Source organism: Rattus rattus, chromosome 3 (genome assembly GCF_011064425.1).
Source record: "Rattus rattus isolate New Zealand chromosome 3, Rrattus_CSIRO_v1, whole genome shotgun sequence".
Taxonomy (NCBI): domain Eukaryota; kingdom Metazoa; phylum Chordata; class Mammalia; order Rodentia; family Muridae; genus Rattus; species Rattus rattus.
This window is the reverse complement of record NC_046156.1, coordinates 154,401,167-154,545,345: the sequence shown is the minus strand read 5'-3', so window position 1 is coordinate 154,545,345 and position 144,179 is coordinate 154,401,167. Positions and strand designations below refer to the sequence as shown.

The 144,179-nt window shown below is 40.7% G+C and overlaps 1 protein-coding gene across 2 annotated transcripts; it reads left to right on the top strand.

The window, feature by feature from the left end:
• Nucleotides 1–31,589: 31,589 nt before the first annotated feature.
• On the top strand, nt 31,590–131,089 carry Marchf11 (membrane associated ring-CH-type finger 11). Of its 2 annotated transcripts, XM_032898688.1 has the most exons (4): nt 31,590–32,312; nt 33,455–33,610; nt 111,274–111,466; nt 130,603–131,089. In XM_032898688.1, the coding sequence occupies exons 1-4, from the start codon at nt 31,788–31,790 to the stop codon at nt 130,923–130,925; spliced, it is 1,197 nt and encodes a 398-aa protein (XP_032754579.1). In that variant the 5' UTR covers nt 31,590–31,787; the 3' UTR covers nt 130,926–131,089. The 2 variants fall into 2 exon arrangements, with proteins under 2 accessions (XP_032754579.1, XP_032754580.1); XM_032898689.1 differs by lacking the exon at nt 111,274–111,466 and having other exon boundaries at nt 31,707–32,312; nt 130,603–131,083.
• Nucleotides 131,090–144,179: the final 13,090 nt, after the last annotated feature.

Below are 144,179 nucleotides of genomic sequence, written 5' to 3'. Positions count from 1 at the left end.
CCCGAAGCTGCTGGTAGTTATGAAGAAAGAAGTATTGTTTCTCCCATTCTAAGAAAGAGTTGAGCCAGGAATGGGGTCACACACCTTCAATTGCAGCACGTAGAAGGCAGAGGCAGGTGGATCTCTGTCTTTTTTTTTTTTTATCTTTATTAACTTGAGTATTTCTTATTTACATTTCAATTGTTATTCCCCTTCCCAGTTTCCAGGCCAACATCCCCCTAACCCCTCTTCCTCTCTTTCTCTATTGGTGTTCCACTCCCCATCCTCCCCCCATTACCACCCTCCCCCCCAACAATCACTTTCACTCGGGGTTCAGTCTTGGCAGGACCAAGGGCTTCCCCTTCCACTGGTGCTCTTACTAGGCTATTCATTGCTACCTATGCAGTTGGAGCCCAGGGGCAGTCCATGTATAGTCTTTGGGTAGTGGCTTAGTTCTGGAAGCTCTAGTTGTTTGGCATTGTTGTTCATATGGGGTCTCAAGTCCCTTCAAACTCTTCCAGTCCTTTCTCTGATTCCTTCAACGGGGGTCCCGTTCTCAGTTCAGTTGTTTGCTGCTGGCATTCGCCTATGTATTTGCTGCATTCTGGCTGTGTCTCTCAGGAGAGATCTACATCCGGTTCCTGTCAGCCTGCACTTCTTTGCTTCATCCATCTTATCTAGTTTGGTGGCTGTATATGTATGGGCCACATGTGGGGCAGGCTATGAATGGGTGTTCCTGTTGTGTCTGTTTTTATCTTGCCTCTCCATTCCCTGCCAAGGGTATTCTTGTTCCCCTTTTAAAGAAGGAGTGAAGCATTCACATTTTGATCATCTGTCTTGAGTTTCATGTGTTCTGTGCATCTAGGGTAATTCAAACATTTGGGCTAATAGCCACTTATCAATGAATGCATACCATGTGTGTTTTTCTGTGATTGGGTTACCTCACTCAGGATGATATTTTCCAGTTCCCTCCATTTGCCTATAAATTTCATAAAGTCATTGTTTTTGATAGCTGAGTAATATTCCATTGTGTAGATGTACCACATTTTCTGTATCCATTCCTCTGTTGAAGGGCATCTGGGAACTTTTCAGCTTCTGGCTATTATAAATAAGGCTGCTGTGAACATAGTGGAGCCCGTGTCTTTGTTATATGTTGGGGCATCTTTTGGAGATCTCTATTTTTAGTGCAGCCTGATCTACAGAGTGAGATCCAGAAGAGTCAGAGCTATGACAGGGTAACTGTCTCAAAAAGTTCCACCCTACCCTACCCCGCGCCACCCCAGAAGGAAGTAAAAGGAAGGCAGAAACCCTTGATGCGATATTACTTTCAGACATTGGCTTCTTTCTCATCTGCTCCGATAAGGGATCCAGAGATAACACTGTTTCCATTTGTAGACAAGAACTGATGTATACATAGAGCAAACTTACTTTCTCTGTGGCAATAAAGCCAAGATTATAATTTAGTGACATAACTAACTGATTTGTACATGAACAGACCACAATAAAGATTTGTTCAGCAAAGACTCTCATGATCAAATCTGAAATCCGGCAATGAAGATTAGAGATGTTCCTATGAGCCCCAGTATTCCGTCTGTCCTCCTTCAACCTCTCACCCTCTTGGCTTATGAGTATTTGACTCACAGTAATTAGCTCTGAAGGGAAGACTTAACTTTTTCAGTGGCTTTGGATTCACCTCAAGCACAGAGTAGCCTTAAGGGCTCCTTCCACAATTTCCTCTTCTGGTTTTCTCTCTATCTCTTCATTTTGTTTTTAATTTTACATACTTTCTTTAGTGAATCAGGACCCCCTTGGAGACATTTCTGCCCACACAACTTAAGTCTTGACTTTATAGTCTCTGTAGGATACTTCGTTCACATGTTTTTCTGTATTTGTTTGCTCGTTTTTTTTCCCCACCCAGAATGGAATGTCCATGGGGGAAAACACTTTTTTGTGTTGACTTTCTCCAGAAGACAAACACTATGAATGTGGCTTAACACAGAATAGTTGTTCAGTAAATATCCATTCAGTGAGGAAACAAGTTAAGGAGAGGGAAATTAGTGTGGTGACATATTCACGGAAGCCGCTGTCTTTTTGTGTAGAAAGTCTTCAATACCCCTCAGTCTTGACAATCGTCACTGCAATATCTCATTGTGCCACATGCTTACTTTATTTACAGGCTGAAAATTTCACCTACTCCATCTTAATGCGGCTATCAGCATTTTGAACTTATATTTTTATCCGTGTCAAAACTACAAAATAATTACAAATACATAGGTATGTACAACTGATAGCATGCGATAGATTCCACGGATAGATTCCGAAGGCAAAATCTTTCCTGTTCATTGATGCCTGAAATTGCTTTACCTGGACAAGCCTTTTCAATCTAAATCAAAGATAATGTTTAATGATAAAAGACCCCGGAAGCAGTTTGCTGGGGAAACACGTATTTGTTGCCTGAAAGGAAGTCTGTTCCTGTCTTCCTTTCCAGTTTAGATTTTGGCATGGAAGTGAAAGCGTGGGCCAGGAGGTCTGTATGAATTTGAACTGACAGTAGATAGATGTGATGCTCTGTTGTACACCATGACTACCCTGAAGGTCATTTTCCTTTGTCTTAGACAAGTCTCGCCCTCCCCCTGCACTTGCCCATATTAATCCCACTCTTCATTTTCTTTATGTCTTGATATTCTCTTTCTCCCTGTGAATTTTCCTAGGCTATCCTTCATATGTAAGGGTTCCTTTTAGTTTTCTCCAACAAGTATTCTTTCTCACCATTTTTTGAGATTATGTTTCATGGCAGCTTTGAATGCAACCCCCAATAAAGTCCTCCCCTCAGGAGAAAGTGTGTAGAGGGCTCCAGGAAGTGTGGAGGGTGAGACTCAAGGGCTGCAAGATCTCACAGGTGAAGCCTGCCTTCGGATGCACTCTCTTCGCTGTGTCTACTTTTGTCCTTCAGACAAAACCATAGGGACTGTCCCATTATTTACATTCTCAGATCCATCCTGTGAATAACCAGAATACCTGGTATGTTGTAGTTGTCTAACGTTATCTGAACTGACTACCTCAGAATATTTTTTCACAATAATAAATATGCACATTGTCCTGATTCAACATCCATTTTCAACGAGCAAGTCAGAGCAATGTCTATAAAGCCCAAGATATGGATCTAAGAGTATTTGTGCAACCTTCTCCTCACATGAAACTGAACTTCAATCCATATTTTATTGACAAAAGTCTATTTTATATGTAAGTAAAAGGGGAAAAGCAAGGCAAGAGTTGTATTGGAATTCTTAAATGAAAATAGATGTTGACAGAGTTGAAGATGATAAAGCGAATAGACTTGCTTTGTAAATTATATTTATGTACAAATATAAAGCAATAATATATTGAACTGATACACTTTTCTACCTTCAAAACAGATGATTGTTTTAATCTTTCTGTGAAGAGTGATTTAAATTTGCTACCTTGAAAGTCTGGGGGAGGGGGGGCAATCTGATTGGTCCATCTAGGTTTGTTGTCCAGGGTGTGGGGGATTGGGATCTCATCCTCCAATTTTGGATGCAGCTTTGAGAGAAGCATGGATCACAGTGTCATTTTGCAGCATTCCTTAAATCAGGGCTTTGATATCTGGCTTGTTTAATTGCTGGGCTGTTCAGTTTTCATATACTCTTTCTAGTCAGCCAGTACACCCATTTATCCTTCTTTCTTGAGACCTGGCTTATTGGGATCATGTAGCCTATGCCTTAGTCTGAATCTAGCCAGCACCAGTACTTCTGTATACAACTCTTGGAGAAGAAGGACAAACAACGAAAGGGAATCTCTACATTCAAGTGGAAAGGAAACGTAACAAACCTAGTGGATCATTTATGAAAAGACTTTCATAGGCAAAAACCCACAAATTAAAAGGTATAGGTGTAAACATAAAAGTTATACAATTTTGTAAAGTCAGAAAGAAAATGGCAAATAGAAAATTAGCCACACAGAGGAAACTAAAGTAAGTGTAAGCCGGAGGGAGAGTCAAGTTGAAGTCCATCCCAGAAGCCCTGGAATGGGAGTTTGGGGAGATGAAAAGGTCTGTCTACCTTTGAAAATTGGATCTGTGTGGGGTGGACACAGAAATATGGTCAGCAAATATTTATGTGACGCAGTGACCCCCAAGCCTGCTCTCACATTCCATTTCAGCCTGGATTTATGCTCTTCTGGTTGGAGAGAAGAGGTTATTCTATGGATAATGGGGAAACAGAGGAAATCTAGGCCTGAGAACTCTCGTGTAGGGATGTGAGAGTGAAAACAAGGAGTTTAAATGAAACTTCATGCACTTTTTGTGGTCAATCACAGCGACAATGATATTTAACTCCTTTTGATAACCAGACTGAGAATTCTTGCTATATATCTAGTAAACTATGTATAAATATTTTAAAGAAACCAATAATGAGAAATCTCTTGCTTGATTAATAAAACCTCTCATAAAGGTAAACAAGAATATCTTTGTGATACAGTCTGAGAGGAAGCAAGGGATTAAGGGGTAATTTTAATTATATGATATAGTGCAGCCATTGGCATCCTAAAGTCAGATAAAGCCTTTATGTTTCTGCTGTATCACATTTAGTGTCTATTGCCTTGGGTATGATACTAAATATCTTTCAATGTCTACTTCTTCCTTAGCAATATGAAATATGACTCATATCAACTTGGCAAAGTGGCTTCAAGGTCTGGAGAGATAATCCACTGGAAGATACACCTTCACTCTCTTTCTACTTCAGTTGTGAACACCCCAAATTCTCTCACACATTTTCCTTTTTATTCTTCTTCGATCATCAGTAGATCCATCACTGAGATGTTGACACGACCAGGTGCCAGATACAATTTATTTAGCCTTGGGTAGATTTGAATATCAGAGTTAAACATCATCAGATAGGGCAGAAAAACCTTCTTATGAGAAGCCCCTGTTGTATATACATAAAGCTTTCTGTATACCAGGCTCTCAATTTATGTCTTAGGATGTTTCTGACAGTGGAAACAGTTAGCAAGTATCAACATGGTCCCATAAGCAGAATCACAGATAATACAATTATGAATGTTTCATATTTTTTTAATTTAGGGGGAGTTGGGGCCAATCTATTTTTTCCATATGTTTGGAGTTGGAACTCCAGAACTGAAATGTAACTTGTGGTGTCAGACAAGAATGCTAGAGCAGAGTGAATACAAAGCACACAAGGACATCTTTCTGTAGCTTTGCGATGAGGTATTGGGGACAATTAAGCCCCATTTCAGTAACAGAGTACAGGCATTTAGCTTCTGTGCATTATCTAACAGAATGAGAGACTGAGAATATTACTTTGATTCTGTCTGTTACATCAAGAAACACCATCCATTCATATGTAAATGAAAGGGAAGCAAATCTGCTCCTGACTCAGCAATCCTCCTGGCCTTTGATTGCATGAATATCTCATATTACTACCAAGTATCCTTACTCTTTTTTTTTTAATGAATAGATTATCTGGTGTTAGTGTAATGGCCCTTACATGCAATACAGCACCCTCATTTGATGTTAGAATGACAAAACAGCAGCATGTGCAAACACAAGAATCTGACTGCAGACAACTTGAAGAAAAAAGATGTCTGCTTTGGCTAGGTGACTGCCAAGGGTAATTGGTTTACACATGAGGTTTTGCCAAAAAGGTTGGTTTGAGAACCAAACCCAAGTACAAGTACAACCCTATTGGGCTTAATTTTATATTCTCCACACGATAACCAGTGTATTCCTTTGATTCCTAAAAGCTCTTATCTATTCTAAAAACTAGAAAAAGACAAAATATAAGTTGAGTGAGGTTACTCAAGAGTTGAAGCAAACTACCTTCAAGGTCATATGAAAAGTTTGCTTCCAAAAATCTCAGTCTTCATGCAAGGGCATGTATCCAGTATCCAGTATAGAATTGATTAAGTTATAGCTATGCCAAAATGTATGCAGATGCATCTAGGTTTAGTGGCTCAAGGGTGATGTTCTCCAAGTGTGAAATCTCACAAATGGGTCTGAATTAGAATGTTTCAAGGCCAAATAAACACTCTCCTGGAGGCAGAGCAGGGAATTTATTTATGTCTTGTTGCCCAGTGGATAAATAATGCATAGGCTTAGTGAACAGGCAATTACAGCAAGGAGAGTTGAATTGTTCTGTAGCTATTTTATTCAGCCCTTAGTAAAATGGACACTGGCTACAGACAGTTATCCTCCTAGGAGGCTCTGGTTGAGGATAGAAGGCACCTTCTTGTAAAATACTAACATAGGCAATGCCAGCTATTAAATATGGACTGGATGGCTAGCGACTGTACAGCAGATTGTTCCTTTAAAGGACATATGTGATCCGATTTGAAAAGTCCCAGCTCACAACCTGTTTTAATACGAGGACATCCTATTGATGGTCAGAATTGCAAAAGTAAACATTTTGTTCTTTTCACTTAATATCATTTAGGTTTATCTGGATAAGGTGCTGGTTAATTTTATGTCAACTTGACATAAGCTAGAGTTGCAAGAGAGGAGGGAGTCTCAATTGAGAAAATGTTTTAGTAAGATTGGGCTGTAGAGAAGCCTATGGGGCATTTTCCTAATGGGTGATTGATGGCGGAGGGCCCAGCCTGTTGTGGGTGGTGCCATCCCTGGGCTGGTGCTCCTGGCTTCTATAAAACGAAGGCTGAACAAACCAGTAAACAGCACTCATTCATGGCCTCTGCATCAGTTCCTGCCTCCAGGTTCCTGTCCAGTTTGAGTTCTTGTCCTGACTTCCTTTATTTATTATATGTCTAGAATGTGAGAGTGTGGTAACAGAAAGATCTGAAAAAAGAAATTCTTATTCTTGTAGGGTTTGCTGACCAGCAAAAGAGACAAAACAGCATTTGGTGTTTTTATAGACAAAATACATACAGTAAGTTAAGGCATTTATCACACCTAATATTATACCAAAAGTATACATAGAGAGTAATAAGAGCATCCCTCCTCCAGAGACTTCACAGTAGCATTGCAGGAGACAATGTAGGAGTACGGGCTGTAATAAATAGAGCAAACAAGTTTGTTGAGTTTCAAGAAGAGGGCCAGGTATTCTGTGATGACTTCCTATAGGGGCATCAGGGAAATCTTCTGGAATAGCTGATAAATGGGTGGAGTGTTTCAGAACTGAGTACAGCTAGTGAATTCAGAAAGGAAGAAGAAAAAATATAGTGCCAGAAAGAGGAAAATATAGCAGAGCAAACAAGTTTGAAAAAGTATAGAAATGCATGAGTGAGAAGTATTCAGAGATTCACAAACACAGTGTAGACAGAATGCAGTTGATATAGGAAGAGGTGAGCCATGAAAGAGAGCAGGGTCCCACTGAGTCCTTTTTGCAAATCTGAGAACATGGACTTCATTCTCAAAGAAGACTGAAACTCTGTCACCATGATGATCCTTACACTTTTGTTGGGAAAAGAGATCTGGCCACACAGAACAGAGTGGCTGGAAAACAGAGGGAAGTTGGTGATGACCACCACATAGCAATTGCTGCAATGATCCAAGAAAGAAGTGAGAATTGATATGGAATGACATAAGTCAAACCATAAAGGGCAGATCCTTAGGTGGCTGGCAAGGTGCTTTAGAGAAAGGGATGCCATCCCTCACATGGAGATCACAGGCTAAATATAGCCAAATAGACAGATACCATGTTTGGTCTAGAGTGTGTGGTGTTTGAAGTTCCTGACCAACAAATAGGTGAATAACCTGGGAAGCAGCCAAGTCATTGAGTTCTGAGCTCTGCCCAGAACTGGGCGGCTCCAGAATAACAGCATCTTTGGTGAACGGTGATGTTTGGTAACATTGGAAAGATTTGGAAAACACTTTTCTTAGAAGACCTGAGAGGCAGGAACTAGTGAGAAGAGAACATTTATATTTGTTTACAGAGAGAAAGACCAGCAGGAGAGAGAGGAGGTGTTACCAGGTAAAGAGGGATGGAAACTTGGAAGACCAAGTATGATTGTAAGAGGAAGTGGATAGGCAGGGTAATGAAACCAGAGGTTACTGAAGTAGAAACTGAAAATTGTTGGCTATTTCTAAGCATGGTCTTCACCATTATTAAAGTTATTTTAATTGAACAATCTGAGGAAGAGCATGGGGACTTCATAAAGGAAGGAGGATGTGGGGAAGGCTATGAAGACTAAAGAGTAGATGTCAGAAGGGGCAAGGGTGATTGCAGAGATCCTTTGGGTAATGGATTTCTCAGAAAGGGGAATTGGTGCAACTGATGTTAGAACAAACTACAGGCCCTGTCCTTTCTTCGGCAAGAGAGTCTTCAGTTTGTTACACAATGCTAAAGCTGCTAGAAGGGAAGTTAGACGAAGAGAAGGAGGGAGAGAGGGTGAACTAGACACTCTGGCTTCCAGAGGCAAATGGGAAGAGGAGAGAGGGAGACACCCAGGCTATCTGTTTAAGAAATGCCTTGTTCAAGAAAGATCCTCTTATGGATGTGTGGTTGGTCCCATCTTAGGTGTTCTTGTGAGTTAGGGTTAAACTAAGTGTTTATAGGTTCCGTATTCAGTACAGAGTCGAAGGAAAGGTCACATATTGAGGAAGGATGACAGCATGTAATATTGAAAGCACAGGTTGGAGACATCAGGATGAGCATGCTTCTGGCTAGTGAGTATGGTAGGTTTTACGTTGAAGGAGGAGCTGCATTTGTGCCCGATGTGGGCAGAGCTTAGGGAACTGGAGAGAGAAGAAAAACATTGGAAAAGGACAAAAGTGAGTTATTAGATTACAGGAAAGATGAAGGAAACAGCCTGATAGTTTGACAAGTGTCTAAAGTCCAATGTGATGCCACAGCAATCGGCTCTTCACTAAGTATCTGGGCTCATGAGAAGATGGATGCATTTACAACATAGTTTGCTGTATAGCAATTTGTGAAAAATTTTAAAGAGCACCCAAGCATAAATAAACCATTCTCATTTGTACTAAAGATATCACTTTCTGTCTGTTCAAGTGTTCTCATTGCCACGTAGAAACTGTTCCGGGATGTGGTGGTGGATTAATGGTATACTCATTGATGAGATTCTCAAATTAATAAAATAATAGTGTCAAAAATAAATTCTACAAATGAAGATTCCAGCAAGGGCTGGTGGCTTTAACTAAACTCACTCAGTTGTGCTCTCCTGGCATACAAGATAGTTGATCTAGAGATCAAAATTTGTCCTTTCACAACTATAATAGCTGGTGGGAGGGGCAGGTGAGAAAGCTGGATTCTACTGGGGACTGCTGGTGGGAACCTGTCTGTGAGTCTCCAGTATGGCTTCTTAATTAGTCTTTTGCTGGCTTCCTGCAGACAGTGGTTCTCAGCTGCAGGTGATTAGTCCACAGTGAGGACAACTTAACACATCTGGATACATTGTTGGGATCCTAATGGACCAAGAGCAGGGTGCTTCAGGGAGGCTTAGAAGTACCCATCAATGCCAGAAAACCTCCCCACCCTGTTCCATATCAAGACCCCACTTCTTGAAGGAAGGCTATCAAGTCACAAGGTACTAGTATATAAAGATGGAGTATTTCATGCAACAACAATTTACTACAACTCTGAGATTCCCAAGGCTAGGGAGAGTATCCTGTACTGTAGTCCTCAAGAGTATTTGTTGAATGGATGAAGTATCATCTTGTTAAGGTTTAGATAAAATATTAAGGTCTAGATGGAATGTTAAGGCCTAGGTTAAATTTTAAGTCCTAGGTATCTGTTAACTGGCTAGCCTGCCACTATAAGAAAACTTTGTCATATGCTTCTGCTGTTATAAGGACACTTTCTAGGAAGCTGAGGAGAAGGGCAACCCTATAAGAGGACCAGCAGTCTCAATTAACCTGGACCCCCAAGATCTCTCAGACTCTGGATCACCAACCAGGCAGCATACCCCAGCTGAGATGAGGCCCCCAACACATGTACAGCAGAGGACTCCCAGGTTTGGATTCAGTCAGAGAAGATGCATTTATCCCTCAAGAGACTGGAGGCCCCAGGGAGTTTAGAGGTCTGGTGGGGTGGGAACATCCTCATGAAAATGGGATGGGGAGGAGGTATGGAATATGGAACAGTTGGAGGGTGGACCAGGAGGGAATAAAATCTGGAGTCTAAAAATAGATAGATAGATAGATAGATAGATAGATAGATAGATAGATAGATAGATAGATAGATAGGTTTATTCTGTGTCCTTGGAAACCAAGACAATAGAAGTCAGTAGTACTATTTTGTATAGCTATCCATAACAAGCTTGGACCCAAACCAACCACTCAACAGCACTTCCTACACCTGTGTATAGGATTTTATGGTAAAATCTACCCCTGGGATGGACCCCAATGTAAGAGAGATACCGGAACCAATTATAGGAAATAATTTGGAATAAAACTTCTATTTTGAGTAGTGGTCAAGTAAAGTTTTAGTTCCCAAGACCTCTCTGGGAACTGCCATCCTACTTGGCAGGAACAGTTATGTATGTGGATAACTGACATCTTGTTTGGCGAGTTAAGTTTAATGTTAGACAAGTCCCTTTCCACAGTTGAATACCCCAAACAAGCAGAGCAGGATAAGCGTGCAACAAAGTCATGTTCCTAAAGAAATCCCCTATTCCTAAATCCTGATGGGTGAAATAACTTGACACAGATGTTTTTGGACTTGAGACTTGTAGGATCTTAAATCAAGGTCACAGTTCAACTCCTGAATCTGGACCATGGCCATGGTTGATCAGTCCTGGGGCAGATGCTCAATAAACTATCTCTGTCTGACTGAGATCTGTGTTCATGTGGCTTGTGAGCGATTTCTGGGTCCCAGCATCCTTCCTGGAAGCACCGATCTCCTCCCGATTCCTGCAATTAGACAGAATATGAAGATTCACCCTTATGCAATGTATGTGCAGAGGAGATGGGAAAGTAGAGACAAATGAAGACAAAGAATAATGAGATAACAGATATGTGAATTGTTTCTGTAAATTATTTTACTTCACTGCATTATATATATATATATATATATATATCAAAGCATCATCTGTACCTCAAATATATGCAATGATTTTTAAACAGAAATTTCAAAGGACAATATTGTGGTGATTTGAATAAAATGGCCTCCAAGTCTCCTATATTTGATGCTTATTCACTGTGGAGCAGAACTCTTTGAGGATTAGGAAGTGTGGTCCTGTTCAAGTAGGTGTGATCTTGTTGGAGGAAGAGCTGAGAGTGAGCTTTGAGATTTCCAAAGCCCAATGTCTCTCTTTCCTCTCTCTGGCTGCTTCCTGTAGATTAGGACATAACCCTCAGCTACTTCTCCAGTAGCAATATTGTATACTGCTGTGCTTCCCGCCATGATAGTGAACTCACCTGTGAAACTGAAAGGAAGGATCTGTTTAAATACTTTCTTTTATAAGAGTTGCCTTGGTCATGGTGTCTCTTCATAGCAATATTATGATAACATAATAAAACAAACATGGAGAGACTGATTTGATAAATTCCCCCTGAAACTGAATTCCTACCTTGATAGTTATACTTTATTGCCAGTGTTGTTTTGTCTATCCTGAGGAAAAAATAAGAAGAAATCTAAATTTTCAAACAGGACTTCTCTTATGGTTTGAATGTGGGTTATCCCACAAATGCTTATATGGGAGGGTTTGGTTCCCAGTGTAGCCTGTTGGAACTGAGACCTTAAATAACGGTGTTATAAGGATTTAATTTTATTAAAGGATTAGTCCATTGGTGAATTCACAATATGTTAGTATTTTAGTGGTGGTTGTGTTGACCTGGTTGTAGTTAAGATAATGTCAGCAGTTAACATCATGTCAGCAGCTCTTTTCTGCTGTGTCCTTCCCTCCATGCTACCCCGCTTCACCACAGGTCTATAGTAATATGGCCAAGGAACAATAAACCAAGTCCAGGAACCAGGATAAATTGTTACTGCTTACCTTTGTTAGCTTTACCTGTCAACTTGGCATCGCACAGGGGCATTGGAGAATAGAGAGTGTCAGCTGAGGAATTATCTAGATCAGATTGACCTATGAGTATATCTGTGGAGATTGTCCTGATTGGTATAGGAGGGCCTGGACACTGCAGGTATCTCTCTATGTTATCTAGGAAGCTCGTTCTGGACTATACATGTTTAAGGCTGAGAACGAGCCAGTCACTAGCACTTTTCCATGGTTTCTCTTCCAGTTCTTGCCTAAGATCCTTTGCTGACTTTCCTCAGTGATGGACCTGGAAGCATATACATAATAAGGCCTTTGTGTCCCTAAGTTGATTTTGGTCAGAGTATTCTATCACAGTCACAGAAAGTAAGCTAGAACATGCCTTTAACTGTTTCTCACAGCTATTTTTCATGGTGTTAGATAATCATATGTATATCTGCCTTGAAATTCAACTGATTCCTAGTCTATGAGAAATAATTGTGATTTTAACGTCCTTTTGATTTTTATGTTAAATACAATATTATGAACAAAGCAGGCACTCCTACTCATAAAACTCCAGTTCTTTAAAAATCTTGGCAAATTATCTCGAAGACGGCTGTAGATTAACTAACTCTACACTATGAAATCACTCTGGCAGTCTTAATGAAAACTCCCACATGAATGAAAAAACCCATAAAATAAAATTTAAGTGGCAAAGAGTACAAGACAAAATGAAAGCAAATACATAGTTAAAATCGAGATAATGTTTATGTCAAATAGCACAGGTGAGGTTAGTTTGGAAGAAAGATCAAAAGCCCATATTTTTGTGAGGAAGCCAAGGAATGTGCTAGATCTACAGCATGATGTTCTCACGTGTGGACATGGGCCTGCATCCTCTTAGTTGATCAGGTCTTTTCAAGGTAACAGCACACATTCTAAAGTGAAGTTTAATTCCAAAGGGCCTCCCACCCACCTCCCTAACCCCGACTTCTTAAAACTGCTTCACTGTCTAATGGTTTGTTCTTGAGAAATCCTTGTGGATAATTTTGCTTTCATTCTTAAAAAATGGCCTGTATTCAGGTTGTTAATTTGTTTGCTGATCGACAGGTCCCATTCTTTGAGAGAACTATATCATGCTTACCTACATTTGCAGCATTGAAGCAGGCAAGGAGGCTGAGTTTGACAGTCATATCCTGTAATCCCAGCTCTTGTGAGGCTGCCACATATTTGGGACCAACTGGATTGCACAGGAAGACCCTGTCTCCTGACCACACACAGGGAGTACAATGTAAATAACACATTTGGGATGTGGAGATATAAAAGTGGGCAACTGTATCCGTCCCAACTCATTAAGGGCACCTACTGCTCCTGCAGAAGAACCAGTTTGGTTTCCAACACCCACACAGTAGCTCACAACCATTTGTAACTCTAGTTCCAGGAGATACAACACCCTTTCTGGCCTCAGCAGACCATGAATACATATACATGCTGTACAGACATAATACAGGCAAATACTCACACACTAAAAATAATTTAAATAGATATTTTTAAAGAACAAATTACCATTGAAAGACAAATTTATAAAACAGAACAGTGTTAGGTGAAATAACTGAGACTGTTAGAATGCAGAGTGAAAAAGACACACACACACACACACACACACACACACACACACGAAAAATTGAGGAAAGGGGGAAATTTTTTTCCCCTTAATTTTTTTTTTTAATCTTCATTAACTTGAGTATTTCTTATTTACATTTCAATTGTTATTCCCCTTCCCGGTTTCCAGGCCAACATCCCCCTAGCCCCCCCCCCCCCCCTTCTATATGGGCTTCCCCCCCATCCCATTACCCCCCCCATTACCACCCTCCCCCAACAATCACGTTCACTAGGTGTTCAGTCTTAGCAGGACCAAGAGCTTCCCCTGAGGAAAGGGGAAATTTAAATGGGAAACTACTGATCTTAAGGAAGACACAGGGAAAAAATTAACACAATAAGAATATTCAAGCTTTTCCAATTTCTTAGATGCAAGTTTCAGAAGAAAAAACACCACTCATTGATTTAATGAGCAAAGAAATTCACTTATAGACATTGGTTATGTCTCAATATCTCCAAGACGACCTCAGAATAAGCCTTAGAATATAGGTTTCAAGGAACCCTTCAGAAGCTTGGACAAAGACGTTACAGCTTGGGCCAGAGAAGGGGTGAAGATTAGGTTGGGAGTGAACCCATCACATTGCATCGTCTGGCATCTGTTATTGCTATGTGCTCCTTCCCCAAAGCAGCTTCAGTTTTCACATTTGCACGGGTAGATCCAAGTAGGCAAGTGCAGATAGGGCGTCTGTCTTCCAGCTACTAGGAAGGTTTCTTCTACTCCCATAGTGAGCATAGCTCATTCTCACCTAAAGGGGTTTGGTCTCAAACATAACAAAAGCCTTTCATATGCCTTCAGTCTTGCGAATCACTTCTGACAAAGCTTAATACAGCAAAAGCAATGACCCAAGGCTTCTGATGTGAGAATGGAAAAGACTGATTTCTTGCTGGAGTTTCTCTCAGTTGTTCATCTTAAATGAACAAGACTGTCTGTCATATTAAGCAGCTCACGTGTTAACAAACTTAATTACCATGAACCCACAGTCAGGAAGAGTCTGAGTATCCCAACATTGTGAGGAAAAGAGTCCACCATCCATCAACCATCCTAGTGAGCCTGGGAACTTTCCAATGGTGTTTTGATATGGACACAGACCTGGATGAGCCTGTGTCCTGAGAGACCTTGTGGCAGAAGCATCAAGATGATCTCTACCCAGCTTCCTGAAGATTGAGGAAGATTCAGACCCAGAGTCTGAAATGATGCACACGATTGTAATGCTGGAGGCCTTGTTACACAACAACATAAAACTAAGTATCAAAAAATCCATCCCACTCTCTAAATGATTCTTCGATGAAGAGTTAGCCAAAATTCAATAGCAAAGATGTAATCAAGATGAAAAGTATCGACTACAAAAACCATATAAAATATAGGAATACACCAGAGAGATTTTTCCTACAGTAGTTCTGTAAACAGACCCTAGTCTGTACATGTATTAAGGAAGCTCTCTTCATACATAACCATTTGGGTTGGGCTAGGTATCTTCTATCTCAATTTCATTCTGTCTCAGTCTGCTTGTAGGTGACGTCAGATCCCACAGGACTGAGTCATTATCAGGGGTGCTCCTCATTAGTCACCATTTGCACACAAGAGATTGTTTCTGAGCTCTGAATAGGCTACGAGTTAGTTTTTCACGGTCCCTCCTTGTGACTCACAGGTCCCAGAAATTAGGTTACTTAAGTTTTGGCCATTTACAATTATAATACAAAAGACACAGGTAAAGAGTGAGAAGCAATTGCTGCCCAGGCAATGGCATGTGGAAGAGGGGACTGACAAAACCCATGGGTCTTTAATGCAGGCTTTATGAAACCACAATTGCTCACATCATTAGGTCCCAACCATTAGACAGCTCATTAGCATAGAAAGACACTTACCACTTTGGAGATTCTAGTGGATTTAGGGGTTATGCTACAAAACAGGAACAAACATACATATGTACTTATATATGTATATGCATATATGTATGTATATACACACACATATGAGAATACAATATCACAAATACCAATGAAAACTCATGTATGAAATAAAACAAAGCCTTTGCTTATGACTGCAGTGTGCCTTAGAAAAATCATAGGAGCAATTGGAACTTCCTAGAGAGAATGAGGCTGATTGAGTTGGATCTCTGCCAAAGCATAGAATTAAGGGGCTAATATCCCAAAGATAAGGAAGACAGCGGACAATAAGTAATTACCTCTCCCTCCTTGTCTCCACTGAAGATACCTTGAAGTGGTGCTTGTACCCCCTCAGAGTGGCCTCAAGCATTGAGTCTGTGCCTGTATCTTTCTCAGTAGCACATCCTCGGAAGACTGCCTCTCTGCCTCCCTGCCCTCTGCCTTGTTCCCATTCCTTAGAGCCACAATACTAAAATAACCCATAAGCTCTCTGCCCGAGGCATTGTTCTGTACTAACTAAATCCAAAATAAATGACCAGAAAGGAAAGTGTTTATAAGACACCAGCAATAGCTAATTAGGAAATATAATGGCAAAAATCACCCCTAAGTTTATTGTGTTGTGTTTTTATTATTGCTTAAAACTACTTTCTAATTTCCTCTGTTACTTCTCCTTTTGAACTATAGGTTAATATATGTGCAGTGCTTCTAAGGTATATGGTAAATGCTATGTTTAAGTGCAAGCTTTGTTATTGGAAGGCATAAAGATAAATACACACATTCCTATATTCATACAAACAGGAACATATTGGACCATGTGCAGAAGGTTGCTTTTACAAGATATAAAATTATACAATATACATGACATAGTAATTATACTAGAATTTGTAAGTATGCAATACATGTGGATGATAATATGTATACATATATGCATATTTAAAATGAGGAAATTGAGACATGGTAGTTTATCCAGATTGTGGGGTTGGCAAATAGAACCTAATTTTGATCCTTGCTAGTTTTAATGCATAAAGAAGTTTCAAATCAGTTTAGGAAATGAAGAACACAATTATTACTTTCCCTTCTCAGACCCTATTACAGGAAATAGGGACATCTGTGTGATTTCATAAGGTATTAGAAAGCTGGTGGCCATACCAGTTCTATCATAAGATCTGTGGTTCTGTAACATAAGAAGGAGGTAGCCATAACCGGTGAAAAATGCTATCTGAGCTGAGAACCTTGTAATACCACAACTGAAACTTCCCCCAATTTAGCCTTTCCCCAAGAAACTTCACACTGAGCAGCATTGGAGAAAGCTATGATGATGTGCCAGCATTGGACAAAGCAGGGCCTAGGGTGATGTCCAGACACAGAAATGTACAGTTCTGGTGAAGAACTACTTCAGCCCCGCCTAGTTCTGCAGAAGAGCTGGCTCTGGTCCTGATTTCTGGCATGCTAATGCTGAGTAAGGGGGCCCTGAGGATGGGCCCTGGACTGAAGGGTTGCAAATACCCCTAGATGCCAATGCCAGGCTCTGCCAGAGCCCTGTCCTCATTTATTCTACACTTGTACCTGCCTGGCTTATAGAACAGCAGGACCAAAGCCATGTACCTAGGATTAACACGCAACTATAAACCACCAAACCAGAGTAAAAGTAACAATACGGAAAGAAAACATTAAAACCATTGCAGTAGAACATCTAGAGTACTACAGGCAACAAGCACAATGGTCTTATGATGACACTAAATAAATAAATAAAAGTGTGCCAAGTTGCACGGGGAGAGAGGGGTGCAGATGGACCTGGGAGGGGCTAAGGAGGCGTTGTGTAACCATGAGAATATACCGTATGAAAGTCTAAAACAGTTAATAAAATATTACAATTATTTAATTAAAAAAGGAAGCTGCCCTCTGTATGTCACAGCCTCCTGGTTCTCCCTCGCCCGCATTTTGTGTTTAGCTCTTGATTTGCATTTTGCTGGTCAATTTGTTTTCAGCATTGCCTCCTAGAAACACAGAATTCATTCCCCCAGCTATCATCGAAGTGTTTGGTTCTGCTTAGTAGGTGAGTTTCAGCACAAATTGAATAAGCATGTTGCTACATTCTAGGAGATTTAAAATTCACCAAGGGTTATAATTTCTAAAGTCTAGCTTCTAGCTTCCAAAGCAAAAACCCAAGCCCTCCTTTGAAGTCAGCGGGAAACTTTGCAGGGAGCACTGAAGAAAATGAGAGATGAGCTGAAAGAACCTATGGCTCCATCCGTCCGAGATGCCTTTCCTCTCCCGTTTCGTCACGCTGGATTATGCTGCCTTCATGACATTGGCTTGCTTGCGTGTGTGTGTTCGTGTGTGTGTGTGTGTGTGTGTGTGTGTGTGTGTGTGTGTGTGCATGTGCACTGGAGGTACACACATACCATAGTGCATCTGTGGAAGTCAGAGGACAGCAGTTCCTTCCTTTTACCCTGTGTGTCATGGATTTTGGACCCAGATTGTCGGGTTAGGCAGCACCTGATTTTCCATGCTGAGCCACATTGCTGGTCCATATGCATTACATTTAGTCTACTTTAAATGAACTGTTACTCGAAGAATCTGCCTTGAGTTATGTGCAGCCAGCTCAGTTAGTTTGAGGCATTGCCCTTTTCTGTAAATCTACTTTTTTCAAGCCAAAAAACCAAAACCAAAACCAAAACCAAAACCAACAACAACAACAACAACAAAAAGGCTCCAGTGTTTAAATTCTTATTCTTATTGATCCTTTGCTTAAACTTATGAAACCTGGATTATCCTTATTAGATTCTTTAGTTTTCAGTGGCATTTTTGCATGTATGTGTAGCATGCATTCCTGCATACGTGGATGTTCACATGCATATGGACATGTGTGTGTGCAAATGTATACAGATGGTTAAAGTTCATGATGATGTCATCCTTTCTACCCCTCACTGTATTACTAAGCCTCTCTTGAATCTGAACTTTGACAATTCTCAATTGTCTAGCTTGCCATTGGGAATCCCTTTCTGCATGATAGGATTACAGGAGGCTGTCATCCTGTCTGGCTGTTATGTGGGTCCTGAGAAGTCTAATGATGCTCTCACACACTTGCTCAGCAAACATAAAATCCATGGAGCTACTGCCTCTGTCCCTTAATTCCATTCAAGGTTGTTTATTTCTGCTATAGTCAGACCCGTAAAGAGAGTCACTGTTACTTAAGATAACATATCTCTACCCTGATAATGCTGATGTCCTTGCTACAATGCATGTGTGTGTGTGTGTGTGTGTGTGTGTGAGAGAGAGAGAGAGAGAGAGAGAGAGAGAGAGAGAGAGAGAGAGAGAGAGAGAGAGAGACTGTGTTGTCTGTTTGTTGTACAATGTTCAGCAGCTTTGGCTTCTCTACATCTTGATATCAGAAGTACTTATTAAATATGGTAATCCTACCCACAAAACCAACACAATGTATATTGCTAAATATCCCTTTCGGGTAGGAGTTGGGTAGAAGTAGTGAAAATTATTCCTGGTTAAGAACCACAGAATAAGAATGAATTTAGGCTTTTATTATCAATTTTAGTTATGATTTGTAAATGCATTATTTTTGAAATATGAAACCAAATAAACCTTTTAGCATAAGATATCTCTTTCTGACAGAACATAGATATAAGTCTATAATATATCACATTTGATCAATGACCTTCCACTCCTGTTATTTTCTTTCTGTTAGTAGTATTCAAAAGTAATTTTTGAAAAAGCATGGCTATGGTACTTCATGCCATCAATCTCAGAGGGCGAGCGATGGCGTCCTTGCCCCACCCCATATCCATCCTCCCTCCACCCTTCTTTAGGGGCAGAAACATGTAGACCAATTTGAACTCTGCTAAAGATTCCTTTCCTCACCCTCCTTCAGCCTGGTCCTTCCCCTTATTCTCTTGGGTCTCATCGAATTTCTCCAGGTTGTGTTCACCAGGGAATGTTTGCTTAAGGCTTATTCATCTCCTTGAACCTCAGATTTCTTTATGAACCTTATGCTGTTTAAAGTTGGCAGCCAGATGCCTTGTCTATAAAAGCCTATACAGTAAATATTTTAATCTTTACAGCTTATATGTGATATCAGTTGCATATTCTTCTTTGTTAGTACTGAGAGATTTAAAATGTTTTCGATTCTGGTTTACAATCTTCAGCACACTATTGACACCACCCTAGGGTTCTGATATCCCCACAGTGCCCTGTTCTCAATCCTCAGAGCTTGTCTTCCCACCCCAGCCAGCATAAGACAATCTGGATCGTGTCAGTTGATAGTAATGGGGTTGTGGACACCCTAACCTACGATATGGCACCTTGGTGTTAAAGAGACATCAGGAAGGCCTACTCAGGACCTCTTTCTCCCTGTTTTTCATGTTCTTTTATGAAACAATTTGTGATAGAATTTCATGATGTTCTTGTAGCTCAGGTCATGTAGCCTTGTGGTAAAAATACCATCCCTTTACTTGAAGGAAAGGAGCGCCTTGTGCTTGCTAGGCAAGTGCTCTACCACTGAGCTAAATCCCCAACCCCCAGGAGCACCTATCGCTTAAGCCACAGGAACAAACAGAATAATACCATCAGACTTTGATTAATTTCCCTAGCTCATTAGTATTAAGCTACCTTTCTTTTGCCAAATCATACTGTATCATTCCTCCACATTTTTTTTCATTAGAGGAAAACATCGAAGTGAATTCATTCAATTATCTATGGTCATTGTCTTTATTCAGAAAGCCTTTGGTGTCTTAAACAATCCGAATTATAAAAATTTGTAACTTTTTCTCGCTTATTAGTTCTGTTTAATAGAAATCTCAGCCATGAAACAAAGAGTGAATAATAAAAACTATCCTTCTTCCCACAAAATTCCCTATCACTTGTCTTTTTGAAAACCATTTTTAATGAACATAGCTCACCCATAGTGTAAAAGTGATGCAGGGTTATATACACAGATTATGCTGAAACGTGGTGGTAGATTGTGTGTTTTCTACCCTAGATGAAGTTTACTGGCCATAAAGCTTCTTAACTCATTCTTGGCCAATGGTCTCACTTTTACTTAAAGGCTTTATTCAGTCATTCAAATGTTCAGTGTCCGATAATGATAAGTTGCTGTCTTCAAACCAAACTCTCAGTTTCTCCATCATCAAAAGATGAAGTGTGAAGAAAGTTTGCTTAGAGCATCTGCTTGCATCTTCCTCACCCCGTGGTTCATCTCTTCCTACAAGCTAGTCTCAGCCAAGAAAGCATGGTGAGAGGAGAAAGGGTGTGTGGTAGCTCTCTTGCCAGATGCATTTGTCTTGGCTTTGCTTGATGTGTACTTTGAACTGTCTTACCCTAGGTACTCGTGAAAGCTGACTCTTCGCAGCTCCTCAGAGTGTGCAGACTTTGTGTGGATCCCTTGACCAGCCAGATGCATTGTAATTATAGATTCCTTAACCTGTGATTATGGGGAAGTTCCTATCCAGTTCCTCCTGCTGAACTTACAGGCTGTTGAGGAGCTAGAGGGCAGAACACAGTTTCTTAAGTACGACATTTGAGTGAGTCTGACATACTTAGGGACTCCTTGACACACAACCCAGAAAGGTAGATAGATTCAAGAAGGCAGCATTTCCACAGCTCCAAACATTGGAGCAGCTGGCTTTTCCTTGGCCCATTGACTATCAGAGCAGGAGCAGATCCCAACTCACCATCTTCTTCACATTGAGTATGAGCCATCTACCAACTATCCCTTTGTGTCTCCTAAATCTCGAGTCCTTCCAATACTCTGCTTGAAAGGCTAGGGTGAGAAGAAGTCAGTTTTCCCTAAACACTGACATGTATGATTCTTTCCATAAATATTTATTGATCATCTACCCTGTCTACACACTCACTGTTCCCAGAGCCGAAGTTATACAGAGTCCTGAATGAAATTCCTGCCTCACTATGGATGAAATTCTACTAAGTGTTCTCTATACAAAGCTATTTCCTTTAACCTGCATTGCTTATGCTGTAGGAGGGAGTTCCTGAGTTACTGCACAGAATATAGATGGTATCCTTGCTAAATTCTGCATATTACCAATGAGGTAAATCAGTTTCCTGCATATTTCAGAAATGTGGTTATCATATATGGATATCACATATCATATATGGAAACTACGACATGATCAAACCTATCTTGTCACTGAAAGTTTTCATGAAACATGGAGAGATGCTTGGAAATAAGGTTGTGTGGAAGGCAAATACAAGGGAGGTTTAGAAGGCTCAAAAAGGAAAACAAAAGCAAAAGAAACAAACTAACTAACTAACAAAAGCTTAGATTCTTTGGCTGCTTCAAAAACCAGTCACTTTTAAAGAAAACCTGGATAATATATGATAGAGATAGAAATAAGGTCCCAGTTTTAAACAAGTTATAATGGTAAAGGCCAGGGCTTTATCCCTTGTTTCCTCCTCTCTAGGAACACTGTCACAAACACACCCTGGATTTGATTTTCTTAAATCTTATTTCCTCCTTAATTAAACCACACAATGGAGTTTAATCATAATAAATGCATTCAGTAGTTTATGCTATCCTAGGAGTTTGGCATAACTGGTAAATCTGGTTGAGGCTCTCAGCCATGTCCTACAACTATGAATTGCATAGCACCCCTGGGTTGGTCTACTATGGACTTACTAGTACAGGAAACACACAAAAGTTGGTAACAGCCTGACTTGGGGAGCAGATGCCAGAGTGGAAACAGAAGTTTCTGTCACCAGCTTACTGAATGAGCAGTTCCCTTTCTGTGGGACCCTCCCCCTTCTCCCTCCATATAATCAAAATAATGGTCTTTGGATACTGGCCCTGAGATGAGGATTAAATAAATTAGCACATATGAGGCACTTGGAACAGTGCCTGACCTAGTAAATGAGCAATCGATTTTAGTTATCATCGATAAGTACAAAAGAATTGCTCATGAAGTTGAAAGCCCATTCATTTTTAAGATGAATCTTTGAAAATGTTACAATCGTTTTGTTCTGTGTGTTCACTGTGTAAGCTTTTCCTGAATATCCATTACGGTTCAGACATGCACTGGGGACAAACTATCAAAGTTGCATGAATATAAATGACCAGCCCTCAGATGAAGTGTGATTCGTTGGTGGAGAAAGATGAGGATCTTGAGGAGGAAAAAGATGATAATGGATGTTAGCCCAAGAACTGCAGATGTAGTATGCAGCTGCCAGGGCTGGGGGGGAGTGCAAAGGCTCAGAGGCTTTCCAGTAGGGTATATGAACGCTTCTCAATCTGGCTATCTTAAGTGACAGAAATGTATAACTGACTGTGGTGGTTTAAATGATAAAGTTACCCAGTCTTTGGCATTTAAAAAATCGGTCCCAGTGGGTGGTGCTATCTGGGTAGGTTTAGGAGGTGTGGCCCTGTTGGCAGAAGTATGTCATTGAGGTGGGCTTTGAGAGTTTAGGATTTTGAGCCTTTCCTAGTTCACTCATTTTGTGGCTCAAAATGTGGGCCCCTCAGTTTCTCTTCTAGCTGTCCCATCTATAGCCCGCTGCCTCCATTCCATTATTGTAGATTGACTCTAGCTCTCTGGAACTATAACCCAAAGGAGCTCTCACTTCTATAAATTAAATTGTTCATTGTATTTTCTTACATCAGTAGAAAAGTCTGACATTTTGGTATCTTTCTTCTGACTAGTCATATCAAATGTGTTCATTCCAACATTACCCAACATCATGGTTTAGAGTCAAGCATTGTGGTTCTTTAGGTCCAATGGCATTGGGAGCCTTCATGATACTACACATGAGTATGAAGAGAAGAGTTCCTAGGAAATTATACTTAAATTAAATAATAATTAAATAAATTAAAAGTAAAAAAGGACAATAACTAATATACTGGCTGTACTGAAAAAGAATTTTCTGGACATGTTTCATTGTTGATTATAGGCTAATCAACAAACATGGTACAGAGAACATGCAACACACCTATTTTTTAATGTTAAGGTCCTGATAATCGAAACAAGGGGCCACACGTGCTAAGTAATTGTGCTACCCAGAGCAATATGCTTTTCTTGGATACTCACACCCTTCATTAAAAATGCCATTGAGTGTAGAGGCTACAAGGCAGTAATATTTCCAGGAGCTAACTCAAGCATGCACAAAGCCTTTTGCTCATAAATGAAATCTTACTGCTGAGATATTTTTAAGAGATTGGCTTTTTTTCTTGGAAGGGAGTAACATTAGCTGTTATATGTTTTGTATGCTGGGAGTACTGCTTCCATTTCCAAATTTGTTATTTGCATTCTGCTGTGGACAGGGAAATTAGAGAAGCATATTTTGTAGGGTTCTATTTAAAATAAAAAAAATCATACCATTTGGAGCATGGGCTGAGGTGAGCTGTTGGTGGTGTTTTGTTCATTTTCTGACTCAGCTCTAGGTTACGCTTGGCTTCTTGGTAGGTGAATGGCCAAACCTTGTGGGGACAGTTTTGAGCAGAAAGCTTTCGTCTCCTTGTACTTCAGCACATAGCTGGTTTGTCTCGCTTACAATTATCTTCGCTTTCTCCTGCTTGCTTCATAAATCCTCTTAGCCTTTTCATTTCAGCCCTGACACTGTGTTCACTATGCATGACAGATAGTTGTTGGACTACTTCTAGTCTACCCTTGTCTATCACTTAAACCCAGCTCAAAAGATCACTATGAGAAACTTTACTGCAATGAATTCCTTTCTCCAAATGTAATTATATATATTTCTGTATTCAAATAACACTTTTAATTCTTGTAGAACTCTTAATCTATGCAATGTGTTTAGTGTTATGTTCCTTTTTTTTTGTTTTCAGTTTTTCTACAAGTGTTAAGAGATCAATTAAAGGGCACCATCCAGCGGATTTGGCTTGTTAATTGCTGATTGTACAAATGGTATGTAGTTTTTACAATGAGTTATATCTGGGCATCATATTCAAGTCAGTGGGCCTGACAGAAGACACTTCTTCCTCTGAGACAGTTGCTGACCCATTAAATGTTATATTTAAAAACTAGTAATTCATGTATATCTCCCCAAGCCTTTCTGGATTTAGCATTTAGGCATCTTGTATATAAATGAAGTTTTTATAACTCCTGCCTTTGTATCACAATGAATAGCTAGCATATCTGGGAATGCAGTCTCATGCTTTAGCTTTAGCTGACTGATGGGTCCAGGTGTTGGAATTTGGATGGACAGTAGAAATCATGAATTAGTAAAAGCTACAGGATACATCCAAGAAGTGGGCACACATGGTACCTTTTTATTAGCTATGCAGCTGATGGTCTGGGAAGAACACATCCTTTCCTTTAAGGAGTTGCTATTGATTAACAGCAACTTTGTGTTTTCCTTGATTGGATCTTCATTCTTTTTCTGAAGCCATGATCTATATATGATAGAGGTCCCACAAAAGAGGTAGGAATTGCAGCAGACAGGATTTACATCCACATGAAAGACAAAAAAAAAAAAACAAACAAAAAAACAAAAACAAAAAAAAAAAAAAAAAAAAAAAAAAAAAAAAAAACCCAAAAACTAATATTGCTTCTTGATTCATATCTCCACTCTTCTCTACAAGATCTGATGTCCTGGCTGTGTGATTAGGAATTCGGAGAAAAGTAGATAGGGACAGGTGAAAGAGTAAGGAAACTCGTGCAAATTATGGCTCTTGAATGATGATCCCTAGGGACAGAGTCTTCGTCAAAGCTAGTTACAAGGTAGTTATATCTGCATTACCAAGTTCTATAGCTGACTCCTCTGCTCTCTGTTCAAACATGATGCGATCAATCCCTTTTTAAATTGTTATTTATATAAAAGTAAATTAATAATTTAAAAATAAGTTATTTTAAATTAATGTATTTTTTGGTTTAAAAGTTACTGTTTATTAATGAATATAAATCTCTCATTAGGGTCTTTGGTACTCATTCTTTTTTTTTGTTAAATCCATTTTTTATTAGATATTTTATGTATTTACATTTCAAATGTTATCCCTTTTCCCAGTTTCCTCCTCTCCCATCCCCCCTTCCTCCTGCTTCTATGAGGATGCTCCCCCTCCCACTCACCCACTCCCACCTCAACACCCTGGCGTTCTGCTACACTAGGGAAATGAACCTTAACAGGATCAAGGGGCTCTCCTTCTATTAACATTTTTTAATATTAACTTTTAGTTCACACATAGTTCATATCATAGTAATTATAGTCTTCAGAAAAATGGACTGTGTATGCATAGATAGACTCAATTCGAATGGGTTAAAATGTAGAACAATGAGAAAGGCCCAAATAAAAACATATCTAATGCCATAATGCAAGGCATGGCATTCAAGATGTAGCATAAAATCCCATGTAATGTATGAATTTGGTAGAAAACAAGATTAATTTCAGCTGAACGAACCCAGAAATGGCTTTATTAGAGTTTTGGCTGCCCTGTCAAGTGACATTGATTTTACTGCATTCCAGATGACAGGTTGCTTCTGGATGCCCTATGCATGCAGGCAACCACAGTGTTTTAATTAGGCACTTTGGGCATTCATCTCTCTGATGTGAAGAACTCTTTTGTATTTCCAAGGTTCAAGGCAGGGAAGAACACAAAGATTCCTTATTATTTTAGTGCAATATAATCTTTTGCAAACCAACACGCTCTTTAAGAGACCATTTTCTTGTTTAGAAGGTCCAGAACATTTGGAAAGTGGGCTGAAGGGGGTTGGCTTTGGAGGCAATCTGTAAATTTTGGTGGCCATTGTTTGGTACAGAGTTTAGGTACCCTAGAGCTTTTAGAGAAGATACCAACTATCTTGAGGACTATAGGTCAAATTTATCAAGTTGATGAAGACCAGTGAACACAGTAAAGGTAGCAAGGACCTAGTTATTTTAGATTTGGAAACCTTTAAGAGTGGAAACACTACTAGGGATAGAAAAGTGTTGAGAGTTGTAGGAAGAAATGCTAGAATGATGGAGGGAAAGAATGTTCTTAAACTATGGGTAGAGTTGTCAGATACTGAAAAGTCAATTCATGTAAAATCAGAGGACACAGCAGGTCTGTAACAAGATTAATTGGACTGGCCGTTATTTATTCTTTCTCCTTCACTTTGGTTCCTTAAGACTAGTAGTGTGAATTTTAAAATCAGTCATGTGTCTTTGGTGAATATGATCAAATATCCTAAGATTTTGATTTCACTCATACCTAGTAACAGAAGACTAAATAGACAGTAATAAACATGACTGAAAATAGATTAACTCAGTTAAGAAGTGGAGAGGAATAGCTTGCATGGAAGCCATTGGGAGCTATTGGAAGCTCTGGAAGAAGCATATTTCTAGAGGTGATTGCATTCCCACCTGAGAATTTCAACCTAACCATCCACATAGTGCTTTAAACACAGAAGCTGATGAATACTTTCCCACACAACAGACTTTTGATTGATTGATTGACAGTAAATATTTGCTGTCCACTACTCTGTTCTAGATACTGATAATAGAACCCTCAGTAAGACAGTTTCCTATAGGGCAAGAGTGTCAGTCAAAGATGCTAAGTGAGAAAAATATGAACAATATGAATATATGAGTGGATGGTGTGTAGTGGGATAAATGAACAGATGTTGGATGGTAAGATGAATGAAGGAATGTTGGGTAGTGGGAAGAATGTGTGGATGTTGGGTAGTGGGATAAATGAGTGGATGTTTTGTGGTAGGATGAATGAGGGAATGCTGAGTAGTGGGATGAATGAGGGAATGTTGCATGGTTGGAAGAACGCGTGGATGTTGGGTAGTGGGATGAATGAGGGAATGCTTCATAGTGGGATGAAAAAGAACAGAACTAAGGTCAGACCTATAATGACAGTACAAGATCTTGTTTCATTTGGAGGTCAGTGAAGTGAGACAGGACTGAGTCTTAAAGACAGGAATAGGGAAGAAAGAGGTCCTAGAAAATCACAAGCTTGTTACTATTGCAAGAATGAATAGGAAGAGGTAAATTCTGGGCAGGGTATACACAGATGTCTTCAGAGGTGGAGGTGGGGCTGGTTTGACAGCATGATGGGAAGCTTAGTCAGGGTTTCATTGCTGTGAACAGACACCATGACCATGGCAACTCTTATAAAGGAAAACTAATTGGGGCTGGCCTACAGCTCAGAGGTTTAGTCCCTCATTGTCATGGCAGGGAACGTGGCAGCATACAGGCAGACATGGTGCTGGAGAAGGAACTGAAAATTCTACAACCAGATCAGACCAGCCAGCACAGGAAGAGAATGAGCCACTTCCTCCAACAAGGCCACACCTACTCCACAAGCTTACACCTCCAATTGCACCACACCCTACGAGCCTATGAGACCACTTTCATTCCAAATACCACAGAAGCCATTGGTGCTACCAAGCAGGGAGCTGAAGTGTTGAACTCACACTCGCATGAGATTATATTGCTGCTGCAGGGAATGGGTTTATGGTGAGAAACAGAGACCCACCCAGGAAAGCATGTTGATGATCCTAGTGCCTGAGGATGGCAGTCTGAACTGGGACATTGGGTACAGCAGTAAGGATAAGTAGTAGGATATGGTATGTATTTTGAAAGTACACTTGTAGGACTTTTTTTTTAAATTTCATGCACAAATGTGAGAAATAAAATGCAAGGATGGTGTAAAAGATTTTGGCTTGAACCACAGAATGAGCGAGCAGCTGGCTGCTGGCATAATGGGAATGATGTATCTTGGTATATGATACAGTTTGATATACGCAGCTAGAGTTAAGAGAACAGGGAGGGAGCTGTAGGTTGTGGACATCTCTGCACATGGAACTGTGCTGACATGAGGCTGACTGACAGACACCGTTTCTGGTACCTGACAAAGCTCTACTCCACATAGGCGAGTGCTGGGTATGATGCTTGCAGCTCTCAGCTATCAAGTACAACATAGCCTTGTTGTTGTACAGCACAAGGCAGGGAAAATGACTCCTGGATGACGTGTAGGCTGGAGTCTTAGTTCCTTTTCTTGGGTATGTGAAGACAACTGGTAACACTTATGTATTGTATCCTGTCTCCATGGAGTTATCCATGTATTCTAAACGGGCCAATGGAATAATCTTGGGATATCTGTAAGAGCTACAATTAAAAGTTTTTTTTTAAAGAGCAATTCTAAAGAGCTCTCCAGCTTTCTTTATTAGTTTGAAGGGCATATCAATGTCATTGTGCCTAGTTTAGATTCCGGATAAATCTAAAGTCTCTCTCACCTACCATAGCCCGCCTTAACTGCTGTCTAGCTCCATTTCCCTTCAAGTGATTCCAACATTTAATCCCAGGGTTTGTGAATTTCAGGGAAGCTTCAGGAGAAACTCTTAGGGTCATACATTGATGCCACCGAAGGACATCTGGGGATGGACGCACTTGCCTGGCTTTATCATTTTCCCCATCATTCTTCCATTCATTGACTCGTGTCTAAAGGGTCTGCACATCATAGTGAAACAGCCCATGTAGTGAAGTATGTGTGTGAGGAGTGTAGAAATGGGTATAAACAAATCTGTTGTTGTTTAGCTTTCTCCTTTATTTCTGTACCACATACATGTCAACATTCACTTGGGTTTGACAAAACTTGACTTTTCAAAACTTCAGTGGCATCTGGCGGCTGCTGGAAGTAAGATGTCTTTCCTTAGCCCTTCTTTATGTTTCCCTCCTCTCTTCCATTTGGGTGTTGGCAGCCTGTCGGATACACTCTTCTTTCCATGCCTCTCATTACGCCACACTTTTACAGTAGAGGTCAAGATTTAGTTTCTACTGATCCATTGAAGACTTAGTAGGTAGGTTGAAGCCTTTTGTGAGTGGGGACAAGGGATCAGCCTCCAAGTTCAATGAAGCTGGGAAACAATGTTTCTTTCATTCTTTAATGTGGTTAGCCATCATATTAAGAAATGAAAATTTCTGTTATTGGAGTTATTTTTTCCAGAAAAAAGCAACTGAAAGGACACACCCACCTGCAGTTTACCTGGTTAACTACCTGCACTATCTCTGCTGTCATTTTGCTCTCTAATAACATATTTTGTCATATCCCATAGCTATTTATTAGCAACACATTGAATTACCTGGGATTATATATAAAGTTTGTCCCTTTTTAAGAATTTATGATTCAAGCATTTGAGTATATGAATAGTTAGGAAAATCTTATGAATGGGATATATACAAATGCATGCTGTTTACTTTTGACAGGTGAAGACCCAAACAACCGCTATCTACCATCACATTTCTTCAGTGTGGTAAGTTGCCAGGTTTATTTTAAAACTGTTTGCTGCCCGCCACTGTGCTACCAAAAATAAACTGGTCTGAGAGAACTATGTGAGAGGACATTCCTGGAAGCTCTGAAAAGCCTTCAGCCTTTTCTTCTTCTTCTTCTTCTTCTTCTTCTTCTTCTTCTTCTTCTTCTTCTTCTTCTTCTTCTTCTTCTTCTTCTTCTTCTTCTTCTTCTTCTTCTTCTTCTTCTTCTCCTTCTCCTCCTCCTCCTCCTCCTCCTCCTCCTTCTTCTTCTTCTTCCTCCCCTCCCCTCCTCCTCCTCCCCTCCTCCTCCTCCTCCCCCTCTTTCTCTCCTCCTCCTCCCCTCCTCCTCCTTCTCCTTCTTCCTTTCCTCCCCCTCCCCCCTCCTCATTCTCCTTTTTTTTATTTTTGCAACTTCATCCAAGCTACACTGACATATATCAAAAGACCTGAGCCCTTTTGTTTGATTGTTCCTCCCTTCCTCCCCCCTCTTTCTTTTTCCTTTTTAAAGAAGGCAAAGGTATAATTGAAAATTCTTCTTAAGCTTGTATTTTGGCCCAACTACTTCAGAGACACAAAACAAACCACATACTACAGAACTATTTTAAAGAAGATGAAGAAAGGATTGAGTGTGAATGCTGGCATATGTTTATGTGCCCCCCCACCCTGTTCCGGACAAGTGCTCGCACGCGCGCGTGCACACACACACACACACACACACACACACACACACACACACACACTGGTGTCAGATCCATGAAAGCTGGAGTCAGTTAAAAGTCCTTTAATAGGCTGGTGACCTTGACAACTTAGTTTGCCTATCTGGTCCTGGGTCTACAGCTTCTATGAAATGTAGCCCCAAAGGAATGTTTTAGGGCCAGTCATGTCTGTCAAAGTCATTAAGGCTCCACTTCAGTCCTAATTGATTTGCATAGACACCTTACAAGGTATAATTCCAACAATTTGAGAGTTCACCCTGCTGTGTTTGGAACAGACAGGACGAGAGCACGGGAGCGCAGATTCCTGTCCAGCACCCTACTAGAAAGGGGGGGGGGAGAAAGAGGGAGAGGAAAGGTAGTGAGGAGGAAGGAGGGAGGAGGCCAGGGGGAAGAGAGAGGGACACAGGGGGAGAGATGGGAGGGGGTAGGGAGAAGGAGGGTAGACGTCTGAGTCAAACTACCTTTTACTGCAAGTAAGAAGGAGACTCATGAGCCACAGAATGAGGCATTGAAACCCTCCAACCTCCGAAGCATAGGGAAAATTTACAAACCCAGGATGTATATTCAGGAGAGGGGGACAGGAGGATTGAAGCATTCGGGGATGACAAAGGTTCCAGAGACTGCTTGAAGACTTTTGAGATGCAGAGTCCTCTGAAGGTGTGAGGATTGGGATCACCAAAACAACAGTGCAGCAAAGAGCGGTTACATCTGTCCCCAAGAGTCCTTTCCTTCTTGCCTCTGTTCCATGGGTTCTTGCACCACAGGGATACCTGCCTCGCCCTCTTCCTTACTCCCACGCGGGTCTCCGCTTGGCTCACCACGCCACCGCCCGGCCAGTGTCTCGGAATTCCCCCAGACCCACCCAGTAACGGTTTTTGGATCGGCAGCTTCCGACCCCTCCCCCTTTTCCTTTCTCACTGGAGCCGCAGTGCCGCGCGCTTCTGAGAGGGGCAATCCGCCCCAGAACCGACGTGAGCGGCCCGGGGCGGGGTTAGAGATAGCGGCCCAGGGATCCCCAGTTCCAGCAGGGTCCTCTCGGCACCCCACACCGCCCTCTCACGCACGACTTGCCCACCACAATTCCCTAGTCCCGCACTTGTACCCAGCCCCCTTGCCCAGCTCTGCGCTCCCCCCCCCCCCCCACTCACCCCCCCCCCCCCGCGCGCGCCTGGCACGCTCAGTCGAACTCGGCGCCGCCTCCATCAGAGCCGAGCCGGCGGCTCCGCTGAACAGCCGCCTCTGCCGCCGCCGCGCCGGTCCTCCGCGTCCTCTCCTGGTCCCGCCCTCCTAGTCCCTGCGTCCCGGTTCCCCTTCCCGCCCTCCTCCCACCTCCCTCTCCAGCCTCCCTTTGCGCTCCTCTGGCTGCAGTCCGCGCCCGGCCCGCCACCGGGCGGGCAGGAGGACGGCGGCGACTCCACCATGAGCGACGAGGGCAGCAAACGGGGTAGCCGGGCGGACAGCCTCGAAGCTGAGCCACCTCTGCCCCCGCCGCCCCCACCCCCGCCTCCGGGAGAGTCCTCTCTGGTCCCCACCTCCCCACGCTACCGGCCGCCGCTACCCGCGCCTCTGGAGCGCATCGTAGGGTCGGGCGAGCCGCCGGTAGAACTGGCCCCGCGGCGCAAGGGTGAGCCGCTGCCACCGCTGCCGCCGTCTCGGTTGCCCGGGGACCAGGAGGTGTCAGCGGCGGGCGACTCCTGCGAAGGTCCTAGACGCCTTCCGGAGGTAAAGCTCCCGGAGGCTGCGGCGGGGAAAGGCAGCCCCGCGGAGCCAGAGGCCGGCGCGTGCGGGGAGGGCGAGCGGCGAGGCACGGGAGACCAGCCTGAGACACGCTCCGTATGTAGCAGCCGCAGCAGCAGTAGTGGCGGCAGTGGCGACCAGCGCTCGGGGCATCAGCACCAGCACCATCAGCCCATTTGCAAGATCTGCTTCCAGGGCGCGGAGCAGGTAAGGCCGGAGGGACCCGGAGTCTGTAGGCGGTGAGCGCTGGGCGGACCGGGCCGGCAAGGGTAGAGCTTTCAGCACCGCGGACAGCGCACGCCTCTCAGCTGAGCTCTCCTCTCCAGTTCTCTTTCTGAGAAGGCAGATGAAGTGTCCCAGTGACAAATACAGAAGTAAATTAACCTCTGCCTTTTCTCTCTACCTTATTTTGAAGTCAAGTACTCCTCGGGTACTATAATGGTAACATCATTAAGCGTTTCTTGTGAATTACTCACAGGATTTTAGTTTATAAGTAGAATCAAGCCTATAGGATGCAAAGGTGAAGTCTGATTTTTGTTAATGTATCCAGAGAACTTAGTCTCAGAATACAAATGAGGGGGGGTTGTCATTCTATATCAATACCAATGAGATATGCAATAGAGGGTGTTTTTTATTACAAATTTTTAATGAGAAAGGTGCTACGGTCCTTGCAAAAGGAAGTACTTGAAAAGAAAGGGTTTAGCCAACTGGTGTCCTTGACGATTTGTTAGAAATACATTTTAAAATTATAAACATCATTAGAGGCACATGCAAACTTCCATGAGAATCATCACACAGGGGAAATGATAGTGCATCTCCCTTGCAAAATGTGTGAAAACATTAGCTTTAATGTCTTTGAAAGTTAGGAAGTTGCATAAGAATATGCAGGCTTTCAGGAAATAGTGCCCTGAGTCAATATTTATGATGCTACATTTAGAGAAAGTAAAAGCACAGGCTTCTGTGAGTTGCTTTCTGCCGTGCACTTCTTTAGCAATGATTAAGAGTAACTGCAGAGGAAATGCATCTGACCATCCACTTAAGTTATTAAAGAGATTTAATAGTGGAGCTTTCCCCAAGGGCACTGGGGGCTATATCTTGCAGACATTTTGTATGTCAGTAGAACGTTTATGTCATAACTCAAAGTACTATCTTAGAAATAGTTTTTTTAAGACTTTAGTATCATTCCCATCAGAGATATAAAAATTTAATTTGGTTTTCTGGGATAGAGCTTGATGCCCGTATCCTTCTTGGTAGACCGAGTAGACGGAGAAGAAATCAAGCTTGGGCTTTTAAGTAGAGGCAGAAACACAGATGTCCACAGTGGCCTGCTTTTGTGTTCTCTTCCCCAGGGTGAGTTGTTAAATCCTTGCCGATGTGATGGTTCTGTTCGGTACACACATCAGCTGTGTCTTCTAAAGTGGATCAGCGAGAGGGGCTCCTGGACCTGCGAACTGTGCTGTTATAGATACCACGTCACAGCCATTAAAATGAAGCAACCTTGCCAGGTAGACACAATGCTTACTCTTCTAGGAACAATTTTGTTAGCATGGGCATACTTGAATTTCATTTTGGCTTAAACAACCTCCTTATTGCTAAGCAAGAATGTTTAATGCAAGCTGCAGTAAGACCAAGATGTAGAATCTGTAGGTTGTGCTTAGAGAAAGCCTTGACATTCTATCTGAGAGACCCCAAGGGCATTTTAACCAAATGATTTCCTTTATAATTTGTTATTTACTGATTAAATTATACCCAGTCCTGTTTCTTAAAGGCTTAGTTGGTAGAGATGAAACCATGCGAGTCTGTTTTATTAATAGGAGATTCTATACAACTTATTTAACAGACATTTTTACATTTTTAAGCCATACCCAGCTCAGTTTATGGAAAAGAGATGCAAATGAAGTGGCTGATTACCAGTGTGGAAACTCCCGGTTGAACCTGTCAGCTCAACTCTGAGCATTCTTGCTGCTTCAGTTTTCAGTTCTGTAAGAGTTTTTAAAATTTTGTTCGCATTAATTTTTGGTGCCCTTCAGTTACACACCAGATGCAGGCATTTTCCCCACAGCAGGCTGTTCTCTGCAATACTGTTGAAGTTCTACATAGTTTCAAAGTTTTGTGTAAAACCACAGTGACACAGTATCATAAGTAGTTAAACGCCCCCTTCCCTGCCCACTTCAATAGGCCTCTTTTTCCCCCATCTCCTTATTTTTTTTCTGGGCGGAAGTGACTCAAGTTCTTCGAATAGGCTGATAGAATATCAAATACAGTATATTAAGATAGCTTAGAGGAAAGTGGGGAAATACATAACAGAGATCTGGTAGGAGATGAACCAGAGGTACAACAACTATGAAAAGGCAATGGAAAACTTGAAAGGAGAAACACAATGGAACCCAGTGGCCCTCACCACTAGGCTTGCTCATGACCATTAGGCTTGCCCACGACCACTGGGTTGCTAGGCTTGCCCATGACCACTAGGCTTGCCATGACCACTTCTATTAGGCTTACCCATGACCCCTAGGTTTGGCCATGGCCAAACTCAATTTACATTGAGCTAAATAACATTCCTGGCACTGTAGTGCTTCTGAAGGAATATACAACATGAGTTATTGTTGCATTGAGAATTTAAATTTCTTAGTATTCATTTGGTACCTTATATACAATTAATTGACATTGCTGAAATTTGCATTTATTAGCAATCATGAGATGAAAATGGAAACATTCTCCACCTCAGTCTTACAAGTTACCTGAAAAGGGGAAAGAATCTAACAAGAGGTATGGCCACATGGAAGTCAGTCACAAACCTTTTCTAGTTCATGGATCAACTTATGCTGTCCTGAAAACAGTTGGAGTCATATCCATAGGTCATGGCCTGGTCGACATTGTTGTATCCATGATAATCTTATGAACAGAATACCTCAGAGGCTAGACCTAGGAAGTTTTTCTCACAGTAGTTAGCCTAGTAATTAGCCTAAAGAGAACAATGTGTGGAGCTATAGCAGAAAGTTAAGTATTTCAAAAACTTTAATTAAGAGCTACTATATATATTCATTCCTTTTGGACATTAATTTTGCAGAAAATAGAAATAGGCTCCTTCTTAACACTAAATAGACATACAAGTCTAGGGCAAATAATACTATTTATAATAATTGTATTCCTGTGGCAAAGGGAATTTATGCATTTACTTTCATTAATTTCAAAAATAGTAGTTATTTTAACAAAAGCAATTCTCCAAACACCTTTTCCTCAAAAAATAAAAATCCTCCAAATTGACCCAACATGCTTAATGTATTTAAGATTATATATATGATATATGATCTGTAACATTGTCTGACCATTACTCTGAGGCAGAAAGTAATATTTAGAAACAAGGTTCTTGCATGCTATGCTAGCATTTGTATCATGGCAGAGGTGAAAGAACCTTAAAGACTACATCTAATACATATAAAGCTTGGTATTCATATTTTTAAGGTGTTAGGGAATGACCCAAGACCACACACATACACAGTGAATACCACTGAACTGTACTCCAAATCCATGCTTGATACTCTTATCTAACTGAACTTGGCCATAAACCCAAAGAATGGGCCCAGATGCAAAGACATAGCTTAGTTCCCAGCCTGTCACTTGTGTTATGAATGACCCTCAGCCTAAGCATTCTCTGCCTTTTAATATGAGGTCCATGGGAGTCTTCAGTCATCATTTCCATGTTCCTATGGCCTGAACAAAGTCACATCCTCTTCGGGCAGAATCAAACAGGAAGTCTGTGCATGGCTCCTCTTTTCCCTATCCAGCACTCTGTTTCCTGTGAATAGGGTCCTCTCATGATCAGGAGCAGACAGTTCACTGGCCTCGAACAGAATAGAGAATAAAATTGAACACGGACATTTACTGAGCCGTTGGTCTGTGCTGGCCACTGTTCTAAAGCCTTCCACACAGAGATACCACTATTTAGTCATTGTAACATACTAGTAATATGATTGACACTGTTTTCTTGACATTACACAATGCGAAACTGGAACATAGCCAGCCTCTCCTAGGGATATATCTGGATCTGGATCCTAACTCAGTCAGCCTGGCTTCAGGGCCTGTGGTGTTAAGTAGGAATGCTAGTAAGTTCTTTTCATCATTCTTCTGCTAGCACGTCTTGATGTCTCAGAGCCTTTTGTGAGTTTTCCTATGTGGTATTTGAAGCAAACAGAAGCTAGTGTTTTAAGAGTAGAAAGTCTTTTGCTGCACAACAAACTTTCTAAATTCTTGCTGATTGAAACAGCCACTATAACTTATTACCTCATGAGAGTCTGTGTCTCAGCTGAGGCCAATGGGAGGCTTTGTACCATATAAGGATTACCTGCCACTGTAATCCAGAGGTTTGGCCTTGTCAGTATACTCGATGACTTGCCTGTTTGACTTGTTCTTGGTGGTGGCTGTTCCTTGGGGCTCAGTTCCTCTGGTATCACAGTTCTCCTCCCATATGCTATGCTTCTAGCACAATGAAATATGGGGATTTTTGGAGGATGCAAGTGGGCACTAAGACTGTACTAGGGCTTGACCTTGGAAGTGACATGACTTCATATCTGCTGCATCCTCTTATTTAAAGCAAATTTTGTCTGAGGAGACAGGCAAACTGACTCTACTTCTGGAGGCTGAGTTGCCTTTAAAGAAAGACCATTTCCCCCACACTTCCCAGGAGAAAGCGTCTAGTGTGACTCACGTCCCTATCCTGATCTCTCCATTTGGTCTTCATCAGGTCCTTGTGGACCAGACTTGTAGACATTGCTGTGACTTTCCTTTTGGAGGCTCTGAACTGAAGGAGGCTGTCGGTCCAGGGAAGCTTGACTCACCCTTGCTGTTAGATGCGTTCTATCAAGCACTTTCCAGGACTCTTTGTTAATATCACGTCTTCCTTATTGTCCACTGGGAGATGGGGACAGTGAAGGGCAAGGAGGGGGTAGGCAGGAAACAGGCACATGTGAGCAAAACCTGCTGCAGAGTGCCTCACACTTTAGTTTTAATTGTTTCTCTCTCATCGAGATTCCCTTCTGTTTCAGTTATGCTCGGTGGTAGAACCTTGGAGAAAGTGAGCAGACACATTTACATCTTAATTATTGCATCATTAGTAGTGGGAGTTAAGACACTTGAGGCACTAGAAATGCATTTACCTTCCTCCTTACTTGCAGAATCTACTTCAGTAATCTATCAAATGGTGTAATATTAATTGATATATTTTTATACCATTAATAAGTATGTCATTATATCATTCTTCTATTCTATATATCATTGTTAAATGATACATTAATGGCATTTTAAGAGTAAAAGCTAATTCTGTCTTGAAGCACATAGTATGTCTGAAAACTGAGATGCATGAGCATATAAAATGACATTTACTTCAAGTTGTTGGTGACATTGTAAACTGACAAAGCAACAGTGTAGCTTGTGAAATGCTGTGTGTGATATGTAGCTTTGAGGGGGGGTCACATTTACTAAGTAACCTGCTGTGTGGGACACTGCACCCTTGACGTAAAACTCAGACTGCAGTGCCTCCAGATAGGAAAGCATATGAGAAGCCCCAACAATAACATCAAAGTGCATACGAATTAACTGATGCCATTCTTATAGAGGTTGGAGGACAGACCACCTGTGGCAGTTGGTTCCCTCCTTCAGGCATGTGAGTTTTGAAGATCAAACTCAGGTCACCAGGCTGGGTAAGAGGTGCTTTTAGCCTCTGAGCCATCTCTCTAGCAATAACATTTTTAAAAGGGAGATGAGAATGGCACTTCTGCCATATCAGTATTTTGAGGATTAATGTCCTAAATATACATGGCATGCTTAGAATGGCTCTGCGTCCCCTTGGTCTATCATGACTGTAACCAGTTCATCCTCTAAGAGAATGGGGCCTGGTCCCCTCTCATAAGAGGGGCCCCTTGTTCCTTCTCTGTACTGTCACAAAAGTGTGATTGCCACCCTCTTTCTATATAGTTAAGTTTTGTTTTTAACTAATAAAAATTGCATAAATATTCAGGGTATTAAGAGATGTTTCAGTGTGTGGATACATAGTACAGTGACTAAATATAGCTAGCTGATGGTTTCTCATCAGATATTTAACCTGTTTTGTTTTTGTTGTTGTTGTTGTTGCTTTTTTGCAAGGATTATGTAGAACATGGTATTTTAGCTCTTTTGAAATACACAGAATGTAGTTGGAACTACTCCCTGCATCTAACTGCAGCTCCATACTCTGTGGCTGCTGTCTCCCCTTTCCCATATTCCACCCCTAGCCTGTCTTCTGATAATTGCCATTCTGCTTTCTACAGGTAATAAATCAGTATCTTGTGGATTCCACACACAAGTGAAGTCATGTGCTATTTATTACCTGATTCCAGGCTCATTCCACTTAGCATAATACCCTTAAGCCACACCCATATTGTGGCAAATAACTGAAGTTCTTTTTGTTCTTTTGGCTCCCCCACACACATCCACCCAAGACTGAATAGTGTTCCTTTATATATACACCATCTTCTGTGGGCATATAGGCTGTGCATCCTGGTGATTGTGAATTCCACATTCTGTCGTTTCTTTTTTCTTCTTCTTCTTCACCTTCATTTTTGCTTCTTGTTCTTTTATATTTTTATTTATTTATTTTTTTGGCAAAACTAAACCCATTATCATAAATTATTAACCAGTATTTTGAAAGCTCTCCAGATGTCCCTCCCTCTTGTCTAATTTATCTCCGTCTTGAGTCTTCTTGTGTTTGGAGATCTGAGATTTAGAGAATTTCCAATGTGGTTATTTCACGGGACAGATCTACTCAAAGTTAGAGTCATCAGGAATTTGTAGTTTGGAGTGGCCGCCCCTAGACGGAGTGCATGGGACCAGTCTGTGGGAAGTTAGGGAGCCTGGCTTAGAGCTTGTGGAAGGGTGATGATGCAGGGTGGTCTGCCAGAGCATTACAAAGCAGCATATCAACAGGTCAATAGACACCCTCCCTCTGCTCTCATCCCTCCTCTGCCCTTACCTGGAACAGAGGGGAAAGTACTGCCTACCTGCCTTGTCTTCCTGGGCTTGCATGCTGGCCAGTTACCTTTTAAAGCATTGGGCCCCTGGCCGCTTTTAACCTACATGTCCTGCTACTTTTCCTTTAAATATTCATAATGTGCTCTGGGCCAAGAGTCTTCTCAGAGCTGTTAAGAATAATGAGAAAGTCTTCCACAGAAGGTTGGGGACACAGAGTTGTTTTTTAGTTCTAAATCCTTGTTACTAAAATCCTGCAGTTCCTCACAATAGGTACAAAATAGAATTATTTGTATCCATCTTAGACATCCTTTCTCAAGACCAACTTCTAGACAGATTTTAAGGCCCGTCTAGATGTCATTACTTTCTTAAATGGGGTATGAAGGGGATATTTTCACCTTCACAGCACCTCACGGTATAGTGCACTAGGAGAAGCTGATGAATTATCTCTAAAACTGATGGAGATTTTGAAAACTGATGAAGAAAACCTGAGAGTGTGAACCCTGGCAAGACTCCCTCAGAAGCATCACCAGTGCTTGGTGATGACTTTACCATGTCCATGTGCATGCAACCTTGTCTCGATTTGACTCGTTTTCTAGCTGTTGATCCTGTTGTTATTTCCAGTGGGTTCAATAGTAGAGGAGGAGCTGCAACAAAGCTTTTCAAGCGCATGCCCAGTGACAAAAGTAGATGATGTTCAAATATCATATTTCATAAGTTGTAGGCAACTAAAAATGCGAAGATAGACAGTAAACATGCCAAAAGATGGTCTCTCTTCCTTCAGTGCTGCTTCTGTTTCATTTATCCACTTATTCTCAAGACATGTGAATGCGCATGTCACTCCTCAGACACAATCCGCGACTCTGTTGAATGACATATGTAGATGAGCTTTGTGTTCTGCTACAGTCATCATGCTTCCCGTACAGCACTCGGTTCTGCTGATTCTCTAAATTGTCCCCAAGTTAGCTGGCTCTGAGACAGGAGCAGTGGGAAGGAGGTAGTGAGCTTTGGGGGCTTCATGTGTCCTCAGATCCCTCACAGGGTGAGGCCAGGAGACAATGTGCTTCATGTCAATGATACCTTCCAGAAATTTCTCCTTCACATGTCTCTGCTTTTCCATAGTTTATAGCTGTTTTAAAGTGTGTCCTTCCTTTGTTTTGATATGTTTTCCTCCTCTTCTTGTCTCTGTGTGTTCACCTAGCTGCCTCTAGGGGAAAGGATCTAGAGTATAGGTGTGGGTAGATCTATCTCTTGAAACAAGTTGGGAGGCAGAGAATATTTGAGTAAAGACCACAAATATAGCTCCAACATGTCTTCACTTGATACCTACTTGTTTAAATCAGGAAGCCAGAATAGAAAATTCATGAAGCTCCCAAGGGTCATTGTGACGATTGTCCTAGCGCAGAAATAGCTGCAGACACCAGAATAGATGTAATCCAGGGAAATGACACTGAACAACACTGAACTTTGAACTTCAGTCAATCAGAATGTTTCAAGAAGTGCTATTCCAGAAGCACTTGCAGAGCTGAACCTGACCCACCATGTTCAACAGTAGTTCAAGCAAATGGAAGCCTGATACAGATTTGTATATTTCCTAGAGAATCACATGGGCAAATGTATTAAGTTTTAATGTTTTCAGCTTTAAGTGAAGCTATGATTAACTTACATCCTTTAGAAGATGGTGTCTGCTCAGCTCCATAAAAGCATTAAATATTACAGTCGACTATTACTAGCTATTCAAACCATTGTTCTTACCAGTTTCTTAGTTGTTTCAGACCCCAGGGATGGTTTCCATCTCATCAGATGGAAGGCAGGACCACAGAAGCCCTCAGTGTTCTTGGAGCAAGCTGCCCTCTCATTTCAGTGAGTCCTGCATGCATGTGCAGAGTGCTAGTGGGCCCAACCCTACACAGATCCTTCCAGCATCTGCTACTCACCAGGTGTATACAGTTCTGACATTGAATTCTTTCTGCTTCCTTAGGGTTTCTAGAATAGAACAGGAATAGTGATGTCTGGAACAAGTTTTATAACAAATCCCAGAATGCAGCACAACATTGCTTGAGATTAGATTTCTTTTTGGTCAGTCTGTGACCATTCTATGAATATTGGTGATAAGAATGAATGAATGATTGAGTGAGTGTTTTCACAGCACTCTGGAATCACAGAGACTCTGCCTTAAGGAATCAACATTGTTTTCATTCCCTGAATACTAGTTTTCTGCTTGGTCGCTGCTTGTTTTCCACTTTCTTCTTAGATCTACTATCAATGAGAATCAGAATATGTCTAGACAAATGTTTTCAGTTTTCCAGACCATAACAAAAAAAAATCTCAAAAGTAATAAAGAGATCAAATTTTAAAACCTAGAGAGGAAAGGAAAGAGAGCAGGAGTGCAAGCTTCCAGTGAAATACATCTACTCTTTTAAAAACATAAAAAGTCATGGAAAAAGACTTAGTAATTGCTACCGGCAACACACTTTAAGATTAGATTGAGATTGTCACTGGTTGCAGGGTTCCACATAGCATCTGCTTGGGGAATTTAAATAATTTGTTGGAAATTTCACTATGCACTCATGGCTGCAGAAGAGCTGCTAAGATAGTCTACTGCATATAAATGTTTGCTGTGGAATTTGCTACCGGACTGAGAACAGGCTACATTATGTTGATGTGTGGTTTGTATCATTATACTGTAACTTCAAAAGATGACGATTTTCGGCCAGCTGGACACCACCCCAGCACGGGGAGCTCCAGCAAAGAGCGGACTCTTTCCTTTTTGCTCATTTCCTGCTTTACCTTGCCTGTGGCTTTGCTGTGTTATGACTAAAGGGATCAGAACAAAGGAAATTCAGCTTCCTTCTATTCTTGGACTTTCTAATAGTAGAGAGGATGACTCGGAGGGAGGATAAACTGGGAGTGCATTGGACCATTCAGAATCACAGGGAAAGGCCTGATGAGCAGATAATCACCACGATTACAAGTAAGCATGGCCAGCTCAGAGGTCTCTGCCGAGAACGTCTGCACTGTGGTTTGTGCTTTCTGTATCCTTGGATATTTGACAGCCTTTCCCCTGTGAGCACAACTCATAACTCAACAGCTGTTCCCAGTGATTTATGCAAATGAGGTTTGATATCAATAAAAGTGGACTATAAATTGTTGTATGGGAGGATATGAGGGAAACCTAGAAACGTGAACTACAGGCAAAGGCAATACAGGGACTTATTAAAGAGATGGTTCTTATTCCATCCATCCCTTAGATTTTGCCTGCTGTGCAAACTTCCATCTAATAACTTACCCAATTTCTTTCTTCCCTCCTTTCTTTCTTTTTTATCTCAAGTCAGCATATCTGAATTGGAATAGCAGAACTTCTTTCCTTAATGTGCCTTTTGTCTTGCTTCTCTTTTTAGCTAGCTGACTATGTGTAAGTGGCCACAAACATAATTTAGGCACAGGAATAGAGGGGGAGTGGGCTCCTCAAGTGTCTAGCTATTATTCCAGGAGCTTCCTGGGTACTCCTTTGCTATATATGGTCCTGCAGTTGTGCCAAATGGCATCTTCTTCCTCAATTAGCATCATGACACGGAGCTACAGAATAGGGTAGATGAATAGAGAACTATTTCAAGACACACAGGCTCACTGTGGTTTGTTGGACCTGTTGGAAAAAGTTTTAGGAAAGGGTAAGATCTTTTATAAATCGGGGTACTTTATATTTTTGTGGAAAATATTTCCAAAGCATGGAAACTCTTTGTTATATCTACAGATTTTTACATAAGTATACATTTAAATGGCCTATTAGGGTTTTTTTGTTTTTGTTTTTGTTTTTAAATAAAATGTGTGGAAACTTGTTAGTTGGGTACAAAAGAAGACAGGCTCTCTTTTGTTCCATACTTGCTTTTCCTTTGACCCTTCTCTTTCTTGCTTTTCTGAGCTTATCTTACTATTACTTTTTTTTATGTGGGAAAAAATAGCCGGGAATTTTCCAGCAAATGCTCCCAACCCTTGGAGAGAAGGGCACAGTGAAGAGATGTGGTAGAGTGTTCCCCAGCGTCAGACCGGGAGGTTGAGTCAGACATTGATTGCACAGCACCTTTCCCGCCTCTCGCTAGTGTCTTTCTCTGTCTTTCGTGGCAGCCTGTCCAGAATAGTACAGCAGCTTCTGTGGATTTCACTTCAGATCTAGGCGACTTGAGTAGCTTAAAGACGTGAAAATAAAAACAAACACAAAAATGCTAGGCTGGCCAAGAGGACTGCAAGGAACTTAATTGAAATCTGTTGGGTTGCCATGGGCTATGTGGTTCTCTAGCTGTGCAAAACACATAGACGCTGAAAATTTTTAATTGATTGTCGAGGAAGAGTGGTGACTCCCCCTTCTAGAATGCTCATCCTCTGACCTGCTGCAGATGAGGCTGAAGGTCGTGCCCACGACAGAAAAGGACATTTGTAAAAGAATTATGCCAGCTTATTTGGGACATGATTAAGTTCCATTCCTCTAAACTGAAAGGAGAAAATGCCAGTGATTTCTCAAGGGTTCTCTATGGACACTTCACCAAGACGGATTATTTATTAATGTGACAGAACATGGTGATAATTTGGGCACGGATGTGTGAGTATTAATAGTGAGCATGGTGATAATTTGAGAGTGGATTTGTGAGGATTAATAGTGTCAATACGACAGAATCAACTAGAAAACGGCCTTGTGCATGCCTGTGAAGGACTGTCTAGAGTAAGTTAAACTCTGGGATGTATAGAAAGCTGCAAGGAGATGCCAGGATCATGGGACCTCTAAGGAAAGGAACAAACTGGGTACAAGGGTGCTTAAGAGCTTACTGGGTACCACAGGAAACAGCTGGAGGGGTGGGGACACAGATAATGTATTAGCTGCAAGATTTGTTGTTTTCCTTACTGGGAGCTAGTCTTGTTTTTGGTGTGACCCTTCCTTTGCTCCTTTCTTCCCTTTGGAGCACAGTTGTGACCTCTGTGCCACTGTACACTGAAGGATACAATTTGTTTCTGACTTTATAAGAACTTACCATTAAGATATTGCTTTGAGTTCATACGCAAGACTTGTTATTTGATCTGTTAAACAGGGTTGGAAGTGTGAAAGACTTTGGAGGCTTTTGAAGTTGTATTCATTAGTTGCCATTTGCGCTGTGAGGATGCTGTGAGCCCATGCAGATGAGGATGTGTTTGAGTTTCAAGTTGATAAAGACTGGAGTCGTGATGTTGATAACAGTCCATTTAGGAGGACTTGGGGTAACATAAGAGACAAGCATCTGGGCATGGCTGCGAGGGGCAATAGTGCTTAAGATATTCTCTGGCCATGTTTGTGACAGTAACTGAGGATCTACCTTAAATGTGAACTGTGGTCCTAGACTGCATAAAATAGAAACCGTGAGCTGAGTTGTAACCGTGATCTTGTTCTGCTTTCTGACTAATGATGCAGTGTGATGAGCTGCTTCAAGCTCCCATCACTGTGGGTTGCCTACCTGTGGTGGTTAGTGTTAACTATCAGCTTGACAAAATCTGGAATTACCTGGAGGGTAGACCCCTGAGCCTGCCTATATGCAGCTAGGCTAAAGTTAATTGATGTAGGAAGGCCTGTCCTAATTGTGGAAGTACTACTCTATGGTCAAAGGATTCAGAAAATTATAAAGTGGGAAAAAGCTGAGCATTATTAGTGAGTATGAATTTATTACTCTCTCTGTATCAACTGTTGATATGATGTATCCAGATTATTTGAGTTTCTGCTGCCTTGCCCTTCCTGACAGATTGACTCTATCCCAAAACAATAATCCTTTCTTTTTCATCTTAAATTGCTTTTGTCAGAGTATTTTATCAGAGCTACAGGGGAAGAGACTAATCCTGTATTGTCAAACCATAAGTCAACATGACCCTTTCTTCTGCCAGGTGCCTCTGTCAAGCATTTTGTTAGAGTAGCAAGATAAGCAGCTAATACACTTGTGGGGTTCAGGGCCTGGGAGATGGGTGATTTTTCCACATGCCCCAGAGGTAACCAAAGAACATTCCATCATTGCTATTTTCTATTGTGTACTGTATAATCAATACTTCATGATTGATTCTTTTTATTTGTGATTGTGATTAAGTGCGATTGGTCATTTATGTAACGACTGCTTCACTGTAAGCACTGTTCTAAGCCTTGGAGGTGACAGGTTTATTAAAGCAAGTAGAATTTCTGATTCTAGAACTGACAGAAAATAACCATAAGGCCTTGTTAATTATATATTGTATTAATAATTCAATGGGAAATAAATCAGGTTTAATGGCTAGTTTTATGTTCAGATGCACTGGACAAATTCTTAGACATTATTCTGGATGTGCTGTGAGAATGTTCCTAGAGAGACTGGCATTTGAATCTTTATGTGGAGTAAAGCATAACACTGCTCTAATCGGGTTGGACCTGTCCTATACATTGGAATCCTAAGTAGAAAAAAAAAGGCTGACCTTCTCTTGGAAGAAGAGGGAATTTCTCCGCCTATCTCTTTCCAAGTCAGAGAAATGATTTACCGTCGTATATGAACAGAAGCATTGGCTCTCCCTGGATTGCATCCTGACTGTCCTTCAGATCCAGGGGCTTTCAGTGCTACTCCATCAGCTCTCGTTTCTCAGGTCTGCAGATGCCTCCTAGGATTGCAGGGTCTACTCTGATGAATCCCTAGCTGCACTGATTAATGATCTGAGGACTCATCAGCCTCAGTCACATGAACTAGTTCCTGGTCATTAATCTCTCAACACACACACACACACACACACACACACACACACACACACACACAGAGAGAGAGAGAGAGAGAGAGAGAGAGAGAGAGAGAGATACAGAGACACACACAGACACATAGCTACACACACATACACATACAGAGAGACACAAACACCACACACAGAGACGAAAATGCACAGATACATAAACACACACACATACACACACATACACACACACACACACACACACACACACACACACACACACACACACCCTATTGGTATTGGTTCTCTGGAGAGACCTATCAAATCCTCAATGTAGTTTCTGGGTTTGCTAAAACAGATCATGTAGGACTTGAGTTGAGTAGAGGACACTTAAAGAAATAAATGAACAGACAAAACACACAAACAAATGTGAAAGAGGAAAATCTGTCACCAAGAACATTTGAAATAACTCCTTACACTCCTCCAAAGGTGTCACTCCCCTCCTTTACCCTTTGAGTGTTGATTATACTCAGTGGTTTGGTATAGAGTGATGTGGCAGCCGAAAGTGGAGAGAGGAATAGATTTATGTTTGCAATGTCTAGCAAATGCTGCTTTAGTCACATGACTAAGGATAACATTGTCAGGGAATGATAGCATCTTCAGTGACAGGTCATGTTGATAGCATGTGCCTTTGGTATGCTGTGATGAAACTGTTTCACCTTAATCCCAACACCTCAGTATAGTTATGAAAAACACACAAAAACAGATGAATTGAGAAGAAGCCTACCATGCACTTGAGCTAAAGTTAACGAATGAGAACATATGAGACAATTAGAGACAAAAGAAAAAGATGACTAAAGGTAAGAGTTGAGGCTGGAGCCTAGGATAGAACATGGAGACTAAGGAGAACCAGCGTGTTATGAAGCATGGAGACTAGTGAGCAGAAACACCCCGGTGGTGGTTGGTTCATCAGTCACTGCGAATATGCAATGGCACCATGGAAAGTTCACAAGAAGAAAACTGCATGCCGGCTACGTGGGAATTTTACATTTTGTAAGCAAAAGCATTCTAACTTAAAGTGTCTAAGGAGAAGCAAATCAGCATGAAGTGTACGTTTAGGCTGACAGGGGACTTAGGGAAGTCAGAGGAAGTGACACGAGATTAGATGCTGATGTTGATTTTGAAAACTAGTTGAATTGCATTCTGAAGGGCAAGTAAATGAACAGACAGCATGATAATAATGTAGGTATTTCATAATATGTCCCAAACATACTATTTTATATCAAAGAACCAGAAAATTTGGAGTTGCAAATCTCATATAGTACAGTGTTTTAGATGAGACATTTTGGCCTAATATTCACTATGCCCTGAAGAGTGTTCTACGTGGATGATTTTGGTGGCGATGTTAAAGTCTTCTATTTTCTTGTTCATTTCCTTTCTAGTTGAAACGTGATCCTTGATGTTTCCAACTGTTAGTTTTAAATTGTCTGTTTTCTCCTTCATGCATTTTAGAGCTTTGGTATAGAGTACCAATATGTTTCTAAGGAATTTTACATTCCTGACATGCTAGCCGTTTTATCATTACAGAATGTTCTTTGTTTAATGTTTTTAATCTGTCTTTAGTTCTGTAATGAAATACCTCATGTGTAGTAGTTTGAAAAAAATAGAAGTTTGTTTCTCATAACGGAGGGTTATACTCTAAGACTGAGGCACACGTAGGTTTAGTGTCTGGTAATGGCTAACTCAGTATGGATGCTGTGTTCCCAACACAGGGGCAAAGGGAAGAGAGTAGAACTTACTCCTTCCAGACCTTTGAGTAAGTCCTGAGTTCCATGTATGAGGACTACAGTCTCATAATTTAATTATCTCTTCAAAGCCCTGCCTCTTAGTAGCTAAACTGGTGATTCCATTTCAGAAATGTGAATCTGACTATAGTTTGTTGCATGTTCCCATGATACAGATCCCTATGCATCGTTTACCTTTCCATCCATTTGGTCTTCTAATATGAATTTGCTCTCTTGGAGAGACAGTATGTTTGGATTATTAAGTATGGAATTTTGGGTCTATATGAAGCTATTCCTATAATAGAAACTTAAAAAAAACCAACAAATACTTTGTAGGTTGATTTCTGATTATGAAGCTGTCAATTTAGAGAGTCCAAGAGTCTATACTCAGGGCTCATGTGTGCTGCATTGTGTTTTCTTAAATTCCTAATGGACCTTCTGTAAATTCGGGTTAAGTTAGACATTCATCCTGTTGGTTTTCATCTACTATTTGTGAGGAACTGTCTGGGTTTCTCCTCCTGCTCCTCCTCCTCCTGCTCCTCCTCCCCCTCCCCCTCCTCCTCCCCCCTTCCCTCCTCCCCCTTCTCCTTTCTCCTTCCCCCCTCTCCTCCCCCCTCCTCCTCCCCCCTCCCCTCTTCCTCCCCCTCCTCTTCCCCCAACTTCCCCCCCCTTCTTCTTTTATTTCTCTTCTTCCAATCCAGGATCTGGAATGAGCAATTAAGGATTCAGAGATTAACTTTTTACTAGTACATCAATATACAATGCTTTTTACTATTTTCAAATGGCTAATACCCTCCATAACTGCAGATTCTAGAGGAGGATAGCAAGTTGACACAACTAGACTCTGCCATTTTTGGCATGCCCTGTTATACTATGCCACATATCTTTAACAAGGGTTGAGATTCTATGAGGGTTGCTGCAATATAAGTGAAAGAGTGGGCTTCAGTACTGTGTAGATCAATATAAGCTCAGCCGCATGCCAAGCTGTGTGGTGAGCACTGATATCATGGCTATCAATTCCTTAATGCCATTAGGTTGACTAAATCAAATTAAACATTTACAGATGCTTAATTATGGTATACCTTAAAATTACTTTCAATGTTGATTTTATAAGATGGTAATAATAAAGCAAGTAAAAACCAACTTTGAAATGATTTCTTTTTTAGACAAGTGCATTTTTTTTCTCACCGAAACACAGTTTCTAAGATGAATAGCTTTGGAGAGAAGTTCAGTCGTCTCATCTAATGTCGCCTGGAAACTTGGCTGTTTGGAGAATGAATGTTTGATGCCCTGATGTTCAGCATACTCTAATTGAGATATATTGAGGTGTCTTGAATGACTTGGCCACTGTGAAAGACATGCAATGACTTAGAGGGTGGGGAATGACTTTTTCCGTTGCTCCTGGAGCTGTGCAAATTGATATTTGTCCTTCCAGAACCCATTTGGAAATAAATGGGTTTCATTTATCAGTGCAATGGATTCTGGACAGCCCATATTATTTTTGCATCTCTGCCATTGATAGGGAATGTGAATATAAAAGGTTCTGAAGGGTGAGGATTCCTTCTTCAGAAAACTTTTCATAGCATGGAGGGGTTTTGTATAGTACTTAATTAACATAAATGGAATACTTGCTACCCAAAATTTGGTGGGACAAACCACTAGTAACTTAACACCTTCACCTTTAAGTGCCCATAAGTATGCCTTGGCTGCTAAGAGTCTCTTATTCAGAAGAAAAGCAGCAGTCATGCCTTAGGGAATAAGATGTTCATTGCAAGGAGAAGGAGGAGTGGCCATTCATAGGACAGCATCCTCCATCAGCCCTTCTCTAGGTTCCTTGTGTTTTATTGTTTGGTTTCATTCACGTTGTAAATGTTTAGGCCACAGTTCAAAAGTTTAGAAACCTTTTCAAATAAATATAAAGCAAGAAACCCCCCAGACATATCTCTTTCGTGTTTGGTGGCAGAAAAACTTCCCTGTGCAACTCTGCCCTCTAGTGTCCCACAGGAACCACGGACATGTTCTTGGTATCCTGCTCAAAGTTCCCTGAGTTGAGATTATTTCTGTACTTTTTCCGTGTTCCGTGGAAATGAAGTTGACCAAGAGTAAATTCATTTGTTTTTCATTTTAAAATAGACATTTAGTTAAAATACTTTAAAAACTCAACGATATAAAGATGTATCTATCATTGCTTATCTAATCAGTGTGAATGAAATTTTCTATTTGGCTAGGCATGTGTGTGTGTGTGTGTGTGTGTGTGTGTGAGAGAGAGAGAGAGAGAGAGAGAGAGAGAGAGACGTATTTGTGTGTATGCATATGTATATATATAACAAAATATATATACAAGTAGAATATATATATATCTTATTGGTGGGGTTGAACATTAAACTCTTAGGCATTTTTCAAAATAATTTTACAGCAGTTTAGGACTAGAAGGCATGTGAACTCAAACGGAGTGAATTCATTTGCATTTATTTTAGAAAGAGCATTCAATTATGAATGCTTATATTTCTGGCTGTGGTTTTGTTTAAAGAGAACATAATTACAACATCTAGTAGTATCAGACTATGTATGTTTGACATACTGAAAATCAAACCCTTTGCCGAACAAGGCATAAATTTCTTAAGCAACATAATTATCTGGTTTCACGTGTACAAAGGCAATCAATGACCAATAATTACAAAAAAGTTTATTATTTGAAAGAGAAACTGGTCACATGTTTCTTCTGTTGTCTTACATTTTCAAAGAAAACATTTCACTTTGCTCAGGGCCACATTTCAAAGCCAATTAGATGAGGCACCATTTTTGTGATGTAAAGCTTATGAACTTTATTTGAAAATTAGGTTTTTCATTACTACTGATTATTTTATTAATGGCATGCCATCATGCTTGAGGGGGGACTGTCTTCCAGGCAGCTTAGTTAACAGGCATCTGAACATTAATTAAGCTGTAACTGGTGAGGTGCCGACCATCCCAGAGGCTCTCTCCTAGGGAGAGCATGTGTGAAGAAGAATACTTTCTATGCAGTTGGGACTCCCTAGTGACACGTCCTTGAAGCAACAAAGAAATCAAAGGAAGAAAAGAGGAAAGACATGAATTTTATTTTCCTAGATGGGAAATAACATTTAACTTTAGAGTTACAGTGTATTTTTAGCAACTTGGTCAGTTGGATGCAGGCAAAAAAATGTTTGACTTAGAAACACATATGAACCCTTTTCAAGTTAAGTAAGCCAAAATTGCTCTTGGCTTGAGACACTAAAAATATGATCTATAATGATGGATGTTCTAAGGAACTTGTGTTGTCCCTGCCCTCACCTTGCTAACCCATGTGTCAAGAGGTCTACGGAGGCATGACAAGCAGTGGAAGGGATGCTATTTCTGTCAGGAAAAACTACTTCAACTCTGGTTTTCAGAATGCTGTAGGGGAAACTGAGCAAGTGCAGTGAAGTTTAGCAACAAGCTTCAGTTAGATTATGTATAGTGTGTTCATAAGTCATTGAATCTGTTTCACTTATTTATGTAACTCTTTCAAGATAGACCACTGGGCTTCCATGTTACTGAAAGCATCTGTGTAGTAAACCACTGCGTGCTCAGTAGAAGCCCGACAAGCTTACAAACAAACGAGATTCAGACTATGCTTATTTTATTTGGCTCTGACAACTATTGGGGGAGGTCACCCCTAATCTACTCTTCTAACTGCTGTCCTGGTTACAGGCCCAACGGTGGACCCCAGATACTTGCTGTTTCTCCTGGCCATGTGTTCATGGTCCATCTCTCCTTGCTGTGCCTTCCTCTTCTCTCATTTTTCCTCCTCCTTCTCCTCTTCTCCTTCTTCCCATCCTCCTCCTCTTCTCCTCCTCCTCCTCCTCCTGGTCTCTTCTCATTCCTTTCTCTCCCCCCCCCAACCAGGTAAATCAAAAGCCACTTATCTCTAATCCATCCAGTACTTGGCTGTAGCCCGTTTTATTTAGCCAAAAGTTTTAAATTAAGGAACAAGGTTTACATAACAAAAGCGTACAACTGTGAGAATTCACTTGTAGGTCTAGACCTTTCCTTTCGGTACAGAATTTAGCATTATTAATTATATCATATGGCAGATAAAGATTACATATGCTTAACTTTTGAAATATATTTTTTAAGATATGCAAAATTATGAGGCTAAATCCAGTGCCGATACACACACACACACACACACACACACACACACACACACACACACACACATGCATGCATCACCCTACTTACTTGTTATTTGTTGTGAGAATCCTTAAAATCTACTCCATAGCTACGTCCAGATTCCATCACTGTAGTACTGACTGATCATAGTGCCCATAGAGCATATAAACTTGATTCTTCCTAATTTAAAATTAAGTCCTTCAGTCAACACTCCTGGCCCATGGTGACTATGTTCTATTTTCTGATTCTGTGTTATATGTTTCCACACAAGGAGAGATCATACGGTATTTGTCTTTGTGTATGTGTATGTGTAAGTGTGTGTGTGTGTGTGTGTGTGTGTGTGTGTGTGTGAGAGAGAGAGAGAGAGAGAGAGAGAGAGAGAGAGAGACTTATTTTCTTCTTGATTGATCTATATTGTTATAAATGGAAAATTATTTCTCTTTGTTTATACAAAGCTGATTAGTATGGCATTGTTAGACTTTGGAAGCAGATCAATGATTCAAGAGAAAACTGGGATGAAGTACTGGAGACTAAAAAGTTTATTATAAGTGTTATTAATGCTAGTCATTATGTGTTGCTGCCCCATTTTCCCTTTCTGTTCCTCTGTAATAGAGAGACACAAGTGGATTCAATATTTGGTTGCTGTGAATAATGTAATGGACTGTGGTGGTGCTGGTAGCCCTTGTAGATAGTGAGTTCATTTCCTTTGGAGCATATGCAGTGTTAAGATTCTTGGGCCATATGGAAATTCTATTTTCCATTTATAGAGCAGCCCTCATGCATTGATACAGCTGTGCCAACTTACATCCTTAAACACTGTGGAATTTGCCTTGCCTCTAGATTCTTGCCCACACATAACCTTTAACCGTTTTGATAATAGCTATTGTAACAGGTATGAAGTAGTAACTCATTTTTTACATTTCCTTGATTAGAAAATTGTTGAACTTTTTGTCATATGTATTTTGGCCATTTCAGAAATACTGATTTTGGTCTTTGAAAAGCAGGGTTTACTTCCTTGATATGGTCCTGCATGGATGCCCAGCTTACAAATGTTTTTTCTCATTCTGTAGATTGTCTCTTTATCCTGATGACAGTTTCTTTTGCTACACAGGACCTTTCGATATAGTTACTATTTATCCCTTCATTTTTGTTGCCTATGCTTTTAAGGTCACATCCAAACAAACCAGTGCTAGTGTAAGCAGCTCATAAATGTAATGGGTCCCACACACAAAGCAGACATGGAAGCGGAAGAGGGAGGTTGTTGAGAAGAGGCTGTCATCAGGAGAGGGGGAGATGAGAAAGGATGATGGGGTGAAAATGACTAGAATTCCTTACATACATGTCTGAAACTGTCAATGAATGAAAAACCCTTCTGATAAGTTGGATGGTACCTTTGAGACGGCCATATTTACCCTCTGTGGTACTAAAGGAGTTCTTCCTGTGCTTAACCTTTTTAGTATAGAAGCATGTTGAATTTCATCAAGTATGTCCACGTCTACTAAGAAAATCATATTTTTATCCTCCAGCATGGTAATGTGTTGTGTCAACTCTATAGATCTGTATATGTTGAGCTTTTCTCACATTCCAAGGATAATCCCCACTTCACCATGTTGACATTTTGTTGAGTCGACTTCGCTGGTGTTTTATCACTGATTCTCATGCCTATATCCCTCAGGGATATTTTCTTTCCCATGGTGTCTTTTTATTACTTGAGAATCCCAGAAATGTCAGTGGTGAGTATCTAACATTTGGCTTTTGTCATAGAGTATTAATGGATTGGTAATCGTATAAATATTTGATAGATTCAACAGCCAAGTCATCAAGTCTTTGGCTTGTTTAATTATTTATTTGATTACTGAGGCAATCTCTTTACTAGTTCTTGATCAATTTATATTTTCTATTTCTCTGTCATTCATTTCTGGTGTACTATGACTAGGCACTTACCCATTTCCTGGGTTATCTGTTTGTTGGCACATAATTGCCCAAAGCCATCCTTTAGCCCTCATTCCGGCCAGCGGAAGCAGCAATATGAAGAGGAGACCAACCTGCATCGTCTTTATCATTCACTGGCACTCCAAGTTGCAGCAAGAATTCAACAATTTCTGTATGACCAGCTGAGCATGCCCAGTGCAATGCTGTTCTGCTGTCCTGATCAGTTATAGTGGCCAGAGATTTATCAGCCAAAATGCTTTCCTTCAACTCATCCAGCTTCCCATTGTAGGCCAGGTTACAGATCATGACGTTAGACACATGCCCCTCCATTTCACCTTCCCAGTACCTCCGTGAGACATTTTATTTTTCTGATAGAGAAGTATATCTCACTATAAACATAAACTGTTTACTTTTCCTTCTGCTGCTCCATACATATCCATATAGTGTTTTTGTTACATGTCTGAATTTCACTTTTGATTTCTTATTTAACCTATTTTGTTCTTCAGTGGCCATATATTTTGGAATTTTACTAAATTTAACAATTAGTGATTTCTGGTTCCATATGACTGTGGTTGAAAAAATACACTCGATGCTATTTTAATTTATGAAGATTGCTATATGGCCGAAAATGTAATGCATTCTGGAGAAAGATGCAGATATCTTTGAGGATTATGTGTGCTGTGTAGATACTATATGGAAATTATTTATTTGTTGGTTAGGCTTATTTTTGTCTAAAATGTAGCTGAAGTCTGATGTTTTCTTATTGATTTCTATCCCAGTGTTGCTTTGTTGGAAGTGAGTTGCTAAAGTCCTCAATGAGCGTTGCAGTAATCTAGCTTTTTAGACTTATTAATAGAGTGTGTGTGTGTGTGTGTGTGTGTGTGTGTGTGTGTGTGTGTGTTTTCTGGTATAACTGTGTCTATATTCTAATTGTTAAACATTTTGAAGAATTAATCCCCTTTCAATATATGATGACCTCCTTTGTCTTTTTTTTTAGTTTTATATTAAAGTCTGTTTTAAACCCATTTAAAGTAGATGTACCCTATGAGAGAGTTTAGTGAATATACAACTACTGTATTAAACACGAAGAGGTATAAGTAATGATTCTGTTTTATTGAGAATTAAAATATGTTTCTAGGCCAATATAAATTTTACAGCCTATTTAGAAAGTTAAGCATAACATTATCATAAATTGATACAGTTAATTCCTAGTCAAATATTCTGGTGGGCATATGTTTTAGTTCAGAGAGCTTGAAAAATATTGTCCATCCTATTTTGATAAGAAAAATGGCATGACACTTAATACACAATGACTCTTTCTTTCAGTAGCAAACAATAGGTAGTAAATGAAATAAACACACAGTAAATTGAAGCATGATTTGTGTGGTCAATAAAATGTTTTCAGCAGTTACGCCTTCATCCCAGTGCACAGCATACTAATTTGTATGGCAATAATATAATATTCCAGCAATTTATGTTGTAATAAAGAGTTTGTGCCAAACTGAGGAAAGTTTCAATGACATAGCATAAAATTTAATTGAACAAAGAAAAGAACACTTAAATTAATGTTCACATGAGTAGCACACTTTGTGCTCTGTATTAAACTTAAACGTCTGACCATTTCTAGGTAAATCAGATCCTCAGTGGCATCAGCATGAAGAAGTAGGAAAATGTTACATGTTGGAAAAGGCAGTTTCATTTTATAGTTCAGAAACCAAGCCCTTCAATTAAACTACTAACTATGTATGGGTGGTAGTTTTATGACAGGAAATTAGTGCAGAACTTCTTATCAGTTCTAAGTCAGAATCTGGTCAATATTTTAGAAGTAAGAGGGCTCATTTCTCATATCTTATAAGAGAGCCCAGTAAAAGAATTCCTTCTCCATGTTTGATCAAAATCACTCCCATGCATGCAGACAGTCATGGATTAACACTCGCAAAGCAGGTGGCAGTGGGACTTGAGGGGGTTAGGCAGGTGTTCGTTGTTATTGGGATGCTGTGTTACTTTTAGGAATGAAAACATTTTAAAAATACGGTTGAAAGCCAGTTGTAGTGAAAGGGTTAGGGCATGTATGTGTATTCCACTTGCTCCAGCTGACTGGGCTAACCTTGGTGAGCATGGGGAAGAGGCTCTCAGCTTACATACTTTACAATACAAAAGAATCCCGGGCTCCAGAGGTGCTGCCAGTGGGCTTAGAGAGCTCTCCTGTGCTGCACTTGACTTGGTTAAGGAGGACCAGCTCAGGAATGCTAGCCTTACTTTGTTCCAAGAGCCATAGGACTAGTCGGAAGTTCTGGAATTAAAAGGTTAAATTAATTTGGAGATTCCCGTACATCAGTTAGGAAACCACTATCCTAATTCATGAGGCACTGCCTAGCACTATGAGAGCCAGGTGAAATGTTCTAATAGCTTACTAAGCGCCTTTTAACTACACAACTAATTTGAGCCAGTGTAATATTGGTGGCATTTAAAGAACCAAGAAAACAGGTTAGCCCATATAGTAGACATGTAAGACTCCTCTTTCTCCCCCAGGCCCTACCTAACCTATGATTCCTAGGGAAAATTCTGGGGATTGAATGGTCCCTAGCCTTCTCAGACTTTTCAGATACATTTACATGTGTATGTATGCATGTGTGTATGTATGTATGTAAGCATTTACATTTGTGTGTAGGTGAGCATTTGTGCTATTTGTTTCTCCCCATGGGGAACCTCTACTTGCTTTGTTCTACAGCTTTAGTCTCCTGGAAGCCTTCAGTACATATGTTCCTGATTTTTTCCAACTAATTCACTGTATTATTTAGAATGAATCTGGCAATTTAAGCACTTTCCTATTAGTGGTTTCCAATTTTCACTGTTATAAAGGCAATGTAGGGAATTCTATACACACATGCCGTCCCCTTACCGTGAGACCACATCAGATGCGGAAGTGCTGGGTTTAGCCCAGCAGCAGCAGCACTCTGTGTGCCTGCTTTCTCAGCAGCATTGTAGGACAGTGCTCATCTCCCATATCCTCATGGTCAAGGAAATCATAAATAGTTAATTATTACCGAATTATTAATGTTGCCTAAAAGTGCTACTATGTCATTTTAGTTTTCATTTCTCTGATTGGAGAGGTTGAATGTTTTTTCCTGGGTTTACTGACGATTAATACATCGTCATTTTGAACACATTTGTATAAATTCCACTCTTAAAAACAATCTTTTATTAAGTTTCTGGTTTGACAATTGTATATGTATATATCATGCTTACGCCTCTGAGCCCACCCTCCTCTCCACAAGTCCCTTTCTCACTTTATGCTTTTGCTGTTGTGTTTTGTGATCTGCTGAGTTTAACAGAGTTTGCCTGTGTGAATGTAGGCTATCTGTTGGTGCATGGTGAGCTCTCCATTGGGTACACAGCTGGAGACAATGCCTGCCTCTCTTCCAGCATCCTTACCCCTCCTCCATGCTGGACCATTGTATTCTGATGAATTCCATTTTTCTATCATTGTGTGGCATCCGTCCTCAAGTTCATCTTCCTGGCTATCTTGACTGCTTTAGTGCCAGACCCCATATCCTTGTTCCTTGTTGAGACATGAGGAGGGTAAAGGCAATACTTCCAGGTAGATCTAGAAATGTCTAGGGAATATTTCCCAGAAATTGCCTATAGTATGTATAATAAACCATAACCTATTCATACATCGCATCCATAGAGAAGATAAGCCTGAATGTGTTGTTTGTTCTGGTTAACACTGAAGTAAACTACTGTATTTCTGCACTAAACATGGGGTGAACAGATATCACACAATAATTAGTTCTCCCCACTATAACCAGTTCTATCAATATGTGTACCCATCGATTAGCATTTTCCTTGATACCTGCGTCTCACAAGTATAAAGAACACTGCACCTAGCTTTGGGCAGAAACTTTGTCACAGTGCTTATCATTTAGCTTTTCTGCCTCTTTCTTTTTTTTTTTTCGGAGCTGGGGACCGAACCCAGGGCCTTGTGCTTGCTAGGCAAGCGTTCTACCGCTGAGCTAAATCCCCAACCCGGCCTCTTTCTTTTTAAATTAATTAGTTAATTTATTTATATCCCAAATGCTGCCTCCTCCTAGTCCCTTTCCCATCCCTCCTCCTCTTTTCCTTCGAGAGGGTGGGTCTCCCTCCCAGGACCCCTACCCTGGCACATCAAGTCTCTGCAGGGTTAGACATATCTTCTCCCACTGAGGCCACACAAGGTAGCCCTATGGGGAACAGATTCTGCATTCAGGCAATAGCTTTAAGGACAAGTTCTGCCCCAGTTCTTGGGGGGCCCACATGGAGACTGAGCTATAGGCCCAGGGCATCAGTCCAGCTGTGTATGCCCTTCTGCATCTTGAAAACTCAGCACCAGGCATCATGCGTACTCCTGCTTTAGATCCTTCAGCTACACTCAGTTGACTGTAGAGAGACAGCCATATTTCTTTTGCATGGTAATAAGGTCTTCACAAAGCTAGCCATACTGAAGCTATCAGGCTTGTGCCTGATCCTTCTGTGCTTCCTGTGACCTGTGATTGGACCAGTCACTCTCGCTTTCCCAGCCACAGAAAGATCCCTGATTTCCTGAGGAGGCCCCTTCCTCACCGTGATGCTTCACCCTCAACTCCTCAGCTCTTCATTTCTCATAAGCTTCTTTGTATGTATGTATAAATGTATATATGTATGTATAAATGTATGTATGTGCATATGTATGTATATTTTTATGTGCTTTGGTGTTTTGCTTGCATGTATGACTATGTGAGGGTGTTGGATCCCCTGGAACTGGAGGTACAGATAGTTGTGAGCTGCCATGTAGAAGTTGGGAATTAACTGCTGGGCCATCTCTATTAAATTATGCATGTTGTGGGCTATGTATATGCTCACGTGAAATGCAGGTGCCCAGACAATACAGAAGGTGTTGCATTCTTTTGAGCTAGAGTTATAGGTGGCTGTGAGCCACCAAAGTAGGCACTGGGAACTGACCCCAGACCTGCTCTTAACCACCAAAGCCTCTCTCTGGCCCCAAGCACTGTATTGTATCTTTGTTTCTGAAACTGGGTTTCATTATTATTATTACTATTACTATTACTATCATCATCATCATCATCATCATCATCATCATCATTTTAATTTGTGCTATACTGTGAGGCACCTGAGGACAGGATTTGTGCCTGGATTGATTTCCTATTCTTGGCTGTGTGAAGAACACTGGATAGCACCGATAACAGGAGCTGCGAGATGATTTAGTGTGCATAACATTTATTTTATACAACCCAAACAATCATAGTACACCCATGAAACTCACACTATGTGTGGTCCTAATGACATTATTGGTGATTAATCATAATAGTAAATGGGGAGAAACATACATCTCAGAGATAATACAGCCAGGGGCTGGTGGCAGGGGAACAGTGAGTCCCCTCGGAACATCTATATATCTGTAGACGCCTTCTTAGCCAAGTAGAGGAAATAGAACTCAGGAATGATGCCAGCTTCTGCAAACAGATTATCCAGGGCAGATTCTCACAGACTGTGGGAGGGGCTGTTGAGACATCATGGCTGCATTTGTTTCTCCAAGTGGGGTAGGAAGTTGATGTCTGATTCTGCTCTGAAGACGTTTGGAGGTGATTTATTGGGTCTCCCGCACCTGTCCTTGCCTCATTGGTGAATAGATGCTTTCAAAACAAAACAGGATCCTGATAAAAACCCAACTGCATCCTGAGGAAATGTGGTTTGGGTTGTTTTTCAAACATGAATTAATCATCAGGGCTTGTAATGATTTATGACATGGGCTGTGATAAAAATTTTTATTCTTTTTCCAAACATATACTAAAAACTCACTTTGTTTGTACTTTGTTCCTTGGCTTAGGAGCCTGGTTTAAGTGTCATCATTCAGCAAGAATAGACTTCTGTGGCACAGCTGGTCACATTGGAGCTGTGTGGTCTGAACAGCGCTGTTGTGTGTAACTTGTCAGGGCGTGTGCACGTAGATAGAGGTAAAGAGTGCATTTGACAGGACTATTCCTTCACAGTAGGATGGGAAAGTGGAAATTAAAAATAAGAGCTCAACTACAAACATCCTCACACTTAATGAATGGAATATGGGAAATACAGCTATCAGCGCTGGCATCACATTGTTCTGGAAGAGCTAGAGCTAGCTAATAAGGGAAAAACAACAGAGACAGACAGACAGACAGACAGACAATTATAGACTTGGGGAGCCTTCAAAGAAGAAGGGAATGAGGCAGAGGATGAAACCAGGAAAGAAGACCACTGGAAGGCCTGCCTGGGAGACAGGCTGTGGGACCCTGATGGTTGAAGGGGACATCTGACATCAAGGAACAAAGAAAACCAAGGCCATGACAGAAAGAAATGAGGTTTGATGTAGTGTGATTTGAGGACTTGTCCTCCAGCTCCTTTAGCTGGCCTGGCACACTGCTTGGTGTGTACACATGTGAGCATTTGGGACATTTTCCAGTTGTCAGTGGTGATCTTTGATCATTTAAAACCTGACTTTTATAGTAGAAAAGACAGAAATCCCGCTTCGGCAAGCCCTTGGATGGGACACTGTAACTGGATACTTTATGACCTTGAACTGCTACTAGAACAGTTCCTTTCATTGAGTTCGACTGGGGATTCAGTTCCTGCAACAGATTGGTAGAAGGCATCTTCAAACTAAAACAAGCCAGCTGCAATAGTGTTGGTCACCATGAAGTCCTCCCCTAGTCCCGTGATCTATTCTGGGAAAACAAGTCAGCACATACAGTCTGTACTCAAACTAGAGGACCTTTGATCATTTAAACTGTGTTAAACTCTCTTTCACTAACCTATATCACACATTCCCATTTGAACTCTTAACCCAGCATTTCTCAACCTGGGGGTCGAGACCTCTGCACATCAGACATTTACATCACGATTCATCACAGTAGCAAAACTACAGTTAGGAAGTAAAAGTAAAAATAAGTTTGTGGTTGGGGGCCACCACAGCATGAGGAACTATATTAAAGAGTTACAACATTAGGAAGACTGGGGACCCCTGCCTTATTCTAATTCAGAAGGGGAAATGTCACCATGGGTCTCCCTGATGGCTTCTTTCCCATCCTGTCAGCTGTAACTTCCAGCTTTGCTTGTTCTTTGTGTCGAGCACATGACATTCAAAATCCAGATGAACACTGGAAAGCCTCACCAGTTAGCCCCAGCTTTCTATGCAGTTTGGATGCTTGCCCAACAGACTGAAAACTCAGATAAGGAACCGAATGCTTTATTCTCATAACACTTGGAGCATTTTGTATTGTGAATATATAGACTTTCTTGGGCACCATAAGATCCTCACGTGGCCCTTAGATTTTGATAAAATTTTACCTGAATAAGCACCACATGACTCATCTCTGGTGCTCCTCTGGGTGCTCAGGGCACAGATTGCAATGGGTTGCTTTGATGAAGAATCATGCTTTAACTAAACGCTAAAGCCCTCGAATCAATCAAACAGGCTGATGGGAGACAAGAGGTAGGATTAAGGGTTGAGAAAAAGAGAATGCCAATGAGCACATGTTTAATAGTTTAGGGCTGTTGAGAAGTGCTGTTAGAGAGCACCAGGGCTGAAGAGGGGGGGGAAGAGCTGCTGGAGTCTGTGCTTCAGATGGACATCGCCACACTGGGAGACACACATGGTCTGGGCACTATGGAGCAGCTAGCTAGATTTCATTTTAAGAGGCAGTAATGGTCAACTTAATTAATATTTGCAAGTATTTATACACATTCTAGTCTTTATGTTTCCTAAACTCATTTCACAGCATTTATCTTGAATTTTCTGAGCAATACCCATTAATACTTAATTGGGTTTTTTTTTTTCTGTGTATAAAGTACTCTCGCATGTATTGACTCCATAATGCCTTATGACAATCTGAGCTGTTGGTTTAATCATTATTTTCCTTTTACAGATGGGTCCATTGGGCCTTAGGCAAGCAAATGAGAAAAATTGTTTTGGTTTGCTTGGCAAATGACAGTGAACCAGGAAGTTAGCTTGGTAAAATTCAGTTAGTCTTATTAACAAGGGAGAGTGAGCATGGTGGCTTTGACAGCATGCTGGACCCAACTCAGAGCTGTGCTTCTGGGATGGGTTGATTATTTAATAGTAATTAATTTCCACAAGCATGGATATAGTACAATCACAGTGTGGTCTCAGATAGCACTATCGCGGATGCTATGGTCCAGAGGGTGGTCCTTAGGTAACCGGAAGTGTGTTCTCTAAAATCTGGTTCAAGCTATGCCCATTTTCTCATGAGGGCCTGCTTTTAACCAAAGGTCAAATCCAAGTGGTCAACTGATCTTGGACTTGAATCACTAAAGTATGAGCCAAATCAATGTTCTGTCCTTTTAAACTCGGCTCTCCTCAGTGCTGTGTTGTTATGACACAAAGTTGACTAACCCATGGAAGTGTTAAGAAGTTCCGAGATGGCAACATGTCATACTGCAAAGTGTAACAGCCCATTCAAACTTCAAATTCACTATGTTTAGATCAAAATCAACGCAAAACCTGACCCATCCCAATGTCTGAGACATGTTCAGTAGCGACCTGATGGGACAAGTGTGACTCTTCAAAGTACTCACATTGGGTAAAGGTTGTCAACTGTTTGCCTTCAGTCTGTGTGTATGGTCTATTTATAAAACACAAACAAATTTGATACTTAATCTTGTGCTTCATGTCCAAGAGTCCTCTTCATGCTCACATAAAGATTCAGGTTGTGAAAGGAAGATGTCAGATCTGAAACCCTATGGGCCTAAGCATTTCATTTAGGGATCCTTGGCCTGTACTTCTGGAGCCCCACTTGTGTTCTGAAGAGGTTTCATCAGCAGGCTGTCCAAGGTGAGCCTGTTACTGAGGGACTCACACAAACTCCTTATTATTGTCCTGGCTGCATTGTCCTACCTCTAATACCCCACTCCACTCAGACCCAGACAAATTTTCCAAGTTATTTTCCTTCATGTCTTTGATCTTGCTCCGATTAATAGTTAATGTCTCTAGATTAAAGAAAAAGATTGAGTTCGAGTGGAGGAAGCACCTTTATTTATAGAGTGCTGGCTAGGGCTTAGTTTTCTTTCAGACAGTGTTCTTTCAAGGATACTCACTTGTACCAGACAGGTAGCTTAAAGGCAGGAAGCCTAAAGGCACAGGGCAAGAGAAGTCCTTTCTGGAGAGAGAGAGAATATTAATATTTGGTGACATGGAGAGCTGTGTCTTAAAAGGTGCCTAGAAAAGGAGAAATTAGGCAGAGTGGGCCAAGGGCAGCCAATTTGCCCTGCCCAATTGTTATAAAGCTAGAAAAGGGCTGGAAGATGGGAGTCAAGGTCAGCTGAGCTGTGTCTCCCCACCCTGCCCTGCCTCCTGGCTACACCTACACATTCATGGGCACTGATCCCTGGCTCCCCATGGGCCTGTGCCATATCAGAAATGAGAAGCCAGTCAGAGCAAAGGATCAGAAGTGCTTGAGTCAGTGTGAAGCACTGCCGAGGAGCAATAAGGGAGCAGAGAAAGGGCATGGAAGGCAGTATGGGTAGAGAGTATTCTGTTCCAGTTAAAGCTGATGCACTTCTCTTCAGTACATTCAAACATGAAATGCAAAGAGTGTAATTAGAGCTTTGCTATAAGTAGCCAAAAAGAAGAGAGGCAAGGGCAGTGAGAGCCATAACTCTGAACTTGACCCGGCTCACTGAGTTACACTGTGTACCACGTTCCTTTGAAGTGCTGGCATCCAGAATGTGTGAGCAGTGTCAGCCTTGAGGTTAAAGACAGGCTACATCAGAGATCCTCTGTGATCTGTTCTGTCATCTGGTTGCCCTAAAAGTCATCCATTTAGAAACACCACAGTCTCAGGGAGAAGTTTTTCTTTTTTAGCTCTGTTCCATCCATAAGCGAGTAGAGTGGAGTCAGTCTCAGTGCTGTTATATCAGTAGGAAAAGGGCCACTGCAGTTACGTTATATTACATATGGTTAATACTCCATAGATGATTCAAATAGAGGATTGAAAGGATATTTCAGAGAATAGGTTATAGATCACTAATCCACCATTGTCTTCTGTAAAGAACCCGAGGATTCATAGGGTCTAGTCTCCAAGGAATTGGCACATGTCAGAACCAATCCTCATTGATATCAAGATTGACTCTGTGTAGTTCGAGAATGTCTACTATCTGCTGTGTTATTTCTCAGCAGGCACACAACGTCTCCAGTGCATGCTGTGGAAGGTTAGGAGACATCTGCATGATGGCACAGTTGGCATTTCTTCATCTGTTGGTTTATTTAGACTAGATCATTCCTCTATCCTTGAGAGTAAATGGATTCCCTCAGCTTCAGATCATTCCCCAAGCTCCTTCCTTTGCTGGGCTGTGCCACATCTCACCATGACTTCAGGACAAAATAGAATAATCTTGGCATTGGTACACATCTCCTTACAATGCCAGAAGTATAAGTATCACATAGCCTTAGTCATTCCTGTTGTGTTAGCTAACTTCTCTGTTTCTCTTTCTCTCTGTCCCAGTCTCTGTCTCTCTGTCTCTCCATCTCTGTCTGTCTCTGTGTCTCTGTCTCTCTCTCATTCTATGAAGTTCTTAAAAATCAAGAATACAGCTAGGTAGTGGTGGTGCACACCTTTAATCCCAGCATTCAGAAGGCAGAGGCACACAGATCTCTGTGAGTTTGAGGCTATCCTGTTCTACAGAGTGAGTTGCAGGACAGCCAGTGCTACACAGTGTAATAATTTTTTCTCAAAAAAAAAAAACTATTTAGCTAAATTTGCCAAATTCATTCTCAGTGTGAATGGGGAAAATATTGTTTCTCTCCTCTGACTTACTAATATGAAGATCTCTGCCTGATTATCTACTTCTAACAATATATAGTGGCTAGCCCCCTTGATACTGAGGACAAGGACCAGGTGTAATTTCCACTCAGGATTACACTGAGTGTTGTGGATGAAAGGTAACATAAGAGTTATCTTTCAGCCTCAGCCCCAGGAGACTTACCTCTCATTACCTCCTTCTCTTCAGCACTCTTCTAAGGTTCTGTGGTATCTTATGGCCAGATAAGACTGGCTCCCACCCGAACAGTTTCCTTTAGTGCCTGCCCCATCATTCTAAGTCCCCTTGCTGGTCCAAGCTCTTCCCAGAAAACTTCAGTGGCTGTCCTATTTCTAATAAAGAGGAGGTCTGTTGCTTCCATGTGGTATCTGCTTCTTGAAAAACTCAAGAAGTTATATTGGCATGTGTGTTTTAACCATTGAACACTTCTATTCAATTTAAGTTGTAGGTTTAAGGCTTTTTGTAGCTGTAGAGTTCTCTGTAGATGTGCATGAGCACACGTGTGTAAGGGAACATGAGCACATACACATGCTGGACGTTGCCTTGGAGACTGCTGGTGTGCAGGAAGACTCAGAGGCTCTCTGCCTCTTCCGTATGTAGCACAGCAGACATTGGCAGCGTCTGTCCTTGAAGGATTTGTCAGACTCACTTGTGTGAAGCTGATGATATTTATTGCATTTGGGGAAGATTATGCACCTTCATTTCTAGTAGTTGGCTGTGTATCTACAAAATCCACTCATCTAAGGTTCTATAGATCATCAGTTACTTTTGAGGAGCCTAAAGGGATGGTTGGAAGGTTAGGAGTGCTTCCTGCTTTTCTGGGTAGCTGAGTTCAATCCCAGATCCACCTCTGGTTGCCCTCACCACATGTAACTCCAGCTCCAGGGGATCTTACACCCTCTTCTTGCCTCCATGAGCACCTGACCTCAAGTATATGTGCCCTCTCCACACATACATAATTACAATTTTTTAAAAATTGGAAAGAAAACAAAATAAGGCAAATAAATTGTTCATAGTTACTTTGTGATGTTTTACATTTTCTGACTTTTCGTTATTTCTATTTTGGCTACTTAATGGTTTATCTTACTTCTTGACTTGGAAATTGAGTTCTTTTACATAGTCTTAATATTTCATATTTATGAATTCAGTAGTGTATGCAGTGTGATCAACATTCTTTCCTATGAATATCTTAGGAGACTCTGGATAGTTCTAGAGATCATTCTATTGTTGTTCAGTATTATATAAGTATTCTGTATATTTTTATAAGGATAACATTTAATTGGGGCTGGCTTACAGGTTCAGAGGTTCAGTCAATTATTGTCAAGTTGGGAGCATGGAAGCATCCAGGCAGGCCTGGTGCAGGAGGAGCTGAAAGTTCTACATCTTCATCTGAAGGCTTCTAGCAGAATACTGGGTTCCAGGCAGCTAGAATGAGGATCTTAAAACCCACACCCAAAGTGACATATTTACCTCAACATGACTATACCTTCTAATAGTGCCATGCCCTGGGCCAAGCATATACAAACCATCACTTTAGATATTTCTATATTTCTACAAACACTTGAAATTTGTTGTTTTTTTTACTATTATTTTGAAAATTGATCTCAAATAATAGATTATGTAAGATTATAGGAACCCTTGGAAAGCTTTATAATTATAATAAAATTAAAAGAAGCAACAATATAAATGGTATTCCTAATCTGTGGGATTAATTTGTATATTTGCACATAAACAATAAATTGTAAGAAAACTCTAGAAAGAGGAAACTGAAATGACTGACTCACAAAAATATATTGAGCACCCTTAATCATCAGGGAAATATAAATCAAAATTCTTTGAGCATTTAACTTATTGGCCAATATCAATAAAACAAATAACAGTTCATGTTGGCAAGAATATGAAATAATATGAACACTCATCATTGCTAATGGGTGTGCAAATATGTACCACTGTGGAATGTCTTGTGGCAGTTTCTTAAGAGGATGAGAACAGATCTACCTAACGATACGGTTATGCCACACTTGGGCATATAAGCAAAGGATGTTTCATCCTACCGTAGATATCCTTGCTCAACATTGTTTAATGCTGCTCTATGAATAATAGCCAGAAATTTGAAACACCCTAGATCTCTGTCAATGGATAAATGGATTAAAAAAATTTGATACACTTGCACAATAGAATATTACTCAGCTGCCAAAAATGAAATCATGAAAACCATAGGTAAATGAAAGGAGCTAGAAAAAAAAAACTAATCCTGAGGTATCCCAGATGCCAAAATACAAATAGGGTATGTGTTCACTTATTTGTAAATGTTAGCTTTTAAGTTTTCAATAAGCAGGCTACAGCCCATAAAATCATAGAGGTTAAGTTTAGAATAAGAGGCTTGGGATGGGGCTATGGATCTTCCTAAGAAGAGGAATGCGATTCCACATTCCTCTCATGGCTAGGGTGAGTGAACTCTGCTCACTCAGTCAGATGAAACACAGGATGCTAGGGCTGCATTTCACCATTGGGTGTCAAGCTGGCAGGGAGTGCCAATGCACTGCTCAGGGATGGGAGAATGCAGTCTAAGACGGGGCCCAGCCCAAGTGAGAAACCATGCAGGCTGAGGCAGAAGCTTGGCTATGAGTGTTCAGGAGCGTGGAAAGACCTTCTGCAGGAGACTTGGGCTACTCGGCTCTCCATAAGAAAGGCTTCCCCCTACAGTGGTTCTTGATGGGCTTTCCCATCAAGTGCTTGCTTATCCAAGTCCTTGCTTGTTTATTAATGGTGAAAAATGAATGCATACAATTTACTCAGGGTGGACCAGAGATGAAATACCTTTTGCAGGAAGGAATGTACAGGAAGGGAAGCTTTTTGGCTAAAACCTTGGGTCCAGCCCATCTGGATACATCATTGGCATGGAGAATTCTGTGCTACATGACTACTGGTCATGAACTTCTTGTGGGGTGTTGTGGTCATGTACTCTAGGACAGGAACCAGGTTGAAAGCCTACAGTCTTAGATTAGGGAATACCTGGGTTTCTGAATCCGATTCACCTTCCCAGTTTTTGTCAGGTGACACAGTTCAACTTACACACATGAGAAGTAGAATAGATGGTTATAGACAAATGTGGAAGAGTAAGGAAGAAGGGGTTGGTGAGGGAATGGCAAAACTAAAAGACAATTTGAAGGCGTGTATGGAAAATTCATACAGTACATTCTTAAAATACATGCATGTATGAAAGAATTATAAATGAAATCACCAAACAATGAGGAACCATAGTTAGAACCAAGCAGTTCTTGTCACCAAATTAAACCCCAATTCTGGTAATCAGTTAGATCTAATTGAGTTACTGGTTCTAAAGATGCCATGGAGAATCTCAGGGAACCCACAATATTGCCAATATTGTTGCTCTTCACAAACTGGTGACAAAGCCCTATTATTGCAGGCAACACCTATACAACCCATAGAATATGCAAAAGTATCATTGGTGCCTATTGAAGACCCTTTACCCCTACTGACCAATTTTAGCACTCTGCATGCCACCAAAGGAAAAAGCTAACACAAATCTAGCCACAAACCCTTTGATGTACAAGGATGACCTGTCTGCAAGATATATCAGTGCAATAGTGGCACGAGCTCTAAGAGTAACAAACCACTATCTGATTAGATTTAGGGCTCACACCATGAAATGGAACCCAGTCCGGCACTGCCAAGAACCTGAGCCTAGAGAAACTGAGGACGAATAGGAAACTATAGTGCTGCAGGTCTGCTAAAGGAGCACAGCAACCAAGTGACTCCAAAAAACGTTCTATGCACATAGATCAATCTTGATCATGCATCACCCGAGAAGCTTTCTCTTTCTGTAGATAGTAACAAAAACAGAGAATCACAATAGGACACTGTGAAGATACTGAAAGATCTTGGAACATTCAGCCCCAAATGGGATCAAATCCCTTCTCACAGAGCACAGGGAAACATGTGGAAGAAGAGGTAAAAGGACCAAGACCCACTGGAGACGGAAGATACCAAGGATTCAGTCTTTGAAGCTCAGTAAGACTGACACACAGTTGGAATCGCAGAGATTGTAGCACTCTGAGAATGACAGAAAGAACAAAAACATATGTATATGGATGGGTGTGGATTTGGAAAGGATGTTGGAGAAGTTGGGAGAAGGGAAACCATAACAGAATATATTGTATGAAAAAACATGTCCATTTTAAATGTAAGAAAAAGCAGTATCAGTATCTTCTTCCTAATATGATGTGCTTAAATAGTTGTATTAAATTTACTCAGGTATTGACAAGCTATGCGAATTATTTTTATATCATCTATCTGTCTATCTGCCTGTCTATCATCTATTCTCTATCTACATATCTCTATATATACATACAGACATCTTCATAGCTATATTCTGGTGTGTCTAAAGTATTCTGAATTTTAAATTTGGATTTATTTTTTGACAACTAAGTTTGGAGAATTTCCACTTTGTGCAGATGTTAGATAGAGTCTTTTTCTCTCTCTAGTTTTATAAATTTTCCATTTCACTGCACTGTGAACAAACAGTATTGTCTTTTTCTATTTTTATAACTTGCCGGGGATTTTTTTAGCCTAATACATAGTAAAGCATTCAGTAGGCATTTAAGGAGTCTCACAGTTGTTTTCTGATATGCAGTTCTATTAATGTCTGTTTGAGCGGCTGTGTAACTTTATTCTTACATCTTGTTCCTCTGAACAAGTTCTCCAGGAGAAGGATTCCTCTCAACTCCTCAAGGTTCTTTGCTCTGTTGCGGTTCATAATAGTTTTGCTACATAAATACCGAGGTCATCTTTGTAAGTGTTACGTGCACTGTAGGTACATGCTACAACCTCACAGTAGCTTTTGCTACTTCCTGCTACCTGATGCTACTTGCGATGAGTCCAATGTGTCTCATTCAGATCAACATTACTGAGTCTTTAATTGACAGATACATGTTTATATAATACATTTTAGTCATTTTCATGTCCCATTTTCCTATGTCACTACTGCCTTCCCCCACAGCCCTTTTCTCAAGGGTTCCTTTCTCCTACTTTTATATCTGATTAGTCTCTGTATGATATGCTGTTCTCCAAATTTTTATCTTTATCATTTCTCAGATGTATTATTGTGTTTCCACATATATCTATACTATTTTTCCTCATGGGGACAAAGATGGGACTCTTTTTTATAACGGGGATTTTTATTTGTATTTATGTGTCTAGTCTCAGTTCCATAATCACGTTTTATGCTGTCCTTTGTTCCAGCGCTTACATTTTTATGACTGAGTCTGGATTTAGTTTTTCCTGTGATTTGGAAAGGTTATGTTACATTGTAACTCTTCTAGGAACAACCTTTACAACTAAAGTGTCATAGATACGCTTTCTGAGACAGTATCTATTCATTCTCCCTTAAGGCCTGTGAAGAAATAAGTATTTTCCCACTTAAGTGTATCTTTTCTTTTTACTACCTCACTGTAGCAGGTCATATCCTGCATTTTCAGTATTCTATTGGTACCTTTTATACTTTTACTGTATATAATTTTCCTTTCCCTACTAGATTTATGTTTGGTGTTTGCGTCTCAGCTCTCTTGGTTGAGCCGGTTTTCTGCATTTATCAGAGCACATGCTGCTTCTCTGTGTTTCAGAACCATGGTTCTTGCAGTTGTTTTTATTTTTATTCATTAAGTGCACTCAGTGACATCCAATTGTTATTTTCTTGTGTGTTTTTTGTTTCTCGGTTTTGGCCTGAGGACTTCGGGCTACTCCTGGGAGAGTCACATGGTGACTGGAAGCTCTCTCCTCCACGGGAGGACTACCTTGTTCTGTCTTGATATGAAAAGGTGTTTCCATTTTCAGGGAGATCTGCTAATTTTGTGTTTGTTGTTACCATCCAAGCTTTATTAGGAGTGTGGACTCTGGATATTTCTTTTATTTCTCATTTTATTGACTTATGCCTTATTCAGTTATCTGTCTGCCCTCTTTGTTCTGCTTTTGTATTCTGGAATACCACTTAGATGTTATTATAACTAAGCATTATTGTTTCTTATAAGCTTTTCCTTTTCCGTTACACCTTTTTCTGTGACAAAGTCTTTCTAGGTAGCCCAGCCTAGTCTTGAACTCACAGTCCTCTTGCCTCAGATTCCTGAGCATTGGGTATCTAAGAACAAGCCAGTGTTTGTTGGGAACAAGTGTGTGCTGGTCTGCTCAGCTGTCCCCTGAACTCAATAGTGTATGGTAAATTTCACTGACCACACCCTTATGTTTTATCTATGAACTGCTTGGGCACAGTTAGAGACACAGGTGGCTAGGACTAAACTCAGCTGGGTAGGCACTGCATTTTCAGCGGGAGACCTGTGCTAGTGTTGAAAAATATTTCCAAGTTACTCATATTTATCTTCTTCCCTCCCCCTCTCTCCAGCTCTTTCTCTTCCTTCCTTTGATCTTGTTGTTTCCTGATACCTTTCACTGGGGTTCATACTCCTCACGCAGAGGAACAAATTCCAGATGAAATACAGTTATATCTGTGCATGTAATATTAGTGTGGTTTATTCACACATTTTTGAGTAGACATGAAGGATGTTCCATTCCTGAAATGATACCCCCTTTCCCTGATCCGAAAGACTTTCGATCTCTTTGACAATGTTTTCCTATTAAGCTATGTGATCTCATCTCTTAAGATATAATTATTTGGGTTGAGGATTTAGCTCAGTGGTAGAGCGCTTGCCTAGCAAGCACAAGGCCCTGGGTTCGGTCCTCAGCTCCAAAAAAAAAAAAGATATAATTATTTACAGTGTTTTATATGACCCTCCCCCCCCAAATTGTGGCAAGCAAAATAGAGAGAATTAATCTCATGTTTTTTTTTTTTTTTCGATTTAGGTTTCAGTAATGCACTTAATATTTGTGCCCAAGCTTCCTACTTCTGTGGCTTAATAGGGCATAGCTGCTTTTAGGCTTTTTGAGGCTTCCAGGGCATCTTCTGAAATGTCCTCTGTGTCTGTAAGTTAAATATCATCTTTCTTTTCCTTGGCCACCAGGCTCGCATGCTGCATTTTCTTGTTCTCCGATGCTTTGAATACAAATCTTGCATCTCCGAGCATAGCCCTCATATCTCTGTTACTTGCACCTTTCCCCATGTTAAAAATCTCTCTCTAGACAATTACTGCACAATCATCTAAAGTCTCCCAGACTGTGCAGATCCACATCCTGTAGGGGAGGTTTCTTTAAGAAAGAATGAAATGAAGACAGATGCGGAATGGATGTTCTCAGAGCAAAAGGAATGGGATCCTGTTGTTCTGAGTTGGAATGATAGGGATGGGTGTTTCTTGGTGGTCCACTGAGGTCAAACCAAAGGCTTCCCTCACCACGGCGTCCAGCCTCTCACCACGATGTTGTCCATTACCCATTGTTTCTTCACCATACATTGCCTTTGGGCTACTCATACCTCTCAGACAGAACTGACCTTATACATGGTTCTGAAGACTAAGACTAGCTGTTCCTGTGTGTTTACCACTCAGGATGCGATCCCCTGCATCCTCTGGACTAATTCTTCAGCTACCTGAGCTCCTGCAGTGGCCCCATGAACTTGGATAAAATGAACCCTCTGCCACCAGTCTCTTCTTTGTCTTTTTGTATTTCTACCTTGGCGAACTTTCCCTTATCACAGAGTGCCAGCTACGTGATGACTGGGACTGTTTAAATTGTGCCTGTTCACCAAGATCTAGTTTCTTGGAAGCCAAAACCCAACAAAAATTAGAGCTGAGTGTGTAGTTGATACAGGAGGTATGGAAAGTGGTTTTTGGCACACGGTAAAGTGACTTTTCTGTTTAAGCTGTCCATCAAAAACCATCAGTGGATATAGAATATTAGAACAGAAAGGGATCTGAGACACAACAGCCTAGAGTGGGTGACTGACTCATCCCTGGCTACGGCAGGTATGCTGGGGCCTCCTAAATCACTGCCCTGGTTTCCCTCCTCCTACCCCCAGCTCCTTGCTGACAAAGATATATTTTGTTTTAGAGCCCCACCTCCCCATTTCTATTTTCAAGGTCTACTTTTATACTTTCATTCCAGCACTGCTATTCCACACCGTGTCTATTGTTTCAAGTTTGATTGAAAGAATTTCCAGAATCTGTTTATTGTTGTATAGGAAGTAGCATATGCAAAGCTGGAGATCATGGTTTTCCACTTGCATGTCGCCACAGAATGCAATTCTAATGGGCTGTAAGGCCACTGGCTGAACAAGCCAGCTCCTGCTATGTCCCTCCTGATGGCTGGTCACTCTCCCTGTGAATGAAGTATTATTGCCACTGTGGTTGGAGCCTTGATTGCTCTGTGTTGAACTCATCTTGGTTTTACATGAGTAAAACATGGTAGATGTGTTAGCTTGCTTCTCCCTGCAGGCTACCACTTCAGACTGACCTTTGGTAAATGGAAAATGAGCAGTGCTGATGACCTGACGAATACAATTAGAAGCATGTGTCTGTTTAAAATGGAGGGTCTACCTGAGTTCATCATCCTAATCAATCCGTATAGGCATCTGTGCTGAAATAAGTGTGCCAATGGGAAAGTCTTAGGAGTGAACTGTCTTCCGTGAGGGTGGAAACCGTGCCTGATAAAACTGCTATAAGAATGTTTGAATTTCCAGTGTCCACTTATGACACACAGGGAGGCTGATTTGTGGTAATGAAGCTTCTCTCCTACCTTACTTATACCTCAATTGTGAATCACATCCTGAACATTCTTTGACTCTTTTCAGTAATGGCTTTTGTATTATTTTCATGAAATAATTGAGTAGTTGTCTTTTATGCCTGGTTTCTTTATGTGTCCCACCATTGGAACAACTGCTTTTTTCTTTTAAATCAGAAATAAAATTCTTTTCTTTCCAAAGAACAATATGTCATTTCTAGTTATTAGCACTCCACCAGTTATATTGGTTTATATTCTATGAGCACCAATGGAGAATTCCTGTAGAGTCTGTGTGACAATACAGCTATATTTAAAATATATAAAATAAGTGTCACCAGGACAGCATTCAGCACTTCAGTATCCCCAGGGTGTTAGCATATGTTGCATAGTACAAGTATTGAAATTCAAGGTCTATGTACAGCCAGTCTTGAAGCACTGGTGATTTCAATTGATTTATGACATGGGGTGACTAAAGTTACTCAAAGTATGTCTATGGCATGATATGAGGTTTACCACTTTCCCACTACTACAGCAATCAAGATGTGTTGTTAGCTGAGTGGTGGATCCAGTTTTTCAAAGTTGAATCTGGATACAACATTAAAACTTGTTAAAATTAGATTCCACCCATATTTGCCATTTGAGTTTGTATAAAATCTCAGTAGGCAGTAAACATCAATCTCTCTTTCCCTGTAACTGGTGAAGTATGGTGATTCTATTGATGTTTTTTAGTAAATAGACTTTGAAACATGAAAAAGAGGAAGAGAAGAAAACACCTATTTTGGATTTCATATCACAAATTTAACTATATACCTGTCCTGCATTCCCTTGTCTCTGTTTTGATTCTTGCCTTATTAACACATGTAAAGGTAAAGTAAGTCAGAGCATTTAGAGCCGGTATCAGAAAACAGTCTTAAGCCAGAGAGGTAGATAACTCATTGGAACTCAACTGGGGGCCACTATTAACTGAAACCTGAAACCAGATCCAGAAAGGTGCCTCCCCACTCATCTCTACAGTTACATTTTATACAGCCTTTTCCAGAGTTGCTGAAACTCAGCATAGAAAGAAAGAATTGCTGAGCCAGCAAGTTGTTAATTTTCTTAATTAAGGCATAATGGGACTATAAAATAACTCTAAAATAAATATTTTATTTGACCATCTTATCATTAAATTAAATTAAAGTTGCCAAAGCTACTTCAATAAAACATTCAAAAATAAGTATTTTTTTCCTCATTGTAATCTGTGACCTGATAAGTTGTTTAGTGTTTTATTTTATGGAAAAGAATAATAGCACAAACTCTCTGCTAGAAGTTTTGCCTAGTAAATGCCAATAAAATGTAACCAAGAGAATATTACTGATATTGAGGTGGTGATTGGGAATATCTGTAACCCCTTTAAGACCTTAGTTATCCATAAAATGCTTCTGGAACGTTCCAACATTAACATTTTAAGGTACTGGTTACTTCAGAAATGAAGGAAGCATTATAACCTCATTCGCTGCCAGCTGTGTCAGTCCCATGCTAGTTCCATAGCCTGTGTGAATAGGTGATAAATTCCAGTGATAAACCTAAGAGCCCCTCCAAAGCAAAGTCATGGTCTTGTCAGCCTGGGCCTGTCAAGGGATGATGTCACTTCTTTATATAACAATGCTAGTGATGAGCTGGGAAGGCTATACTTTTTAAAGGATAGGCCTGTTTCATTAATGAGAGGAAGTAGGCATCAAACTCCAAGGTAAGTTTAGTCTCTAAAGTGTAGGTGCCCATATGGTACTCAAATGAATTGTGATTTCCTGGCATGAACAGATGACAAAGTTTGTTCACATATTTTTTTTCCTGAAATGTCTTGAACACCAAATGTATTTCTTTCACAGACATGGAAGGATAATCTTGAGAAAGTTGTGTGTGCATACAGTTTGATACATGATCAATGGAGTTCATTCCAATTAAGTTTCTGAGGGCACAGTCTATGTTTAGGGCTCTTTCCCACGCAAGCCTCTCCTAATGATTCTTTCCCAGACATGTCACTTTAGAGTCACATGGCTGGTTGTGTGCGTTTCTGGTGCTGTGAGAAGATATTGATACAAAAGTAGCTTAAGGTGGAAGTGTTTATACTGTGGTCAGTTCAAAGGCATAGTCTATCAAGGTGGGGACATCAAAACCGAGGACCTTGAAGCAACTGTTGCAGTCGAATTCTCAATTAGGAAGTATAAAGCAATGAATGAGTACAGCCACTAGGGTATTATAACCCCAACTGATGTAATCAAGGTAGTAATTCATAGGCATGCTCAGAGACTCATCCCATTCCACCCTGCCTGGTGGTTGCTAGATTGTACCAAATTAACAGCACTAACTGTCACAGTTGGTAATATAAAGGGCATTAGGCATTACTTCTCTGGCTTTCCTTTCTCCATCATTGCAGTGCGATCCTCTCAATTTCAAGCTCATATCCTCCCTGTACGCTTGGTAGCCAATGGCTACTTATCAGTTTGCGAAGCTAAGCAAAAGTATTCAGCCATAGCAGCCATCCACAAGGGAACTGTCTACAGACAGGCATTGATGGAGTGCTTCCGAGTCACACCCACTGTGGTCCTGGTGTGACTGTGTACTTCTGTGGCCTTAAGAAGCCCACCTGGACTGTATGAGAGCATCTCGCTCCCTCAGGATACTTGTTTCTCCTGAAGTGCTGTTTTCCTGTAGACATTTCCATACAAATGGTTTTAGCCTTTTACGCTGTCTGTGACTTTTCATCAACCAATGTGGATCATGGATTGTCTGGTGGGTTTTGTCTATGAAGTAGGTAAGACCAAGAAAACCAGCAAGAGTTGGTAGCTGCACTAGCAGGGCCTAAAAGATCAGGTGCTGTGGCTATGGAAAAGAATATGGAATATAGGGGACTGTAGAAACAGCCGCATTCTTGGGCAGGCAGGGAGGGTTTATTGTAGCTCACTACCACGTGTGGATCAATACTCCAATTTTATTGTTTCTGCCCTCTGATCTCCTAAACTCCCCTCAATTGGCCCCATTTATTCAGAATCCAGAGGGCAGGTGGGTTCATGATATTGACACCAGAGTAGGGAAGATTGAGACAAAGGTCCAATCAAGAGTATTTAGCACATGACCTCTCCCCTAGATCTTCTAACATAGCAAACATAGTACTTAGGAATTTAATCAGAGTAAAATTCTACAAAGCAGGTGTATTGCTACATGTGGGACAGCCTCTCTCCTCTGTAGAACAATAGCAGATTGTAACTGGTATCGAGACCTTGTCCATATGGCCAGCTACACATGCAAATGCGTGTCTGTTGTGCTGACTCATGTGGTTTACAGACCTTCTCAACATGTATTACTTGTCAAGGAAGTATGCTGATGTGAGCAAGCCTCTAAGTCTCAGTGGTTTCCTCAACAGCGACTTGCTCACTCTTCTAGCTTCTGTCCATTGCTGTGATAAAATGCTCTGACCAAAACCAACTTGAGAAAGAAGGGTTTATTTCATCCCACATTTATAGATTATAGTTCACTAGTGAGGGAGGGCAGGGCAGGAACACAAACAGGGTACCTAGAGACATGAACCATGAACTTACACTGGTTGCTAGCTTTCTGTCTGATTCACATTCTGTTTAACTTATTTTCACGTGTAGACCCAGGACCACCTGCCTAGGAATAGTTCTGCCCACAGTGGACTAAGCCATTTCTTATCAATTAACAATGAAGACAATCCCTCACAGTCATGTCCACAGACAAACCTGATAAAGAAAATCCCTCAACTGAGACACCTTTCAGGTGATTCTTGGCTGTGTCAAGTTGACTATTAAGGTTAGCCAGTTCACTCATGTCCCTGTCCTCTGTGTTGTAGAGGTGCCTTCTGGAATTTGGAGCCTGAAGGATCACCAGAAAGGGAAGAGCTGAGGAGGATCATCCTTGTGTGGTGACATCCGGGCACTCAGCTCTAGTTGACCAGGTGGTTTCCTTGCTTCAACCTGACTGTAGAGAAGGGCAGGTTTGAAGATTATCGATCATTTGTGCTGAGCATGTGTGTGAATCTCAGCTGTAAACATGACTGAAGTGAGTTGGGACTAATTGGATAGTCATCCTATATATTATAATATTAAGTCCTGGTGTCTCAGAAATTTGCATTATACTCAGTAAAACTTGAATATTTAGATTCCCCCTTAGGTATATTGCCTTATCAGTCATCATTTGAACAAATCGGGAGAAATGATTTTTCTCCTGACTGAGCTATGCCAATACAAGTAGGCCAGACGCGTGTTGTTATTAAAGGTTTGACTCTTTGACTACATCTTCCCATTCTTAATGCTTTAATTAAATCAATGCTATTTAACTTGTTAAGTTAATCTAGTCCTTGGAAGAGTACATGCTAAGTGAAGCAGAGCATTTCTTAAGGTCAGAAGTTAGTTTTGTTAGCAATGGACAATGCATAGGATGTATTTATTTAAGGTCAGTACCCATTACAGTCTTGACTATGTAGATCTCATTGTATGAGAAACTTAGAATTATTTAAAAACCTTGACACGGGACCAGAGCCCAGGAAATAATGCAGCACCATTTAGCTTTTATTGCCCTAGGAAATATAGGACCTCCATATAGTACTGAATTTTTCTACTATTATGAAGTATTGATTCTTATTTTAAAATGTGTATGCAAGGCATCAAAGGTATCTATTATAATGCCAGTGATAAACAGAGATTTGTAGTTAAGAAATGAAGCTTAACTTAATATGCAAAGTATTAAAACTAGGAACAAGGAACATAATAATTCATGTGTTATAAATTAGATTATCTGCCAACATAATGCATGACTACATTGCTAATTAGTGGCATTTATATAGTACATTCTTGGCATACAACTTCTTGGAATCAGTAAGCCTTATGTAAGTCAAAAGCTGTTTAATTATTGATTCCCATTCCTTTATATGCTGTATTAATCAATTTGGTGTTGCTACACCAAAACAACTAACAAATAATCAAATCAACAATAAATTTATTGAAGATAGACATCCTTAAAGAAGTACAAATGGCAGATATGCATATGAGAAAGTACTCAATAGTCCTAGCCATCAGGAAAAAGGAAAGTTTAGGCACCCTGAGATGACATTTCACCCCAGCCTGGATGGTATCATCAAGACGAGGAGGAAGGACATGGCTCCCCATTACCTATTAGTAGGCATGGAAACTAGTGTAGCCATGGGGAGAAGTCAGTATGAAGAATCCTTAGGAAACCGAAAGGGGAACTACCACATGACCCAGTAATACCACTCCAGTAGTAAACTTCATGTCACATGCTACAGGCATTTCTGTGCACCCATGCTTATATAGCCCTATTCACAACGCTACATTACATAACCAGCCAAGGTGTCCATTCTATTCAGCCAGAAGGAATGAAATGGTGTCATTTACAGGAAAACACGTGGAACTGGAGATCCTGATATTGAATATAATAAGCAAGACTCGGAAAGACAAAATTTGCATATTTCACTTGTATATGGAAGTTAGATTATACATGAGTGCAGAGGGGTAGAGGGCATTAGTGGGATGTTGGGTGTAGGACAGGGAATGTGGGGCTGTGTGCAAATTGAATGCACAAGATAAAAATGTAATGAAATCAATCACTTAATAAAATGGAAATAAGCTAGTACAAAGTTAAACAAATCTTAAAAACAGAAAAAGTTCTTTTAGCTCGGTATCTTGAAAGTTCAGGAATGTGGATCCAGAACTTAGTGAGAGCTTCCTTGGATGCATCACAACAAGGTCAAAGGCATCCTAGATGGAGTACATGTGAGCAGGGGAAATCCTGGTGTGAAATAGAAAGCCAGAGATAGAAGACATTCCAGTCTCACTCCCCATGCTGTGTTGGGGGAGGGGATAGTCTGTGAAAACAGACAGATGTGCTCTCTATAGGAAAGTCTGATGTTAGTGTCCTCTCCTGTTATTTATCTACCTTATTTTTTCAGACAGGCCTTCTCACTGAACCTGGAATCCATCACCTTGGCTAGCCTAGCATGGCTGCAAGCCCTTCGCATGGCATTGAGGATACAGGCTTATGTCATTATTCCCAGCTTTTTATATGGGCTTTGGTAATCCAAGCTCATATCTTCATGCTTACGCAATAAGCATATTACCCATCCCTCCACCCTCAGTCTCCTTTTTATGGCACTGACCCTCCAGGATAAAAACTTTTGAGATATTAGCAGCAATTCTGAGGGAGGGGCCCCTTTAGCAACTTTATTACCTTGAACTACATGTCTGAGAGGCTTCATCACCATGCTGCGTCCAAGCCTCCAGGAGAAATGGTGTGTGAGCTAACACACTCAAACCATATCCAAACCACAGGATGCTTGCCTCTTTAATCCACCATCCCAACTTCAAATCTTAGTCTTAGATGGTGTTGAAATTGTGAGTCCTTTATTCCCTCATCAATCACTACTGATTTTAGTAGTTAGCAATAGTGATTTGTTTACAATGATTCCTGACCAAAGCAATATTATTTACGAAATCTAAACCAGCAACAATAAATGATTCATCTAAATCCAATTGCATCCTAGAGAGTTTCAAGAAAGAAGTTATGTTCATAAATCAGAATGAGAAAATTCTCCTGACATTGACTAAGTCTCTACAGACTTCGGGGGTAATATATCTTTGCTGGTGTCTTCCTTCTCATGGATCAAAGTGAAAATTGAGGCTCCTTCTTATCAGATTATCTATGAAGGATTTAAGTTAAATTTCTTTGCTCTTATTTGGATGAATTTTCCTTCCTTGTGGTGCAGATACAGTAGGATTTTCTCCTAACTGGGCACTCTAGGCTGCTGAAATGCTTCCTTTTGGTATTATATCTAAGCATTGGGTACCATGAAGCTATCAAAGACATGGTTAATGACTGGATGGTCTTTGTAGAGAAGCCAGTCCTATACTTTTGGCAGGTTTTACAAGGTCTGAATCCATTCCTGGGGTGAGCCTGGAGACTATATTTCTCATAGCAGTGCAAGCATTGCTGGGAAGTTAATCGCATGCTTTGAAAGCCACATGGCTCAAGGCCCTTTGGGGACTGTCTTCATCACAGTGGACTCAAGGATTAGGCTACACACATGAGTTGTTGAACGTGAACCATGTGCTCTCCTATTTTAGAACAGTTATGCGTATTATCTCCAGTTCACAGAGCATCAGTTCACCAATGTTTAGTTGGTGGATCAGCTTTGGGATCTGGTTCACATTCAAGTCAGATGGTCATGAATATGCTGTGCTCACCCACGTGCTGCTTTTCGAGTAATGTGGCCCATCAGAGTTGGGAGAGCCCTGCTGAATTGCTACTGTATAGTACAGCACCTGGTTTACACTCCATGTCACCATCACACACCTGACACAAGGAGGTTAGAGAATACTCCTATAATGAAATTGTTGATTGAAAATCATCTTAATAATCTTAAAACGGTAAGAACATAACAAGGCTGGCATGCTTTGAATGAATGAATGCCATAGTTCTAAACAAACAAATGAACACCCCAAATCAAAAACTACCCCCAACAGTCTATCAGCTCTGATCAACATCAGACAAAAACCAAGAAATAGTTGACGCAATTGCTGGTTTGTGTTGTCATGTGCATTAACAGATACTCAGGACTGGAGAAAGCACCTCTGTGTCCGTGGAAGCATTTCCTAGGAGGACTGGCATGTGGGACATTGAGAACAGACCCCGACAGAATAAGGGCTGGACCCTCAAATGGGCAAAGTGTTTGGATGAGGAAGGGATATGTGACTATGACTGCCTGGGACCCAGCAAGTTTCTCCCTGTTCTGAGTGGGTCTGTTTATGGCAGCTGCTGCCTCTCCTGACATCAGACTTCAGTTTCACCAATGCAGAAACTTCCCAGTACACTTCCAAGCTTACAGCACTGGACTGAAACCAGTGACTACCAAACCATCCTACTTCCTGCCTTCCAAACTTGATTCTTTGACACTGAAGCATGCAGACAGCTGTTGTACCACATAGCACCTCTTCCTGCACCCTGTACCATCTTGGTTTTTGTTCCTGTAGAGAATCCTTCCTCAAGCAATTGAAATGAGAAATATAGACTTGTGTCCTCTGTAGTTAATTAACCATCTTGTCTCTAAATGTGCTTGTTTTACAAGATATTAATTAAAGATTCTATAAATTCCTGGAATCTGAACACTGAGAGTCTATGGGGAAGTATCAGGGAGCTCTGTGAGCTCTGTGGCTATGGTAAATCTTATAGACAGTTCTGTTAGCAATTGCAGATAACTCGTGCTTCCCCCATTAGCCCTCACAACATCTCTTTCCTCTTGGTCTTCTACCCTCTGAATCACTTCGCGGAAGTTTACATCAGCATTCTGAACTCAAGTTTCTAAGTAGCAACTCCTCATTTCCTTCTTCCATTTGTTTTTCTTTAAAATTTCACCCTATTGCCTTTTCTGTCCTAAGTCAATTCTTACCTCCATCCAAGGTTAATTGCACCAAGCCTGCTAGATTCACATTTCATTCTCCTGATCTCCCGTGTTCAGATACGAGCCTATTTTACACTCGATAGCTCTGTAAAAACCAATACTGACTATGTCCCAACTCTATTCATGTAAGAAAAAAGGTCTGGGCTTTCCCCAGGCTGTCCATGCTTCACCCTTTTATCCTGTTGACTCTTGGATGTCTGCCCATTCTTATGCCACATGGTGGCATGTAAAAAGCAAATTTTTGTGCTTATACCCTAAATGAAGACCATGTCTTATTTTTTAACATGACAACAGTACTTGTCTTTTGTAAATCCCTTTTCACTGGTGTAGATTCTGCCAAATGATGATTCTGATGACAGGTAATATGGGAACAAATCCTGTGCTAGTTATAAGAACAAATAGCTTCTGATTACTGACCTTCTTGTAAGGGGGAGTCCACATACGGCTTTAGAACAGGACACCATGGCTCCACCACGAAACCAAGTGAAGTGGAAAATAAAACCCAGGAGTTCACTGACAAAGTATCATAAGGCACATCCCAAGGCTGTGGTTAGCGTACTGGCTCACTTGAGCTGCTTAGACAAATTGTTTAGACAACAGAATGTTACTATTTCCAAGTTTAGAGGCTAGACACTTTAGACTAGGGTGCTGGAAAGTTCTTTCAGAGATGTGGGAGAAGAGTCTGTTCCAGTTTTCCTCCTTGGCTTTCAGTAGCCATATTTTCTTCTCTTTACAAAGTTGTTTCTGTGTACCTGAATTCTTTTTTCATTAATTATTCACTTTATAATCCTGATTGCAGGCTTCTTCCTTCTTCTGCTCCCAGTCCCACCCTCTTGCCCCTCCCACATTGCCCTTAGGGCATGTGGAGAGGAGTGTGTGATCTCACCCCTCTGAACATCTCTGCATCATTCTCCATGGATGAATACCCCTTCTCTTTTGAAGTAAACAAAAAACCTCTGAACCTGTCTCTGTCATGCCTGGTCCCTTCCTGGCTGCCAAGGAGGTGGTGAGGAAGGGTTAGGCGTGGTGCCTGATGGAGATGGAAGTCGGAGGGCTACAAGCATATGCAATGGCACAAGGGAGGAGGGAAGAAACAGGGATGCAGGGGTGGGGCATCATACTTTATATAGCAAAGCCATCATCGGGCACACCAGAATACAAATGTATCAACTTTTGTCATGTGTGTAATTATTCTTATCCAAAAAGTGCTTCCCTTAAATGTTGCTTGTTTCTGCTGGGATTTCAAAAGGTATTAAGCAGATCTAAATGGCTGCTGAGAGCTAGTATGTCAGATTACTGACCAAGAAAAGATCTGGGGCTCAGGCAGTCAGGCAATAGTGGCTGGCTGACTGCCTTTCACTGTGCATGTGGCAAAGCCCAAACCAGCTCTTTCCTGGAAAGAGACTCTTTACCTGTGCTTATGATTGGGGAAGAGGAAGGACTAATTGACTGCAAGGATCCCCAGGGAGAGCATGAAGCTGAGACATCTGGGACCAGAAAATTCCTTTGGTTGCGATTCTAGATAAGGCATTGGGATCCATGTGAGGGGATACACGTGGGTGGGGAAAGACTGGAGCATTGGAGCTACATTTCCCAGATCTCAAGACATGGCTTTTTATCCATATGCCATCATACAGAGTCTCTGAGTTTCTAGGGGATTAGTAGGAGCACCAAGTAAAGACAATGGTAGCCTTGATCCAAAGCCATTGTTTCTCCATTAGTGCTTAGAAGAACAGGTGCTCACAAGGGTTGACACTGTCCTTAGACGTGTGTGAGCTATAGCTGTAATGATATGGGTAGCAGGCCATTGACAGCATCTGGTAGAAAGGCTGCTGCTTCAGGATAGGTGAGTTCATTTCATTGGGTGTAAAAGCTTTAGTTCTGCTCTTTGGATCTGCCAATGGAGGCTGTTCTCTGAGCTACTGTAACACAATCAAGTGCCACTGTTAACAGTCACATTGTTAGTGCAACTTGGACTCTCATTATTGAGAAAACCTTGATTTTATTTAAGTATCCACTCCATGGTTACCTCAATTGGTGGCTCCTAATTTCACCTCTAATGAACCCTACTAATCAACACTTTGTCACCCTATTTTAAATCTCTGTATAGTTGTTACTGTTAATTTTTATTTATTTGTTTGTTTCATTCATTTTCTTGTTTATGTCACCAATATGTATTACGTTGTTACCATGTAGCAGTCATTGTATGTGCTAATGCAGTGAACGAAATAAAAGGAATTCTTTGTGATTGCGGGCAAGATGGATTGAAAATAGATAAGTAAATACATAATAAATTACTGTGGCAGATGGTGGTAAATCTTATGCACAAAACCTAGGAAGTGTTTATCTGGAATGTGGCATTTAGGCTTAAAACTATATGGCCTGCTATAGAGTGCTTCGCCTCACTGATGGATTGCAACTAGGCAGGAATTTGAAGGAGTGTCTATCTGGGTGACATATGCTTCCCAGGAAGGATGAGTGCACAGCATATATGTCATGTTCATCTCAAAAATAAAGGAGCTCAGCATGGCAAGATCAAACTGTGAAGAGGTGTTAGAGTGATTGATTTTGCCAACATGAAAGACCACCACAAAGTTGATGATTCCAGACAACTACTATTTGTTTAATTCAGTAAACTATGTATTAGCAATTAGTCTGGGCTCAGCCAGGCAGTTCATCTGCTCTTCTCAACCAGGAATGTTTCTGATAGATGCCAGGAAGCTGGATCCTGGTCAGTCTTGTGGCACTCACTCATGTGGATCGACATACCTGTGGCCCATGTTGATCTGTTGACCTCTAACCACTTGTCCTATATTTGTCCTCTTTATATCTCTTTTACTATGTTGTCCTGGTCAGAGGAGGCCTTGCAGCAGGCCTGACTTTCCAAGGATAGGAACAAACACTGTTTAGACTCTGTTCTTTATACCATTTTCCTACATGATTTCTAAAGCTTCCTGAGGTTTTTGCAGCTGAGCTCTAGCCTGAGATGATGTAATGGTTGAGAAACATTTCCAGGCTGCTCTGTTTAAAAGAGACCTGGAAGCAGAATCTGGATGCCCAGGAAGGAGTCTATAGTTAGCTAAGTGAGAGCTGGCATATAGGCAAGCACTGTCTTACTTTTCCACAATGTTTTCAGTATGTAACTGGAACATCGTGAATTTTCAATATATATTGGTTATGTAAACGTGTGAAAAGATAATAGCCACTTGAGATTTGAAGGTCATGGGAAGGATTAGAAAGGAGGGCATCTGGGAGGGGTGGAGGAAGGAAAGTCATGTGATTCTATGCCAACTGAAAACATTTGAAAAGGAAGAAAGTGAATGAATCAATGGGAATTTAAATTTCCAAGGTGAACTTGCAGAGACCAAATAGGACCTGGAATTTCTGTAGAAGGTCTCCCATAGTCCTTGAGTGCTGCCCAAAGACTGGCCTAAGTTTGCTGTCTTTGGACTGACTGCTTAGCAGAAAATGTATGGGCATAGAGGTAAGGAAGAGGGGTGGGAGAATCCACTTGTGGAGGGTTATTTAGTTCTGTGTTTCAAGCTCCTTGTTTTTCTTTTTTACACCATTGCATTCTGCATTGTTTCCTTGAACCCATGGATTGTTTTTATCACTGTAAGTAGAAGTAATGAAACAGAGCTTTGTGCTTTTTGTTCTATCCAGATAATTTGTAGAATAAGCTCAAGTACTTGAGGATTCCTAAAATCTAATGAGTGTGTGTGTGTGTGTGTGTGTGTGTGTGTGTGTCTTCTGTCTGTCTGTGTGTGTCTTCTGTCTGTCTGTGTGTGTATGTGTGTGTCTCATGGGACTTCAGTACCTCCAAACACAGGGTTCACTGGCCTCCTTTTTAAAAAATATTTGACAACCTCAAATATGAAGTCATCTAGGGCTTTGAAATATTAGTCAACCCTCCCTCAAATCCAATAGGATGTTAGACTTGTGGTCCCTGAGTGACAGTTCTCTGTGTGGCACCAGAGAGGAAATGTCGAGTTACTCAGGATCTAGCTTTCCACTTTGCTCCCAGGCTCAGACCGGATGCTGCCCCGGGCTTCTGTCGTCTCTTCTTCCTATCTTTCCCACTACCATGTGTCACTCTCTACTTGGATTATTTTCAAAAACTGAGTTACAGGGACTCACATGGCTTTGCATCTCTGTTATAGAAGCTGACAGCAAGCCTTCCATCTACCTAGCCACTGCAGCACTCTGTCCGCAATGAACTGTTTCCGTCTCTCCACTTCCTGATGGCTCTTCACTTCACTCACTGCTGTCTTGTCTCGCCATTACTATTAGGAAACTGTTCTTGAACCCAGCCACAGCCCCGGCCTGGAAGGGGCTCTGGACATCCTGTGCGACTCACTTCCTGTTGATTTTTCTCAGGAGATCTCTTGGTGTCTCGGAGTGCCCAGGTTTGTTTTGGTTGTGTGTTTTGTTTTGATTCTTAAATTCTGGTTTTCCTCTGTTGCATATGAAAGTTCTTCTTTTATTGGATATTTTATTTATTTATATTTCAAATGTTATTCCCTTTCCCAGTTTCCTCTCCAGAAAGTTCCTCTCATCCTCCCTTCCCCTGTTTCTATGAGGGTGCTTCTCTACCCACTCACCCACTCCCTCCCACCTCCCCACCCTGGTATTTCCCTACACCCGGGCGTCTAGCCTTCACAGGACCAAGGGCTTCTCCTCCCATTTATGTCCAACAAGGTCATCCTCAGCTACATATGCAGCTGGAGCCATAGAAGTTCTTTTGTTCTAATAAATAACTACCTATCTATTGACAATTTCCTCTGCATATCTAATGGTATTAGACTGGCAATGAGTCAGTAACAGAACTCATGGTCTTCCCCCAGAAATGTCCCTGTTTTCTAAGTTCTTTAGTATTTTGCTCTCCTGCTCACCTGGGTCATATACAGCCACCCCTGGTGCAACTCCTCGCTTTACCCTGTCCAGACCAATTGCATCATCTTCCAAATGGCATTTCTGTTCCTTCTCTGCTCAGGTTCATGTTGGATATAGCAACAAAGGAAATGTCACTTTTAAACTCTTTAGTGATTGCTTTTCCCCCAGCTTGGGGGAAACCTCAATTCCCTTAAAAGAGCTAAGTTTCTTTTTGATGATGTTGGTGCCTACGTCTTTGAGCTCATTTCATGTTGCTGGTCAGTCTCTTGGTACTTGTGTTCTTCTTAGGCCTTAAAATAGCCCCCAGGACACCAGTGCTCTGCCCTCTGCTAAGCACACAGGCCCTCTGCTCTTCTTGAGATGATTCTTACTGGTTCATCCTTAGTGCTCTGGTTGGAACATGGTTTGGATCTTAAATTTCTTCCATGTGCTAAAGGTGTGATGGCTAATTTATGATACACTGTGAGGTCTTGTAACTTTGTAGGAGGTGTGGTCTATGGAGGGAAGTTTGGTCACTGGGTAGATGCTCTTGAAGGAAGTATTAGGACTCACTTCCTCGTTCTCTTTGCCTCACAACCATTGTGACGTTAAATCGTTGTCTTTGCCATATGGTCATGTGATGTCTCACTGTCTTGTCCCAGGTCCCAAACCAACAGAATTAAGTACAATGAACCAAAGCCTCTGAAACAGTGGGTAAGGCAAATCTTTCCTCCTTTAAGTTATTTATATACCTAATTACTCTTCCTATTGCTGTGACAAAATGCCATGACAAAATAAAACATAAAAGAGAAAAGGTTTGCTTAGCTCACAATTCCAGTTTACAACCCATTCTTTTGGGGAGGTCAAAGTAGCAGGACCCTGAAGCAACTGTTCACGTTATACTCATAGCAAGGAAGGGTAGTTTGCAATGGGTCAGTGCTTGTATGTGTGTGCTCAGTTCACTCTCTCCACTTTTATACAGTTCAGAGTCCTCTTCCTAGGGAGTGTTGCCACCCACAGTGAGCAGATCTTTCCCCCCTCAGTTAGGGTATATACCCAAGACAGTCACCCACAGACATTCTCACGGGGCCAACCTAAATTTGCATGGTACATATTCATGCCCTCCTCTTAAGTGACTGAGATTGTCAACTTGAGACAATTAAACCACGCTCTCTTAGGTACGTTGTCACAGCTAGTAAACAGTGACTGACACCAATATCTTTTTTGGACCAAAGAGGTTCTTGGGATTCCAAACCCTCCCAAGTTTTCCCTTTCCCTTCCTTCAGGTTCACTGGCCTGGACTTGCGTGTGCACTTGACATGAGATGTAGTTACGTCCTGACTTTTTATGCCACTTTCAATCCAGTGTCACGAGGCTAAGTGCAACGTGAGAGGGCCTTCTGTGACCTCCTGCCTTTGCACCAATATATGAGCAGTGGGACAACTAAGTTGATGCAAGAACCATCTTATTTTGCAAGATAAGTGAGTTTAAATTAAAGCAGCCATAATTTCAGTGCACTTTTCCCCTTCCTGAGGGCCAGACCCTCTCCTGCTTGAGAAGGCTTTCTATTGTCTTTATCTCCCATATATACATGTGTATGTATGTATATGTGTATATACATATATGTGTATATGTCTATATGTTATATGTGTGTATGTTTATATGTGCATATGTATATATGTGTATGTATAATATCTACATGTGTATATTCATATATATTTATATATTCATATATCCCATATAGATGTATATATTCCATATACCTGTATATTCGTGTATGTTCATGTGTGTGTGTGTGTATATATATATATATATATATATATATATATATATGATAGCTGTTTGGAATGTCTGCATAAATGAATCAATTTAAGGAAAATTTGTTCCATTTTACCACCCAGCTTTAAAGATTAGTGAATAAACAGGCAGCATAGAGCATAGATAGTCAGAAATAAATAATTCACAGCACCCCTGATGAATCATGCTATAGGAAAGCCAATGGAGTCATATTTTATTCATCTCTGTATTAAAGAAAATCAATCTGTGAATTTCCAGAGTGCTCAGCCCTGATGCTCAGCTTCTTGCCCCTGCATGTGTGAAGTGTGTGTCTCCTGAAGGAGGGCAGCTTCAATGCTTGTCCATCCTTTGCTGTTCTGACTAAGCTGCTGAGATCCCCGCTGCGGGGACCACTGCAGTGTTGGCTCATTTGTTCTTCTCAGTGGATTTCCATCTTGCGACTTATGTGATCCCTCTGAAATTCCAATTGCTGGAGTGACATTACCATTCATATTTCAGTCTAGCTCTCTACCTCTCTGTTTGTCCTGCCTGGGAAGCACTTTTTCGTCTTGCATTTGTTATACCGTGCTTGTAAAGTGCCTTAGAACAAGCCACTGTCCAACCCTATGTGATCAGAAGGAAAGGGATTTCTCCTTTGAAGACACTGTTTGCCCAAGGCAAGCTTCCTAAGCACCTGTCTGCAGGGAAAGATATTTTCATACAGTTATAAAGTGCTATACCTCTAGGTTCTTTCAAGTATTCCAAGATATGATGTCATCGAGAAGGGTAGGCAAACAATGATGTTTTTTCTTTGCTTACTTGCTTGTTTTGTAGTTACAAGTTTACAGAGTACTGTTGACTATTTTCCAAAACACATGTAATAGCCATTGTCTGCAATTCAGGAGGTGGAGTGACTGCACTCTCAGCCCCTCGAGAATCTGGTTTGATGAAACTGTGAGCTTGGGCAAGGGCCTCTCTACCCCTGTTTAGATGGGTGCAGGAGCAGGGGCTGATATGGTGTGTTGTGCCTTGCATTTCTGCTGAGAGCTAACTGCTCATGATCAATTTGATTTTATACATGTGGTCCCATTCTACCATGGTATCAGACACATAGAGATAGCTGGGAATCACTGAAATGCCTTGTTTGAAGATACATCCTATGCTAGCTAGTCAGTGCTCTCCCATTGAGCTGTGTCTCTGTCACTATAAGATTTAACACTTCCAGAGGCACATCTGAAAATACTGTAAGCAAAAGTCATCTTTGCTGACAAAGGTAACTATGGGGAAAAGTAAACATCTCCAAGTCTCAATGTAATGGTCCGTGCCATTTTTGTGGAAATCGTCAGAATGAGAGGAATGCATCCCTGCTTCCTGCCCAATATTGGAACAATTCTCTCTGCATGAGAGCATGTGGGCTTACTGAATATGCAATCTGAGTATCTTCCCAGTGCTCCATTGCTCATTTCTCTGGTTTCCTAGGGTTTGGGGGCGGGGCTCTGGGTTCAGGTTTATTGATGAGCTCACTCCCTTCTCCTAAGCGGATGAGGCTGTGAAATCAAGAGCCACTTGACCATGATCCTCAGCTGGGGAGGAAGCTGGCAGCAGAAAACGCGAGTGGAGCCTGAGACAGCACAGGAAGAGCAGCTAAGTGCACGGCTAGGCTAATGCAAGTGCTATGAAGGAAATTGACGAATTAAGGAACTGGAGGGCACTCATTACAAAATAATGGCTGGAATTAGACTCACAAATTTTGCCTTAATAAGGAGATGGGCTAAATATTTCATCTTAAATTATTCTTCTTTCAAAATGCCCTTTACAAATTCCCGTCTCAGCCTCGATTAAAAATATTACTGTAGAATCAAGAGTCATAATCTCATTTATGGGCCTGCCTGATGTTTTCCTGTGCAAAGGGAGAAAGCAATCCCGGCGGCCCCGAGGCACAAAGGACAGTTAAGGGCCGCCCCACAGAAATTCTTAGAGGATTGCCCTTTTTTTTTTTTTTTTTTTAAATTTTCAGGGTACGATTTTAATTCTCAGGATGAAAATCCAACTCATCAAATGGATGTTAACCCATAACAATGAACAATCATGGTGAATTCAATTTTTATATTAATAAGTACGAAGGCCATTTCATTCTGATGGCAAAAGTAAATCTCCTAAGGGCTTGGATCCTTGCACCCAGGCCAGGGGGTCCCTCAGGCTTACTGGAAGAAAAATAGAGATTACCACCTGCACAGGATAATGACAGTTTCTGGGAGATAAAGATCTCTGTGAAAAATAAAGTGTATTAGACTGACCTCAAACCTCGTTTCTGTTACGATGAAATCAGGGACATGGCAGGGTTTTCCATAGTATCTATTTTTCCTTTAGTTTTCTTGGTAGAAACAAGATATCTGCTACTTTTAATTTTGGCATTATAAGCTATTTCTGTTTTGCTTTTTTTTTTTTTTAAAGTCTGATAATGGCTTTCTTTTGAAAATAAAAATACCCTTTTGGTTAAAAAAAAAATCAGAATTAGAGGAATATATTCCATTGCTAATTCCCTGAAGGCAGCAGCCGGATGCTGGGATTCTAATGAGTGTTGTTTTCTCGTTGAGCACCTCAGGACATACCATGTTTATATTGATATATTTTGCATAATTCAAGAAGGTAGAATCTATCTGGAAAGATTATCTTGCTGAAACTGTCTTCCGTAAAGTCAGTCTGTAGTAAGCCTAAGGTCCCTCAGTGCTGGGGACGGGTTCTCTGTAGTGTAACCAGGCCTTCCATAGGTGTACAGGTCAGCTTTGGTGATGACTGTCTTGGTGGCATAATGACATGGACCTTAGGTCTTGGTGGTTTCCTTCTGGGATGGGCGCTTCCTTACTCTGTTTTGTCAGAAGGAGAAAATAAATCATGATATGTGTTGGATGTCACCAATCCATTGTGTAAAGGGACTTTGGTGGATCACATTAAGCTATGCTGATGTGGAGGAAACATTGCATATACACTGAAGCTCATTTTATTGTAAGTGTATCACACATTGCCACTCTTCTGCTTCCCAGTGTGCATGTTTTGTTTTTTTGGTTTTTTTTTTTTTTTTTTTTTTTTTTTTCCGAGCTGGGGACCCCAACCCAGGGCCTTGTTCTTGCTAGGCAAGTGTTCTACCACTGAGCTAAATCCCCAACCCAGTGTGCATGGTTTTATGGGTAGCATCACACTGGGCTTTGTATTTCTTTTCATTTTTAGTTTGGTAGCTTCTGATGGGTCCTCTCCATCCTCTTGTCAGACCTCAAGAAATACAGTAATTATTGCTTCCCAGACTGAAAAGATCTTGCCTTTTCCCGCAGTGTCTCTTACATGACATTTTGGACTAGTATTTCTGAACACTAACCTCGTACTTGAACCTCTGCAGTTCACATACACACCTACCCTATCTATATCTCCTGTTTGTATTATACCATGATTGTTCTTTCCTGTACGGAAGTGCAATTCCTCCCTCAGAACCAGACACCCTTAAGTCCATGGTAGACACATACCTAAGCAGGTTTGCAGGGCAATTGTCTGGGGTCCATCAGGCCTCCTTTCATTCAGTAACACAGAACAATTATTCCCTCCTAGAAAACAGTTGTGAACACAGAGAATGAACTGTGTGAGCTTTGTTCCAGTGGCTTATAATAATGGACTCTGCACGGTCACTTATGTCTTTAAGGGATGGGGCTTTTAAAAGGATCTCAGTGTCATATGTGCAAGACTAGTTTTGACAGCATGCTTATGGGTCTTGGCATCTCCTACTGATGTTTCAAAAGACAGCTTGGAGGGCTGGGAGGTGTGCACGCAAGAGCTCCAGCAGTCGATCCCTGAGAGAGGGATATGGGAAACTGTGAACATGATACCAACACTCCATCAGAGACCTTGGGAAGTTAGACTGCCAGGAACAAGGATCATCTGCTGGGGGAAGCTATAGGCAGAATGCAAAATCAGCTTGACAGGCCACTCAGACAGCAACAGGGTTTGATGCCAAAGCTCTTGGCATCCCATGGCCTAGTGTGGGATACTGTATACCACCTTTACATCCCGCAATATATATATATGCATATATATGCATATGTATATATGTGTGTATATGTATGTATGTGTATGTATGTGTGCATATATGTTTACACACACACACACACACACACACACACACACACACACACACACACACACATTCCTTTTATGCTTTCTGAAAAGGCCCACAGTTGAATTTGCTTTCAATCCTTTCAAAGAGATTTTGGTTGCTGAGCAAGGTTGGGACAAATAAGACTTTGGCAACTCTTAAGGATGAGATCATTACATTCTGAGCTGTGAATTGGACATGGAACTTTGTGGATAGGTACAAAATGCAGCAGTTTTGATGTTGATTATCTTTCATTCATTATGTTAAACCCCTGTTAAGGTTTGTCTCCAGGGTAGCACTGTTAGGTTAGATGTGGAGCCCAGGCGAAGGGTGTCTTGTCATTGGAGAGTGTGTTCTTTAAGGGGACCATGGAAGCTTGATTGCTTCCTCCTTCTCTGTTTAGTTGTTTTTGTTTTTGCTTCCTGGGCAGAAAATGTCATGCTTCATTTCTTGCCCCACTTCCTGCTCCTCTTTGCAGACCTGTACCTTTATCTGAGATCTAAAAGTAACAGGTCCATCTGATCATAGACTGGGCCTCTTTAACCATAAGTAAAAATGTTGTCTTCTTATCTGTAAGACAGTTGCCTCATCTGTTTTTGCAATAGTGACAAAGATGACTAATACAGACACTAAACTTTAAAAGTCCACTGTTTCTTCTCTGTGTTCTTTACTGCTGACACTTGAGGTGTGTTTTCCCACATCCAGTGCTTCTTTGTTTCTCTGTAGACATGGACTGGGTACCCCATGACTTAATTCAATTTGGACACTATCTGAATTGAATTTCATGAATTAAATCTGATCAGATTAAGGATCAGGCCTATGAGACAGTACCCACCTTGGCTGTCAGTTTTCAGTCTAAAATAAAAGTTAAATTCTCTCTTGTGTCTCTGGAAGCCATAGAAGAGGTTTCCAAACTCTCTATCAAACTGAAATCTCAGGAATTTGCTAGAATGGCTTATGATCTCAGGAAAACACCATAACTACTTTTGCTTAGTGGTATATAAAATATGACTCAGGAATAGTCAGTGAAAAAGATAAAAAAAAGTCAAGATCCAGGGTACAAAGTCAGAAGCACTCCACAGTTCTCTAAATCTCTACATTAGATTTTACTAGAAGTATCTTTATGGGGAGAATATTAAGTATTTCACTGTGCTTCACAGTTAGGTCAGCTTTCAGTTCCTTTTCCCCACTGAAGATCTACGGGCCGGATTGGGAAGTATACCATCCCCTTACATAGTCTGTGACTCTAGGATCTGATGTGTGAGTTTTCCCATTTCTCATCCAATGGTCATATTGCTCACATGCATGTGTGAGATCTGAAATCAGATGCTGTGTTAGATTGTTGAACTAAAGGAGTTCTTCTCAGTCCCCTAACCACATGGTTTGTTCCTCTGGAGGCAGTTCTATTTGAGGCTACTCAAGAACTCCCAGCCCTCAGTCTTCTTATCAATATACAGAGACATGTGATTCCAGAGAGCACAGTGGCTTTAAGAGCTGTATGTCAGGCAATGGGAGCAGAGACTAGGCACTCATATTTGTGTCACAGATGCTCAGAGCAGAGCAGTGAGGTAGGAATTCTTATCTTCATTTCTTTTCAGCTAGGCCATGGAGGCTCTGATGGTCAAGCACATTCCCAAGGTTAAATAGAAAAGGGAGAGTTAAAAATGTTATCAGGGCTTGCTCCTTTCTCCACAGCAGGTGAGGAAGACAGGCGAGTAGCTATATCTGTACATGCCTGAGTGTGCGCAAGCAAAGCATGAGTGTGTGTGTGTGTGTGTGTGTGTGTGTGTGTGTGTGTGTGTGTCGGAGGTCTATGTGTATGCTCACAGATGTCTGCAGGCACATTTTACAAATACTGTCTCCATGATGTTCTCTCTGAGTACAGTTTGGCTTCCAGAGTTGCAGGGAGAAAATACTCTGTGGCCTTCTCAGGTGACTCAGCTCACTGGAAAAATCCTAACCTTGTGTTGTGTTGGGTGTCCTTGGAGTGCAAGAAGAAGGAGATTTCCAGAGAACACTGTGGGCTGTGGCCTCTATGCTCAGTGAATCTTGCTTTGCAGCCCCCCTGGGTTGTCACAGCAGTTTCTTGGATGAACACAGCTGGCCCTTCTTCTGCGCCCTCATCCCACTCTCTACCTGGCACTTGTTCCTACCCTGGCAGCAGTTCTTACCCAGTGGCTCTGCTCCCTTCCTCTCAGGGCAGAAGCCATAGCCCATCCCTCCACTGACAACTCAAACAAGCACCTGCCTTCCCCCTCCATTCTCTTGGCTCTGAAATGCCCACCATGGAGGGTGCAGGAAAGAACCGTCACATTCAAGATTGTTGCCTCTATGCCACAGTGCATCCGTGTTTCCAATTTAAAGGTAGTCTGATTTTGCTATTATCACTGCAACCTCAGTCTTCAAAGCATGGCTTCTTTTTTTCCCTCAAAGAAGTTTGTTGGAGAGCAAATTGTCCTTTAATGGGGACATAACTTACTGGAAACCAATAATAGGGTGACCCATTTTTCAGAAAAAGATCAACAGTGCTCCATTCAAGCCTCCCTCTCATGGCCAAACCACTCATTTGTTCTGGGCCCTTTCCTCCAAGCATCTAAGCAGAGGGCCATTTCACAGAGCATGCCCCCACATCTGTGGATGGATAAATTCCTGCTTAATAGACTGTTAAAGAGCCAGTTACCAGGCAGAGGGCTTCATATTCATTTTGTTCTGTAAAGTTCATTACTTTGGAGTGTTTTTCAAGATAAGCAAAGCTTTCACAAGAAATAATACACTGCTCCCTCACTTGCAGCCCAAGTCCTGACTTAGGGGCTCTCCTGAAGCCAACTTTGATGTTGATGATGCAGGTGCTTTCTGTCACTGCCAGCTCCCTGGGGTTGACAGGAAAGAGCTACAGATAGAATGGAGCAAATGCATTTTAAGTTCACCCAGAACTATGGTCAGGACTCAGTACTTGTTATAGTCCTATTTGTGGCAGACAAGGAAGGAGTTTCTTACACTTGGTATTCTTGATGGTATGGTTTTGCTGAGAGGTCTGTCTTGTGTGTCACAAGGTAAAAAGTCTTTGTTGATGGTGGTATCATCATTTCTAGAAATGTCAACCAAAGACAACTGTTGAATAAACACGGGCTGTTGGGTAGAGCCCAGGCAATACATGCTCATCTGAGAGAGGGGGGTTAGGAGCTAGAGGGACTCTGGAGATACTTTCACGCTGTCAAAGTCAGGTCCTCAAGGAAAGCACGTAAGACAAAACTAACCTTCCCTCCCTGACCGAGGGTGCCTAAGTTCTGATGCTACTCCGTATCAGGGTATGAAGGTACAAGGTCTCAGCACTGATTAGTTATCTTCCCTGCTCAAAGAGTTTATGATGCTATGGGGTCAGGCATGAGGATGGATAATCCTGTGGCAATGGCAATTACAAGAAGATATTTCATCCTGCTGCTGATGCCATGGAGACCAATTTTAAAACCATCTTGTTGACTGTACCTTTTGAGATGGCTCCTTTGGAGTCCGGTGTCCTCAGGTGTGTTTTAAATGGGGCACTGCAGAGCCAACCACCTACCTACCTACCACCACCTGCTTACTACCTCTCACTTACCACCACCATTCACCTACCACCCCTCACCTACCACCACTCACCTACCACCACTCACCTACCACCACTCACCTACCACCACCACCCACCTACCACCACCCACCACCTACCACCACTCACCTACCACCACTCACCTACCACCACTTACTTACCACCATCTACCTACCACCACTCACCTACCACCACTCACCTACCACCACTCACCTACCACCACGCACCATTCCTTCCTCTCTAATGACTCGAGCTTGTGTCAAGTTAACCCAAAACTAGCCATTACACCTTCTAATGTTTTAAAACTCTACACCACATGTACTTCCCTGTGTTTGTGTCTTGGGATTACTGGATCTCCTAGCTGGTAGCAGTCCCTGGCCTCAGGCCTTCACCCTCACTATGTGGTCAGGAGTTCTGCTTGGTAGCCTAGGCATCTTGCCACAGCATCCTGTACTTTTGCAGGGCCATCTGATTCATGGATTCCCAATTATCGGGTGAGTGAGTTGTGTAGTATTAAAACAAGGGGAAGTTGTCCTTGTGAAAAGCTTTTTTTTTTTTTTTTTTTTTTTTATGATTACTAGAAAACTTTTGCTGGAGGGACAGTGAAAAGACTGAAGCATCCTGAAAAGTAGTTTATCTTCTGTGCTTAAGTGTTGCCCAAGGGAAGGATAAAGTACGCTACCATCTCCCTTCTTCTTCCCCTCCTTATGGGGGAGCAATGAGTTGCCTTTTTGCACATGGGAGGTTTCAGTGTTTGTGTTAGTGAAGGGGGCTTCCTTGGGTTCAACTACAAGTCATATGATATCAGCGAATGGAATGTGGATTGGGGTCTACCTGGAAGCTTGATGGTGTGGCCATCACCAGACCTAGCAGTTATTACTCTTTACCAGATGTTATCTAGAAACAGGGCTCAGGAATTTCCATTTTTCCAGAGGTGTAGTATGGAACCAAGTGTAGCTAAATGCAGCCCCAGCTTCTGTGTGTGTGTGTGTGTGTGCGTGCGCGCATGCGCGCGTGCCTGCAAAAAAGAGAGAGAGAGAGAGAGAGAGAGAGAGAGAGAGAAATATAGAGACAGAGAGAGACAGAGAGAGACACAGGAGAGACAGAGAGATTTTACCTTTCCTTTACTACAACCATATGAAATATGTTGCTATTTTGTTTTATATGTATTTTTTTTCTTTTTGTAGTATCAGAATTGAAGTCTAGGTTTTATGAATGCTATGTAAGAGCTCTATCACTGAACCACACTCAAGTCTCTACTATTATTCCATTCTAATCGTGAGCAAAATAAAGTCCTTCATGCTCAAAGTCATTCAGCAAGAGGAGGGAACCTTAGATTCCAATCCAACCCATAGTTCCAATCTGCCAAGACAGAAGCAAAATGCACTGTGCTTAGGCCAATGGTTCTTTTCTTCAGTTTCTGCCAGGAGACTAAGTGTATTTCAAATATTTTGCAATAGAACATAGCACATACCAACTAAGTTTAAAGAAGTTGAAGATTTCATTTGTTTTTCTATTTTAAGGACATACATTATTTCAGACTCTGAAACTAAGTTTTATCAGATATAACTTGCATACCTCCGTTTGTGTGGCTCATTTACAGGCTGGCATAGCCACCATCTATTTTTAAACACTTCTGTCATCCATGAAGCACCTCTACTGCTTTTAAGAGGTTTGTTTTGTTTTTATTGTTATAGAATTGTTAAGGTATAGGTAAAAGGAGATGGGGAAGAAAAATCAGATTAAATAGTAAGTTAGTAAACTCCTTGGTACCTAGGAAATTGTGAATCAAAACAGTTATGAATTGAGATCTCCTGTAAAGACAAAGAAGGGGTGGGGGGTGAGGGACTGTGCAGCTCAAATTCACTGGTGGAGTGGTAAGAACTGCACAGAACCCAGTGTGTTCCCACTGGGAAGAAGAGCTGACTTGATGCTTAGATCTCTGAGCAACCATCTTCCTCTTGCACTTCATTTTGAGGTCTGAAAAGTTTACATGTCTGTGGCCAGCACAGTGTCTGTTGTGTGTCTTGGATGCAGAGAATTTGTTTCCAGACATATGGCTAATACCAAGAAGATCCTAAGTACACAGTGACACTTCCACTTACCCAGACCCTCCCCAGGTAACTTCAGCGAAGGCAAGAATTGTTAACTGCTGTGACTTCCAAATGCCAGGAAAGTTACCTTGGTTACAGAAGGACAGCCGTTTTGGGGGGTAGACACTCGGTCTTTTCTGCCATGCGCTGTTGGTCAAATGTGTCCTCTTCCTAAGAGGGGTAGGGAAATGATTGCTACTACATGGTTGTAAGAGCCACAGGACAGAAGAGCACATGGACTGGGGTGCTGTACTCATCCTTGGAAAACAGAAGAAGCTAAGCAGGAGACCATCTCTGAGTCACCACATCCAGAGCCATCTTTCTTATACTTATGCAATGGTCAGTGCTTTGTGGCAAAGAGTTAAGCTCTCTACTTGATAGTGGAAACCTCCTAGCACTTTCCCACTCCATTCCTACTTTCTGACAAGAAAAATCATAACGTTTCCCCAGCAATGTCTTCTTTCCATATGGTTCTTCCTTTCTCACAATTCTACATCAGCTTCTTTACCTAACTGTCTCTTACTCATCCTGCTAAGCTTGACTCAAGGTTACATGATCTGTAAGCTTCCCCTAATGTCCACAGCGAATGAAATAGATCCACCCACAAAGCATTGTATCCACCTTTTCCATAAGTATACCTTGACCCCATAAGAATAGGAATTTTCCCCAAAATTAGTGATTTTTATGCATATCACACATGCCTAGCATCCGATAAACATTGAATATGTACATACATATACACATACACATACATGTACACACACACTATACACACATACTATACATATACATATATATACATTTACATATATATGCAAATTCCTGTTCCGGACAGTAGATGCTACAGGATCAGCATTCAGTTTCATTGATTGTGTCTCTCTCTGTGACTCCTGGTCTTCGTGGTCTTCAATCTCAAGGACTCTATTTTAAATAGAGAAGGAGAACAAGTCATTAAGATGAGTGTAGTTTTTTCCTTAGACAACTGTCTTAAGTCTTAGTTCCCATTTATTTACTTACTTGATATAACAAAGTACATGAGGTTGGGCACTTTACAAAGAAAACATTGAGTTTATTGTTTTGGAGGTTGAGGCTCAAGATCAGGTAGCCTTGTCTACTCATCCTCTGGAGAGGCACTCAAGGTAAATAGAATCACTAGTCAGGAGCCTTTGCAGAGGCGATCACATGACAAAACAGGAAGCTGCAGAGACTCTGGGGCCTGGCTCACTCTCATTCATCATTCATTCATTTTATATCCTAATATCCAGCCCTCATCTCCTTCCAATCCTCTCACCCAGTTTCTCCCCTCATTTCCCCCTCCATTTCTTCTCTGGGAAGGAGGGGCACCCTTCAGGTATCACCCCACCCTGGCACATGAAGTCTCTGTGGGACTAGGTGCTTCATTCCCCACTGAGGCCAGGGAAGGGAGCCTAGTTAGGAGAATTGTATCCACAGACAGAAAGCAGATTAAAGGACAGTTGTTAGGGGACCTGCATGAAGAACAAGGAAATTTGTTACATATATGCAGGGGACCTAGGTCTAGCGCATACTAGCTCTTTAGCTGGTGGGTCAGTCTCTGGAAGCCCTCAAGGTCCAGGTCAGTCATCTGTGTTGGTTTTCCTGTGGAGTCCCTATCCTCTTCGGGTGCCTCAATCCTTCCCTCAACTCTTCTATAAGACTCCCCGAACTCTGTCTAATTAATGTTCAGCTGCGAGTCTCTGTATCTCTTCCCATTGTCTGCTGAGGGTGGGGGACTCTCAGAGGACAGTTACGCTAGGCTCCTACCTGTAAGCATAATAGAGTATCATTATTAGTGTCAAGAATTGGTTCTCACCCATGAGATGGGTCTCAATTTGGAGAAATCATTGGTTGATCATTCCCTTAGACTCTGCTCTATCTTTGTCCGTGAATATCCTATAAGCAGACATGTTTTAGATTGAAGGCTTTGTGAGTGGGTTGCAGTCCTTTTCCCTCTACTGAGGATCCTGTCTGGCTATAGGAGGTAGCCTCTTCAGACTCACATCGCTCAGTGTTAGGAATTTCAGGTATAATTACCCTTATAGACTCCCTGGGGATTGAGAGGGGCCTTCCCCCTCCCCTGGGTCCAAGAGGGCTTACTCTTATACCTACCCTCACTCAGGAGAACCATCCCAATAGGACATGTATCACTCCTCTGGGAATGAATGGATCTCCTTCTGTTTTCTTCCGCTTCAAAGCACTAATTATCTTTTAAGATTATAATATAATTAGATCATTTTTCCCTTTCCCTTTCCTCCCTCCCACCCTTTCATGGACCCATTCTTACTCTCCTTCAAATTCATAGCCTCTTTTTTCATTAATTTTTGTTACATACATACATGTTTGCACATATATTTTATATATATAATTTATATATATATATTCCTAAATACATTATTATGCATAGTTCAGTTGTTATCTTAAAGGCATACTATCTTCCAGCATTTTCACAGTGAGGACCAAATTTTCAGCACATGAAATCCATATCCAAACTATACCAATAGCTAGTATCAAATGCCATTTACAGAGAATACCACTGTGATCTTTATGAGATGAAGTAGCGGGGCCACTTCTTAGACTCATCTTTGTTGTACCACACACATGGTACCTTCCTATCTATAGGCAAGGGACAAAATGGTAAAATCTCCACATTTTGATCCCTGCCTTTTGCTGTCATCCCGTGTTACCAAGGTCACCGTTCTGCCCACTATTAGAACACTCAATGCATGTTCTGCATGAACTGAGATGATAATGTAGCTGTCAGCAATGGAAATTCTGTGAAAGGCAAACTTGAAAAGCCTGAAAATCTTTTCATACTCTCCTTTAGCAAGGACAGTTCTTACATCTGTGTGGAGAGAATAATTCAGCATGTCTATAGTCTCACACTCTTTTACTAAGGTTCCCGGTGCCCAGCATGTAAACACAGTGCACTCAGTATTTAGAGGAGTAGCTAGATAAACATACACTAGGCACTGCTGTATACCTATAAATCATGTGTGACAAAATTAAGTCACTGAGGTCAGTGACATTAGGCAGTTTGTACGCAAGGAACATTAATCTGATAGGACCTATTTTGTTATAAAAAATTAAGGAGAGACAAAGTAGCATGAAGCTTCAACAACTGAATACATGAGATACATGTGTATTTATCTCAATACATATCATCTTGTGCAGTGTATGAAAATCCATAAAAGATTGGAACAATCAAGTGAGAGAAGTGAGATGTGGATAGCTCTTGAGGAATTAGGAAGGAAATAATAGAGGAATGCAAAAGCTTTTTCTCAAGCAAGCTCCCAAGTCTATGGTCATAGACTGTTCTCAAATAATGGGCCTGTAAAGGAAGGTCCAGTTCCCTTGGGAGGAACTCAGGAAGACACTTGATCTTAGTCAAAAGGCCAAGAAGCGATAGACACTACTCTGAAAAGACTCAAACTTTGACTCCTGCAATGAGTGTCCTGGGCTCTGGCCAGTCACATGTATTTCTCTGGATATCACTTGTCTCTGCTCCAAGTCCAAGTTCTCCGTTTGCCTTGACTCGTTTCATAACCAAATCTTCACCTCACATTGATGCCTTTCGTCTAGAGTTGAATTTAGAACTTTTCAGGTTGACAGATCTCTTTTTCCATGACCTATATTGTGTGTCCCATCTGCTACTTCACATGGACCTGAACCAGATTCCCAATCTATCCTGCTGTGAGATTTCCAGGTATTTAGAAGAAACTGTTTCATTGACTGTCTGAATTTTATCCAATAACTTGGAGCCCTCACATATGCTGAAATACTTGAGAAGCTACCCATTACCCTGTTTAGGTTTTGCTTGGTTTTGTTGTGTTGTTGTTGTTGTTTTGTTTACATGATTTAGGTCTAGATACTTTACTTACATGAAGTGACAGTTTATGGTCAGTATAGTGTCAGTCAACTATGTGAATTTCCAGTAACCAGGAGATGACAGTGAGACTGTTCTCATAGAGACAGTGGGCTCAGAGATTTTCTGTCTGATTTTTGTAGAAATTTCAGCCCAGTCAGTGATGTGGAAGTTTGCTTTTGTCAGCCAAGAGAATAAACATTGGAATGATTGGCACCACCTGACAGAAGATAATTTAAATGAGTGACCTTTCCTGTAAATATATGAATAATAGCAAGGAAACAGCTTTCCTGATGATATTTTGATTCTTTTTTATCTAGAATTTAAGTTTGGAGAGAATGGCTTACTGAACAACAGTACATCTTAATTTATAGTCTTAATTACTTGAGTCTTTAATTTCTTTGTAATTATTTCTTTGTAATACATTTAGTGTAAGTCATGTTTTAACACTTTGGTTCATAGCTGGGTATGAAGACAATAGTGCCCAAGACACCAAGACAGGATGATCTGGATGGGGAAGTCAGTGTGAGAGGCACAGCAGGTCCAAAGGGTAGCCTGGACTCTGTAACCTAAAGAGCTATTTATGTGCTCCGTTTCTTCATAAGTCAGTTTTACGAAAGTGATTTTCTTTTCCATGCTACCTATCTATTTCCTCTATAGTATGAAGTTGATTGGCATGGAGTCAGTGATTTCAAACTCTCTTTCATTCTCTAAGTTGTTGTTAACTTTTCCAAACACATGGTTCTATTTTCTGATGATTTCTAGAGGTTGCTTAGGTTTCAGCTTTCTTTTCTCTGATTTTTATCTGAGCTCTAAAAAAGTTTATGAAGATGACTTTTTAGCAAAGAAGCCCCAGTCCAAACTATGAAGCCATTTTAATCTTGCAGCTGACAAAGCCACTCTATTAAGAACAGACCTATAACTGAGGGAATCTTTTATTTTCTTGTCATTCTGATTTCTCAGTGGCAATGTTTTTGTCCATTTTCCCAATCCTAACTAACTCTAGGACTACAATCTAAACACTATCTAAAGATGATTGGACATAGATTGTATTTAAATTCATTTCTTTCTGATGAGGACACTCCTAAGGACAGATGTTCTCTTGGGTAGCCCTGGTGAGTAATCCCACCTATCATCTTACTACAGACCCATTAGCTTATGATTCGTATCTGGCCTTCCTTGTAAAAACAAATACCATGCAGTACTTTGGGCTCAGTGATTTAATGCTCACCAAACAAAACACTGCTTAAGTTCAGGCTGGCGTCCTCTTACCACATGTTATTTTCTAGGAGCAAACTGGGCTCTTAACTTAGAAAATGTTCTAACTCTTTTGGGTAGCAGGATGGAGATCATCACATCTCTTAGGTGATTTCCTGGATATCCAAGTGGTGTGTCTTACTGGTTGGAAGTGATTTACCCAGAAACTTTAGATCTTGTTTTGGCTTGGTCTCCTGACATGTTTTATAGAAAACTCCTAGACTTTTCTCTGTATCTTGTCTTCTCTGTAGGCAGTAATAAACTCAAGTTAATCAGTAATAATCTTTTTGTAAGACTGCCATCATTATGGTTTCAGAGACATTAACATTTTCTGTGAAGAGGGACTGGCATGGACCCTCACACAGTGCTGCTAATCTTGACCACGTGCATTGTCTGTATCTTTCTTGGAACAGACAAAAGCACTTCTAAAAGAGTTCATGTTCAGAGAAGATGTACTTTATGAGGTAAGTTGAATCTTTTTCTAAATTAGTTCAAATTAAAGTGATTCAAGTCCCTGAGATTATCTTACTTTTGTGGCTGTATCTCAGAAGCTGTAATTTCCAGGTTCAAGAAGCACCCATGGATGCTCCTGAGCAAGCTCATGGCAGTCTTAGCTGGCATTAGCTGAGAGCCCTGGCTGCTACTGGTTTTCTTTCTCTCGGCATTTGTGTGGTAGGTGTGATTGTGTCAGTGTTGTTCTTCCAGGAAGAACAGCATGCTCAGGCCATGGCTGCTTAAACAAGTAGAAAAAGGATGAGAGCAGGATGCAGGAAGCAGAGAGGGCGATTCAGAAATAATTTAGGTGTTGGGGGACAGATCTCGACTTGACTGGTGGTTTGGCCAGAGCAGGGACTTTGATGACAGATGTGAAAAGAATGGCCACTTGGCAGTTCCATGGATGGCAGAAGCCACTCTTAGTCTCCCACATTCCCAGGCACTGATGGGTGGGGTCAGCAGTGTGGTGAGTATAAAGGGGCAAGTTTCAACTTCAAGCATCGTAAAACCTTCAGTCTGTGCAAAATGTAGAGACCACAGGGCTGCCTGTGATCCAAGTGAGAAAGTAATGAGCACTAAGCAGATGTACAAACAGTGGATTTGAGGGCCAGGAAGGGAGAGCCAGCTTCAGAAGAGGGAGAACAGGAGAGGAAGACAGGGTGGTTTGTGTAAGTGAGGTGGCTTTAGAGCCCAGCTGGGAGGAATGAGCGCATCGTGAGAGGGAGAAGGAACATGCTCAGCGCCCAAAGTAATAAATGATACCTGAGAGAGAAATAAAATGAACAGAGAGAGGTCTCTCCTTCCCTTCCTCCCCCATCCCTCCCTTCTCTTCCTTTTGATCTCCCTTGATCACTTTCTCTTAAGTTCTATAGCAACTACGTGCCAAGCACAGTGACCTGAAAACTGAAAAGCCCTCTTCGATGGTATTTACAGGCTCAGCCCTTCTTCCCTTAGGAATGTGGACCCAGGATTACCCAGAACTGGTTGTGGGAGCTTAGCGTTCAGCCGCAAGTCCAGCTAGAGTCCTCTTTTAACAGACCATAGGACCCAGGGTTGGAGCATCATCAGAATCATGGCATAGGGGTGCATAGAAGAGGATATATGACATTGTCATTAAAGCTCACTAGAGTTGTAAGATCTAGTATGTTAACGATATGATCACAATATAAGTCCCAAATGAGATGAGCTTGGGCAAACTGTTAAGCTTACTGTCCTGGCTATAGGGATAAAAAGGTTTTCTTGTTTGTTTGTTTGTTTGTTTGTTTTGGTTCAGAATTCAGGGGAATAATCCTGGCAGCAAGAGTTGGCAGGAGCTGGTTATGTTACTTGCACAATGAGGTGGTAGGGAATCATGAATGAATGGTCAAGGTCAGACACAGTTTTCCAGTTTATGCAGCCTAGGACTTAGGGCAAGTGAATGATTTTTCCCACTTTATGGCTGGATCTTCAGACTTCAATTAACCTAATTAAGATAATTACTCATCATTCGGTCCAGAAGTTTGCCTCATTAATACTCGGGACTACCCCTACTTGCCAACATCCAAATACATCATCCTGAAGTCAGAACTTTCTAACCTTGTGGCTCATGGCACATGCTATAAGGCAGAAACACAGTCAGTCTAATTTTAAAGGTCATTGCAGTCTTTATCACTTCAAATATTGTTTACAAATCCAAAGTCCAAGTCTCATCTTATATACAAGGCAATCTTTTAATTATGAAATCCAAAATGAGTTATTACATATTTCTTATGTGCAATAGCATAGAGTTTCCAAATGGGAAGGATGAAGGCATACCAAGTAATAATGGGAGTAAAGTAAGATTGAAACCCTGCAGGACAAAGACTAAATCCTGTATCTCCAGTTTTAGCATATGATGCCTTCCATAGAGTCATCAGTCCCAGAAGGATTCAGTAGCCCCACTCTTGAGCTCTATTGCCAGCAAAACACAGAACCTCTCTTGTGACTTTGTTTTATTTCATGCACCTTTCCTCAACAGATAGCTCTTGGTTCTGCCGTCTTCATCTTCCTAGGGTCTCCATGGCAGTTTAGATTTCATCTTCACAACTTTGCCTAAGAGCCTCTAAGGCCTCCTAGCACCAACTTCTGACCCTATCACACATTGCCTTACCTGCTCTCTATGATTCCCTCAATGTTGCATGTTTCACATCTGCCAATACTGTATCACCTTGTTGCTGCTGTTGAATTCCATGAGTTTGACATGCAGCCTGGCCCTAATGGACCACAGATGTTTAAGCTTCTCTGTGCCAATCATGGAGAAACACTTTGCCTAGGAGCTCAGTTCCTTTGGTAGGCCAGGGATCTTCTCTAGCTCTGATTGGTTGGTGGATGGCTGTTCTGTGGCACAGATCCTGTTGTCTCAGTGCAGATCAGAATATTTTGCTTCAACAGTCACAGTCAACATGTGCCTTGGCTGCATAGTTCAACTTATTTAAGCTCTTTTCCTCCTTAATAATCTGCACATTTTAATGTCTTTCTGCTCAATGTTTTGTTCTTTGTTTAACTACAGAACTGCATAACAGCCATAGAACATAACCAGCTATGCTCATACCTGAATATTTTACTGTTTTGAAATGCCCTCTATCAAAGAGATTAGTCCATCATCTTTAAATTTAACTTTATTCATTCTTTTTAAGACATAAGCAGACTGAAGACAGATTCTTGGCCAAAATATCACACAGTTGACCCCTAGTCCTTGTTCCTCCTGAAACCTCATGAACTGAGCCTCCTCTCAGCACATTTGTTTTAGCAACCTTGTCTTCCAACCTTACACCAGAATAGCCAAGTACACTTGGGTTCTAGCATGCAAAGGGTCTTAAAGGCCAAAACTGTCAGACTCTTTCTTATCTTGTTCACAAAATAGTTGTAGCATCCTAAAATCCTCAAGGTCAGGTTTAACAGAGCAAAAAACAACTGCTGGTACCAATTTTATAAAGTAGTTATTTTCTTCTGCAATTGTGATAAAATACCAGTCAACCTCAACTTAAGGGAAAAAAGGTTTATTTTGACCAACACTGTACAACCATACATGTCATAGCAGACATGTGAGGCAGCTGTTCACATTGCATCTGTAGTTAAGAACTAGAGAGTAACCAGATGTACTCAACTAGGTTTTGTTGTTGTTAGGTTGGGTTTTTGTTTTGTTTTGTTTTTTGGGGGGAGTTTTGTTGTTCGGTTTTTTGTTTTTGTCATTGTTGTTTTTTTTTTTTTTTTCTAGGAGCCAAGACCTGGGAATAGTGATTTCCAGCATAGCTTCAGGGTGGGCCCTCCAATCACAGTTAACATAATCCCTCACAGACATGACTAGAGACTTAACCTAATCAATATAATCCTTCATGGTCAGGCCCAGAGGCTTCCCTCTTAAGTGATTATAAATCTTGTCAAATTGTTAATCAATATAATCCATCCCATCATCTCTGATTACATTTACTTATCTTTAAAATGATGAGTGTAGCTCTCTCACAGGGTTGTATGGTAATTCAGTGAGTTAATACCTATAATTTAGTAAGATGACTGGCGTTATATTGGTCCTATATGAATGTAAGTTCTTATCATTAAATTATCTCCATGACAGTCAATGAGGCCAAACTTCCAACAGAGGCACTCCTTGGTCCCAATTTTCAAGGAGCAATCGTTTAGTTGCTCAGATATAAACAGTTTTTCAGGATTGTGAATTAAATGTAGACTAGAGTGAAATAACAGTAAGTTTGGAGATTCAATTTAACTAATCTTCCTTTCCATTCATGGCATGAGCTCAATGAAACTCACATACTCCCTCTCTGTCTCCATCTATCTCTGTCTCTCTGTCTCTCTTTCTGTCTTTCCTTCCCTCTGTCTCTGTCTCTCTGTCTCTCACTCTTTCTTTCTCTCTGTCCCTATCTCTCTGTCTCTGTCTCTCTGTCTATCTCTCTGTCTCTTTCTGTCTCTGTTTCTATCTCTCTATCTCTTTCTTGCTCTCATGCATGCAGGAAAGAGTATGTGCAAGGAGAAAGAGATAGAGACATATAGATAGATAGGGATAGAAATATATGTAGAGGGGAAGAGGAAGAGAGAGGGAGGAAAAACCTTTTGAGACAAGATCTCATTATGGATTGATAGTTATCTAAGAAGTTATTCAGGAGACCAGGTTGGTTCAGGCTTGTGGCAGTTTCCCTCCTTTCCTCTTGAGTGCAGGGAATTCAGGCATGCAGTAGTATACCTGTGTCTCCAGAGGAGAAAACTGTGAATAACTATTGAAAAATGTAACTCAAGTTCACATTGTTCTACAAACTGATGTGTAGCCCTCAGATACCCTGAGCTGGAATGACAGGCCTCAAGAAATCATGATTTTTCATTTTTACTGTACTATCTAGTGTCACTGAGCTGATCCTAGGAATAATCTCTGACTTCTGAGATGCTGGTTGAATTTCCTACCATAGAAGCTAGAGCTATTTTCCCCCTATGAGAGGAATGAGACAGCCTTCCTTTATCATATACTTAAGGCTAGAAATATGAGGGAGCTGTTAAGAGAGGCCAAAGAAATCACCAAGATGCTGTTGTTCTATAAAGGGAAGCCCCAGTGTCCATGACTACATTCTATAATCTTCACTTCAACAGTATTTGTCCCCACTAGCCTTCAGTAAAGTGATGTTACATTTAGGGTTCATCATCACGCGAGGAACATCCATTTACTTGATAATTTGTTTGTGTTGTTAGTGGAGAAAGTTGATTTACTCACAGAATGGTACCAGAAAATTTCAGAGGATCCATTGTAAAGTATACACAGTTTATCCTTCTTTAAAACTAAGTTTGAAAAAATCACCAGCAACAGAAAATATCTGTAATAATAGTCCATAATTGGCCCTCCCATTCCAGCACAATCAGATTATTTACCTTTAGCTTACTAAGATGACCTTAAACACATTTATTCAGAACTACAGGCATTCACATGTTAAGCCACCCTAAATTTGGCCTCAATCAAACAAAGATGAAGCACCCATATTTCTTGCTCCTGACAAGTATCCTGTTACTCCTTTGCCTTCTTTGCAAAGGAGGGGAATACCTTGTGGGTTAGAAACTTGACTACAGAAAAGTTAGGTGACTCTTTTGTCAGAGACTATGTGGCCACTCTCTCTCCTACATCCAAGCTATATTAAAGTATTGCAAAAGTCTTCCCACAATCAAACATCTATTAGGGATACCCACACTGTGCCTATAGACATCACCTTGCCACTGATCTTTGTAGGTAAGCTTAAATCAATGAGTAGGTCTAATTGAAGCTGAATATAATGACTTAACATGGAACTGTTCAATTTAAATGTTTATTCTTCTATCACACTGACTATTGGCAAGAGGAAAATGTATACCATTGAAGAAGAACATTCCCACTGAATCCCACTCACTTATTTTTGATTACTCAGTAGTCTTGTGATTCAATCCTATATACTTAGCATATGGGCCTCCAGATGAAAATCAAATACATATACACAAAACACCCTCCCCACATACACCCACACAGACACACACACACACACACACACACACACACACACACACACACACAAATACCACCACCACCACCACCTTGTAAACTTAAAAATGCGATTCACTTTAGAGCCGGTTGTGTTTGTGCATTCCTCAGTGGTCAGGAATCTGTGCAGCAAGAGAATTGTGGGCTCAGTGCCATGACTGTGAGCCCATCTGAAAAACAGAACCTCTAAAACTTATGCTTTGGTTCGTGGCTTGTTTTTATCTACCTGAAGTGATTGATACAGAGTAAAATCATACACAGAAATATGGCCGCATCCATTTAGAGTGCATGCCAGCATTCTGTGTTGTACAGACAGCAAGTTTTTGGTTTTTTAATCTTTATTAACTTGAGCAAGTTTTAATATAAATCCACAGTACAGGAGAACATGTGGCAGTGACACTCCACATTTGTTGAGTGACAACAAACTTAAGGAGCTTTACCACTAAATACATAGCGGGCAGGTTAACATGTCCTAGTTACATCAGGGAGCTAGCGGGAAAAGCAAAATTACACTTGAAATACAACCTTGCTCACTTGTAAAGATGAAATAATACACAACAGCTTATTATTTATTCAGATTTTTAAGTGAATAAAGGAAACCTCACCTTAAAATGAAGAATTAAAGAATCACATTAAAGAATCGCTGACTGGTGGTTCTGCCTTTTGTTAAGTAAATGATTGCAGAGTATTAGTTTAAATGCATGCTGACATTTAATCCATGACGAGTTTAGAATTCAACAATATATCTGTGAATACCGGAGGTCAAGTTCAGATTTAAAATATTACAAATTGATTATTTGGTTATCCACTAATGGAGTATATATGAGAGAGGGAGGGAGGAGGGGAGGGAGAGAAGGAGGGAGGATGAGAATATGGAGGGAAATTACAGGTGAGGGTGGAGTACATTCAGTGCAGTGCATTCAGAGCATGCTCAGACTTAAGGTAAGTATGAGTGTTAAGCAAACTCAGATTTATTGAATGGACATATCAGGTTGCACACCCTGGGGGAAGGTTCTTTGATGAGCCCACCCTGGCAGCAGCCAGGCTTTCCCCCACAAGCTGAGTGTCTGCAGGTACTGTGTTATTCATTGCTTATGGAATGTGGTTTTATTGCTTATGATTCAACCATCAGTTCTTGTCTTATGTATTTCTCAAGCATATATAACAGAAGATGATTAATTGACCTCAAACTAATAGGACCACTGAAGGGTGTCTGGAGAACTACCATTCCTATCAAATATTGATACATAAGATATTAACTTACATTTTGTTGGATACTGTGTGCCACTATGGTTTCATGTGTTTCTAAGATCCACCTTGGTATTCTAAATCTCGATAAAAGTGCCCCAGGGCTTACCCACTGATAATGAGCCAGTTACATCTAAGAATTTGAGGTTAACAGATAAGAACATAGATAAGAACAGTTTTGTAGTTTCTGTAGAATTATTTTAATAGGCATTATTGTCAATGACTATTTTACTGATGATCATGTATAATTTATTTGCCAATTTACATTCTTCTACAAGAATAAGAAAGGATTTCCCCTAAAAAAAAAAACACTAAATATGTGAAGGGGGGGGGGGAAAGCATGAGGTAGAGGAGCCCTCATTGTGTGCTGTCAGAATGGATTTAATTTCATGTGGGTATGCAATTTCCAGGTGCCCAATATTCTCGAGCCATTCACACTCAGTATTATTATCTGGACTAAAATCGTATTAAATGCTAAGAATGGTGAACTGGTGAAAATAACAGAGTTGAGGGCAATTCGTTGATCATTATCTGCTTGTGTGATTTTATGTCCTGCATATAATGGAGAAACTCATTTGGGGGATGGTCACATGGGAAAGGGAATGGCATCATGACGAGAAACACTAACCATGTGATGTTCCCTTTCCCTTTTTAACTCTGCACAGCACCTTTTCCTTACATGCCTCTGTTTTTCTTTTAGTGGCAGAGCATTTCTATAACACTGGTTGAGAAAGTTCAGATGATCGCTGTAATCCTAGGATCCCTGTTCTTAATAGCGAGTGTGACTTGGCTCCTCTGGTCAGCCTTCAGCCCCTATGCAGTGTGGCAGAGGAAGGACATCCTTTTCCAAATCTGCTATGGAATGTATGGTTTTATGGATCTAGTGTGCATAGGTAAGACCACAGTATTCGATATTCACAAACTGTCGGTAATGCATCTCTTTCAGCATCTTCACGTTTACCAGTGTGTCTAATATATGCAGACTGTTGCTGTGTCCATCACCTTCACTTCTGGTTAATTACTGGGGCAAGGAGGAGAAGGTAGCCACAACTGGGCTGCTTCTAGGTGTAGTCTGAAGAGAAAAATAACAGGCCGGTGTTCATTTAATGTGGCATATTTTGCAGCCAAGAAGAAGATGGGGTTTGAAAAAAATTACTTGGGGTGAGCTATGTTAGGAATGTCACTTGCCTAAGGGGCAAGAACACATCAGTTCCCTTCCCAAGGCTAAGGAAGCATGGGCCGATGCCAACAGCAATATCCTGGCTTCTCAGAGATGACTGTGCCCTAAAAAACCTACGTCATAGTTGGAGCTCAGATTCCTTCAGGAACATAAAATGGCCCCTTGTAAAGTTGAGAGCATGGGTCAATTTTCCTTGTTTAATTTCCCTAAATGTAGCTAAAATAGACTTCATGAGAAAAGTTATGCTCATGGTTCACTTGTCTGGTCAACAGAACATGCAGCATTCAATGATGTGTTGGTGTGACGTGTTCTTCCAGGCACTGTGATGGTGACAGTTAATGTCTTGTCACAAAAGCACCTGGTGAAGGGCACCCAGGTGAATTCGCCTGCTCTAAAAGACTCCTGGGGTGTAAAATCGAACCAAAGGGGAAGGTGGCCATGATTTAAAGCACTAGTAGCATCTCATTACCTGTTTAGAAATGCCCATTTCCAGGCTCAACCCAGAACTACTGAGTCTTGAGAGGTAGAGTTGGAGTCAGTGTTGTGCATATTGTCTGCAGTGTTGATGAACACTGAAGCCAGAGAGTCAATGGTCCTTGGCCAAAAGCAGCATGCATGATCAGATGACTTGGTTTCCGATCCTAGCCTCTGCATGAGTAGTTCTGCTTTATCTGTCCATCCTGCCTTTCTCCCCATGGAAATAATGTTGACCAGGCAGTCAAAACAAAGACAACCGTGATTATGAAAGAATCCTATTATAGTTGGCAATGGATATGGATATGTTGTGCATAAGTCAGAAACACCAAAGTGTTGCTAAGTCACTTGAATTAATGTCTGTACATATGAGAGTCTTAATTTAACTAGAAATTTCCATATCCCCAGTTCTTTTATAAAAGGAAGTTTACACACATTTAAAATATAGTCACCCAGGCTTTCCTTGCTTTCTTTCTTCCCTTGTCATGAATGCAAGGTTATCAAGAAAGAAAATGATGAAACGTCAGGCCTAAAATGAGAGATGAAGGATTTCTCCTTCATCTGTTATGAAAGTTGATAATCTAAGTACAGCTTGCCTGGGTAATTAGACACATGTGAGCACTCTTACAGTAACCATGCAGATGGAGATTTAATGTCTAGATCCTTGCTGTAAATAAAGAGGAGCCATGAAATCATTCTCCATCCCTCAAGCATCTCAGAGAATGTGTTTATCCCCCGATGTCTGTTATAAAAAAAACAAAAAAAAAGGTATACTTTTGGTATTACAAGGGAAGTGCTTCCTTAGCCTGGAGGAAAGGATTTTAAAAGTCTTTACCATAAATAAAGGATAAATTCAGGAGAAGATTGATCTATTTACTTGTTAATATGAGCATTATGTGTATACCAATAGCTGAAGCTTTGTATTTTTTTTTTGTACCAACAAAAATAAATTTAAAGAAGAAAGTGAAATACAGCAAATGAACATCATGACTCACTTGGCTAAAAATTTGACCTGTAAGGTCTGATTGCCTTTCCTTGCCTCTTTGTAAAACTAAGAAGGACCAGATGCCTCCTAGGTAGGAAAGCATCTCCACGAGCTTCACAGTGTGCATGCGTTGCTAAGTTATAACATGTTACTGTCAGCATTTTAATTAAGACCATTAGAACTCTGCTTCCAAGAACACAGGCATGTGAACTAGGAATCTTTGGGAAATAGGTGCTATATTTGGGCTCCTCCTTTGAAATTTGAATGTTCTCTCATTTTATAAAAATCAAGTCTCTTAGAAACAGAAATACTTGCCATGTTTTCTAGAGACATTTTAGAGAGTGAGTTTGTATCTGTGTTATAAATATTGAAAATACTCTCTGTTGTCTTTTGCCTCCTCAGTCTGCACTCTCTCATTCAGTGATCTATTTGCAGAGTTGGAAAAACATCAATTCAGATCAGACATCACTTCCTTTGGCAACCTTATTAATTAGTATATTTTAGATCTGTGAAAATGTCAGGTTCTTTTACCCCAAGAAATTGAGAAAGCAACATAACAAAAGATGCATTAGCCAACTGGCTTACTGCCAGAGCCAGCCCCCGCCAACATTTCAAATTAATTTAAATGTCTCCTAATTAAAAGTGCATACTAACAAAAATCACATAGATTACACCTTGGAAACAATTGAGTGGAAGACAAAGACTTGGAAAAGAAAGGATTGTTACAATTTTTCACAATATTTACAATTGTGAGTTTAGTTTGCTCAGCCCAATTATTGGACATGTTCTGTGTCTAGGGACTAGGATTAAAAGTGAGGTCAGTTGTTTTTCTGCCTCCAGGCAGGCCAGGCCCTCATGTGGATATAGAGGTCTTCAGAACCAAAATGAAGTATCTTGTCGAGCCCTAATAATCAATCAACCAAGCAAATTGAGTGTTGGAACACTGAGGAAGAGACCTCGTGCTCGTGCTTGCTAAGAACTGTCTCCAAACACCATAGAACCAAAGCTTTGTACAGAGACCACCACAACCTCATACCTTACCTGCCCTACCTTGAACTGGTGTCTCCCTTGGGCATCGTTGACTTTTTAATCCTCCATGGCCAAAGATTATTTCAAAGTATTTTATCCACCTCCCTTCATTTTTTTTTCCTTTGAAAAACTTTTGCTGGCCTCCATTTCTCTGAAGACACACCTAAGTTGCCGAGGTGTGTATATTCCCCGTGCCATTTCAAAACCTAATTCCCTGGAAATTTCCTGTCACTATATGTGGCTTAGTTTGACAGAGAGCTTAAGTGTGTAAACATGTAGTTGGAAATATAATGGGGTGTGACATCGTGGGCAGGCAAATGGTAGTTCAATGATGCAGGGAGTGGTCCCTGCTCGGCACTGCCTGGAGGGTAAGTCTCAAGGAAATTTCATGGAGGAAGAAGTGACAGGCAAGCAACCTAATGGCTGATGCCTGGTGTGAGCAGAGAAGCTGCCTTACTGGTACTGAAGGAGGCCTCTTCATTTCTCATTTCTCCACAGAGAGGGCTTAGAAGCAATTGGAAGGGTTTTTTTTTATCAGCTTTCCAAACTTGATTGCTTTTTAAACAAGACAGAACAGATTGACAGTTTGAATGGAATGCTCTTTTAAAAATAATCCAGAAAAATACCCACATGATTCTTCTAGGGGAAAATGTAAAATTCAGCTATTTTATGAAAGTCTTAAGAAAACAAATCGTTGTAGAGACATTTTAAGGTTTGTAGAACCCGTTTTCTGGGCCTAGGAATAAATGCATGGCCTTAGGCTTGCTAGTGCAGTCCTCTACAATAGAAATACATCCCCTACCCCAGAAAACATCCGTAATTGAGAGCATTTGAAAATTCTTTACCTGATACATTGAATATTGAATTTTTTTGTTGATATTTTATCATTAATTAATTTTCTTCCTAAGGGTTGGCTTATTACTTGTTATTACTTTAATGTTTTAAATTCTCCCAGGGGTCTACGTTGAAATAGTGAAAGCCAGTCTGCCACATAGAAATTTCCATAGATATAAAAATGGTCCATATCTGCACTGTTGAGTACCATACACATAGCTATGCTTGGCTGTTTAATGTGTAAAAAGTGGCTAGCGAGAATGAAAAAAGTAAATTTTTAAGTTAAAACTCCTTTAGATTAATTTAAGTAAACATATGTAGTCGATGACTAACATATAGTCAGACCACAGAGTGGCCAATGTGTAAATATTCTATATACAAGTTTCTCCTCATCGAAATAGATGGACTGCAGTTCTTTAACAATTAAAGGACTTAGTTCTGAGAGAGGAGTAAGGTAACAAGAAGTTCAAAAGGACTAAGACTGTGAAGGAGACTAAAAGACCATTCTCTGGGTTGAGAGTCCCAGAGAGACCAAGAGCCACAAAGTAGAGATATGCTTTAAAGTTTTTACTAAAATTTCAAGCTATATTTATTGAAAAACCTGTGTTTGTTTGTAGGAAGTATAATATGAAAAGGTATTTGGGGATCACTTTCAAGAACCTAAATGGATGTCATTCAGACTAGCATTATTCACAGGACAACCTAATCCTCTGAGATATACCCCCCAGAGATAGTAGCTTCAGAAGTATAAACTAACATAGGCTTTTGCTGACTTTTCCAAGGAAGGTTTGCACATTGGACTAGGAAAGATTAGAAACCCAGGAAGGAAGAGTCCGTGTGGGGAGTGGGGCAGGGCACTCGCTAGAAGATTTGGTTTGTCACATTGCTCTTACAGGGATTGGAAGATTTTAATCCTCTGACCGTGTGATCCAGAGGGTGTGCTGGGAGAGGAAGATATTTATTAATGACCACTTGGACATTTTAGGAGATGAAAGGACAATGAGTCAGTTTCTTACCTTGCAAGTAAAAACTGAATGTATTAATGTGAACGTTGTAGAAGTGACGAACTAAAGCCCTGTTGTGTTAGTGAGATTCCCACAACTTCCTTTAAAGACAAACCCCTTTGTCATTACATAGGCATCCCTGGTAAGAGACTTATTTGTGGTAACAAGGACAAATAATCCTGGAATACCTTCATGCCAAAATTATGCATCTTTACTTGTGTAATATCACAGAGTAAGAAAACATACTTTAAAAAATTCTAATAAACACCATAAGTTGGTGGCAAATCCATGTCTGAGAAAGACAGGTTTTGATCTTTCCCAGGACATAGTGGAAGGCACTGGTTATTGTTTCCATCTTTTAAAAAGTGGATTTACACTCTTTTCAAGTATTTCTAGCTAGGCACATTATCTGCACATCTATTTTATTTGTGATTGTGAAAAATCTACATTTATAAAAAGGACACCTGACTCACAACCCTTTTCTTGAAGTGACAGTCCCTCTATGTTCTAAGAATGAACATCTCAGCATTTTAATGTATATCCAGATCACTTTGTTCTTAAAGACACCGGATTCTGAGGAACATCACTTTCGTGCTCTACAAATGAGTGCAGGATACAGTGCTTTCCACCCAACAGTGTGATCGCCAAACTTTTTCCTGTTGGTTCTACCAGGATTTCCTTAACTCCCATCTGCTGAGGGCTATGTAAGCCATTCAATGTCACTTTTGCCATGAGGGGTACCGCTGTAGTACACACCTGTTTTAACTGTTTCTTCAAACAGGTTTCTGAGAGCGGAGGGTCTGAATAGAGTAGTAGGCATGTGTATTAGAGTTTAGAGGATCCCTTTCAATAATCCACTACACAGCCTTGGCTGTTTAAAACCCACCAGAGTATGGCTCTCCCACTTCTATCACCTCACTTTCGTTTTGCTGCTGTGGCTTTAGCAATACAGAACAGCATACGACTCTTGGTACTTTTTTTCACATCACTTCTGTAACTAGATCAGCATGGCAATTTTACCTAAGAAAATAAGTATGGCCACCTGGGGTCATGCCAGCAGGCAGCCTGTCTTCCCTACAGTTTTGAAGAAGAGTGGTGCAGTGTACAGCGTCACAAGGGAAGGTTCCTGTGACTTACTTCCATGTTTTCTCTCTGAGGTGAGGTTCAGCAGGGGTGATGGAGAGCGGTATCCACTGACTCACACACTCCGGATGCCCCAGCATGCTTAGATGCTCTGGGGTCAGCTGCTTCTGCTGTTGGACACCTTTGTTTTTTGTTTCTGGGAAGAATGTTTCGCCTGAAAATAGTTGAAGAAAACAGCGTCCCTCTCTCACTTGGCTCACCAGCAAAATTACTCGCCTGTAACTTTTCTTCTCCCTGTTCATTTCTGAGTTTAAAGCACAAGATCAGAGAATGAAGGGGTGAACATTGGCACGCTCATCCACCTTTGTACACACACTCAGATGTACTTACCAGGAACCAAGGATCACTCTCAGAACTCTTTTGAAATGACATAAATTTACAACCACCCCACCTTGAATGCTACTGGTCTCAACTGAAATAATGACATGTTTAGTTTAATATAGCTCTTTACTCTGTACTGCTTTTAAGCGCTTCCAAATTTAGGGAATTCTAAAAAGTAAACCAGGATATGCTAGAGGGATGAACAGATCAAAATATTTTCTTCTTACTGTACCAATTACAGTCAACACTGAAACATATGCTTCTTTAGCAGAAGGCTCATATCACCCAACTAAATTTTTATTCTCCTATATTTTTAATCAAAACAGTTATTTAAATTCAAAGAAGTCTCATAGTCGTGAGGCTAGCTATATTGAAATGTACTTCTCACTGTTAAATATTTATCAGGTTGAAGTTTCTTGAGCACTCAGACTTCTCAGGAGTTACATGTGAATGTATTCACACTTCATTATAGAGCATCAAAATGATAAACACAATTTTAATGTTTGGTTGACTGTATTAGACATATATTTAGATTTTAAAGAGCAAAGATAATCCTTTTGTCCCTTTTGTCTGGCCTTTTAGTTTAGACTAGCATTCGTTGTACAGGTGATTTTGCTTCAATTTGTAATATTTTCCAGGTTTAAAAGTTAAAAATAGGGTCAGGACGACGGTTTGACGACTAAATGTGCTTGTGACACAAGCCTGATGACTTGAGTCGAATACTCTGACCCCCAGTAAGTGGCAGACAGTGAGAGCACTGTGACAGCATGTGCTAGTAAAGTCAGCAGTCCTATGGGAAGTGGAGAAGGAGACAGGAAAATCTCCATAAAACTCATGAGCTAGGTAGCTGACCATGGCAATGGTAAAAGTAGGAGACACCCTTCCTCAGACCCAGTATAGATAGAGACGGCGGAGATTGATCTGCGGTTACAAACATTCCCTAACTTGTGGAGAAACTAGATCTCCTTCCTAGCACCAACATCACAGCTCACAATGTCTGCAATGCATACGATGCACATACATGTATACAGAAAAAAACCCTCTTACATAAAATAAAAATAAATCTTTAAAAAGTGTACAAAGGCTAGGATTGTTGGGATAACCCACCTTTATACATGTTGAAGGGAGGGTACGTTCCTGTATTTTCAATTTTTAATGGTTGGGCCTGCATTATCAGTCTAGCAGAATATGTAACTGCTTGTCACTTCCTCACCTGGCCCCAAAGAAAGGCAAGCAGTAGCCTCCAAAGCCAACTGGATGACTAAGGAGCATGGCTTTTGCATAATAAAGAGCTGGCTGCTAACGCAGAAGGACTAGCAAAAGGAGGGAGGGAGAGAGATAGAGATGGATGGATGGATGGATGGATGGATGAATAGATGCATGAGTGAAAAGATAGATGATAGATACATATACAGATACATGATAGATGATAGATAGATAGATAGATAGATAGATAGATAGATAGATAGATAGATAGCAGAATTATATTGTGGGTTAATATTCTGCTAATGGGAAATTTTAAAAGTACATTTTCTCTGGGTATTAAATGAGTAAAAATGAATAATTTCGACTAGAAGAAATTTCAGTACTACCATAAATAAGTTTATTTATCAGGGATGGCCACATAATCACAAAAGGTCTGTGGGCCATTTCTATTGCTTTCAATAAATATGAAGCAATCGGCATAAGAAAACAGATCTCCTGCCCTGGAAACATAAAATTCTAGTAAATCTCAAGCAAAAAGTAAAAACAAAAAACAAAAAAACAAAAAACAAAAAAACAATATGTTCTTGTTTTCTGGTATCTTTGAAATCACTTAAACATTGAAAATATTTTTAAGAATTTTGTGTGAAGAATGAATTTACAGAGGAAACAAGAATTAAAAATAAATTATCACTAGAAGTTGAGCCAGGTCATAATTAGGAGGCAGCAAAAGTGCCTCCTCTGTTCATCATAGGTAAGATGTGTGTGCTTGAAGCAGATGCAAGGTCATTGTCTAAAAGATCGCACATGTTAAAGCTATGAAACATAGGGAAACATGAAACTCATCAGACGGCTCCAAATAAATAACGTAGAATTACCAAGGGAGGACCAGCATGTTTGCTCCACTACTTATGTCCTGTGGGGGATGCTGTTCTACAGGCATGGGGTCGGGATGCTTGAATGGAGGAGGCTTTTTCCTAGACCTAACTAAAGTGAGGCTGGACTACCAAGGTCTAGCATATTCTGGCATGGGTTAACATTCTTTGTTGGAAGTAATAGTAAATACCCTAGATGCCAGTCATTCTCCTGTCCCCTCCCTAGACACCAGCATTCCAGAGTGACCTGAATTTAATGAATGTTCTCCATTCAACACTATTAGCAATTCCCATAAAAAGGATTTAATAAACATGTGGAAGTTTTTCTATGATAAAACCCTCAATCCAGATGCATTCTTCATCATACCCCATCCTTTATCCAGGAACCACCATCACTACCCAGTTTGGAACTAAGCTCCTGGAGCTATTCAGGAAAGGAGCTTTGAGGTCAATAGTCAACATTAAGCCATAGAGTGGGCTGCGCAAGGCTGCCTCCATTCTATATTTGACAGTCTGGGTTTTAGTTAAAGGTGGGCTGGGGGAGGTATTGCTTCTTTTTGTGTACTGTTGAGCTATGTAGGAAGCACAGACGTGGTTAAGTCTGCCTGAATCATAAGACATGTGATAAAAGAAGCCCAGCTTAATACTGCTTGGCATAACAACCACAAAAGCTGATTAGCTTGTATTCCCTTTCTTGAATGTCTGTCTCACTGTAATTTCCAGCTCCAGGAAATTCCTTTATTTTTCTTGAGCTATAATTTTATCAGGGACCTACAATTTGGCTCTTAGGAGACTTTCACCCTTCTACTTCTGTAAGGACAGAACAGTCTTCTCTTCTAGCCCTGGGCTCCTCTGGGTTTCCCCTCAAACCCATCTTAAGTAGATGATAGCCTGTATGGTTGGCTGCATTGTCAGTCTGTGCCATGTCTGACTACTACTACAGAATGCACATTCTGCTAGCTCACTAGAAATCATTATGTAGCTGTAGTAGAATTTATTTATATGGGCATATCATTATTCTTTGACTTCAGAATCAGCTAATTGCCCTGGACTTTAGGAAATGCCACTGTTTCATTCAGAAAGTGTCCGATGGCAGTCAGCTGGAAACACAATCTGGGTCTACCCCGAACACCAACCCCAGCCTCAAATGCCACAGACTGTGACCACAATTTGAGTGCATGATAGGGGCAGAGAAAGAGTGGATCTGGGCTATTTGAATTGGTTAAAATAGAAAACGTTCATACTTTCTGTAATTTGAGACGTAGGTCATTCGCCCTTTCTTGGGAAGTTTAAATTATAGGATTTTTTTTCTAGGCCTTAATCATGGTGATATTTACCAATTTTGGCTATACCATGGTTGGCTATTAGTGATGCTGTTGCATTTTGAACCCCAGAAATTAAACTAGGAACGAACTCATCTCTAATACACGACATTCTTGGCTGTGCTGGAATGGTCTCTCATCACTAATTAACCCCATAGGTCTCCTATGAGGGGTAAAATTAAAGATACTGTTTTAAGAAAGCTGTCATCTTAGATGACTGTGTAAAAACTTAGTTCTTCTAAGGAAATATTAGCAAAAGTAAAAGAATAGCAGACCAATGCTATTATTGCTAACTTCCATTTCCTTCATAAGAAGTTGAGACCCTCTCTGCTGGGTCTCTCCATGGAAAGCTGCCTACCCAGCTTGCCTTTTGGCATACATATGCTACTTGCATTATGTATTGACATTGTACTACTCCTGAAGTACATGGCAGAGAAAAAAAAGAAACAGAAAATGGGGTAGCACACAGGGCCTCGGGCCAGATACAACACATTGCCTATTTTTGACTTGAGATTAGTTGGAGTGGTTGATTTTTTTTTTGCATTTTCAATGGCTAAATATACCAAAAGAACTTATGATACATAAAAATTACATTAACCTGAAGTGTAATATTTGTAATATTGTATGGAGATAAAGCCACATCCATATAAATGTGTGCTATCAATGAGAAGTTGTAACAGAGATCAAAGGGTTTTCATAGCCTGAAAAGCTCACTATTGGGCCCCCTTTGCATTTTTTAAGCAGGGTGTAGATTGCCCACTGCTTTGTCTACTTGCTGTAGAGAAACATTCACTGAAAAAGATTAAATACAACCTGGAAAGTACCAGGAGAGAAGCTTCTGAAGACTGATGAGAAAATGGATCATCAATTTAGGGTCAGCAAAGCCTGTGTGCAGGAAAAGTCTTGAGCTAAATTTGGAATGAGAGCAGAAGCATGGAAAAGGTCTAGAGTGGGAGCAACTGCTGGGACTAAGCAAGATGCATATGGTAGTTCATACCTCTTCATTCCATCCCTTCATCCCTTCCTCTCTCTCTCTCTCTCTCTCCTTCCTTCCTCTCTTCCTCCCATCCTCCTCCTCCTCTCCCTCTTCCCTCTTTTTTCTTTCTTTCTCTCTCTCTTTCTTTCTCTCTCTCTCTCTCTTTCTTTCTTTCTTTCTTTCTTTCTTTCTTTCTTTCTTTCTTTCTTTCTTTCTTTCTTCCTGGCACTTCATTATATAGCCCTGGCTGGACAGGAACTTGATATACAGACTACACTAGCCTCTAAACCCAGGAGATGAGGAGACCCTAAGACAATTTAATGCATATAGTTGAACATCCTGATACTGAAGACATATCATTGATAATCATAGGCATGAAGGAAGGGCCGTCATATAGGAGAAAGCTAATAAAGATATTGCAATTACCTAAGCAAGTGAATAGGGATTCTTAGGTCTGGTGGAAAGCTGCCATAATGGAAAGGGATACATCGGATGACCCAGTGATCACTGTGGAGCCAGTTGGAAGCGATTGCAGTTGTGGATTTAGGTAGAGCCTCTCAGGGACTCATAGAGGCTGATGTTATTTCCCGGAAGGGTGGGGCATCAGAAGATGGTTAAAGGAGAGAAAGATCATGGATTCTTCTTGATCATTATTAGAATTTCTGGGGGAATCCTAGGGAATGAGGCCAGCAAGCAGCTGGAATTAAGAGTCTCCCACTGGTGGGGTTGGGGATTTTGCACAGGGGGAGAGCCGGTGCCCAGGAAGCCGAAGGCCCGGGGTTAGGTCCCCAACTAAAAAAAAAAAAACCAAAAAAAAAAAAAGAGTCTGCCACATTGGAGGTAGAGATTTCTATGTGGTAGCTGAGACCAGCATCTACAAGGAAAATGATTTGGGCAAGATGAGCTGAAGTTTGAGGAACACAGGGAGATGGAAAGGGTGGACTATCATGGCTAGAGTAGGAAAGGTAAGCAAAGGAAGAGAGGGGATTGTGTGGTCCAACCAGCAATCTTTCCAGGTAAGGAGAGCAAAGCAGATGTGGCAGAGTGGAGACACACAGAGATGACAAACACTGCAGCATCGTGAAGAGGGCCACAAGAGGGCTCGAAACATACATTCCTAAGTCTTGCCTGACAGAGGATGCAATTAAAAATGGTGCAATCTAAAGGGGATGTGGACTTGAGAAAGATATTGTTCCTTGCATGGTCTATTAGGACATAGACAGCTAGTAAGGAGAGATGCTTGTTGGAAGTCAGAAGAAAGAATGAAGATCCAACTTTAGAGAGACCCAAATGTGTCCTGTGGTATCGTAAACTATGACAAGATCATGAAAGAAGATAAATCAGCTTAGAAAGAGAAAGAAGAAATTAGACCACATGATGATGAGGCCGAACTCTTGCAAGCAGACTCTATTGTCCTCATTCAGAAAGACACAGAAAAAGCAGCTCTCTGTGCTTCTCAAACCCACAGACCGATCCCGAGAACTTTGGGCATTTCCTGGCTTTGTACTATTTTGAGATGCATTTGTCACTCAAGGGAATGTGACCATGACCATTCCTTCAAATGTAATAATAAAAACAATTGATGAATGAATTGACTTCTCAGACTGCAAGGTTGAGATGAATAGGCAGCTTGCTTTTCATTCTCTGTCTTTTTCTTAGAAACAACAGAGAGGAAGCCATACTTTCCTGGGGCTCTAGTCCTGGCACAGTCATTTATAAGCATCTGGGTTCATAAGTGTTTTGAATCAGCCAAGTATTGGTGACCAGGTTGACAGGAGGAAGGAGGAAGAGTGTGTACAGTTTCTGGTCAATACAAATCCCATGTGACTCTTTTGCCACCAGTGATCCCTCTGTTCACGCCCCATTTTCCTTGAGGGCAAAGCCTACTGTCATAGAATATGGGCAATGATGACCCCTTAAGCTTTTTCCAATCTAGTTTTGAATCACACACTTGAATTCCTCTGCCAATGTTTTAAAATATTACTTTAATGTTTGAAAGAACTATAGTCAAGGTTTTAAGCACACAAATTTAGTCCGTGCTTGTCAGGCATTCTGGAGATCCCACTGGTGCCTGCTTTTCTTTTTTTTTTCCCGTTCTCTGGAATTCAGCAAGGACTGAGTTTTTACCATATGTCAGGAAATGGAGTAGGATTAACATCCACCTAAAGGGAAAAGAAGACAGGGCTCAGACAGGCTAGGAACACACAGCAGATTAGGAGCCACAGTGTTTATACAAGATATTATAGTACACGAGATTAACAGTATAGATCTGTCCTATGGGAGCTGAAGATGATAGGAAGGGAAGAGCAGCTGACAGATTGTGTTTAATAAGGAAATGGAAGAATCTGGCCTTCAAAGATCCATGTTTGCTAAGCAGACAAAGCAGGCAATGCTCATTTTCTGGAACAGTGATGGGTGGACTAGAATAAGTATAACCTGCATCTTTTTGGAAAAGGGTCTGCTTCACTCAGGTCAGCTAGTGGAAGGTGACTTCTGCATCAAGGTGGGCTTCACAATCTGGTGTGATCAGCCTTGGAGATCCAGCCTGCAGGGCTCCTCCCATCCACCTAAAGAACAAAGATCTTACAGAAGATGTAGGCAGTGCCATAGAACAGACATGAGCTTTATGTAGTGGACTCCAAGGAGCTTCATCAATCCTTCATCCATCACTATTGCACTATCACTCTGATAGTGTAATGTTCACTTCTTGATGTACACAATGATCCGCATTAAGGGTGTGGTACTTTTTGTAACAGCAGTATCTAAAAATTAGCCAGTGTCTATGCCAAGGCCTTTTTTTTTATCATGGCAGAATTCTTTGTAGTTATCAATTTTCTCCTACAGGGTCTCCTAAGAGGGGTAATGGTGGATCTATGCCTGCTATTGGTTATTAGAACCAGCACCACACTCTTAAATCAGCTGTAGATAATTCTGAGAGAAGTAAAGGTCTCTATCATTCATATTCTACAATGGGAAAATCAGCACATCTTTTGTAGATAAACATGTGTTTTATATTGACTATTTCTTTATATAATTTATTTATGTCTGGACATCACAAAACACCCACTTATGATTAGCACATTGTGGTTTACAGAGCCCTAATTTGACATCAATTTAAAATAAGTATTTTGTGATGGTGTATATATTGTTTGACTTCATTTAACTTCTGGCATCTGGCTATTTTGCATTTTTATGTTTTTAGCCTTCATGCATAGTTCTGTTCAACAACAGAAATGTTGTAGACCATAGATAAGTAACTGACTTACTGTTATTGCTTCAAGATACTTTCGAACAATACTCAACAAGGAGATGCCTTTTTAGCAATGGCTTCCAGGTTTCTCTAAGCACTGGGAGCATGACTTGGGAAACAGCGCTAGGAGAGCAAATGCACTTCATGACACTTTGCACTTTTTTATTGTCATGAATAAGGGTGGACACAAGGATGAGCATAGCACAGTGCACCTTCAAAGGTCAGAGGACATCCCTTTCCACTTTTAAGTGGGCTCTGAGGATTGAACTCAGGTAGTCTGGTGTCTACACCAAGCATTCTACCCACTAAGCACCACTCCAGCCTTGCACAGAATTTTAGCCAAGTTTATCACCATCAAGGATATAGTGGACTACAGTTTCATTTTGAGTATTTTTATTCTTCATGCATAGTTCAATCTTACCATTTTGCACGTGATCCTTCTAGAACAACAACACTAACTCCTGCCAAAAATAAAGGCATCAGAAGCAAGGCCAACTAGAGCCATTGACTCCAAACTGCTCTACCAAATAAGGAATAGACAGATCAAAGCTTTAGGCTGCTTTTAGAGCCACCGACTCTTCAGGTTGTCATACCTGGTTTTGTTTTGTTTTGTTTTTTGTGGGTTCTATTTGTTTGGCTGCTTGTTTTTGTTTTTGTTCTTCTCACATATAATACATGTCAACCACAGTTTCCCCTTTCTCCTCTCTGCCCAGATCCGACAACTTAACTTTTCCCCAGATTCCTTCCCCTTCCATCTCCCTTCCAAGAGACACAAACCACCAAACACACACACACACACACACACACACACACACACACACACACACACACATTGCAAAAGCCCTCGCACTGGACAAGGCAACAGAACAAGGGAGCACACAACAGGAAAAAATAGTCCCAAGAGCTGAAAGCTATAGCAAGTACACAGAGGACCTGGGACAGACGGCTGCAGGCCCCACCCCATTTTTGCCACTTACAGCATTTGAACCCATACTCGTGCTTGCAAGTGTTCATGTGCACACCCACACGTACTGGGGTGGTGACATCTTGGCCAGGAAAAAAAAAGAGAATTTGAAACTAGAAATTTTAGGGAATTTCAATCAAAATTTTCTTGGGCCAGGTCTCTGCTGCACTTCCCAACCTTTCCCAAGGACATTTGGGTTGAGCAGAGCAGGGCAGTGCACAGGGATTTCTCTTTTTGATGGCTGAACTTCCTGAGAAAGGAGAGATGAGTATAACTTGTCCAATAGCTAGGCAAAGTCTTCCCAGCTCATGATATTGCCTTCCAAAAAGACTCTGAAATCTGTTTTTCCATGAAGTAGATTGGTGTATGCAGGGACATGGGTGTTTGACTACTACGATTCTGGTTTGGAATGTTCCATGATGGCTCATGTGTTGTATTGAAGGTTTTTAGATCATGGTGTTGTGTTCAGAGGCACAGTTATTCCATCACACTGCCTTACCTGGATGTGGGCAGTGGGAAAGAAGGAGGCATGAAGGAGGGAGGGACAGAGAAAGATAAATGTTTAGCCAAGAGGGCTGTAGGTAATATTAGATAAAATTTGTTTGATTATAAAACTTAAAAGCATTTCTCCATCCATTCCTTCCTCTCTCTCTGCTGTGTGGTATTAGGTACTGAACCCAGCTCATGGCAGCATACTTAGGCTAGTGTTTTTCCACTGAAATATATCCCTAGCCCAATTCTTGTTAGTTAAAATACTTTGGGTATGAAAGTAACACTTGGGGTGTGAAATTAGAAGTAAAAAATGTGGCGTGTGTGTGTGTGTGTGTGTGTGTACATGTGCGTGTGCATGCAAGTGCATATTGCATGCGCACATGGCCAGACATATGACCATATGAATACATGGACCTTGATAATCTCCTTCATCTCTTACACTCTGTTTCCAAGACAATTGCAAGTAACATAATATTTTAAAATTTGGGATTGATTTTACATAATTTTTTATGTCAGTTAACCCAAAATCTGTGTGTGTCAAGATGATTCCTTAACAAAATATGTTTCCTTGCATTTCAATAATATTTCAACTAAATATATTATCAAGAACAAAACTATAGGCCTACCACATTCAGTTCTCATACTCTGTTGGCATCCATAGCATTGAATATAACAAGTATATTAAAATAATTAATATATATGTTTTATAAAAATTATCACAGTATTTCCCTGCAAAGTTAATGGCTCAAGTGAAACATAAATTCAAGCTTCTTTTTTTGAGGCCTGAAATATCATAAAGTTGTACCACTGATACAGTTCTTTAAAGTTTGGCTTTTCAGCACAGTGAGCTAGATTTGGATGACTCCTAAGTCTTGGTTTAAGTTTGTGGTGGTCATGTTTTCTTGTAGCCACCAGCTCAAGCGGCATTTTCCACAGCTTCATTGAAATTGAAGAAGAGAGGGAACGTGCCTTGTGGGTAGCATAGGATATAGTCTGTTTAGGAAAATTTAGCCTTCAGAAGGCAAGGGGTAACTCTGAAAGCTCATGGGGGAATAAAACAAAATCTATGCATTATTCATGACTCAGTGCAATTGATAAGCAGCAGCCCATGGAGGTGGAGAGACATCAAGAGTGTGTCTTCTGAAAACTGGGATTGTATGACCTATTTCTCCACATTGGGTGGGGAATGGTAATTTTGAGGAAGTGATCCTAAAAAAATATTTCCTAGAAAGTGGCCATTCCCTCTAGTAAATGATCTGACTTCTGGCCTTTGGAAGAAGTTTAATGGGGAAAAAAAAAGGCTGAAATTTGAGTAGTTTTCTGTGATGAAGCCATCACACAACCATCATCACCACTGTACTCACTCCCAATGAGCCTACCTTGGACTGAAATTGCTTTTTGATCAGTGCAAATGGGCTCTCACATCACATAAACTCACTATTGATTTTGTAATTAATAGTAATGTCTTATATTTATATCCTTCCCATCGCAGAGGAAATCCTAGTGTCTCAGGGTTGAGGAATTACGATTTATATCCAAACTCTCCTTCCCAATGCAAAAATTGCATTTTAAGTAAGAAAAAGAAACACTAAATCACTGGCCTTGATGAATTCTGAAAGCTTAATAATAGAAGCAGCAATTAAAACCTAGTCATCTTGACTTATAATTCTGTAGCTCCCTATAAACGACTGGTCAGTTGGATCAACCCCCTTCTTTCCTTTGTGAAAAAGAGCTTCAACACTGATTTTATGCTACTGTCGTGATTGACAGAGCACATTTCTCTGGTTTTATTTTGAGACATAGAAGACTTGGCCTCAAAGACATGTTTATTTAACCAGGTCCTACATGTTTTTAGCAGACTGGTAAACATCTCTGCAAGCTGTTAAGTCACATATACAAGAAACTTATCTTCAGCTAAGCAGGTAGTGTAAATAGACAAAATTCTGACCTCTTTTTTCAAGGAAAAGATACTCATCTCCTGCTTGGCATTGTTTTAGCTGATGAACGTATAAAAGGGAGGGAAGGAACAAGGAAGAAAGGAAGACAAAACAGAAGGAAGGAAGGGAAGGAGAGGAAAGATGGGAGAAAAGAAGGGAGAGAAGAAAGGGCAATGTTCTCGGCATAGGCAGGCTCCCAACCCTCCCGCACTGAGCTGCTGGTAAATAAGTACCCTTTTAATTACTTGTTCTTTCAGCATCAAAATCATTGGGTTGGCTGTACTCCTTCCTGTTACTACAATCCCCACCATTTTTCCTTCTGTGAAAACTCATTTTTTTCCTTTTATAGTCTACTTATGACTTCTTTTAAAGGTTAGAGTAGCAACCTCTTTGTTTTTCCCAAAGTTTTCAGTTTGTAATACACTAGATTACTAATAAATTATCTGTTATCTCATCTTAGGAAATTTGAATTTCTTTGGTGCAAAAAAAATCATATAGAGAATGATAGCTGACTATCTCCATCCCTATATCCCTTACTTGAATTATAATTCAAAGCACATTTATTACCACCCCCTTCCCCAACTAGGCTCATTTCTCCACTCTCTCCGTACTATTGAAACTTAGAAGGTATTCTTTTCACCATTTTATACATCAATCAATTATTTGTACTAAAAAATGTACAGTATTTTTCATTTCATCATGCCCTTGAGAAACTTTCACCTCTCTCCACACTGGCTTTGAGATTTTTATTTTGAATCCATGGTAATTCATAAGCCTTTGTTCTTTTATGTCACTGCTGTTGTCCACCAGATCTACATTCTCTAATCACCCACTCTTTTAAGGATAGAAGTTCAGATTGCTTGTGGTAATTTTGCAGTAAGCACTTTTAATCACATTTCCCTGCGTTTTGGGGCAGATGGGTCCCAGGGAGTTCAAGTGTTGTGAAGAGGAGGTGTTCATCCTCAAACCCATCATCACTGACAGGTGTGCACCACTCCCATGTCATACAACACCCGATTAAATGACTCTTCCTTGGCCAATCTGCTGCCTGACTTCCAATGCCATTTAGTCCTCTTGGAGGTCAAACACACAGACCCCCTTGTTCATTGGAAGGGTTGTCTCCTCCAGGGTCTCCTTTTACTTCTGTGCAAGTCACAGGGTTACAATCTCCTGGAGCACATGCTGACATGCAAACCCATGGAAAATGTAAGCTGTTCGGTGGGCATGGTATCTGCAGTGATGATGGCTCTACGCTGCCCTGTCACATCTGTTGACCATTCAGAAGTTTACGGTCCCTGAGTTTCTGATTATTTCCCTGAGAGTTTGCTTCAGAGCAATGTGACTATCAGATTCAGAACAAGGACCCTGCAGCCAGCCTGCTTGGGTTTGGCTCCTGACTCTGTCACTTCCAGCTCTTGTGTTCCAATGAGTTCTTTACAACATCTTCATAGCTTGGCCTTCTCGTTTGTAAAATGAAAAAAATATTTACTTCACAAAGCTGTGGTGGGAGTTAAATGAGGTAATATATACAATGTTATCAAGGAGTAAAGGTGTTTACTAAGTCTGTGTTGCTGGAAGTAAGAGAAATCTTTTTCTATCTACTGTGTGTCAGCTTTTGTTTTACTATTACTTTAAGAGCAGTGGAAATGGTGATCCTATTATCTACCTCTTAGATTGTTGACTCAGTCTTAGTTCTCACCATCCTGCATGGTATACAGTTGGCACAATGTCAAGTTTAAAAATGAAGCTAGTGATTGAAAACAATGCAGACACTTGAGGGTATACTGTGAGACAGATGATGGATTACATCCATGACAGCCAACCTCTTCACAGGCTAATCAATTATTTTTCAAAAATGAGCACTTCTACCTAACATGGAGTAGTTCGCCAGTAGCCACCTTATTAGTCAGAATCCTGTGTTCTCTGATAATGATGAGGGATGGAGAGAGATGAGGCCGTGTCTTAAATGCCTGACCTTTATGCAAGACAGTGTTTTTAACTTCAAACTATCAACAGTCATTTTGTTTCTTTGAATTTTAGGCCTCATTGTCCATGAAGGAGCTGCAGTTTACAGAGTGTTTAAGCGATGGCGAGCTGTTAACTTGCACTGGGATGTATTAAATTATGACAAAGCCACAGACATTGAAGAAAGCAGCCGAGGAGAGTCATCCACAAGTAGGACTTTGTGGTTACCATTGTCAGCTCTGAGGAACAGGAACTTGGTCCACCCAACGCAACTGACCTCACCACGGTTTCAGTGTGGCTATGTGCTATTACATCTATTCAATCGGATGAGGGCCCATGAAGATGTTTCGGAAGACAATGGCTCCGGTGAGGTAGTGATGAGAGTGACGTCTGTGTGACAGATGTACACGGCAGCAGAGTGTGGAACCCTGCACATTTCGGAATGTAATTGCAATGAATGGCAAAACCATAGCACTTCTAATTGTACATCCATGAACTTTTTAAAATCTATGCTTTTTATATGAACATTTGAATTGCAAATACATTTTTCTGAAAAAAAAAAGAGGCTCCTTGTTTGCTTTGTGACCTGTCACATTTTTTTCAATTTAGTTACTTACTGAAATTGTCATATGTGTCATTTAACTCTACATGGTCAAAGGAATAATGAAAAAAATCATTAAGACCTAAAGTATTTTTCTTGCTTATTTTAAATATATGTGTATCAACATTTTTGCTTCATGTGCATTTCAGGCACAGCAAAATGGGTCAGTTCAGAATGCTGCAGGCAGGTTCTACAGAGCCACTGCCTACATATACTCCACAAAACTTCTTGGGGCTTCTACCCACACCTCTCAGTTAGAAAACTTGTAACAACAAATATCTGCCTCAAGGACTACAAACTCTAGGCATTATGGCTTGCTTTTCAACTTCTGGATGAGCACAGAGAGTGTCAAGGGGGAATAAGGGCATGATTAAAATGGTTAGTTTCCTCTCCATGTTAGGTAGACAGCCCTAGTACATCGAGCCCTGAAAAGGCGAATTCACCAAATGCTTCAGGTGCTATAATCACAGAGACACAAAAAACAGCCTCTTCACATTGGCACAGCCTAATATGCTATCATCATTACTTAGTGTCTTGAATTATCTTAATCAGATTTTTCTCTTATAAAAAGCATATACACTTTCTTAATAGCCTAAATGCTACTCCACTGAATGAAATTCTGAGGAATATCTTAACCTACAAGCAGTGCAGATCTTTCTGTTCCTCTGGATAGACTAGATTTTTTTTCTTTGAAAAGAAGAAAAATTGAGCTTTTGGCTTCTCAGAAACAGGTTCTAACTAATGGTAGCTGACAATTATCTATAATTCATCTTTGTAATGAAATGATTGACACACATTGCAGGGCAATAATGCAATGTACAAGGATGTAGGCAGGCATGCTTAGAAATGAGTCTCCATGCCTGCTGGTAATAAGTTTAAGTTTACGGATCTAAAGGCTTATGAAACAAAGCATTCTGTATTCTATTTTCTAAAATTAATGTTGGTGTCATTGACAACATCACTGTTTGTATTTACAAGTATGACTGTGATCACTCCATGGAAAATTCTCTTCATTCTGGAAACTCTATTTTTCCAGTTACAATTCTGCGTCACAAACAATGAAAAGTGGACAGTTTATAGAAATGTGAAGAATGAATCACAAAGCTATCTATGGAGGACTCTATCTATTTAGAGGCAGAGCCAGGGAGAGAAGTTATCAGAATTCTATTTCAAAAGGAGGTTGTTTGTTTTAGTCAGATGCTACATGGTATAGTTCTAGGAGAGGCTCCTGGTCAGTTTAAGAGCACACCATCTAATGGGGAACAATTTTGGTTACTGTTGGTATCCCAATATAGAGCAATGTGTTACTAAGACTTCATCAATAGTTCTTCAACCTAACAGTGCTCCAGCATACAGCAAGGCCTTTAAGGCAGTGTTTATCTGTGAATTTGTATCAACACCCTTGCAGAAAAAGGACCCTGGGATAAGAAATTCTCTGCAATATGTTTGTGGAGTACAGGAGGGAGATTTGTGATGATGAGAGTACCTAGTGCCATGGCAAGCCTGACAGCCCTGCCATGAATCATTGTCTGCTTTCTATGTCTAACCCTTACCGTCTCTAATGATCCCACACACACACAAATATGCTCATATATACACCCACCCACCCACACATATACATACATACATACATACATATATGTATATACATGCATGCATACATGCGCACACATGCATGAGCCAAATTAATGTTGGAATAAGAAAATTATCAGAATTTCCACACAATAAATGTATCACCCATGAAATAATTTCATAGAAAAAATGTGGTGTGTGTGTGTGTGAGTGTGTGTGTGTGTGTGTGAGTGAGTTTGTGTGTGTAAAGAGAGATTTAAACTCAGTTTTAAGACAAAAACCTTAAAACTCTCAATATCATCTCACAGATTATTATGACAGAAACAACTTTTCAATTTCAACACCATAATTCAAACTAAATCTTCAATGCCAAAAATATTTATAATTAGGAAATGAATTGGAAATGCTTTAAATTATTATTTTCAAAATCACTTCTAGAATGATAAAAACCCAGAGACTGTAAGCAAGTTGTCTCTTTTGAACGTCTAATTTGTAGCATGAACTTCTTTAAATGCGCTTGTAAGTACCGGGCACCGTTAGTAGCATGAGCTGAGGCATCTGGACAGGAGAGCATCTTTGGTCCTGCACCACACATGAGGAGTTCCAGGTGTGAGGTGGCAGCCCTGAGGGGCAGGAAGGTGGAAGAGTTGCCCATGAGGCACCAGGAGAGGTTGTCACTGAGATAACGTAAAACCTGGCCCCTGAGGCCTCAGCAGACATCCGAAAATTAGAAGGGAGGTGAAGGGAACACTCTAGGAAGAAGAGGACATGTTACAAAAGCAGGTGTACTGTATGAACGGGATTGCAGGGTGCATGTCAAACATGGTCCCTCCTTACACAGGTAACTAAGAGTATGGGACTGAATGCCACAAGGATGAATGAACAAAAAATAACACTTGGCAAGACAAATTCTGGGGCACTAGTGTCCTCTCTGAATCCACTGCAGTAAGGCAGTAAGGGGTATAAGACAACAGAGGTGACAGAGCACCATATAGGCCAGCCGTGTTTCCTTCCTCTCTTTTCAGGAGACATCAAAACCAGAATTCAGGAAAGGAAAGCAGCTTGTAGTCTCATGAAATAGAAGATGGCTTCTTCATTATTAAGAGGCCCTCAAATTCTTCAGAGTAATTATATTTTGTCATCTGATATTTCTTTTAATAAAAATTTAATTTTTTATTCTTTATATTATACCAACTAAATATCTACTAGAATACAGATTGAATTATAACTCATTGGTAAACTTTCTGTCTCACACAGGCCTTATGTTCTCTCATTAGTAACACTCTGGAAGATGGGGTGGGGTTGGGAATAGGGAATGGAAGGGGAAGGAGGCGATGGAGGGGAGGTAGGGAGGGAAGGAGGAACCCACAGAGTCAGGAGAAAAACTAAGAATATAAATGTTTAAAGGGAGAGGGTGGGGGAGAGCTACTTCTGAATGGAAGACCTCAAGAGTTACCAAATATGACTAAAACTTAAGATGAAGAACAGAGACGCATCCACAAAGGTTAGCAGTAAGCAGAGCCTCGGTGCTTTGAGCAGAAAGGGATTCCGGTAAAATTTCAGGTGAAAGAAAAGCCGCTAGACTAACCATGAACTACTGTGCTGAGCAGAAGGCAGCTGTTTTCTTAAGGCTGGGCTACCACCTGCTTCTCCTGTTGTTCCCCTCCCTATGTTCCTTTTGTCTCTTTCTCTGCTTCAGATGAGATCACTGTAAGCTTGTGTAAGTAGTTTAGGAAAGGAGCTGGAATACCTACAGTGTGACTGAGAAACTAAGACTGCAGAACCTTATGCAGGTGCTCCTTATAGTCTCCGTATAGAGGGCCAGGAGGAAAGGACCTTCTGTGTGCACTTGAGCTTCAATTGCAATAGGAGGCAAAAGTAGAGACAAAACACAGCTTCATGAAAGCAGATCAAAGTTCCTTCACCCAATGTCTCCCATTTTCTTTTCTCTTCTTTAGTCTGTTATTAAGTACTTTCTTAAGAATTTTATGTATTTTGATTAAATCTACCCTCATTTCTTCTCCTTTGATCTCTCCCCTACTCCTCACACCACTATTCCATCCAAACTTCATATGATCATTTTTTAAAATCCCCACTGATTCTGCTTAGTGCTGCCTGGATGTGCACATATGGAGGGCCATCTACTGGAACATGGTTAGCCTCCCAGGGGCTGCATCCCTGAAGAGAACCGACTCTGCCTTTCCTAGGGGGCATCAAATGCCAGTAGCTCCTCAGCTAAAGGTGGATTTCATGTCTCCTTACATCATCTGGGCTGGACTTTGTCTGGATTGATCTTGCACAAATTTCTTGCATGCGGTAAGAAATAAGGCATCTATCTTTGAACTGAGAATGGGGTCTCCATTGGAGGAGTTAGAGAAAGAATCAAAGGAGCTGAAGGGGTTTGCAACTCCATAAGAACAATGCCAACCAACCAGAGCTCCCAGGGACTTAACCACCGTCCAAAGACTATACATGGACAGACCCATGGCTCCAGCTGCATATGTACCAGAGGACGGCCTTGTTGGGCACCAGTGGGAGGAGAAGCCCTTGCCCTGCCAAGGCTGGACCCCCAGTGTAGGGGGAAAGTCAGAGCGGGAGGTGGGTGGATGGGTGGGGACATACCCTTATAGAAGAAGGGGGTTGGAATAGGGGGTTTATGGACAGGAAACCAGAAAAAGGAATATTTGAAATTAAATAAATTTTTAAAAATCCAAGAAAAAAAAAGAAACAATGCATCTGACACTCACGTCAAACAAAAACCCTGACCCCTCTTCCCATTGCCTGTAACATTCCTGCAGTTAGTTGTTCAGGCCCCAAAAATCTGATGCCATCTCTTGTTGCTCCATTTCTTTGTATCCACATTCAAACACTCAGCTTATTTAACATTTCCCTCAGGTCTAAGCACTGAATGCCACCTCCCTTCCTGGTCTAAGCTTCCATCATCTCTAATAGGGACTGCTACAAGAGTTCCCCAAGGCCAATTGTATCAGGTTGACCTACTTCCTCCAAAAATGAATAATCACCTAGGACATCAAAATATGACTGGGCTTGGAAATAGTGTTTAATACAGCTTATTAGTTAAAATGAAGACAGAATTCACAAGGAAAACCCACAATATCAGAACCCATGTCTTTGTCTGGTACATGAAGCCTTGCAGATATGCAGACTTACACAGAATTATTCCATATAATTATAGAGACATAATCTGGAATGATGTTCCTCCAAACCAGAGAACATTTGCACTATTCACAGCCCATACCAGAAAGAGTCAAGGAAGGATGCTCTCTGAGTGATTTAGAGCAAATAAGGCCCCAGTAATTCTGTGGCTTGGACTTGTATCCTCCAGCACTGAGACAGTGAACTTGTAAGGTTTTAAGCCCCACAGGTTTTGCTACTATTTTTTTTTACTTATTTTATTGGCTATTTTATGTATTTACCTTTCAAATGTTATCCCCTTTACCCCTTGTCCCACCCCCCCCTGCTTCTATGAAGATGCTCCCACTCCCACCTCAATGCCCTGAAATTCCTCTACACTGAGGCAACAAGCCTTCACAGGACCAAGTATTTCTCCTATTGATGCCAGACAATATCATCTTCTGCTACATATGCAGATAGAGTCATGGGTCCCTCCATGGGTACTCACTGGTTTGTGGTTTAGTCTCTGGGAGCTCTGGGGGTCTGGTTGGTTGATATTGCTTTTCTTCCTATGGGGTTGCAAACCCCTTCAGCTCCTTCAGTCTTTTCTCTAACTCCTTCATTGAGATCCCAAAGCTCAGTCAGATGGTTAGCTGCAAGCATTCTCATCTGTATCAGTAAGGCTCTGGCAGAGCCTCTCAGGAGACATTCATATCAGTTTCAGGAAAACAATATACTCTTCTTTCCCCCAATAGAATGAACAGCAGAGACATTTCAGAATGGAATTTGAGCATACTACTCTTTCCATCACACACATTTCTCTCATGAGAGCCCATCTCACTGAAAGGTATTCACTGTCCTTACAAAATCCCATGAGGACCTGCTCCTGGTGGCACCTTCTCCCTTATCCCCACTCTCCTTTCTCCTCACTCAGCCTGAGTTTTCTGGCTGTCAAGAGCATCTCTGCTGTAGAGTTCTGTGCTATGCAGATGAAGCCCATGTGTCCGCATGATGTCATGCTTCTTGTCACGAGCTCCTCTCAGACCTCTGTAAAAATGGCACCATCCTCTCACTCTCTGCTTTCCTTTCCTTGGAGAACATTAGTCACTGGGTATGATATATGTCTATCTGTTTCTTACTATATTCTATTGCTAAAGCACAAACTCCCTGAACCTGGGCTATATTAGGTTTACTGTTGCTCCCATGATGCCATAAGGAAAGGTATGACACGGGTTCTGATTAAATTGAGGGTGGTGGTGGTGGGGCTTAATGAATGAATCTGTTAGAAAAAAGGACATGGCATGTAGGGATCAGAGGAGAGTATCGGAATTAAAAAATAAATTGAAGAAAAGAAAATGCGGGAGACTGTAAAATAAAGGATTGCCTAGAACATCAAGGTGAGAGTTAATATCATGAACTAAGTTCATGAGGGGATCAAAATGTACATGTCTATGGTTTTGATTAAGCATAAATTCTTGCCTAGAGTAGGTTATGAAATATATAATAAAATGTCCCTGATTAACCTGATTATATCATTAAACACACATCTTAAAAATAATGAAGTTATGTGGACAATTTGAAAAAGAAAGAAAACAGCATAATCTGTTCACTAGGAGACTGAAGAACAGGCATCTACCACTGGCCAGACGGAGTAATCTTTATTACAACATCCTTTCCGCTCCACACTTGTGTTATCTTTATTTTCTTCTCCCCTCCTCTCCTTCTGCAACACCAGCACCACCATTACAAGCATCCACAACTCCCTTGGTTACCTCAACAAACTCTGACTGCTATCATTTCAGAAACAAGGAATAAAACATATAGGATATAAGTTATAAATACCCTCAGGGGATTCAGGACTAAAATAAAGTCATAGCCTTTCAGAATACATTAAGATACGTCTGTCTACAAGTTCCTAGTGAATATGATAAAAATACTATATGTAAGCATGAACTCAAAGAGTTATAATATTTTATCCTGATACTTTTATATTTAAAGTTTATCTATTGCAAAGTGTACACACACACACACACACACACACACACACACACAGAGAGAGAGAGAGAGAGAGAGAGAGAGAGAGAGAGAGAGAGAGAGAGATTTGACTCACACTTTTCAGTTTAATAAGTGGTTCTTTTAAATACTCCTCTGCCCTATAAAGTAACTCAGCTGTCATGGACTTCCATGTACTTGACTGGCCATTCTCCCACAACTGACTTGATTTTTCATACCTTATTCCAGCATAGTCAATATCAGGGGAAATAAAAGTATAGTAGTAAAGATAGGCCTGAAACCAAACAAAATATTTCCTACCTCTGAAAAACTTACGAATAGCCTTGAAGAATGGGGAAAAGGTGTTTTGTTATGCTGTTTATCTTCCCAGGGAAATTAGAAATGGGGAAAACCATTAATTACTAGTTCAATAAATTATTTTTCCAAGTTGTAGGTCATCACCCTTAAAATTTGCAAAAACCTTCTTAAAGTATTTCAAAAATTAAGCATCAACATCTGTAGTTCCTTCTCATCATCAATCAAAGTGGGGAGCACCCTTTATGAGTGTAGGAAGACTCATAAATGCTAAATGGAGACAAGGGAAATGCTAAATGGCAGATGAAAGGCCCAGGAGAAAGTGCAGTATCTGTTGCTCACTGATTCAAACTTTGTTGTTTATTAGAATCTGAGAGAATTAACAGGAATGGAATTCTAACTGCATTTTTTGTTTCTCACCAAGGAAAATTATACTTCAACCACATCTGTTCCACCGGAGATGGTTGGGCACATGAACACTTTGCATCAATGTCCTTTCAAATAAAAACAAAGTAAATTTACAGACAGACATTCAAGTTAAAATGGCCTTCTCATCTATTCTTTTAAAAACAAACACTCAAAAAATCATTTAGATCCATCTCATTCTGACACTGGAAGATCTAAGTTCATAGCGGAATGTCAGGGAGGGCAGGGAGGCAGGAAGTGAGGAGGTGGTTGGGTGGGGAGGGGAAACACCCTTATAGAAGAAGGGGGAGGGGATAGTGGGTTTATGGATGGAAATCTGGGAAAAGGAATAGCATTTGAAATGTACATAAAAAATATCCAGTAAAAAAAGATGTTAAGTTTAAATTTTCTCTTGAACCTTATGACTCAAGTCCTTTATGTTTGAGGAAATTAATTTTAGAACACTTATTTTCAATTATAGCTGAAGAAGCTTCTTTCATATGTAATGAGTTTATGGACCTATGTGTGGAAGTGCTTGAAAGTACATTATTAAAACTCAAGTAAATTGGTCTGTGTCTGCAATGCACACAAACTTGGAAGACCTGTGAGTAACGGTGACTGTCACTGGGGCTGGACTTGAAGGTTCTGTGTATCTCAGACACTGCTCTCAGGATATAATCAAGGACTAGTTTTTTTGAAAATGAATCTCTGAAGTGTGAGATAACAATATTCTATAGGACAAAAAAACAATCATTAGCTCTAATCACATTCACTTTTATAGATGGTTTTGGCCAGAAAAATAGAGATTCTTAGTTGAAGGAAAGAGGAAAGATGATAGCGATTTGTCACTAGCTGCAGAAATGTCACATTCAGAGTAAAAGATTGGGATTGTGCTCAAAGTTTTATTCTCCAAATGTCTGGCATGTGCTTTGTGCTTCCAGTCATTGAGCCAAATCTAATTCTCATCCATCCTGTTTACTCTTTAGAGCCACCTTGAATCAATTCTGGATCTGTTTAGAGGTGTGCAGAAAGTCTGGGTTCTATCCGAGCTTTATGAACTCAGTTCAAGCTGACAGTATTATATTCCATCAATACTCAAGATTCAAAAAACTGTTACTACTATCTTTATGAATTTTATAATTGACACAGTAATTTTACATGTTTGTGAGGTGAAGAGTGACTGATGTATGTATATATTACGTACTGATGGATTTGATTATTTCTATTCCCTTAAAACTTTGTCATACTTGGGAAAAACTTCAAACTTGTCTCTTCTAGTACTTTATGGATGGTGTAAGAAATTGTCAAATATTATTACCTCTCTGATGTAGAATATTAGACTTACTTGTCCCACCAAAGTGTACTTTAGGACTCATTACTCAATCCCCCCATCTCTCTCCTCCTCCATGTTATAAAGATTATTACTCTTCTACTCAATATTTCTATGAGATCCAACCTAATTTCACATATAATTTAAGATGAGTCATAGCTGTTTCTCTGTGTGTGGCTCATTACTTTTTAAAAACATTTCACTGATTGTTTGTGAGTTCCACATCATGTACTTCAGTCCTGCTTATCTCCCCATTCCTTCAAACCCACCCTTTGCCCTTGCAACCTCACCCCAAAATAAAACACATACGCAAACAACAACAACAACAACAACAAAATAGAAAACGTCATCATGGAAGCTGTAGTATGTTAACAAGGTGCCCCACAATATATCCCACTGTCCACACATCTTCACTTGCAAATGTTCATTGCAATGAGTCATTAGTCTGGTTTCAGATCTCTGGCTTCTGTGATACCATTAACATTGGATCCTCATCTGGACTCTTGGTTATCCTGTTCTTGCCCTGTGTCATGGAGATCCCATGGCTTTGGAACAGAAGGACTGGTCCTCTCATGAATCCAAACCATTTGCAGGTAGATGATATAGATTTTGAAGTCAGCCAATTTAGACCTCTGGATGTGAGCCTTGGTATTAGCAGAATGGGTCAGTGACCAGAATGGGTCAGTCCCTTATCTGAACCCCCAGGGTGAGCTCTTCAGCACTGCTCTGGGTGCTCCACCTGATGGGATGCTGTCATCAGGAGGAGGCAGGTTCAGCTCTCCCACATTCACACTCTCAGGACTGGCTCATCCACACCCCTGTGTGACTCATTACTTTAAAAAGTAGTATTCTCCAGTGACATCCATGAGCCACAAACAGCACTATTTCATTCTTTCATTTTTAAATTTTAACTACAAATATAATTACATCATTTCCCTATTTCTCTCCTCTCTCTAAACTGTCTCATGATCCCCTGGTAACCTCTCAAAATTAATGGCTTATTTTTCTTTAATTACAGTTGTTGTATTAACACATACATTGATATACATACGTATGTATGTATACTGTGTATACACAGTGTGTGTGTGTGTGTGTGTGTGTGTGTGTGTGTGTGTGTGTGTGTACTGACTGGTTTTGTGTGTCAACTTGACATAAGCTGGAGTTATCACAAAGAAAGGACCCTCCCTTGAGGAAATTCCTCCATGAGATCCAGCTGCAAGGCATTTTCTCAATTAGTGATCAAGGGTGGGAGGGCCCATTGTGAGTGGTGCCATCCCTTGGCTGGTAGTCCTGGGTTCTATAAGAAAGCAAGCTGAGCAAGCCAGGGCAAGCAAGCCAATGAGCAACATCCTTCCATGGTCTCTGCATCAGCTCCTGCTTCCTGACCTGCTTGAGTTCCAGTCCTGACTTCCTTTGGTGATGAACATTAATGTGGAAGTGTAAGTTGAATAAACCCTTCCCTCCCCAACTTGCTTCATGATCATGATGTTTGTGCAGGACTAAACCCTGACTAAGAGTGTGTGTGTGTGTGTGTGTGTGTGTGTGTGTGTGTATTATCCATAAATACTACTAGGTCAGTTTAGTGTTGCTCATATGATTTAGGTCTGGTCATTTGTTATTGGGTAACCAATTAGGGGGCGGTCACTCATGAGGAAGGAGTCATTACTTACTTGTAGCTTGTCATCTTCAGGTGGGATCCCATCATGCCTCCCATCCATACTGGTATGTCAAGTGGAATTGTTATTGTTCTGGTCTTATTTGGGTAGTTATATTGGGTTTTTTCCCCCAGAATCTGTTTTTTTTTTTGATCTTATAAATACTTTTTTAGGGTTTCATTCATTCATTCATTCATTCATTCATTTTAAAACATGCAACAAAATATAGTACGATAAAACAAACATGATCACAGCACAACAGTCATTGTGAAGCAAATGCAGGTTAGTGACTACCACATGTTAACTACCACCAAATATATGAAAAGAAAGTTGTTACATGGCTTCCTTATAATGGGTAGTCATATTGTTGAGATTGCATATACATACACATGTGGTGGAACCTTCCCCTAATGAATAAAGATTTCAAGAAGCCAATCACTGAGCATGTAGGTGGGACTTCTGGGTTAGAGACGTGGTGGGGAGGGGGAAGCAGGAGAAAAGACAAGTCTTTTTGACAGGAAATGAGCATGAAGGCCAAAATGGAGGCCCGTTGGGATCCGCTACTGGGGAATTTATAGTTTACAAATTAGGATGCTAGTTACTGTGCCCAGTGATTGTGTTATCTCTTTATTCTAAACTAAGTTTGTGTGGTGTTTTCCTTCACACGGCAACTCAACTAGGTTCCAGAGAGAAAGGTACGGCAGCAAAGCGTGGGTTTGCGAAAAGTGCACCCCAACTAGCCGTGGGAATTTGGAAGTGTGGGGCTGGCCTGTCCACTGGCAATAGTGTGGGATTCATAGTTTTTATTTCATACCACACACACATATTTTAGGATGTGGATATAGTAGAAGGTAAGTTTTTGTATGACTTTTTGAGGAAGTTAAGAGTCATTTATTTCTCCTTTTATTCCCTCCTAAACCCTGTCTTTCTCCTCCCCTCTCAAATCTCACCCTAGATCACCTATTAATCCCACTAACTACTGATTTTTAATCTCTCCTACTTTTAAGGTCAGTCATAAAGACCCTGTCGTCATTTCCTGACATCCAAGAGTATTTCAAATGAACTCCATGAATCTGAAGATTCAAATAGTGTCCACAAATGAGAGGAAAGATCTGACATTTGTGTTGCTGAATCTGGATTGCCTCACTCAGAATGATTATTCCCAGCTCTACCTATTTATCTGTCAATTTAACAATTCTTTTTCCTTAATAGCTGATTAATATTCCATTGTATGGATATACTACATTTCCACTATCCATTCATCAGTTGGACATCTAAGCTATTTCTGTTTCCTCAGTATGTTTAATAGATGAGTAATGAAATGCATGAACAGTAATCTCAGTAATAGTATCTTTGAAGTATCTGTCCAAGAGTGATACATCTGGGTTACAGGGTAGACATATTTTTGGCTTTTTGAAGAATCATCACACTAATTTCCAAGGTGGCTTCACCAGTTTATACTCTTACTGGCAGTGAATAAGCTTCCTCCTTTCACCACAAATATGTTCATTTCTCTTAGGAATGGCTGCATAAACAGACTAGAACAATGGCTTATCAATGGACATGTTAACATGACAGGCAGGTTTCTTGAGGGGTTTCACCTATAGACAATGAATGATAGACAATTAATGGCTCAGGAGGAGAACTATCCTCTCCCAGGGATGAGCCCCCTTATTGGTTTTCCAATACAGAGTAGTCATCTTGAAACCATATATATACCATCACTAAAAATGGACCCAATAGGATATAAGATATATATGCGTTATATACTATATGTGTGATATACATACACATATACATATTAGAGTGGGGCTGTGATATGTGTATATATAAATTATATAACACTTATACACATATACATACATACACATATATGTATGTATGTAACAATAATAATCAAGTAAAATGAGTGTATCAATTTAAGAGTACAGTGGACATAGAAGTTTGAAATAGGGTCACTGGGAAGGGCTTGAGGGCAGAAATGGAGGGGGAAGTGATATAGTTCTTTGACAATTAAGGTTATATTTAAATTATTTATTAAAAAGAAAGCTTTCAATGCATTTGATCCATCTCTTCTCTTTTCTTATTGTACAATGGAGATCATAATTATATACTTCATAGTTTTAAAAAAAATTACTAAAAGAATTGATTTAAATATTTAATCTATGGTATACATTTCATTGTAGTTATTATTAGTAGTTCTTATGTTACATGAATGAGGGAGGTTTGTGACAGTTGGAGTGATAGAGATTTCAAGTATTACTTGGAGTTATGTGTATGGCCAAGAAATGACCTCACCTTCCCCACAGTGAGGAGTCAAAAGGCTTGGAACATCTCTGAAGATCATCAGCTGCTTGGAACTCTTTTGTCCTCTCTGTTAACTGTACAAACTGGGACCTACTAACTGAATGATTCACTCTCAAAAGCTAACTTCCTTTTCTTAATCTTTCAAAGGATTACCTGTCTAAATTTTTTTCCTGCTTCCTAAATTACTCTTCAACTTCACCAGACAAGCCTCTTGCTAGGTTAGCCATTCTTCTTTCTAAAGCAGAGCATTCTTATTTTTGCATTTAGCTACCTTTCAAACCTGGGCCTTTCAAAGCTGGGAAGTAGAGTTCTGGTTCAGTCCATTGTATCTATGTTTGTT

What these genes read in the sequence shown, in the direction of transcription:
- Marchf11 (XM_032898688.1), top strand. Translation starts at nt 31,788, where the DNA reads ATGAGCGACGAGGGCAGCAAACGGGGTAGCCGGGCGGACAGCCTCGAA. An exon ending in GCTTCCAGGGCGCGGAGCAG is followed by an intron (nt 32,313 to 33,454) that starts GTAAGGCCGGAG and finishes TCTCTTCCCCAG; the next exon opens with GGTGAGTTGTTAAATCCTTG. An exon ending in AAATGAAGCAACCTTGCCAG is followed by an intron (nt 33,611 to 111,273) that starts GTAGACACAATG and finishes TTTTTCTTTTAG; the next exon opens with TGGCAGAGCATTTCTATAAC.